Genomic DNA, 138,707 nt, shown 5'->3' with positions numbered 1-138,707 from the left:
TAGCTCTATGTCTGTTATTTTATGTGGAACTTGGCGTCTGAAATAAAGATTTATATATATATATAAATACATATATATATATATCAATGTTTCAGGATTTGTATAACTTTTTACCATTGCATACAAAATCGGAAATGCAATACTAAAAAGATCAGCTTTTGTTAAGAGATCCAAGATTACAAAATCCACAAGGCCTTGGCTAGAAACCAAGGAATGAGTGGGGGCTTGGTCAGCCCACACTCTCCTGAAATGTTGCGTGTGCGTCTTGCCAAGCCCGCGCGTGTGTAAGTTAAGGCTGAGTGTGTGAGGATGTGGAGCACGCGCGGGCAGGAGGAGGGGAGACATTCATTGGAAATTTGGCTAGAAATTAGCCAAGCAAGCATGTTTCAAATATTCACCAAAAATCGACCTTTGATCTTACAGTCAACTTTTTCACAGATTTGTGTTATAAACATTCTCAAGAGTCTTCATATGAACTTGTGATTGAATCAGAGTATCAGTTTTTGACTGGCTGATGTGTAAAGCATTATTTTAGCGTTAGCGATAAGTTCAATTTGCTTTATATCAATCATTTTTGGAGATATGAAGTTGCCTTTGCACACGGTAACATGTTGTAGTGTCTTCCATCGATATACCAAGTTTCGTGTTGATATCTCAAAGATTTGCTGAGACATGACTTCACATCCTGTTTGGCGGCTTTTCTGATGAATTTGATTGGCTGTACCGGACAAACGGTTGTGAGGATCAAAATTATTTTCGATAACTTTTGTGAGGCTTGGTCTGAAGATCATCTCTGGTAACTTTGAAGAAGATATGACAAAAATTGTAGGAGGAGTAGGCTTTCAAAGGTTTTTGATAAAACCGGAAGTAGCGGAAAATCTATATAACCGGAAATTGACGCCATGGGGTGCGTTGAACTCGGCTTGAACCAGGGATATCCAATGGTACCCTCATTTTTGAAAATGGGTCATACGGTTCAAAAGTTGCGTGTGTAAACACAAGTCCAACTTTGACCCGTTGGTGGCGCTGGAGTGGTCTAATGGGAGACATGAAACTTGGTGTAGGTATAGAATCAACTGTCCTTAATGAGTGTGCCAAATTTCACAAAAAGTTGTCGAAGTGTTCTAGGGGCTGCCATTGACTTCCATGGAACAAGAATAATAATAATAATAATAATAAAACTAACAATAACAATAGGTTTCCTCCTGACGGAGGAATCCTAATAATAATAATAAAACTAACAATAACAATAGGTTTCCTCCTGACGGAGGAATCCTAAATATAACTGCAAGCAGTAATGGCGGATTCCTCCAAACATTGCGAACCATTGAAAAATGTATATTCTTGACAAATTGGAACTGTATAGAAAAATCTATGCTGCAGAATTACCAATGGGATACCAAATCTGAAATATAATACCACCAGGATCCACAAGGGCCTTTATTTCAACTCAAGGAGTGAAGGGAGGGGGCTTGGTTAGCCTATCCATTCCAGAAAGCCTTTGTGCTTTAGGGCGTGGAATGTAGCGCCACATATGGGTAATGGTGGGACAGTTGTGGTTTGGTAATTACCCTTGGTCTATACTTTCAAAAAAGCTCGACCAGAGAATACCCCCCCGCTCTCAGGGTACCGAGCTTCAGCTCAGTCATGATGCTGGGATGAATGTAGGCCTATATGTAGAGACCAGGGAGACAGACACACCGGCCAGCTGCCCTGATGGGTCCGTGGTAGATCATTAATGCGGGTTGTATCCTACAACGCTCGTGGCCTCCGAGTAGGACATACTGCTGCTGATAGATCAAGACGTTTGGTGGTGGACACATTGCTGGACGAGAGTGACATTGTCTGCCTTCAAGAAACCTGGATGACCAAGCAAGATCTGGACAAATTGAACTCCCTACACAAGAACTTTCATGGTGCTGGAGAGTCCACTACCGATCTCAGCATGAGAATGGTTTGTGGGAGGATAGCTGGTGGTGTAGCTATACTGTGGAACATAAAATATGACCCAACGGTAAAGGTGGTGTGGCTTAACGTTGACTGGGCTATTGGGTTGGAGTTTAATCACAATGAAAATAAATGTACTATTGTAAATGTGTACACACCATATGAATCCTATGACCATGAGGATGAATTTCAGAACAGGTTAGCTTTTATTCAGTCCTTCATAGAGGACAATAGTTCATGTTGTGTCTATGTCATGGGTGATTTTAATGCTGACATGTCAGATAAGTGTTTATTCGCACAACATCTGCAGCAGTTCTGTAATGAAACTAAATTAATTATATCAAGCGTTATTGCCTGATACAAGTTTTACCTATATAAGTGAAACGTGGCACACAACTTCCTGGCTAGACCATATTGTAACCACAGCCGATTCTCATGACTCACTGGAAAGTATAGAGATGTGTTATGGGCTGGCCACCACTGATCACATACCAGTTGCTATGCTGCTAAATGTTGAGAGTGTACCTTGTTGCTGGCCCCCCAAGAAAACTGGACTGGTCAAAATTGACCAAAGAGGTTCGGCACAGATATTCTCTATTAACTAATTCTCGGATATGAACTGCAAGGATAAACATAATGCTGAAAAGCTCTGTGCCATGTATGATGATATTGTCAAATGTCTTTATGCTTCCAGTGAACCTTTTATTAATCACAAGAGTAAGGTCCCTAACGCACGGCCTGTCTGGAATGAGTTTGTGTCTGAGCAACATGCTGCTGCTAGAGAAGCCTTTAGAGTCTGGTCAGAGGCAGGCAGACCCAGACAGAGAGTGCTGCTTGATAACAAAAACCTCACAAATGCTAGATTTAAATATGCACTCGTTTCATTAAGGAAATGAAAACACAATGAGAGCAGACTCGCTGGCCAGAAAGATGCAGAATAACAATCTTACTGACTTCTGGAAGGAGGTCAAGATCATAAATAATAACAGAACTCCCCTCCCTTCTGATATCAAAGGGGTTAGTTGTCCAGAGAAGATTGCTGATCTATGGAATGAGCACTACAGTAAACTATTTAGTTGTGTTAAAAGTAACACAGTGAGAATTGATAATGAATATAAAGGTATCTCTGCAGACTTGATAGTTAGATCAGTAGATATTTATGATGCCATCCACATGCTAGACAACAACAAAGCTTGTGGTATGGATTGCATTTCTGCAGAGCATCTAAAAAATGCCAGTTATAGACTCAGTCCATTTCTAGCCATGTGTTCTCACTGGAATTATGGTTCATGGTGTTCTACCGAACTCTATTATGTCAGTACTGTTAGTGCCTGTTGTTAAAGATAAGGCTGGTAAACTGAACAGCATAGACAACTGTAGCGCCTCTCTAGTTTGGTGGATTTGTAATGAGAGGTGGCTAACCTGAGTTCGTTAGTAATTGTTACTAACTTAAACCAATTTAACATATGAAAAAAACAATACAACCAACTGTTAAACAAAAACAGGAAAGATTTACTTCAGACAAAAAATCAGTTCTTCAGTTATTGGTTCAACATTTACATGACATCGTAATGCACATGGACACACAATACAAACTAGCCGGCAATGCTAACTACACGAATACCTTAATTCAGTACAGTTCTACGGTGCAGGCCTGAGTGTAGCTCGTGTGCGTTGTAGCCGTAAACAAAATGGCTGTTTCGCCAGGATGGCACAAAATAACAAGGAGCTGGTACCTCGGATCAGCAGTGCGGTAGCACACGCACTGCGGCAGAAGGGCGGCAGCAGGTGAAGGAGAGACCGACCAAATACTCTCGTGGATTTACGAGACGAACCAACTCAGGAAGAAGACTGAGGACGACGACAATCCCGACCTCCACCGGCTCCAACCTGGCACTCGCTGTCGCTAGTCTGGCGGCAAAGCCCGTGCTTAATCCAAAACCGCCAACAGCCAAACTCCTCTTTCTGGGTTATTGTTGTTGGTTGAGATATTCACCCAACAATATAAACATAACACCACTAATGATAATATAAAATCTTCACTCTTGGTATTTTACCGTACGCTACAATTTTCTTCTCCCTCCAACTCCTCCGCTCGCTCTGTCTTTTTCTACTCCAACCTCATCTACCCCAACTTCCCGTGTTACCCTGCCCTTTGACCTCAAACCGGATTGGCTTAACATCATAATCAAAATTAAAGCAACAACATAGATTCACAAAACATTCATCTTACTCTCTTCATATTTGTAACCGGTACATTTTAACATGCGTTTTTTAAACAACAGATATACATTTCCAAATGCTGTATTCAGTAAAACATGAACAATATGCATTTCTCATCAAATCAAAATCATACTCTCAAACCTTAAAGTCTATTTATTAAACTATGAACTTAAGTATTATGTATTCAAACTTTTATATTTATGTAATAGGATTGTTTCAACAGAAATGTTTACCACCCGGGCTACACAACTATCGACCCATTGCATTGGCCAGTATCTTGTCTAAAGTGTTTGAGAGAATTATTTGATTGAAATTGGAAATGTATATTCTGACTGCAGAAAATCAGTTTGGTTTTAAAAGAAAACATGGTACTGATCTCTGTATCTATGCTCTGAAGGAGATTGTCTCAGGTACACAAGTCTTAATTCATCTGTATTTTTATGCTTTATTGATGCTTACAAAGCTTTCGATCGAATTTGTCATGAAAAACTGTTTATGAAGCTAATAGCGAGAGGTTTCCCTAAACCTCTTGTGAGGATTTTGGTGTTCTGGTATGCCAATCAAACTTTTCATGTTAAATGGGACAATGTTGTATCAGCTGCTTTCCATGTTGGTAACGGAGTTCGACAAGGAGGAATTTGATTTCCCTTTTTGTTTAATATGGATATGGACGACTTATCAAGCCAGCTGAATAAGACAAATACAGGCTGTCTTGTTGGTGAATCTATTGTCAATCATCTGATGTACGCAGATTATCTGGTTCCACTCAGCCTGTTGCAACAGATGCTATGGGTGTGCTCTCAGTATGGCTTAGATCATGATATAAAATATAATGCAAAGAAAAGCCACATAATGATAGTCAGAAGTAATCAGGACAGGAAATTAACCTTCCCTACCTTTTATTTATCTGGCAGTCCCCTTGGTGTTTGTGAGGAAATAAAATATCTGCCATGTCATTTCTGATGATTGGACAGATGACAACGATATGTATCAACAGCGCTGTCAAATATATTCTCAGGCCAGTATGTTATTAAGGACGTTTTCTATGTGCTCAGATTCAGTTAAATGTTCCCTGTTTAGAACCTACATAACACCATTGTACACTGCTCATTTGTGGTCTATGTACAGGTAAAGGAGTATACAGATACTGAAAGTAGCCTACAATGATGCTTTTAGATTGCTACTTAATGTGCCAAGGTGGCATAGTGCTAGTCAGTTGTTTGTGTCTAAGCACGTACCAACCTGTAAGGCAATCCTGAGACAACTGATGTATGGTTTCAATGATGCTTTTAGATTGCTACTTAATGTGCCTAGGTGGCATAGTGCTGGTCAGTTGTTTCTGTCTAAGCACGTACCAACCTGTAAGGCACTCCTGAGACAACTGATGTATGGTTTCATGTGTCGACTGGACAAGTCTGAGAACTGAATAGTAGAGGCCCTGGTCAACCCTCTAAAGAGCTGCTATCGATTACTTGGAACTTAAGACTACATTGGCACAAAAGTCTTCATACTTTTTATGCACTGTATTATCTATGTTTTATGTTTTCGTTTTACTCTCTTTTTTATAGCTCTATGTCTGTTATTTTACGTGGAACTTGGCGTCTGAAATAAAGATTTATATATATATAAATACATATATATATATATCAATGTTTCAGGATTTGTATAACTTTTTACCATTGCATACAAAATCGGAAATGCAATACTAAAAAGATCAGCTTTTGTTAAGAGATCCAAGATTACAAGATCCACAAGGCCTTGGCTAGAAACCAAGGAATGAGTGGGGGCTTGGTCAGCCCACACTCTCCTGAAATGTTGCGTGTGCGTCTTGCCAAGCCCGCGCGTGTGTAAGTTAAGGCTGAGTGTGTGAGGATGTGGAGCACGCGCGGGCAGGAGGAGGGGAGACATTCATTGGAAATTTGGCTAGAAATTAGCCAAGCAAGCATGTTTCAAATATTCACCAAAAATCGACCTTTGATCTTACAGTCAACTTTTTCACAGATTTGTGTTATAAACATTCTCAAGAGTCTTCATATGAACTTGTGATTGAATCAGAGTATCAGTTTTTGACTGGCTGATGTGTAAAGCATTATTTTAGCGTTAGCGATAAGTTCAATTTGCTTTATATCAATCATTTTTGGAGATATGAAGTTGCCTTTGCACACGGTAACATGTTGTAGTGTCTTCCATCGATATACCAAGTTTCGTGTTGATATCTCAAAGATTTGCTGAGACAGGACTTCACATCCTGTTTGGCGGCTTTTCTGATGAATTTGATTGGCTGTACCGGACAAACGGTTGTGAGGATCAAAATTCTTTTCGATAACTTTTGTGACGCTTGGTCTGAAGATCATCTCTGGTAACTTTGAAGAAGATATGACAAAAATTGTAGGAGGAGTAGGCTTTCAAAGGTTTTTGATAAAACCGGAAGTAGCGGAAAATCTATATAACCGGAAATTGACGCCATGGGGTGCGTTGAACTCGGCTTGAACCAGGGAATCCAATGGTACCTCATTTTTGAAAATGGGTCATACGGTTCAAAAGTTGCGTGTGTAAACACAAGTCCAACTTTGACCCATTGGTGGCGCTGGAGTGGTCTAATGGGAGACATGAAACTTGGTGTAGGTATAGAATCAACTGTCCTTAATGAGTGTGCCAAATTTCACAAAAAGTTGTCGAAGTGTTCTAGGGGCTGCCATTGACTTCCATGGAACAAGAATAATAATAATAATAAAACTAACAATAACAATAGGTTTCCTCCTGACGGAGGAATCCTAAATATAACTGCAAGCAGTAATGGCGGATTCCTCCAAACATTGCGAACCATTGAAAAATGTATATTCTTGACAAATTGGAACTGTATAGAAAAATCTATGCTGCAGAATTACCAATGGGATACCAAATCTGAAATATAATACCATCAAGATCCACAAGGGCCTTTATTTCAACCCAAGGAGTGAAGGGAGGGGGCTTGGTTAGCCTATCCATTCCAGAAAGCCTTTGTGCTTTAGGGCGTGGAATGTAGCGCCACCTATGGGTAATGGTGGGACAGTTGTGGTGTGGTAATTACCCTTGGTCTATACTTTCAAAAAAGCTCGACCAGAGCATACCCCCCACTCTCAGGGTACCGAGCTTCAGCTCAGTCATGATGCTGGGATGAATGTAGGCCTATATGTAGAGACCAGGGAGACAGACACACCGGCCAGCTGCCCTGATGGGTCCGTGGTAGATCATTAATGCGGGTTGTATCCTACAACGCTCGTGGCCTCCGAGTAGGACATACTGCTGCTGATAGATCAAGACGTTTGGTGGTGGACACATTGCTGGACGAGAGTGACATTGTCTGCCTTCAAGAAACCTGGATGGCCAAGCAAGATCTGGACAAATTGAACTCCCTACACAAGATGTTTCATAGTGCTGGAGAGTCCACTACCAATCTCAGCATGAGAATGGTTTGTGGGAGGATAGCTGGTGGTGTAGCTATACTGTGGAACATAAAATATGACCCAACGGTAAAGGTGGTGTGGCTTAACGTTGACTGGGCTATTGGGTTGGAGTTTAATCACAATGAAAATAAATTTACTATTGTAAATGTGTACACACCATATGAATCCTATGACCATGAGGATGAATTTCAGAACAGGTTAGCTTTTATTCAGTCCTTCATAGAGGACAATAGTTCATGTTGTGTCTATGTCATGGGTGATTTTAATGCTGAAATGTCAGATAAGCGTTTATTCGCACAACATCTGCAGCAGTTCTGTAATGAAACTAAATTAATTATATCAAGCGTTATTGCCTGATACAAGTTTTACCTATATAAGTGAAACGTGGCACACAACTTCCTGGCTAGACCATATTGTAACCACAGCCGATGCTCATGACTCACTGGAAAGTATAGAGATGTGTTATGGGCTGGCCACCACTGATCACATACCAGTTGCTATGCTGCTAAATGTTGAGATTGTACCCTTGTTGCTGGCCCCCCAAGAAAACTGGACTGGTCAAAATTGACCAAAGAGGTTCGGCACAGATATTCTCTATTAACTGACAGCTTACATAGTGATGTTGCATTTTCTAGGGATGCCCTAATGTGCACGGATATGAACTGCAAGGATAAACATCATGCTGAAAAGCTCTGTGCCATGTATGATGATATTGTCAAATGTCTTTATGCTTCCAGTGAACCTTTTATTAATCACAAGAGTAAGGTCCCTAACGCACGGCCTGTCTGGAATGAGTTTGTGTCTGAGCAACATGCTGCTGCTAGAGAAGCCTTTAGAGTCTGGTCAGAGGCAGGCAGACCCAGACAGGGAGTGCTGCTTGATAACAAAAACCTCACAAATGCTAGATTTAAATATGCACTCGTTTCATTAAGAGAAATGAAAACACAATGAGAGTAGACTCGCTGGCCAGAAAGATGCAGAATAACAATCTTACTGACTTCTGGAAGGAGGTCAAGATCATAAATAATAACAGAACTCCCCTCCCTTCTGATATCAAAGGGGTTAGTTGTCCAGAGAAGATTGCTGATCTATGGCATGAGCACTACAGTAAACTATTTAATTGTGTTCAAAGTAACACAGTGAGAATTGATAATCAATATAAAGGTATCTCTGCAGACTTGATAGTTAGATCAGTAGATATTTATGATGCCATCCACATGCTAGACAACAACAAAGCTTGTGGTATGGATTCCATTTCTGCAGAGCATCTAAAAAATGCCAGTTATAGACTCAGTCCATTTCTAGCCATGTGTCTCACTGGAATTATGGTTCATGGTGTTCTACCGAACTCTATTATGTCAGTACTGTTAGTGCCTGTTGTTAAAGATAAGGCTGGTAAACTGAACAGCATAGACAACTGTAGCGCCTCTCTAGTTTGGTGGATTTGTAATGAGAGGTGGCTAACCTGAGTTCGTTAGTAATTGTTACTAACTTAAACCAATTTAACATATGAAAAAAACAATACAACCAACTGTTAAACAAAAACAGGAAAGATTTACTTCAGACAAAAAATCAGTTCTTCAGTTATTGGTTCAACATTTACATGACATCGTAATGCACATGGACACACAATACAAACTAGCCGGCAATGCTAACTACACGAATACCTTAATTCAGTACAGTTCTACGGTGCAGGCCTGAGTGTAGCTCGTGTGCGTTGTAGCCGTAAACAAAATGGCTGTTTCGCCAGGATGGCACAAAATAACAAGGAGCTGGTACCTCGGATCAGCAGTGCGGTAGCACACGCACTGCGGCAGAAGGGCGGCAGCAGGTGAAGGAGAGACCGACCAAATACTCTCGTGGATTTACGAGACGAACCAACTCAGGAAGAAGACTGAGGACGACGACAATCCCGACCTCCACCGGCTCCAACCTGGCACTCGCTGTCGCTAGTCTGGCGGCAAAGCCCGTGCTTTATCCAAAACCGCCAACAGCCAAACTCCTCTTTCTGGGTTATTGTTGTTGGTTGAGATATTCACCCAACAATATAAACATAACACCACTAATGATAATATAAAATCTTCACTCTTGGTATTTTACCGTACGCTACAATTTTCTTCTCCCTCCAACTCCTCCGCTCGCTCTGTCTTTTTCTACTCCAACCTCATCTACCCCAACTTCCCGTGTTACCCTGCCCTTTGACCTCAAACCGGATTGGCTTAACATCATAATCAAAATTAAAGCAACAACATAGATTCACAAAACATTCATCTTACTCTCTTCATATTTGTAACCGGTACATTTTAACATGCGTTTTTTAAACAACAGATATACATTTCCAAATGCTGTATTCAGTAAAACATGAACAATATGCATTTCTCATCAAATCAAAATCATACTCTCAAACCTTAAAGTCTATTTATTAAACTATGAACTTAAGTATTATGTATTCAAACTTTTATATTTATGTAATAGGATTGTTTCAACAGAAATGTTTACCACCCGGGCTACACAACTATCGACCCATTGCATTGGCCAGTATCTTGTCTAAAGTGTTTGAGAGAATTATTTGATTGAAATTGGAAATGTATATTCTGACTGCAGAAAATCAGTTTGGTTTTAAAAGAAAACATGGTACTGATCTCTGTATCTATGCTCTGAAGGAGATTGTCTCAGGTACACAAGTCTTAATTCATCTGTATTTTTATGCTTTATTGATGCTTACAAAGCTTTCGATCGAATTTGTCATGAAAAACTGTTTATGAAGCTAATAGCGAGAGGTTTCCCTAAACCTCTTGTGAGGATTTTGGTGTTCTGGTATGCAAATCAAACTTTTCATGTTAAATGGGACAATGTTGTATCAGCTGCTTTCCATGTTGGTAACGGAGTTCGACAAGGAGGAATTTGATTTCCCTTTTTGTTTAATATGGATATGGACGACTTATCAAGCCAGCTGAATAAGACAAATACAGGCTGTCTTGTTGGTGAATCTATTGTCAATCATCTGATGTACGCAGATTATCTGGTTCCACTCAGCCTGTTGCAACAGATGCTATGGGTGTGCTCTCAGTATGGCTTAGATCATGATATAAAATATAATGCAAAGAAAAGCCACATAATGATAGTCAGAAGTAATCAGGACAGGAAATTAACCTTCCCTACCTTTTATTTATCTGGCAGTCCCCTTGGTGTTTGTGAGGAAATAAAATATCTGCCATGTCATTTCTGATGATTGGACAGATGACAACGATATGTATCAACAGCGCTGTCAAATATATTCTCAGGCCAGTATGTTATTAAGGACGTTTTCTATGTGCTCAGATTCAGTTAAATGTTCCCTGTTTAGAACCTACATAACACCATTGTACACTGCTCATTTGTGGTCTATGTACAGGTAAAGGAGTATACAGATACTGAAAGTAGCCTACAATGATGCTTTTAGATTGCTACTTAATGTGCCAAGGTGGCATAGTGCTAGTCAGTTGTTTGTGTCTAAGCACGTACCAACCTGTAAGGCAATCCTGAGACAACTGATGTATGGTTTCAATGATGCTTTTAGATTGCTACTTAATGTGCCTAGGTGGCATAGTGCTGGTCAGTTGTTTCTGTCTAAGCACGTACCAACCTGTAAGGCACTCCTGAGACAACTGATGTATGGTTTCATGTGTCGACTGGACAAGTCTGAGAACTGAATAGTAGAGGCCCTGGTCAACCCTCTAAAGAGCTGCTATCGATTACTTGGAACTTAAGACTACATTGGCACAAAAGTCTTCATACTTTTTATGCACTGTATTATCTATGTTTTATGTTTTCGTTTTACTCTCTTTTTTATAGCTCTATGTCTGTTATTTTATGTGGAACTTGGCGTCTGAAATAAAGATTTATATATATATAAATACATATATATATATCAATGTTTCAGGATTTGTATAACTTTTTACCATTGCATACAAAATCGGAAATGCAATACTAAAAAGATCAGCTTTTGTTAAGAGATCCAAGATTACAAGATCCACAAGGCCTTGGCTAGAAACCAAGGAATGAGTGGGGGCTTGGTCAGCCCACACTCTCCTGAAATGTTGCGTGTGCGTCTTGCCAAGCCCGCGCGTGTGTAAGTTAAGGCTGAGTGTGTGAGGATGTGGAGCACGCGCGGGCAGGAGGAGGGGAGACATTCATTGGAAATTTGGCTAGAAATTAGCCAAGCAAGCATGTTTCAAATATTCACCAAAAATCGACCTTTGATCTTACAGTCAACTTTTTCACAGATTTGTGTTATAAACATTCTCAAGAGTCTTCATATGAACTTGTGATTGAATCAGAGTATCAGTTTTTGACTGGCTGATGTGTAAAGCATTATTTTAGCGTTAGCGATAAGTTCAATTTGCTTTATATCAATCATTTTTGGAGATATGAAGTTGCCTTTGCACACGGTAACATGTTGTAGTGTCTTCCATCGATATACCAAGTTTCGTGTTGATATCTCAAAGATTTGCTGAGACAGGACTTCACATCCTGTTTGGCGGCTTTTCTGATGAATTTGATTGGCTGTACCGGACAAACGGTTGTGAGGATCAAAATTCTTTTCGATAACTTTTGTGACGCTTGGTCTGAAGATCATCTCTGGTAACTTTGAAGAAGATATGACAAAAATTGTAGGAGGAGTAGGCTTTCAAAGGTTTTTGATAAAACCGGAAGTAGCGGAAAATCTATATAACCGGAAATTGACGCCATGGGGTGCGTTGAACTCGGCTTGAACCAGGGAATCCAATGGTACCTCATTTTTGAAAATGGGTCATACGGTTCAAAAGTTGCGTGTGTAAACACAAGTCCAACTTTGACCCATTGGTGGCGCTGGAGTGGTCTAATGGGAGACATGAAACTTGGTGTAGGTATAGAATCAACTGTCCTTAATGAGTGTGCCAAATTTCACAAAAAGTTGTCGAAGTGTTCTAGGGGCTGCCATTGACTTCCATGGAACAAGAATAATAATAATAATAAAACTAACAATAACAATAGGTTTCCTCCTGACGGAGGAATCCTAATAATAAAACTAACAATAACAATAGGTTTCCTCCTGACGGAGGAATCCTAAATATAACTGCAAGCAGTAATGGCGGATTCCTCCAAACATTGCGAACCATTGAAAAATGTATATTCTTGACAAATTGGAACTGTATAGAAAAATCTAAGCTGCAGAATTACCAATGGGATACCAAATCTGAAATAATACCATCAAGATCCACAAGGGCCTTTATTTCAACCCAAGGAGTGAAGGGAGGGGGCTTGGTTAGCCTATCCATTCCAGAAAGCCTTTGTGCTTTAGGGCGTGGAATGTAGCGCCACCTATGGGTAATGGTGGGACAGTTGTGGTGTGGTAATTACCCTTGGTCTATACTTTCAAAAAAGCTCGACCAGAGCATACCCCCCCGCTCTCAGGGTACCGAGCTTCAGCTCAGTCATGATGCTGGGATGAATGTAGGCCTATATGTAGAGACCAGGGAGACAGACACACCGGCCAGCTGCCCTGATGGGTCCGTGGTAGATCATTAATGCGGGTTGTATCCTACAACGCTCGTGGCCTCCGAGTAGGACATACTGCTGCTGATAGATCAAGACGTTTGGTGGTGGACACATTGCTGGACGAGAGTGACATTGTCTGCCTTCAAGAAACCTGGATGGCCAAGCAAGATCTGGACAAATTGAACTCCCTACACAAGAACTTTCATGGTGCTGGAGAGTCCACTACCGATCTCAGCATGGGAATGGTTTGTGGGAGGATAGCTGGTGGTGTAGCTATACTGTGGAACATAAAATATGACCCAACGGTAAAGGTGGTGTGGCTTAACGTTGACTGGGCTATTGGGTTGGAGTTTAATCACAATGAAAATAAATTTACTATTGTAAATGTGTACACACCATATGAATCCTATGACCATGAGGATGAATTTCAGAACAGGTTAGCTTTTATTCAGTCCTTCATAGAGGACAATAGTTCATGTTGTGTCTATGTCATGGGTGATTTTAATGCTGACATGTCAGATAAGCGTTTATTCGCACAACATCTGCAGCAGTTCTGTAATGAAACTAAATTAATTATATCAAGCGTTATTGCCTGATACAAGTTTTACCTATATAAGTGAAACGTGGCACACAACTTCCTGGCTAGACCATATTGTAACCACAGCCGATGCTCATGACTCACTGGAAAGTATAGAGATGTGTTATGGGCTGGCCACCACTGATCACATACCAGTTGCTATGCTGCTAAATGTTGAGAGTGTACCCTTGTTGCTGGCCCCCCAAGAAAACTGGACTGGTCAAAATTGACCAAAGAGGTTCGGCACAGATATTCTCTATTAACTGACAGCTTACATAGTGATGTTGCATTTTCTAGGGATGCCCTAATGTGCACGGATATGAACTGCAAGGATAAACATCATGCTGAAAAGCTCTGTGCCATGTATGATGATATTGTCAAATGTCTTTATGCTTCCAGTGAACCTTTTATTAATCACAAGAGTAAGGTCCCTAACGCACGGCCTGTCTGGAATGAGTTTGTGTCTGAGCAACATGCTGCTGCTAGAGAAGCCTTTAGAGTCTGGTCAGAGGCAGGCAGACCCAGACAGGGAGTGCTGCTTGATAACAAAAACCTCACAAATGCTAGATTTAAATATGCACTCGTTTCATTAAGAGAAATGAAAACACAATGAGAGCAGACTCGCTGGCCAGAAAGATGCAGAATAACAATCTTACTGACTTCTGGAAGGAGGTCAAGATCATCAATAATAACAGAACTCCCCTCCCTTCTGATATCAAAGGGGTTAGTTGTCCAGAGAAGATTGCTGATCTATGGAATGAGCACTACAGTAAACTATTTAATTGTGTTCAAAGTAACACAGTGAGAATTGATAATGAATATAAAGGTATCTCTGCAGACTTGATAGTTAGATCAGTAGATATTTATGATGCCATCCACATGCTAGACAACAACAAAGCTTGTGGTATGGATTGCATTTCTGCAGAGCATCTAAAAAATGCCAGTTATAGACTCAGTCCATTTCTAGCCATGTGTCTCACTGGACTTATGGTTCATGGTGTTCTACCGAACTCTATTATGTCAGTACTGTTAGTGCCTGTTGTTAAAGATAAGGCTGGTAAACTGAACAGCATAGACAACTATCGACCCCTTGCATTGGCCAGTATCTTGTCTAAAGTGTTTGAGAGAATTATTTGATTGAAATTGGAAATGTATATTCTGACTGCAGAAAATCAGTTTGGTTTTAAAAGAAAACATGGTACTGATCTCTGTATCTATGCTCTGAAGGAGATTGTCTCAGGTACACAAGTCTTAATTCATCTGTATTTTTATGCTTTATTGATGCTTACAAAGCTTTCGATCGAATTTGTCATGAAAAACTGTTTATGAAGCTAATAGCGAGAGGTGTCCCTAAACCTCTTGTGAGGATTTTGGTGTTCTGGTATGCCAATCAAACTTTTCATGTTAAATGGGACAATGTTGTATCAGCTGCTTTCCATGTTGGTAACGGAGTTCGACAAGGAGGAATTTGATTTCCCTTTTTGTTTAATATGGATATGGACGACTTATCAAGCCAGCTGAATAAGACAAATACAGGCTGTCTTGTTGGTGAATCTATTGTCAATCATCTGATGTACGCAGATTATCTGGTTCCACTCAGCCTGTTGCAACAGATGCTATGGGTGTGCTCTCAGTATGGCTTAGATCATGATATAAAATATAATGCAAAGAAAAGCCACATAATGATAGTCAGAAGTAATCAGGACAGGAAATTAACCTTCCCTACCTTTTATTTATCTGGCAGTCCCCTTGGTGTTTGTGAGGAAATAAAATATCTGCCATGTCATTTCTGATGATTGGACAGATGACAACGATATGTATCAACAGCGCTGTCAAATATATTCTCAGGCCAGTATGTTATTAAGGACGTTTTCTATGTGCTCAGATTCAGTTAAATGTTCCCTGTTTAGAACCTACATAACACCATTGTACACTGCTCATTTGTGGTCTATGTACAGGTAAAGGAGTATACAGATACTGAAAGTAGCCTACAATGATGCTTTTAGATTGCTACTTAATGTGCCAAGGTGGCATAGTGCTAGTCAGTTGTTTGTGTCTAAGCACGTACTAACCTGTAAGGCAATCCTGAGACAACTGATGTATGGTTTCAATGATGCTTTTAGATTGCTACTTAATGTGCCTAGGTGGCATAGTGCTGGTCAGTTGTTTCTGTCTAAGCACGTACCAACCTGTAAGGCACTCCTGAGACAACTGATGTATGGTTTCATGTGTCGACTGGACAAGTCTGAGAACTGAATAGTAGAGGCCCTGGTCAACCCTCTAAAGAGCTGCTATCGATTACTTGGAACTTAAGACTACATTGGCACAAAAGTCTTCATACTTTTTATGCACTGTATTATCTATGTTTTATGTTTTTGTTTTACTCTCTTTTTTATAGCTCTATGTCTGTTATTTTATGTGGAACTTGGCGTCTGAAATAAAGATTTATATATATATATAAATACAAATATATATATATATATATATCAATGTTTAAGGATTTGTATAACTTTTTACCATTGCATACAAAATCGGAAATGCAATACCAAAAAGATCAGCTTTTGTTAAGAGATCCAAGATTACAAGATCCACAAGGCCTTTGCTAGAGACTAAGGAATGAGTGGGGGCTTGGTCAGCCCACACTCTCCTGAAATGTTGCGTGTGCGTCTTGCCAAGCCCGTGCGTGTGTAAGTTAAGGCTGAGTGTGTGAGGATGTGGAGCACGCGCGGGCAGGAGGAGGGGAGACATTCATTGGAAATTTGGCTAGAAATTAGCCAAGCAAGCATGTTTCAAATGTTCACCAAAAATCGACCTTTGATCTTACAGTCAACTTTTTCACAGATTTGTGTTATAAACATTCTCAAGAGTCTTCATATGAACTTGTGATTGAATCAGAGTATCAGTTTTTGACTGGCTGATGTGTAAAGCATTATTTTAGCGTTAGCGATAAGTTCAATTTGCTTTATATCAATCATTTTTGGAGATATGAAGTTGCCTTTGCACACGGTAACATGTTGTAGTGTCTTCCATCGATATACCAAGTTTCGTGTTGATATCTCAAAGATTTGCTGAGACATTACTTCACATCCTGTTTGGCGGCTTTTCTGATGAATTTGATTGGCTGTAACGGACAAACGGTTGTGAGGATCAAAATTCTTTTCGATAACTTTTGTGAGGCTTGGTCTGAAGATCATCTCTGGTAACTTTGAAAAAGATATGACAAAAATTGTAGGAGGAGTAGGCTTTCAAAGGTGTTTGATAAAACCGGAAATAGCGGAAAATCTATATAACCGGAAATTGACGCCATGGTGTGCATTGAACTCGGCTTGATCCAGGGAATCCAAAGGTACCTCATTTTTGAAAATCGGTCATACGGTTCAAAAGTTGCGTGTGTAAACACAAGTCCAACTTTGACCCGTTGGTGGCGCTGGAGTGGTCTAATGGGAGACATGAAACTTGGTGTAGGTATAGAATAAACTGTCCTTAATGAGTGTGCCAAATTTCACAAAAAGTTGTCGAAGGGTTCTAGGGGCTGCCATTGACTTCCATGGAACAAGAATAATAATAAATATAACTGCAAGCAGTAATGGCGGATTCCTCCAAACATTGCGAACCATTGAAAAATGTATATTCTTGACAAATTGGAACTGTATAGAAAAATCTATGCTGCAGAATTACCAATGGGATACCAAATCTGAAATATAATACCATCAAGATCCACAAGGGCCTTTATTTCAACCCAAGGAGTGAAGGGCGGGGGCTTGGTTAGCCTATCCATTCCAGAAAGCCTTTGTGCTTTAGGGCGTGGAATGTAGCGCCACCTATGGGTAATGGTGGGACAGTTGTGGTGTGGTAATTACCCTTGGTCTATACTTTCAAAAAAGCTCGACCAGAGCATACCCCCCGCTCTCAGGTTACCGAGCTTCAGCTCAGTCATGATGCTGGGATGAATGTAGGCCTATATGTAGAGACCAGGGAGACAGACACACCGGCCAGCTGCCCTGATGGGTCCGTGGTAGATCATTAATGCGGATTGTATCCTACAACGCTCGTGGCCTCCGAGTAGGACATACTGCTGCTGATAGATCAAGACGTTTGGTGGTGGACACATTGCTGGACGAGAGTGACATTGTCTGCCTTCAAGAAACCTGGATGGCCAAGCAAGATCTGGACAAATTGAACTCCCTACACAAGAACTTTCATGGTGCTGGAGAGTCCACTACCGATCTCAGCATGAGAATGGTTTGTGGGAGGATAGCTGGTGGTGTAGCTATACTGTGGAACATAAAATATGACCCAACGGTAAAGGTGGTGTGGCTTAACGTTGACTGGGCTATTGGGTTGGAGTTTAATCACAATGAAAATAAATTGACTATTGTAAATGTGTACACACCATATGAATCCTCTGACCATGAGGATGAATTTCAGAACAGGTTAGCTTTTATTCAGTCCTTCATAGAGGACAATAGTTCATGTTGTGTCTATGTCATGGGTGATTTTAATGCTGACATGTCAGATAAGCGTTTATTCGCACAACATCTGCAGCAGTTCTGTAATGAAACTAAATTAATTATATCAAGCGTTATTGCCTGATACAAGTTTTACCTATATAAGTGAAACGTGGCACACAACTTCCTGGCTAGACCATATTGTAACCACAGCCGATGCTCATGACTCACTGGAAAGTATAGAGATGTGTTATGGGCCGGCCACCACTGATCACATACCAGTTGCTATGCTGCTAAATGTTGAGAGTGTACCCTTGTTGCTGGCCCCCCAAGAAAACTGGACTGGTCAAAATTGACCAAAGAGGTTATGCACAGATATTCTCTATTAACTGACAGCTTACATAGTGATGTTGCATTTTCTAGGGATGCCCTAATGTGCACGAATATGAACTGCAAGGATAAACATCATGCTGAAAAGCTCTGTGCCATGTATGATGATATTGTCAAATGTCTTTATGCTTCCAGTGAACCTTTTATTAATCACAAGAGTAAGGTCCCTAACGCACGGCCTGTCTGGAATGAGTTTGTGTCTGAGCAACATGCTGCTGCTAGAGAAGCCTTTAGAGTCTGGTCAGAGGCAGGCAGACCCAGACAGGGAGTGCTGCTTGATAACAAAAACCTCACAAATGCTAGATTTAAATATGCACTCGTTTCATTTAGAGAAATGAAAACACAATGAGAGCAGACTCGCTGGCCAGAAAGATGCAGAATAACAATCTTACTGACTTCTGGAAGGAGGTCAAGATCATAAATAATAACAGAACTCCCCTCCCTTCTGTTATCAAAGGGGTTAGTTGTCCAGAGAAGATTGCTGATATATGGCATGAGCACTACAGTAAACTATATAATTGTGTTCAAAGTAACACAGTGAGAATTGATAATCAATATAAAGGTATCTCTGCAGACTTGATAGTTAGACCAGTAGATATTTATGATGCCATCCACATGCTAGACAACAACAAAGCTTGTGGTATGGATTATATTTCTGCAGAGCATCTAAAAAATGCCAGTTATAGACTCAGTCCATTTCTAGCCATGTGTCTCACTGGAATTATGGTTCATGGTGTTCTACCGAACTCTATTATGTCAGTACTGTTAGTGCCTGTTGTTAAAGATAAGGCTGGTAAACTGAACAGCATAGACAACTATCGACCCATTGCATTGGCCAGTATCTTGTCTAAAGTGTTTGAGAGAATTATTTGATTGAAATTGGAAATGTATATTCTGACTGCAGAAAATCAGTTTGGTTTTAAAAGAAAACATGGTACTGATCTCTGTATCTATGCTCTGAAGGAGATTGTCTCAGGTACACAAGTCTTAATTTATCTGTATTTTTATGCTTTATTGATGCTTACAAAGCTTTCGATCGAATTTGTCATGAAAACCGTTTATGAAGCTAATAGCGAGAGGTGTCCCTAAACCTCTTGTGAGGATTTTGGTGTTCTCGTATGCCAATCAAACTTTTCATGTTAAATGGGACAATGTTGTATCAGCTCCTTTCCATGTTGGTAACGAAGTTCGACAAGGAGGAATTTGATTTCCCTTTTTGTTTAATATGGATATGGACGACTTATCAAGCCAGCTGAAAAAGACAAATACAGGCTGTCTTGTTGGTGAATCTATTGTCAATCATCTGATGTACGCAGATTATCTGGTTCCACTCAGCCTGTTGCAACAGATGCTATGGGTGTGCTCTCAGTATGGCTTAGATCATGATATAAAATATAATGCAAAGAAAAGCCACATAATGATAGTCAGAAGTAATCAGGACAGGAAATTAACCTTCCCTACCTTTTATTTATCTGGCAGTCCCCTTGGTGTTTGTGAGGAAATAAAATATCTGCCATGTCATTTCTGATGATTGGACAGATGACAACGGTATGTATCAACAGCGCTGTCAAATATATTCTCAGGCCAGTATGTTATTAAGGACGTTTTCTATGTGCTCAGATTCAGTTAAATGTTCCCTGTTTAGAACCTACATAACACCATTGTACACTGCTCATTTGTGGTCTATGTACAGGAAAAGGAGTATACAGATACTGAAAGTAGCCTACAATGATGCTTTTAGATTGCTACTTAATGTGCCAAGGTGGCATAGTGCTAGTCAGTTGTTTGTGTCTAAGCACGTACCAACCTGTAAGGCAATCCTGAGACAACTGATGTATGGTTTCAATGATGCTTTTAGATTGCTACTTAATGTGCCTAGGTGGCATAGTGCTGGTCAGTTGTTTCTGTCTAAGCACGTACCAACCTGTAAGGCACTCCTGACACAACTGATGTATGGTTTCATGTGTCGACTGGACAAGTCTGAGAACTGAATAGTAGGGGCTCTGGTCAACCCTCTAAAGAGCTGCTATCGATTACTTGGAACTTAAGACTACATTGGCACAAAAGTCTTCATACTTTTTATGCACTGTATTATCTATGTTTTATGTTTTTGTTTTACTCCCTTTTTTATAGCTCTATGTCTGTTATTTTATGTGGAACTTGGCGTCTGAAATAAAGATTTATATATATATAAACACATATATATATATATATATATATATCAATGTTTCAGGATTTGTATAACTTTTTACCATTGCATACAAATTGGAAATGCAATACCAAAAAGATCAGCTTTTGTTAAGAGATCCAAGATTACAAGATCCACAAGGCCTTTGCTAGAGACTACGGAATGAGTGGGGGCTTGGTCAGCCCACACTCTCCTGAAATGTTGCGTGTGCGTCTTGCCAAGCCCGCGCGTGTGTAAGTTAAGGCTGAGTGTGTGAGGATGTGGAGCACGCGCGGGCAGGAGGAGGGGAGACATTCATTGGAAATTTGGCTAGAAATTAGCCAAGCAAGCATGTTTCAAATATTCACCAAAAATCGACCTTTGATCTTACAGTCAACTTTTTCACAGATTTGTGTTATAAACATTCTCAAGAGTCTTCATATGAACTTGTGATTGAATCAGAGTATCAGTTTTTGACTGGCTGATGTGTAAAGCATTATTTTAGCGTTAGCGATAAGTTCAATTTGCTTTATATCAATCATTTTTGGAGATATGAAGTTGCCTTTGCACACGGTAACATGTTGTAGTGTCTTCCATCGATATACCAAGTTTCGTGTTGATATCTCAAAGATTTGCTGAGACATGACTTCACATCCTGTTTGGCGGCTTTTCTGATGAATTTGATTGGCTGTACCGGACAAACGGTTGTGAGGATCAAAATTCTTTTCGATAACTTTTGTGAGGCTTGGTCTGAAGATCATCTCTGGTAACTTTGAAGAAGATATGACAAAAATTGTAGGAGGAGTAGGCTTTCAAAGGTTTTTGATAAAACCGGAAATAGCGGAAAATCTATATAACCGGAAATTGACGCCATGGGGTGCGTTGAACTCGGCTTGATCCAGGGAATCCAATGGTGCCTCATTTTTGAAAATCGGTCATACGGTTCAAAAGTTGTGTGTGTAAACACAAGTCCAACTTTGACCCGTTGGTGGCGCTGGAGTGGTCTAATGGGAGACATGAAACTTGGTGTAGGTATAGAATCAACTGTCCTTAATGAGTGTGCCAAATTTCACAAAAAGTTGTCGAAGGGTTCTAGGGGCTGCCATTGACTTCCATGGAACAAGAATAATAATAATAATAAAACTAACAATAACAATAGGTTTCCTCCTGACGGAGGAATCCTAATAAATATAACTGCAAGCAGTAATGGCGGATTCCTCCAAACATTGCGAATCATTGAAAAATGTATATTCTTGACAAATTGGAACTGTATAGAAAAATCTAAGCTGCAGAATTACCAATGGGATACCAAATCTGAAATAATACCATCAAGATCCACAAGGGCCTTTATTTCAACCCAAGGAGTGAAGGGAGGGGGCTTGGTTAGCCTATCCATTCCAGAAAGCCTTTGTGCTTTAGGGCGTGGAATGTAGCGCCACCTATGGGTAATGGTGGGACAGTTGTGGTGTGGTAATTACCCTTGGTCTATACTTTCAAAAAAGCTCGACCAGAGCATACCCCCCCCTCTCAGGGTACCGAGCTTCAGCTCAGTCATGATGCTGGGATGAATGTAGGCCTATATGTAGAGACCAGGGAGACAGACACACCGGCCAGCTGCCCTGATGGGTCCGTGGTAGATCATTAATGCGGGTTGTATCCTACAACGCTCGTGGCCTCCGAGTAGGACATACTGCTGCTGATAGATCAAGACGTTTGGTGGTGGACACATTGCTGGACGAGAGTGACATTGTCTGCCTTCAAGAAACCTGGATGGCCAAGCAAGATCTGGACAAATTGAACTCCCTACACAAGAACTTTCATGGTGCTGGAGAGTCCACTACCGATCTCAGCATGGGAATGGTTTGTGGGAGGATAGCTGGTGGTGTAGCTATACTGTGGAACATAAAATATGACCCAACGGTAAAGGTGGTGTGGCTTAACGTTGACTGGGCTATTGGGTTGGAGTTTAATCACAATGAAAATAAATTTACTATTGTAAATGTGTACACACCATATGAATCCTATGACCATGAGGATAAATTTCAGAACAGGTTAGCTTTTATTCAGTCCTTCATAGAGGACAATAGTTCATGTTGTGTCTATGTCATGGGTGATTTTAATGCTGACATGTCAGATAAGTGTTTATTCGCACAACATCTGCAGCAGTTCTGTAATGAAACTAAATTAATGATATCAAGCGTTATTGCCTGATACAAGTTTTACCTATATAAGTGAAACGTGGCACACAACTTCCTGGCTAGACCATATTGTAACCACAGCCGATGCTCATGACTCACTGGAAAGTATAGAGATGTGTTATGGGCTGGCCACCACTGATCACATACCAGTTGCTATGCTGCTAAATGTTGAGAGTGTACCCTTGTTGCTGGCCCCCCAAGAAAACTGGACAGGTCAAAATTGACCAAAGAGGTTATGCACAGATATTCTCTATTAACTGACAGCTTACATAGTGATGTTGCATTTTCTAGGGATGCCCTAATGTGCACGGATATGAACTGCAAGGATAAACATCATGCTGAAAAGCTCTGTGCCATGTATGATGATATTGTCAAATGTCTTTATGCTTCCAGTGAACCTTTTATTAATCACAAGAGTAAGGTCCCTAACGCACGGCCTGTCTGGAATGAGTTTGTGTCTGAGCAACATGCTGCTGGTAGAGAAGCCTTTAGAGTCTGGTCAGAGGCAGGCAGACCCAGACAGGGAGTGCTGCTTGATAACAAAAACCTCACAAATGCTAGATTTAAATATGCACTTGTTTCATTAAGAGAAATGAAAACACAATGAGAGCAGACTCGCTGGCCAGAAAGATGCAGAATAACAATCTTACTGACTTCTGGAAGGAGGTCAAGATCATAAATAATAACAGAACTCCCCTCCCTTCTGATATCAAAGGGGTTAGTTGTCCAGAGAAGATTGCTGATCTATGGAATGAGCACTACAGTAAACTATTTAATTGTGTTAAAAGTAACACAGTGAAAATTGATAATGAATATAAAGGTATCTCTGCAGACTTGATAGTTAGATCAGTAGATATTTATGATGCCATCCACATGCTAGACAACAACAAAGCTTGTGGTATGGATTGCATTTCTGCAGAGCATCTAAAAAATGCCAGTTATAGACTCAGTCCATTTCTAGCCATGTGTCTCACTGGAATTATGGTTCATGGTGTTCTACCGAACTCTATTATGTCAGTACTGTTAGTGCCTGTTGTTAAAGATAAGGCTGGTAAACTGAACAGCATAGACAACTATCAACCCATTGCATTGGCCAGTATCTTGTCTAAAGTGTTTGAGAGAATTATTTGATTGAAATTGGAAATGTATATTCTGACTGCAGAAAATCAGTTTGGTTTTAAAAGAAAACATGGTACTGATCTCTGTATCTATGCTCTGAAGGAGATTGTCTCAGGTACACAAGTCTTAATTCATCTGTATTTTTATGCTTTATTGATGCTTACAAAGCTTTCGATCGAATTTGTCATGAAAAACTGTTTATGAAGCTAATAGCGAGAGGTTTCCCTAAACCTCTTGTGAGGATTTTGGTGTTCTGGTATGCCAATCAAACTTTTCATGTTAAATGGGACAATGTTGTATCAGCTGCTTTCCATGTTGGTAACGGAGTTCGACAAGGAGGAATTTGATTTCCCTTTTTGTTTAATATGGATATGGACGACTTATCAAGCCAGCTGAATAAGACAAATACAGGCTGTCTTGTTGGTGAATCTATTGTCAATCATCTGATGTACGCAGATGATCTGGTTCCACTCAGCCTGTTGCAACAGATGCTATGGGTGTGCTCTCAGTATGGCTTAGATCATGATATAAAATATAATGCAAAGAAAAGCCACATAATGATAGTCAGAAGTAATCAGGACAGGAAATTAACCTTCCCTACCTTTTATTTATCTGGCAGTCCCCTTGGTGTTTGTGAGGAAATAAAATATCTGCCATGTCATTTCTGATGATTGGACAGATGACAACGATATGTATCAACAGCGCTGTAAAATATATTCTCAGGCCAGTATGTTATTAAGGACGTTTTCTATGTGCTCAGATTCAGTTAAATGTTCCCTGTTTAGAACCTACATAACACCATTGTACACTGCTCATTTGTGGTCTATGTACAGGTAAAGGAGTATACAGATACTGAAAGTAGCCTACAATGATGCTTTTAGATTGCTACTTAATGTGCCAAGGTGGCATAGTGCTAGTCAGTTGTTTGTTTCTAAGCACGTACCAACCTGTAAGGCAATCCTGAGACAACTGATGTATGGTTTCAATGATGCTTTTAGATTGCTACTTAATGTGCCTAGGTGGCATAGTGCTGGTCAGTTGTTTCTGTCTAAGCACGTACCAACCTGTAAGGCACTCCTGAGACAACTGATGTATGGTTTCATGTGTCGACTGGACAAGTCTGAGAACTGAATAGTAGAGGCTCTGGTCAACCCTCTAAAGAGCTGCTATCGATTACTTGGAACTTAAGACTACATTGGCACAAAAGTCTTCATACTTTTTATGCACTGTATTATCTATGTTTTATGTTTTCGTTTTACTCTCTTTTTTAGAGCTCTATGTCTGTTATTTTATGTGGAACTTGGCGTCTGAAATAAAGATTTATATATATATAAATACATATATATATATATCAATGTTTCAGGATTTGTATAACTTTTTACCATTGGATACAAAATCGGAAATGCAATACTAAAAAGATCAGCTTTTGTTAAGAGATCCAAGATTACAAGATCCACAAGGCCTTTGCTAGAAACCAAGGAATGAGTGGGGGCTTGGTCAGCCCACACTCTCCTGAAATGTTGCGTGTGCGTCTTGCCAAGCCCGCGCGTGTGTAAGTTAAGGCTGAGTGTGTGAGGATGTGGAGCACGCGCGGGCAGGAGGAGGGGAGACATTCATTGGAAATTTGGCTTGAAATTAGCCAAGCAAGCATGTTTCAAATATTCACCAAAAATCGACCTTTGATCTTACAGTCAACTTTTTCACAGATTTGTGTTATAAACATTCTCAAGAGTCTTCATATGAACTTGTGATTGAATCAGAGTATCAGTTTTTGACTGGCTGATGTGTAAAGCATTATTTTAGCGTTAGCGATAAGTTCAATTTGCTTTATATCAATCATTTTTGGAGATATGAAGTTGCCTTTGCACACGGTAACATGTTGTAGTGTCTTCCATCGATATACCAAGTTTCGTGTTGATATCTCAAAGATTTGCTGAGACATGACTTCACATCCTGTTTGGCGGCTTTTCTGATGAATTTGATTGGCTGTACCGGACAAACGGTTGCGAGGATCAAAATTCTTTTCGATAACTTTTGTGAGGCTTGGTCTGAAGATCATCTCTGGTAACTTTGAAGAAGATATGACAAAAATTGTAGGAGGAGTAGGCTTTCAAAGGTTTTTGATAAAACCGGAAATAGCGGAAAATCTATATAACCGGAAATTGACGCCATGGGGTGCGTTGAACTCGGCTTGATCCAGGGAATCCAATGGTACCTCATTTTTGAAAATGGGTCATACGGTTCAAAAGTTGCGTGTGTAAACACAAGTCCAACTTTGACCCGTTGGTGGCGCTGGAGTGGTCTAATGGGAGACATGAAACTTGGTGTAGGTATAGAATCAACTGTCTTTAATGAGTGTGCCAAATTTCACAAAAAGTTGTCGAAGGGTTCTAGGGGCTGCCATTGACTTCCATGGAACAAGAATAATAATAATAATAAAACTAACAATAACAATAGGTTTCCTCCTGACGGAGGAATCCTAATAAAACTAACAATAACAATAGGTTTCCTCCTGACGGAGGAATCCTAAATATAACTGCAAGCAGTAATGGCGGATTCCTCCAAACATTGCGAACCATTGAAAAATGTATATTCTTGACAAATTGGAACTGTATAGAAAAATCTATGCTGCAGAATTACCAATGGGATACCAAATCTGAAATATAATACCATCAAGATCCACAAGGGCCTTTATTTCAACCCAAGGAGTGAAGGGCGGGGGCTTGGTTAGCCTATCCATTCCAGAAAGCCTTTGTGCTTTAGGGCGTGGAATGTAGCGCCACCTATGGGTAATGGTGGGACAGTTGTGGTGTGGTAATTACCCTTGGTCTATACTTTCAAAAAAGCTCGACCAGAGCATACCCCCCGCTCTCAGGTTACCGAGCTTCAGCTCAGTCATGATGCTGGGATGAATGTAGGCCTATATGTAGAGACCAGGGAGACAGACACACCGGCCAGCTGCCCTGATGGGTCCGTGGTAGATCATTAATGCGGATTGTATCCTACAACGCTCGTGGCCTCCGAGTAGGACATACTGCTGCTGATAGATCAAGACGTTTGGTGGTGGACACATTGCTGGACGAGAGTGACATTGTCTGCCTTCAAGAAACCTGGATGGCCAAGCAAGATCTGGACAAATTGAACTCCCTACACAAGAACTTTCATGGTGCTGGAGAGTCCACTACCGATCTCAGCATGAGAATGGTTTGTGGGAGGATAGCTGGTGGTGTAGCTATACTGTGGAACATAAAATATGACCCAACGGTAAAGGTGGTGTGGCTTAACGTTGACTGGGCTATTGGGTTGGAGTTTAATCACAATGAAAATAAATTGACTATTGTAAATGTGTACACACCATATGAATCCTCTGACCATGAGGATGAATTTCAGAACAGGTTAGCTTTTATTCAGTCCTTCATAGAGGACAATAGTTCATGTTGTGTCTATGTCATGGGTGATTTTAATGCTGACATGTCAGATAAGCGTTTATTCGCACAACATCTGCAGCAGTTCTGTAATGAAACTAAATTAATTATATCAAGCGTTATTGCCTGATACAAGTTTTACCTATATAAGTGAAACGTGGCACACAACTTCCTGGCTAGACCATATTGTAACCACAGCCGATGCTCATGACTCACTGGAAAGTATAGAGATGTGTTATGGGCCGGCCACCACTGATCACATACCAGTTGCTATGCTGCTAAATGTTGAGAGTGTACCCTTGTTGCTGGCCCCCCAAGAAAACTGGACTGGTCAAAATTGACCAAAGAGGTTATGCACAGATATTCTCTATTAACTGACAGCTTACATAGTGATGTTGCATTTTCTAGGGATGCCCTAATGTGCACGAATATGAACTGCAAGGATAAACATCATGCTGAAAAGCTCTGTGCCATGTATGATGATATTGTCAAATGTCTTTATGCTTCCAGTGAACCTTTTATTAATCACAAGAGTAAGGTCCCTAACGCACGGCCTGTCTGGAATGAGTTTGTGTCTGAGCAACATGCTGCTGCTAGAGAAGCCTTTAGAGTCTGGGCAGAGGCAGGCAGACCCAGACAGGGAGTGCTGCTTGATAACAAAAACCTCACAAATGCTAGATTTAAATATGCACTCGTTTCATTTAGAGAAATGAAAACACAATGAGAGCAGACTCGCTGGCCAGAAAGATGCAGAATAACAATCTTACTGACTTCTGGAAGGAGGTCAAGATCATAAATAATAACAGAACTCCCCTCCCTTCTGTTATCAAAGGGGTTAGTTGTCCAGAGAAGATTGCTGATATATGGCATGAGCACTACAGTAAACTATATAATTGTGTTCAAAGTAACACAGTGAGAATTGATAATCAATATAAAGGTATCTCTGCAGACTTGATAGTTAGACCAGTAGATATTTATGATGCCATCCACATGCTAGACAACAACAAAGCTTGTGGTATGGATTATATTTCTGCAGAGCATCTAAAAAATGCCAGTTATAGACTCAGTCCATTTCTAGCCATGTGTCTCACTGGAATTATGGTTCATGGTGTTCTACCGAACTCTATTATGTCAGTACTGTTAGTGCCTGTTGTTAAAGATAAGGCTGGTAAACTGAACAGCATAGACAACTATCGACCCATTGCATTGGCCAGTATCTTGTCTAAAGTGTTTGAGAGAATTATTTGATTGAAATTGGAAATGTATATTCTGACTGCAGAAAATCAGTTTGGTTTTAAAAGAAAACATGGTACTGATCTCTGTATCTATGCTCTGAAGGAGATTGTCTCAGGTACACAAGTCTTAATTTATCTGTATTTTTATGCTTTATTGATGCTTACAAAGCTTTCGATCGAATTTGTCATGAAAACCGTTTATGAAGCTAATAGCGAGAGGTGTCCCTAAACCTCTTGTGAGGATTTTGGTGTTCTCGTATGCCAATCAAACTTTTCATGTTAAATGGGACAATGTTGTATCAGCTCCTTTCCATGTTGGTAACGAAGTTCGACAAGGAGGAATTTGATTTCCCTTTTTGTTTAATATGGATATGGACGACTTATCAAGTCAGCTGAATAAGACAAATACAGGCTGTCTTGTTGGTGAATCTATTGTCAATCATCTGATGTACGCAGATTATCTGGTTCCACTCAGCCTGTTGCAACAGATGCTATGGGTGTGCTCTCAGTATGGCTTAGATCATGATATAAAATATAATGCAAAGAAAAGCCACATAATGATAGTCAGAAGTAATCAGGACAGGAAATTAACCTTCCCTACCTTTTATTTATCTGGCAGTCCCCTTGGTGTTTGTGAGGAAATAAAATATCTGCCATGTCATTTCTGATGATTGGACAGATGACAACGGTATGTATCAACAGCGCTGTCAAATATATTCTCAGGCCAGTATGTTATTAAGGACGTTTTCTATGTGCTCAGATTCAGTTAAATGTTCCCTGTTTAGAACCTACATAACACCATTGTACACTGCTCATTTGTGGTCTATGTACAGGAAAAGGAGTATACAGATACTGAAAGTAGCCTACAATGATGCTTTTAGATTGCTACTTAATGTGCCAAGGTGGCATAGTGCTAGTCAGTTGTTTGTGTCTAAGCACGTACCAACCTGTAAGGCAATCCTGAGACAACTGATGTATGGTTTCAATGATGCTTTTAGATTGCTACTTAATGTGCCTAGGTGGCATAGTGCTGGTCAGTTGTTTCTGTCTAAGCACGTACCAACCTGTAAGGCACTCCTGACACAACTGATGTATGGTTTCATGTGTCGACTGGACAAGTCTGAGAACTGAATAGTAGGGGCTCTGGTCAACCCTCTAAAGAGCTGCTATCGATTACTTGGAACTTAAGACTACATTGGCACAAAAGTCTTCATACTTTTTATGCACTGTATTATCTATGTTTTATGTTTTTGTTTTACTCCCTTTTTTATAGCTCTATGTCTGTTATTTTATGTGGAACTTGGCGTCTGAAATAAAGATTTATATATATATAAACACATATATATATATATATATATCAATGTTTCAGGATTTGTATAACTTTTTACCATTGCATACAAATTGGAAATGCAATACCAAAAAGATCAGCTTTTGTTAAGAGATCCAAGATTACAAGATCCACAAGGCCTTTGCTAGAGACTACGGAATGAGTGGGGGCTTGGTCAGCCCACACTCTCCTGAAATGTTGCGTGTGCGTCTTGCCAAGCCCGCGCGTGTGTAAGTTAAGGCTGAGTGTGTGAGGATGTGGAGCACGCGCGGGCAGGAGGAGGGGAGACATTCATTGGAAATTTGGCTAGAAATTAGCCAAGCAAGCATGTTTCAAATATTCACCAAAAATCGACCTTTGATCTTACAGTCAACTTTTTCACAGATTTGTGTTATAAACATTCTCAAGAGTCTTCATATGAACTTGTGATTGAATCAGAGTATCAGTTTTTGACTGGCTGATGTGTAAAGCATTATTTTAGCGTTAGCGATAAGTTCAATTTGCTTTATATCAATCATTTTTGGAGATATGAAGTTGCCTTTGCACACGGTAACATGTTGTAGTGTCTTCCATCGATATACCAAGTTTCGTGTTGATATCTCAAAGATTTGCTGAGACATGACTTCACATCCTGTTTGGCGGCTTTTCTGATGAATTTGATTGGCTGTACCGGACAAACGGTTGTGAGGATCAAAATTCTTTTCGATAACTTTTGTGAGGCTTGGTCTGAAGATCATCTCTGGTAACTTTGAAGAAGATATGACAAAAATTGTAGGAGGAGTAGGCTTTCAAAGGTTTTTTATAAAACCGGAAATAGCGGAAAATCTATATAACCGGAAATTGACGCCATGGGGTGCGTTGAACTCGGCTTGATCCAGGGAATCCAATGGTGCCTCATTTTTGAAAATCGGTCATACGGTTCAAAAGTTGTGTGTGTAAACACAAGTCCAACTTTGACCCGTTGGTGGCGCTGGAGTGGTCTAATGGGAGACATGAAACTTGGTGTAGGTATAGAATCAACTGTCCTTAATGAGTGTGCCAAATTTCACAAAAAGTTGTCGAAGGGTTCTAGGGGCTGCCATTGACTTCCATGGAACAAGAATAATAATAAATATAACTGCAAGCAGTAATGGCGGATTCCTCCAAACATTGCGAACCATTGAAAAATGTATATTCTTGACAAATTGGAACTGTATAGAAAAATCTATGCTGCAGAATTACCAATGGGATACCAAATCTGAAATATAATACCATCAAGATCCACAAGGGCCTTTATTTCAACCCAAGGAGTGAAGGGAGGGGGCTTGGTTAGCCTATCCATTCCAGAAAGCCTTTGTGCTTTAGGGCGTGGAATGTAGCGCCACCTATGGGTAATGGTGGGACAGTTGTGGTTTGGTAATTACCCTTGGTCTATACTTTCAAAAAAGCTAGACCAGAGCATACCCCCCGCTCTCAGGGTACCGAGCTTCAGCTCAGTCATGATGCTGGGATGAATGTAGGCCTATATGTAGAGACCAGGGAGACAGACACACCGGCCAGCTGCCCTGATGGGTCCGTGGTAGATCATTAATGCGGGTTGTATCCTACAACGCTCGTGGCCTCCGAGTAGGACATACTGCTGCTGATAGATCAAGACGTTTGGTGGTGGACACATTGCTGGGCGAGAGTGACATTGTCTCTCTTCAAGAAACCTGGATGGCCAAGCAAGATCTGGACAAATTGAACTCCCTACACAAGAACTTTCATGGTGCTGGAGAGTCCACTACCGATCTCAGCATGAGTATGGTTTGTGGGAGGATAGCTGGTGGTGTAGCTATACTGTGGAACATAAAATATGACCCAACGGTAAAGGTGGTGTGGCTTAACGTTGACTGGGCTATTGTGTTGGAGTTTAATCACAATGAAAATAAATGTACTATTGTAAATGTGTACACACCATATGAATCCTATGACCATGAGGATGAATTTCAGAACAGGTTAGCTTTTATTCAGTCCTTCATAGAGGACAATAGTTCATGTTGTGTCTATGTCATGGGTGATTTTAATGCTGACATGTCAGATAAGTGTTTTTTTTCGCACAACATCTGCAGCAGTTCTGTAATGAAACTAAATTAATGATATCAAGCGTTATTGCCTGATACAAGTTTTACCTATATAAGTGAAACGTGGCACACAACTAACGCACGGCCTGTCTGGAATGAGTTTGTGTCTGAGCAACATGCTGCTGCTAGAGAAGCCTTTAGAGTCTGGTCAGAGGCAGGCAGACCCAGACAGGGAGTGCTGCTTGATAACAAAAACCTCACAAATGCTAGATTTAAATATGCACTCGTTTCATTAAGAGAAATGAAAACACAATGAGAGCAGACTCGCTGGCCAGAAAGATGCAGAATAACAATCTTACTGACTTCTGAAAGGAGGTCAAGATCATAAATAATAACAGAACTCCCCTCCCTTCTGATATCAAAGGGGTTAGTTGTCCAGAGAAGATTGCTGATCTATGGCATGAGCACTACAGTAAACTATTTAATTGTGTTAAAAGTAACACAGTGAGAATTGATAATGAATATAAAGGTATCTCTGCAGACTTAATAGTTAGATCAGTAGATATTTATGATGCCATCCACATGCTAGACAACAACAACGCTTGTGGTATGGATTGCATTTCTGCAGAGCATCTAAAAAATGCCAGTTATAGACTCAGTCCATTACTAGCCATGTGTCTCACTGGAATTATGGTTCATGGTGTTCTACCGAACTCAATCATGTCAGTACTGTTAGTGCCTGTTGTTAAAGATAAGGCTGGTAAACTGAACAGCATAGACAACTATCGACCCATTGCATTGGCCAGTATCTTGTCTAAAGTGTTTGAGAGAATTATTTGATTGAAATTGGAAATGTATATTCTGACTGCAGAAAATCAGTTTGGTTTTTTAAAAGAAAACATGGTACTGATCTCTGTATCTATGCTCTGAAGGAGATTGTCTCAGGTACACAAGTCTTAATTCATCTGTATTTTTATGCTTTATTGATGCTTACAAAGCTTTCGATCGAATTTGTCATGAAAAACTGTTTATGAAGCTAATAGCGAGAGGTGTCCCTAAACCTCTTGTGAGGATTTTGGTGTTCTGGTATGCCAATCAAACTTTTCATGTTAAATGGGACAATGTTGTATCAGCTCCTTTCCATGTTGGTAACGGAGTTCGACAAGGAGGAATTTGATTTCCCTTTTTGTTTAATATGGATATGGACGACTTATCAAGCCTGCTGAATAAGACAAATACAGGCTGTCTTGTTGGTGAATATATTGTCAATCATCTGATTTACGCAGATGATCTGGTTCCACTCAGCCTGTTGCAACAGATGCTATGGGTGTGCTCTCAGTATGGCTTAGATCATGATATCAAATATAATGCAAAGAAAAGCCACATAATGATAGTCAGAAGTAATCAGGACAGGAAATTAACCTTCCCTACCTTTTATTTATCTGGCAGTCCCCTTGGTGTTTGTGAGGAAATAAAATATCTGGGCCATGTCATTTCTGATGATTGGACAGATGACAACGATATGTATCAACGGCGCTGTAAAATATATTCTCAGGCCAGTATGTTATTAAAGACGTTTTCTATGTGCTCAGATTCAGTTAAATGTTCCCTGTTTAGAACCTACATAACACCATTGTACACTGCTCATTTGTGGTCTATGTACAGGAAAAGGAGTATACAGATACTGAAAGTAGCCTACAATGATGCTTTTAGATTGCTACTTAATGTGCCAAGGTGGCATAGTGCTAGTCAGTTGTTTGTGTCTAAGCACGTACCAACCTGTAAGGCAATCCTGAGACAACTGATGTATGGTTTCAATGATGCTTTTAGATTGCTACTTAATGTGCCTAGGTGGCATAGTGCTGGTCAGTTGTTTCTGTCTAAGCACGTACCAACCTGTAAGGCACTCCTGAGACAACTGATGTATGCTGAGGCTCTGGTCAACCCTCTAAAGAGCTGCTATCGATTACTTGGAACTTAAGACTACATTGGCACAAAAGTCTTCATACTTTTTATGCACTGTATTATCTGTGTTTTATGTTTTTGTTTTACTCTCTTTTTTATAGCTCTATGTCTGTTATTTTATGTGGAACTTGGCGTCTGAAATAAAGATTTATATATATATAAATACATATATATATATCAATGTTTCAGGATTTGTATAACCTTTTACCATTGCATACAAAATCGGAAATGCAATACCAAAAAGATCAGCTTTTGTTTAGAGATCCAAGATTACATGATCCGCAAGGCCTTTGCTAGAGACTAAGGAATGAGTGGGGGCTTGGTCAGCCCACACTCTCCTGAAATGTTGCGTGTGCGTCTTGCCAAGCCCGCGCGTGTGTAAGTTAGGCTGAGTGTGTGAGGATGTGGAGCACGCGCGGGCAGGAGGAGGGGAGACATTCATTGGAAATTTGGCTAGAAATTAGCCAAGCAAGCATGTGTCAAATATTCACCAAAAATCGACCTTTGATCTTACAGTCAACTTTTTCACAGATTTGTGTTATAAACATTTTCAAGAGTCTTCATATGAACTTGTGATTGAATCAGAGTATCAGTTTTTGACTGGCTGATGTGTAAAGCATTATTTTAGCGTTAGCGATAAGTTCAATTTGCTTTATATCAATCATTTTTGGAGATATGAAGTTGCCTTTGCACACGGTAACATGTTGTAGTGTCTTCCATCGATATACCAAGTTTCGTGTTGATATCTCAAAGATTTGCTGAGACATGACTTCACATCCTGTTTGGCGGCTTTTCTGATGAATTTGATTGGCTGTACCGGACAAACGGTTGTGAGGATCAAAATTCTTTTCGATAACTTTTGTGAGGCTTGGTCTGCAGATCATCTCTGGTAACTTTGAAGAAGATATGACAAAAATTGTAGGAGGAGTAGGCTTTCAAAGGTTTTTCATAAAACCGGAAATAGCGGAAAATCTATATAACCGGAAATTGACGCCATGGGGTGCGTTGAACTCGGCTTGATCCAGGGAATCCAATGGTGCCTCATTTTTGAAAATCGGTCATACGGTTCAAAAGTTGCGTGTGTAAACACAAGTCCAACTTTGACCCGTTGGTGGCGCTGGAGTGGTCTAATGGGAGACATGAAACTTGGTGTAGGTATAGAATCAACTGTCCTTAATGAGTGTGCAAAATTTCACAAAAAGTTGTCGAAGGGTTCTAGGGGCTGCCATTGACTTCCATGGAACAAGAATAATAATAATAATAAAACTAACAATAACAATAGGTTTCCTCCTGACGGAGGAATCCTAATAATAAAACTAACAATAACAATAGGTTTCCTCCTGACGGAGGAATCCTAATAAAACTAACAATAACAATAGGTTTCCTCCTGACGGAGGAATCCTAATAATACTAACAATTACAATAGGTGCCTCGCAGCTTCGCTGCTTGGCCCCTAATAATAATAATACTAACAATAACAATAGGTGCCTCGCAGCTTCGCTGCTTGGCCCCTAATAATAATAATAATAATAATACCAATAATAACAATAGGTGCCTCGCAGCTTCGCTGCTTGGCCCCTAAAAAGGTAGAAACACTTGTGTGGCTTCGCCGCTTCGCGGCTTGGCCACCAACAATAGGTTTCCTCCTTACGGAGGAATCCTAAATATAACTGCAAGCAGTAATGGCGGATTCCTCCAAACATTGCTAACCATTGAAATGTTTTTATTCTTGACAAATTGTAACTTTATAGAAAAATCAATGCTGCAGACTTACCAAGGGGATACCAAATCTGACCAATTCCAAATATAGTTGCAAGCAGCAATGAGGTGGCCAAGCAGTCAAATGACCCAGAAAATATTTTAGACATTCTCAGAAGAGGGTGACAAGTACACGTAGCAAGTTTGGTGTGAATCCATCAAAGATTTGCTGAAATACGACCCAACTTCCTGTTTGCTGGCTTAACGGCATTTTGATTGCCTGTACCGGGCAAACGGTTTAGAAAATCAAAAAACCATGTGATAGCTGTCGCTAGGCTTGGTCTGAAGATAATCTCTGCCAAATTTGGTAAAGATTGGACACCATGTGTAGGAGGAGTAGAGAGAAAACGTTTTTCAATGAATTCAAAATGGCGGCCGCATCCATTCGGCTATTATCAGAAATTATAATGAGTCACACACGGGATGTCCCAAGATATCATGAGACAAAGGAATCACTTAATAAAGGCAAAAAAATCAACAGTTATTGGCCAAAACACATTTTTGCTTCCTGCGGCCATGCCCAGTGATCACATGACACCAAATTGTGTGGACATCCTTAGAAGAGGGTTCCGAGTCATCTTACCCAGTTTGATGTTGATATCTTAAAGATTTGCTGAGATTTGATCCAATTTCCTGTTTGGTTGCTTTGTAGCCGAATTTGATTGGCTGTACCGGTCAAACGGTTTTGAAAATCCAATATAAAAGTAATTTCTGAGTGAGGGTTGCTCTGATGATGATGTGTGCCAATTCTGGGGAAGATTGGAAAAAAATTGTAGGAGAAGTAGGCTTTCAAAGGTTTTTGATAAAACCGGACATAGCGGAAAATCTATATAACCGGAAATTGACGCCATGGTGTGCATTGAACTCGGCTTGATCCAGGGAATCCAATGGTACCTCATTTTTGAAAATGGGTCTCATGGTTCAAAAGTTGCGTGTGTAAAAGTCCAACAAAGAGAAGAAGGAAGAAAAATGCAACTCAAAAAGGGGAACATTTCAGAAAGATGAGCTGCAGGAAAATTTGAAAATTGAGCAGAAAACCAGTTGCTGAAGTCTGGGTTTAACGAATTTGAAGGTAAAAGGACACTGGAATGACTTGAACTTACTGGAAAAAAACGTAGCAACCGTTTGTCATTGGCAACATTTCTAACCTACAATCTAGGTTTTACGTTCAAGACAGAGGAGAAACTAATCATGCGTGCCTGCACACCCAGTCCTGTTCAGACACTTAATTTAAGATGACATCAAAATAATAATTCATAGTGCAGGGTTGCCGATGTTGTCGTTGTCCCTGGTGAGTTTTTTATACGTAAATAATAGGATCATGCTACATCTGACCAGCGGATCATTTCTTGCAAGTGTGTCAAAGTGGTATATATTAACACCGTAGGCTTGAATAATATCTGAAGGTGTGAAGCTAAAGAGGATGCAATGGAAGATTTCCTACATAAGTAGATCTACTACTTCAAATTGAAAACGGAGAAGATATTTAGAGTAAAGACAAGTTACTTAAACATCTGTGTTCAATATCGTCAATTAAAAGTAAAAACCTTTCAGTTACGAAGCGTTTGTTCGTAGGATTAACGCCAGCTGCAGCTCACACTTACCCCAGCCCTGGTTTGGCTGTTCGTGACGGTCAGCTATGACAGTCGAGCCTCAATTTTTGCAGATTTCTGTAAAACTTGCTAAAATAAAAACGATCTAGCTAGATTATGTAAACTTTAAGCTCAATGTACATACCTTGTTTGGCCAATTAGGTCGATAGTGGAAGAAACAGTCGAACTGTTTTTCAGTTATGGAGAGCCATTGCGCTAGCTCGATAATAAGAGAATAACAAACATTTACCTAGCATCCACACCTCAAACAAGTTAACCTAAACGCAAAACTGTACGTCCGATCCAAAAAACCGAGACCCAAGACTCTGCCTAAACCACAGATATCCTATATGAGTCTGTGCGGTCAGAAATACAACTCTTTTGGCAGTTTCCAAAACGTTTACCCAATTCTGCTTTCATGGTGCGTGTCTGTTTGGTTGCCACGGTGATGGCGCAGCTGTGACCACTAACGAGCTGGGCAAAGAGAATCACAAATTTAGCTGGAATCCACACCTCAAACAAGTTAACCTAGACGCAAAACTATACGTCCAATCCAAAAAATGAGTATATTTTCCAAGACCCAAGACTCTCCCGAAACCAGCCATGTCCTTTATATGTCTGTGCAGTCAGAAATACGACTCTACCGGCAGTTTTTAAATCGTCTTCCTTTCGGCCTACTCTGATGAATTTTACACACCTCTCCATTGAAGTTAGTGAGAGAATTTGAAAGGCTGCTCTCGCTTCAAGGCTCAACGCTGAACATCTGTAAATGTGAGCTCTTTAGTAGTTACATTGGCTGAAAGAATACAAGTTTTCCTACATTTTAAGGTATAACTTGTTTCTGTAAGTTAAACTATATGAACGTCGGAGGAATTTGTTTGACAATTTAGTTGAATATCAGAAAAAGTGTGCCACTCTGCTGACTGCTCAATCATAAAAATCAAGAAGGAGCAAACATTTTAATGTATTTCAAACTGTCATAATTCAAAATTGGCTGAATACATTTGAAAAGGTTGAATCATTTGGGAATAGCTGAATGTCTTGTGAACATTTTAAAGGTTGCATGGTGTCTCTAGCTGAAAGTATGCTGAAGTAGTTACGTTTGAAAGAGGAGGAAGCTTTTTAACGATTTGAAAGGATTTACCATTACTTTTAATGGGAGAATAATTTGCACAAATTCTTTAAAGAGTATAGAAGTGATAAATACCAAAAGTCATAGCCATCATCCCCTGAAGGAGCTGAACGTTTTGATTAAAAAAAATTGGAATCGGTGAAAGTATGCAGGACTAGTTAAAGGCCAAAAAACGGCGGAAGAACTCAGAAGTTGAAAAGCAATAGTGAGTCTCACAATAAATATATCTGTGAGATAACAATGGTTGTGCCCATCCCGAAGGCAAAGCACACCCAACTAGAGAGGGTACAATTTCTGGGGAAATTGTAGGGTGTGCTTGCTTGCGTTGGTTGCAGGGGTCCGTATTTAAATTACATTTTACAACTGATATTTCTGTATATTTTATATAAAAATGCATAGCCTACTTATTTATAAAGATTACATATATTTAAAAGTATATTTTTTTCTGCTCATTTACAACTCAAAATACTAAGAGTGAAGAGTAGAATGAAATAGTTGTCTTCTCATTTCCCCTGCAAGAGGGAATGGTGATCAGCAACCTCATAGTTGAATCAAAACGAATACATTTGGCAGACAGGTGTAAAAATGTACCTCATCTCTATGACTTAAACGTCATTGTAAGTTTTTCCCTTCTCGTGATATTTTCAGGCATTTAGCCTACTCATATCGCATTAATTCATTAATGAAGAACCCCCTTTGAAGCTTATTTTAACAACGACGTTACCAGCAGTAGCTATCTCAAATGGAATCCCGATTCAAATAGTACCATAGGCTAACTGAAAATATGCCCCCAAAAACTTTAATAAGCTTGACATTTATTTAGGGGAAAATCACTCATTCATAAAAATGTCAGTGGTAGCGATCATTGTCAGTAACAAGGCAAAATGCGATATAGCCCTGCTGTGTGGAAAAGCTGCCCTGGTAAATTGTAGGCTACTACTACTACTAGACTGTCTTGGTAGCGATTGCGTTGGTTGAATTCAATTTAACATTACTTCCGTTGTACGGTCTAGGCTGAAATGAATTATTTTCATGAACAGATTGACAAAGTTTAGGCTGTGGCAATGGAGTTCAGGTTAGTAGTCACTAGTCAGATAGTTTCACCTATTGAAATACTTTTTATTTAAGTAAGGGTACAGTAGTGCCGAACATGTGCCGCCGTTTGACTTCCTACTAGTACTGTAGACAGCTGTGGAGATGTTTTTGTTAGCTACCAGACTAGGCTACAGCAATAACGTGAGCTACACTGGTTTGAAACAAACCACAAATCGTTTACTTGTAATCTAATGTCATAATAAATCCTACAACGAAAATGTATATGTGAGGAATGTTTATTTTAACGATTGAAAACAGATGCATCATAGACCGCTGTAGTATGTGTTGCCCATACTACAGGCTAATGTCATGATGCTAATACTTCAGTGAAATAGTAGACTACTGTTTCCGAAAGTAGATGTACATCCTTAATAATATCAGCTTATATTGTCCATTACACATCACAATTGTGTGTCATATCACAAAGTAAAATAAGCAAATAGTTATCACCCAAGCCTCTTTGCTTGTGGCGTTTTTGCAGCTGCCTTGCAGTAAAGCAGTTAGCCTAGCCATCTCCCAGAAGTTAACGAGCTGCTAAACTGATGTTCTGCTAGCGATAGTCACGCGAGTTTTCGTGACGTTAGTGACGTTAGTAGCGTCAGTGACTATGGCTAGCAAGTTAGCCACCGTTAGCTTCACTTTTCGCCAGAAAAACTTAATTTCTACTTAAACCGTGCAACGGAACGTAAATACAAGTACAAGCAACTCAATCGCTACCAAGACTAAACGTTTGACACCTAGGTCATGTGTGTAGTCCATATATTTACTGAGTTTTAGGGGTGGGAAAATAAATAATAAATATATATGTGAGAGAACAATGGTTTGTGCTCGCCGAAGGTAAGCACACCCCAATAAAACTCCTTACGGAGGAATCCTAATAATAAAACTAATAATAACAATAGTTTTCTTCCTTACGGAGGAATCCTAATAATAATAATAATAAAACTAACAAATATAGCTGCAAGCAGCGATGCGGGTTCCTCCGCAAAATGGCAAAATATTATAAACATGTACACTGTAGAAGATCGAGACTTGGACAACAAGAGAGCAAAACTACTTCATGTTTGGTCAACAACAATAGGCTGAATGGGGATTTGAACTCATGAGCATAGGGTAACAAGTCAGTGTCTCTAACCTCTCAGCTACTCACCAACTGTTAAGATTCTATGATTAGCAAGGCCTCATTATTAACTTTCCATAGAATAATGACACTCTTCTTGAGTTGATTTCTTTCCAGACTCTCAGTCAACTAATAATAGTCATGTGGGCAACTGGGCTGGGGCAGCGCTCGTATTCAGCTCTTTGCAAGAATAGTCTGTAACTTTAAAACAGCCAATTCTCTGGTCCGATTAAACTACACAACATACTCAATCAGGGAGACCAACAAGATTATTATAACTAACCAACAATAACATTACAAACATCCAACTGAACGAACACAACAACTGAAATCCCTCACACGGTTTTTGTAACCAAACTATTTTCCACAAGTCTTTGCGTTTTTTGACATGCCGCACTGCATGCTGGGTACCCAAGGGTGCCGACTGCATGATATGAGTATTAGTGTTTGGTCAGCTTTGGGACAAAGGTTAAGAAACGGTTGACATTTCAAGGTGAAATTGCATGAAATTGCGCACGGTATTTCAGAAGGATGTCTGCCTGTTTAACTAAACAAGTAATCAAAATTATGACAGGCCAAAAGACTGTGCCTGGCTGCGAACTTGTGACCTTGCACTTTGTAGGACAACGTTTCAACACATTGAGCTACCCGCAGGGCTGAGAAATTCTGGTCAATTTCTGTATAAAAAAAGAAAGCCGTTTCTCCTGTAGCGTGGTTTGTTCGATTTGGCCAAAGTTTAAACAGCTGTATTTCAATAATCTTTTGACATATCAAGGTGAAATTGCGCATGGTACTTCAGAACAATGTCAATCCTGTTTAATTAAACATATTTTCAAATTTAAGACAGACTCAAACAGTGTGGCTGGATTCGAACCTACAACCTTATATTTTGCAGATCACCATTCCAGCTCATTGAGCTATTCTCAGTGTTGAATATTGTCTTGTTCAGTTACTGTACAAAAAAGTAGCTGTTTCTCCTGTGGTAAGCGTTGTTAGATTCAGCCAAGGTTGAAACAGCTCTAATTCAATCATATTTTGACATACCAAGGTGAAATTGTTTATGGTACTTCAGAGAGATGTCTGATGATCAACATACTTCATTCGAGCTAATTCGGTTGTAAATCTGACACTACCATACGTAGACTCCAAGTAGCTAGCTACTGTTGTAAACCTGGCTTGTTTTGCAGTGGTTTACACAGTCTCGCTTAACAGATGATCGGAGTGTTGTTATGGGCTCAAATAAACACCCATTGCTATGTTTTACAACCGGAGGATTGACCGGAACACTAGAAACCGTTCTGTCAAAAAAAAAATGCATTTCCTCTGACTGGTTTCGAACCTACAACCCTTTGTTTATCAGTACAACATCTCAGCCAATTGAGCCATTGCCAGATCTGGAATCTGCCATGCTCAGTCATCAACTGGATAATAATAAAAAGATGTTTCTCCAATGACAAGCATTGTCAGATTTGGTCCAAGCTCAAACAGCTGTAATTCAGTCATATTTTTACATATCAAAGTGAAACTTTGCAGGGTACTTCAGGATACTGTCATCTTAAAGCCTATTGGGTTTGAAAAACCATCATTCAAAATTCCATTCGATTTAGTGACACAAACTTATTGAGGCAATGTGGTCATTTACATAAATACACCCCTTTCAGACATTTTGTATTTTATTCAACTGTCTTAAATAAAACAATTTAATATGTCAATGATGCATATCTGTACAAAATTTCAAGTCAATTAGACCTTTTATGTAGGAGGAGATCTATTTAGAAGATTTTCCCAAATTATCACTGTACAGGAAAATCCATCATGGCAGACCTTATGGGTCCTTGAGGCTTTTTTGTTCCTCATGAAAAATGAGGCATGCACACCAAGTTTCAGAAGAATTGGAGCATTGGGGTGGAAATGCAATCACTCTGAAAAGTGGACATTTGGGCGTGGCCTGTGGCGCCCCCTATGGTCTGATGTGGGCCAGTCTGTGTTTGGGCCGTAGTTGTGGCATGTGTTATCAATATGCCAAATTTCAAAACTTTTTACCAATGTGTTCATGAGATAAATTATAAGAATAATAATAATAATAATAATACCAACAATTACAATAGGGTCCTCCTGACGGAGGAACCCTAATAATAATACCAACAATTACAATAGGTTCCCTCCTACCGGAGGAACCCTAATAACAATAGGTTTCCTCCTTACGGAGGAATCCTAATAATAATAATAAAAATACTAAGAATAACAATAGGTGCCTCGCAGCCTCGCTGCTTGGCCCCTAATAATAATAAAACTAACAATAACAATAGGTGCCTCGCAGCTTCGCTGCTTGGCCCTTAATAATAATAATAATAAGAAAAGGTAGAATCACTTAAGTGGCTTTGCCGCTTCGCCGCTTGGCCACCAATAAGAAAAGGTAGAAACACTTAAGTGGCTTCGCCGCTTGGCCACCAAATAGAACAACCCAACCGCATAGTTACGTACAGTATACTAATTTCAAACGCGTCTCACAGAAGCAAGTATAATGCTAAAGGTTTTAAGGCTTGCTAGCCTGTAATACTGTCTGTACAAAGAGAAATCCTTAGCTCAGATAGCCTAGCTAGATTAGCTGCTATCCTGTTTACAACAGTATAAAAGTCTTCAAGTTATCATACGAATACAAACGCTAAAATACATGTTTTGTACTGCCGTTGTAGGCTCTTGTTACCCACTATCAAATGTAACAATGAAATTCTCTGAGGGCTGCAGGAGTCTCGTGAGTCGTTGTCTTCAAGTCTTCTCCAACAATAAAAACAAATGGTCTTCCTCTTGTGCGTCGTAGCAAGCTGGCACGTGTGTCAAGGGGCTCTGGCCAAGCATGCATATTTTAAATATTCACAATTAATCTACTTTTCATCTTACATTGAACTATTTTTCAGATTTGTGGGAGTGGCAGTTAAAGGTTCTAGAGGCTTTTTTGTTCCTCATGAGAAATAAGGCATATGTAATGAATTTCAGAATTTGGGGACAAATGGGATGCAAATGGTATCACTTTGAAAATAGACAATTGGGGGGTGGCCGTAGCGCCACCTATGGATAATGGTGGGTCATTTGTGGTGTGGTAGTTACTCATGGCCTATACTATCAATGTTTCAGCATTTGGAGAACTTTTTACCATTGCATACAAAATCGGAACTGTAATACCATCAAGATCCAAGGTCTTTGCTAAAGACCAAGGAATGAGTGGGGGCTTGGTCAGCCCACACTCTCCTGAAATGTTGTGTGTGCATCTTGCCAAGCTTGCGCTTGTGTCAAGGGAAGGCTGAGTGTGTGAAAATGTGGAGTGTGCGCGCTGAAGGAGAGAGAGAGGATTTGGGCAAAAAGCTCTAGAAATTAGCCAAGCATGCATATTTAAAGTATTCACTAAAAATCAACTTTTCATCTTACATTCTATTTTTTTCAGATTTGTGTACTTAACATTCTCAAGAGTCTTCAAATGAACTTGTGATTGAATGAGAGTATCACTTTTTGACCGGCGGATGTGCAAAGCATTATTTTAGCGTTAGCAATAAATTAGATTTCTTTTATTTTAATAATTTTTGAAGATATTAAGTTAATTTTGCAACATGGGAACATGTTGTAGTGTTTTCCACCGATATACCAAGTTTGGTGTTGATATCTCAAAGATTTGCTGAGATTTGACCCAAATTCCTGTTTGGTTCCTTTGATGATTTTGATTGGCTGTACCGGACGGTTTTCGGAAGTTTTCGAAAGGTTTCGAAACTAAAAAATCTGTTGAATAATTGAGTGAGGGTTGCTCTGAGGATGATGTGTGCCAATTCTGGGGAAGATTGGACCAGAATTGAAGGAGTAGTGAAAAAACGTGTTTCCTTAATCTTTACTGTACAAAAAATCCAATATTGCGGCCGTTGTGGCGTGAATCCATCAAAGATTTGCTGAGATACGACACAACTTTCTCTTTGGTGGCTCTGCTGCCGATTTCGATTGGCTGTACCAGACAAACGGATTTCGAAAATCTGAAATAATTTTGATAGTTTGTCTAAGGATTGCATTGACTATGTACAGCTTGACTACAGGTTGCTAGTGACTGCGGTGTACCTGGCTTCCTTTGCATTGGCTTACAGTCTTGCTAAACAGAGAATCAGAGACATGACAAGTTGTCGCCTTTGGCTGGTTTCGAACCTCTGATGTTGCCATTGCCAGGACACCAACTTATCCTAGTGAGCTATTAAATGCGCTGGAAACCACAGTTCAGTTACTGGGTAAAAATATAAGCAGTTTTTCCTGTGGGAAGTGGTTGTCCGATTTGGCCCAAGTTTAAACAGCTGTAATTCAGTCCTATTTTGACATATCAAGGTGATTGTGGTCTGAAGATAATCTGTGCCAAATCTAGTGAACATTGGATACATTGTGTAGGAGTAGGGACAAACGTTTTATTCATTCATTGATCTCCTAAGATATCACGAGACATAGGAATCACTTAAATACGACAAATAAATCTACAGTTATTGGCCCCAGGGGATAACTTTTGTAAAGCTTGGTCTGAAGATCATCTGTGGCAATTTTGAAGAAGATTTGACAAGAATTGTAGGAGTAGCGAAAAAACGTTTCCTTAACATTCAAAATGGCGGAGAATCTATATGACTGGGTATGACGTCATAGAGTGCGTTGAACTTGATCCAGGGAATCCAATGAAACCTCATTTTGGAAAATGCGGCATATGGTTCAAAGGAAACGTGTGTAAACACACCTTCAACTTTGACCCATTGGTGACGCTAGAGGGTTGACATGAAACTTGGTGAAATTGATGAGGGGACTGGTGCCAAAAGTGCGCCAAATTTCACAACTTCTGACCATGTGGTTCTAGGGGCTGACATAGACTCCCATGGCAGATGTATAATAATAATAAAAAGAAAAGGTAGAAATACTTGATCCGCTTCGCGGCTTGGCCACCAATATTAATAACTAGAGAGGGTACAATTTCTGGGAAAATTGTAGGGTGTGCTTGCTTGCGTTGGATGCAGAGGGGTCCGTTTTTTTATGACATTTTTACAACTGATATTTACCCAGACACAAGATTTAGCAAAAACACAAAAAAATGATACAAGTTTAAAGTCACTTACTTAGTCAGGAGACAGTCACGATGCATACTCAGTAAAAACACTGTTTGCTCTTGGCCACCAATAATAATAATAAGAAAAGGCAGAAACACTTAAGTGGCTCCACAGCTTTGTTGCTTGGCCACTAATAAGAAATGGTAGAAACACTTCAGTGGCTTCACAGCTTCGCTGCTTGGCCACCAGATATAGCTGCAAGCAGCAATGAGGTGGCCAAGCAGTCAAATGACCCAGAAAACGTTTTAGACATCCTCAGAACAGGGTTTCGAGTGCATGCAGTTTGGTGTGAATCCATCAAAGATTTGCTGAGATACAACCCTACTTCCTTTTTGCCGGCTTAACTGCACATTTTGATCGGCTGTACCGGACAAACGATTTTGAAAATCAAAAATCCTAAGGAATTTTTCTGTGAGCGTTGCGGGGACAATGATGTGGGTCAATTCTGGGGAAGATTGGACAAAAATTGAAGGAGGAGAAGCGAAAAAACTTTTTTCTTAAAATTCTAAATGGCGGAAAATCTATATAACCGGAAGTTGACACCATAGGGTATGTTGAACTCGTCTTGATCCAGGGAATCCACTGGTACCTCATTTTTGAAAATCGGTCATACGTTTCAAAAGTTATGTGTGTAAACACAGTCTAATTTTGACCAGTTGATGGCTTTAGAGTGCTCCAATGGGAGACATGAAACTTGGTGTAAATAAAGAGGAGCCTGTCCTTAATGTGTGCCAAATTTCACAACTTTTTGCCATACGGTTCTAGGGGCTGCCATAGACTCCATAGCTTTGCTGCTTGGTCACCAATAGACCAATTATTTGTTTGTAAACATTCGGGATGCGCGCGCAATGTGGTTGCAGAAAACCGGGAAAGGATAGCATTTAAAATGGCAAAAGGACCACACGGATAATACAAATAGTTAGATTTAAAAAGACTAAAAAGGTCGAAGAGGACAGCCTTTAAGAGAGAAAGCAATTACACATTGATCTGTCGCATCAGAATTTTTATTTGGGTCACAAAAGTCTGGAAATTTGAGTGAGAATGTCGCCCGGTACAGACCGCATAGTCGAGCGGCAACCATGTCTCCACGTCATGTCTCAAAGTTCATAATTTTACAGTTTTACAATCAATTCTACATCTAAAAAGTCGAACAGGGCAACTTTCAAGACATATGGGAATTCTGCTTTCAGCCAGCTGGTCCGATTATTTTTCTGATTTGTTTAAACTGGCAATCAGAGTGAGACTGCGTTACACTGTTTTGACGTTAGCCTCAGTCAGACTCGCTCACTGGCAGTGTGCACAATGTTGTATTTCACTTCATTCTACACCAGAAACGTCAGGGAGGACTGCCTAATGTAGATACGAGCCTGATGAAGATAGCCAGCATCTCGGATTTCTTTAACCGAGCCTGTTCATTCGTCATTTGCCTGAGAAAGCGACCTCCGTAAGCCAGGCTAGTTTTGCCCGATCACTTGGTCAGGCTATTTAAGGGTATCCGGGGTCAAGTGACTTTAGTGCATACAAGTAAAGCGTAAATGTATTTGTCCAAAGGCTAAGAGCGTCAAAAAGTTAATATCAAGCCCTGCAATCCAGTGGCCAGAGATATATGATGACCTGATCACACTCCAAGTGTAATAGACCGGGGAGAAGTTTGTCTTTTGCAACCAACATGTGCAGTTGAGCCTGCTTGACAGTTGTGTGACGTAGGGTGATAGTTGGTCTATAATGATAAGAAAAGGTAGAAACACTTAAGTGGCTTTGCAGCTTCACTGCTTGGCCACCAATAATAACAAGAAAAGGTAGAAACACTTCAGTGGCTTCGCAGCTTCGCTGCTTGGCCACCAACAATGAGTATTTAGATTGGCTATTGTTCCTACAATTTACATGATTCACCTGTGACCATGAACCCTCCTGTAACCGGTGTTCCAGCAAATCGAGAAAAAGATTGTAGGGGGTTAATATTGGCCAAACAACCAAAACTAATTCCCCTAAGGTTTGAAGGAAGATGGGAAACTGAACAGTGTATTAACATTAACCAAACAATGCCAATACTTTATTTCACACTATGGGTTAAATCAGAGCAAGAATGGTCAAAGTAAGGTTAAATAAAACACACTTTTAATAACATCGAAAATGAATGAAATCAATTACAAGGCAAACATGTTACAAAATTAAGGTTAATTCTTACCTACTCTACCATGATTATTGTAAAAGAGAAAGCAAGAGGTGAGGAAGGAGAATGAGTAGGACGAGCCAGAGCTGAGGAAAATGTCTCAAGAGATCAAGAATCCACAGAACAATGCTTCACAATTCCATTTATACCCAAGAACCAATCACACCACAATCTTGATCTTTACTTATCAACATATTAGTAGCAATGCTACAATAACTTACACAATGAGATGTGAGTTGAGACTCTGTCCAGTAACTCCATATTTTAGCATATGAGAGGTGAGAGCAGATTGACAACCAGCCCTACAAGATCAGCCTTTACGATCTCTTGGTCAGTTTTTGGCACTTGCTTCATGAGATGCAGTTTGTACAACTCATTTACTGGTAACTGGGAATAAATTTGATTACATTAAATTCCACAGTTCTTCATGCAGAATTCACTTGCCATTAAATGAACACCTCACTGTGTACAGCATCCATGCTCTGTTTAACAGTGCATGGTGAATGTGAACAGTGAATGTGCAAATCGTTTTCTATTCATTCTCATAATTTCAGTGTACCTGACAATTCCACACAAGCCTATCAATAAAATTACATAGGGGGAGAACTACCAGTAGTTACCATACATGTAGGCCTCTCTGCATTTATCTCTGTGGCAGCAGTAAACGTCTCTTCATCATCATCCTCATCCTGTGATGAAAGGCATTTTGTTGGGGGTTACTGCTACTACAAGCTGAAATAGGCACCAACTGATATTTACTTTGTATCATATTATTAAAACCAAGGTAACGTAGGCCTATAGGCTACAATCATGAGTTTATAGGCCTAAGCAATATAAGCATTACCTTTTCGTAGAATGTTTTTATATTAATAGCATTTAACATACTATCTTATTAAGTCCACCACTATTTCACCAGTAATATTAATGGATAGTGTCGTTAAATGTTCAATGTATGGACTGGCTACTGCAGTCAAATGTATGCATTGACTTGGCCAGCAATTGTCTCTGACGCCAATTGTCTCCTTCGCTGCTACAGCCGCGTTGCTTTTTTTGCGGAATATATGCTCAGATTTACCATAAACACGTATTAACACTTCTATCTGAAGTGTGGTGTAGTAGGACAACGTTTTTTGTCGCCGGGTGCCATGGTGGATCCTAGTATTGGAGCTCCATTGATTGCTTTAATAGTTCATATGCCTGCGCTTAACTCAGAGTGGACGTACTCCGAGTTGATTCAACTAATTAGCTTTACTGCAACCGAAAAGTCGTGCTTTCCCATTTTAGGGTAAATCAATTCAGAGTTCGGGGTTTGGTTCACAGTTTGTTGAAGTCGCTTTCTTGAATACCCCGCAGATGGATGGAATTGGAGTAATTCAACTCCAGCATTCACTTCATAAAGCTTGTTTACATCTCCTGTTAACGCCTAACCTAAGTTATTAGGGTGGACTAGTCTGTCTGATAATAACAAAAGGGAACTATCCATTTTTGAGCCTTGAAAAGAACGAATTTTGAACAATGATATATAAATATATATATTAGGCTCATGATAATAATACTAATAACAATAATACCATCATTACTAATCTTATTTTATTATTATTGTTGTTGTTGTTCTTCTTCTCATAATTCTTCTTCTTCTTGTTGTTATTATTATATCAAAGTCTAACAATCAGTGTTTGAAGCTGCAGTATACTGGCGCGTGTTGTGAGGTGTGACTTCCTGGAGTCACGGAGAGCGGCAGTGCTGAGTTAAAGCGACAGGAACCCAAACCGCTCAGACTGGAACACAGAGAGAGGGAGGAAGGAGCGCAAGAGAGGAGCAGTTGGCTGGCCTCCAGATTCAGCCTCGCTCCGCTCTTTGCCTATTTATAATATGAATATATGGTTTTATTTGTATTTATGATGTTCATTTTAGTGTAAGTGGATTGAGCACGCAGGACTGCGGGGGTTAAAGAGAAATTGTAACAGGAAGATTTTTTTCTGAGCGACAGAAGTGTCGCACGGATTTTTCGCCCTATTTGTTCTCCATTTAAAGGCTACTAAGGGTTTGTATTACCCGTTATTTAATACTCTGTTTCTACGTGAAGAGGACAGCGGAAATGGGTTGTTTGGGCAACAGCAAGACTGAAGATCAACGTATCGACGAAAAGGCACAAAGGGAAGCGAATAAAAAGATAGAGAAACAATTGCAAAAAGAGAGACAAGCCTATAAAGCTACACATCGACTGCTTTTATTGGGTAAGATCCGAACGGTGGATTCTGATGTAGCGGATGTGTGCGCTATCATGTTGCCTGTGTTCGCTGCTTCGGCCCCAGCCCACATATGTTGACAGGTCTTACTGCCGACTCAGTTAGACAGATTGTACCGTTATCGCGGATTTTCATGTAGGCTATAGATCCGGGAAGCAGGAAGCCCGACGTATAGTTTATCTAAGCTACATGCTTGTTACTTACACTGTATGTGTGTAGGCCTGTTGGGCTTTAGGTAAAGACATGGTTCCTAATAGACTGTTTGTGATTTTTCTTAGGGGCCGGAGAGTCCGGGAAAAGCACGGTTGTCAAACAGATGAGGATTCTGCACGTCAACGGATTTAATTCAGAGTAAGTCGTCCTCTCTCTACACCTCATGTACGAGAACCATGAAGATCGGTCGCGCTGGATATTAAATCAAATGTTCTTGTTGTCACTTTGTTGGTTCACCCAGACGAATTGCCGCCGTTCCCCATAGCAGCGCTGTGGTATATTAGCACTGCAGTGAAGCTACACTGGCCTATAGCCATGGCGACATACACGTCTGATTTCGAAAGGCTACTATACACATATAGTCATGTTTGTCTAGTGTGTGGATTGTGTATGCTAAGACACTATGTATATGGCTTATTATCTAGGTTGTATGTGCAACGATGTTAGATTGTTTAACCTTAAAACGCTTTCATGTTGTCAGTTCTGGCATGTAAAATATAATGGATAACAATAAGTTTAATAGCAAGGTATCTATGGTGTCGTGCTGAGTAAAGCTATTCTCAATAATTGAAATAAATTAAAATAATTCCTGCTTGGTCACAGATAACCCTGATGCAATCTATAGGTCCAAATAAAGACCTCCAAGTTATTTTTTGTAAGGAGCAATCTGTGCTGAATTTCAGTTTTTTGATTTGACTAGACCTCTGCTGAGATTATTTTTTACAGGGATACCCCTAATCCTGTTCTGAGATGATAACCCTGAGGATAACCCATTGGCATATCTCTGACATATATCATTTACTGCAGAATCTAACTCACTGTTGTTTGTTTGTCCCAGAGAGAAGAAGCAAAAAATTTTGGACATTCGGAAGAACGTGAAGGATGCAATTGTGGTGAGTAGGGACTCTGATTAATAATACAATTGGTGTGTTTGTGTTTTTTTTCTGTGTGTTGAGGTGTGTGTGATATCATAATATACCTGTCAACAGAAGTGTACTGTATAAATCCTATAGGTTAAGCCAAAACTCTTCAGCAACAGACTTAACTTTATTTATTTCCTTGACTCTACCTCACTCTCCCTCTTGTGTTTATTTGTTGACAGACCATAGTTTCAGCCATGAGCACATTAATACCACCAGTCCCTCTGGGTAACCCTGCCAACCAGTTCAGAATCGACTATATCAAGAGCATAGCTCCCCTCTCGGACTTTGACTATACAGAGGTAAGGACCCAGCCGGACCTGTCACAGTGGCAGTGAAGTGTTGTGGTGATCACAACAGAAGCTAGTATTGTGGGGGATGGAGAGGGTGAATGAGAGGAGAGGGGGTTGGAGAGAGTGATGGAGAGGGGATGGAGATGGTGAAGAAGAGGAGAGGGTAAATAAGAGGAGAGGGGGTTGGAGAGAGTGATGGAGAGGGGGAAGGAGATGGTGAAGAAGAGGAGAGGGTGAATGAGAGGAGAGGGGGATGGAGAGGATTATGGGGAGGGTGAAGGAGAGGGTGGAGGAAAGGAGGGGGGTGGTGTAGAGGAGGATAAAGGCGTGGAGAGGGTGAAGCATAGGGTGAAGGAGAGGAGGGAGTTGGAGGAAAGAGAGGAGGATTTTGAGGGTGAAGGTGAGGAGAAGAGGATTTTGAAGGTGGAAAGGATGATAGAGAGGAGAGGATGATGCAGAGGGTGAAGAGAAGGAGAGGATGATTTAGAGGGTGAAGGGGAGGAGAGGATGATTTAGAAGGCGGAGGGTGAAAGAGAGGAGAGGGGGTTGGAGAGGGTGAAGGAGAAGAGAGGAGGATTTTGAGGGTGAAGGTGAGGAGAGGATGATTTTGAAGGTGGAGAGGATGATAGAGAGGAGAGGATGATGGAGAGGGTAAAGAGTAGGAGAGGTTGAATGAGAGGAGAGGGGGTTGGAGAGGGTGAAGGAGAGGAGAGGATGATGAATAGAGTGAAGAAATGGAGGTGAAGGATAGGAAAGGATGATGGAGAGGATGAAGGAGAGGAAAAGTGTGAAAGATAGGAGAGGATGATGAATAGTGAAGGAGAGGGTGAAGCAGAGGAGGGGGCGATGGATAGGATGATGGAGAAGAGAGGATGAATGTGAAGAGAGGGTGATGAAGAGGAGAGGATGATAGAGAGGAGAGGGTGAACAAGAGGAGAGGGTGATGGGGAAGAGGACTGGTGTAACTATCAGCTCTGTCAAAAGCTCTGTCAGGTCAGTCAACTACACTGTTTTCATTCACACTGTCTCAAGTATTTCAGAGTCCTGGGCCTCAGGCTTGTTTCTAGTCCCCACACACACACACACACTCACACACTCACACAAATGCATATACACACATTTACATAAACACACACACACACAGTGGTGTAATGAAAAAGGCAAAAATTGTATTCATGTGTTTATTATAAAACAAAACTACTATCACTGACAAACAGGCATGCAGACAGGCTGGCATTCATTTAGGCAGACAGACTGGCAGTTAGACAGGCAGTTAGACAGGCCCTGTGGTCTACTCTCATTTGGGAGCTGTGTGTCAGGAAGTGGGTTTTGAAGTGTGACATGAAGTAACTTGAGACACAGTACCATGCCTCACTGCTGCTGTGACCAGAACTTTGTCTCCCCTGATGGCTGTGTGTTTTTGTGTGTGTATGTGTGTGTTTAGGTCAGAACTTTCAGTGCTATAAATATCCTCCAGGTTTACTTGATGACTCATGTATCATTATTTAAAAAGATAAAGGGAAATATATAAACAAATATATTGTATAATTTTTACATATTAAATGTCTTCACTGATCTCTCCTCAATGATCTTTCCTCACTGATCTATTGTCACTGATCTCGCCTCACTGTACTCCTCACTGAGCTATCATCACTGATCTCTCCTCATTGACCTCCCATCACTGATTTATCCTCACTGATCTCTCCTCACTGATCTATCATCACTAATCTTTCCTCACTGATCTATTGTCACTGATCCATCATCACTGATCTCTCCTCACCACTCTGTTCTCACCCATTATGTACTCATATTATGACCATGCACAAGTGGTTATTTACATAGAGATTCAATGATAGCAAGAAGATGGCCTTTCATCGTTCTACCATAAGAGTAGTTGTTAGCTCTTGTGCTTTAAGGGAGTACAACACTGGAAAGAGTAGGGACAGGTCTTTCTCTTGAATGATCTGAGTTGCTGACCCAACTGGTGGGGCAGACTGCAAACCAACTAAGACACACCATGTTCGTCGTTAGACAATCCCTTGGGGTTTCAAGTTGGCACTGTTTAACCCCCAAGGCACCAAGCTTGCATTGTTTAACCTAGTCATAATGAGCATTTCTTCCTATTAATGAAGACTCAGGTAGAACAGGGCTGGTAGTCATGGAAACATAGGAGTTTGTTTACCTGTTGTTGTGTCACCAGGTATCCCCTGGACCCCAACATTCTCCCAGCTGGCTCTCTACTAGGAGCTCAGTGACTCTAGCACACACAGCCCCTACACATAACATCTACATAAACAGCATCTACACACAGCCCCTAGACACATGATCTACACACATCCCCTGCATACATCATCTACACACACAGCCCCTACACAAATTATCTACACACAGCCCCTACGCACATGCATTGTATATTGTGACATATTGTGGTGATTAGGCATGATATTGTGATTATTAGGTGTGTTGTTTGACCTCACTAGGGGCCTCATTACTGGATCCACAGGCACTCTCTAAAGACATTGAAGGAGAAAACAAGTACCTCTAAGAACTCCCTCATCGTCTCTTGCTCACTCAGGAGGAGGGGAGGATGGAAGGACGAGAGGATGCGAAAAAAGGGGAGGGGGGGTTGGAAGGGATGACAGAAAGAAGGACGAATGGATGGTGGATGGATGGAAGATTGGGAAAATTGAAAGACTGGTGGGGGGACAGGATGAAGGGAGCAGGGAAGGATGGGAGGAAGGAAGGATAGAAGGAGGGGAGAATGGGAGGAAAGGTTCCTGCCACAGAGACCATGAAACACTTTTGTCATTCATGTATATGAACCAGGAAGTAAATTAATTGGACCAATACTAGGAATGTCAGGTGGGGGGTCAGGTGGCTGAGCGGTGGAGAATCGGGCTAGTAATCTGAAGGTCGCCAGTTCGATTCCCAGCTGAGCCTAATGACATTGTGTCCTTGGGCAAGGCACTTCACCCTACTTGCCTCGGGGGAATGTCCCTGTACTTACTGTAAGTCGCTCTGGATAAGAGCCTCTGCTAAATGACTTAATGTAAATGTAATGATACATTGTAAGACGGTTACATCTTAAGACAAATATGTTGTAGCTCCCCAGTAATATGCGCAGACACACAAAGTTTAGTAAAAAACAGGGTGATCTTTAGTCCATCGTCGATCATCAATCCCGTAAAAACTGCAGATGAAACAATACTTACAACAGCTGCTTGCAGCAAATTCATTGTATTAACACTAGATTCTGTCTTAACACAGCAAGCGATCAGGCTAAGTTAGCTAAAACAGGCAACATCTCAACATATCTCGTTGGCAGCTTATTACTAAAAGGAGCTAAACCCAAATCTTGTATCTTCAACACATTTCTCACAGCTTTAATAGTAAATTAACTTAACAGGTACTATAACAAATTTGCTTATGGAATGCGCTTATCGCGCTCCATGGCAGATTGTTTTGTCTCAGTGTGTTCACCAAAAAGAGTCCCACAGGCAGTACACACAAACTGGTTCCGCCCCAAGCCATCCAGAACATCATTCAGGAGACACAACATTCATGCACACACAACTGCACAACAACCCACCACACAAAAGAAACCCAATGTAAAACATGTCAATTAACTGATGGCAGTTACATATGTGATGATTAATATCGATGTGATGAAAAATGAATTTTGATACCCGTTTTAAACAGCAGAGGGTGCTCTCTACACACATGAAATGTCGTCTCGGGGGGAGGGTTTTCTTAGTACGCAGAAAGATTTGGGTTGGCCCCACCAAATCTCACTCCAAGGTTTTTTGAAAAGATGGCAGCCCTGACGTACAGCTAGCTAAATAGCAAGTTCAGTTTGTATTACAATAAACAAAAGGGTGGTGATGGGTAAGACGGCACTAGCTAGCTACTAGGGATGACACCATTTTGAATATAATATTCAACAGTTTGGTACAACATCCACGGTTTAATACTTGCTTGTGATTTGTGTTTTTTTCGACTACGCATTTAAAAAGATTCCAACAATGTTGCCAAAATAATCTCACCGGAAAGTTGCCAGATTTGTCGCTAGATGAGATTTTGTCACTAGGGAAAATGAAAAGTTGCTAAATCTAGCGACAATGCCGCAAAATTTTCAACACTGGAGTTTACGCGCTGGGATCTTTTTTGCTTTGCTAAAATAAAGAATATTGCAATAAAAAAAACATACATTTGTCTCCTTAACCTTTTACTGTTCCTGTCGCCTAAGTATAGAATAACAAAAAACACTCTGATATGCCAGGCCATCAGAACCAAAAACCTTTGTTAAAAAACTGAGGTAAGTATTGAACTAATAGTATTGTTACATCCCTACTAGCTACAAAGTTGTTTTCTTTGCATTTGTCTTGTCAATGCCCTACATGGCGGCAGAATCGGTTCCAGAACTAAATGGATGGGCGGGCATTTGGTTTCCACAAGGAGACATTCAGTTACATGCCGAATTAATCAAAATAACAGCAGGCTTAACGTTCCATATTCTGCAGGGGAAAAGCCAAAGAGTCAATGCAAGTAATATATAAAGCACAACACAACCAGCCCAACAGAATACAAAAAACTAAAAGCTATACAGGTGACCAATTGCAACATAGAAAAAAGATGTATCATAATGCATTTCCATGACCTTTAGGCTTAGAAATATATATAGGCTATAGCTAATTATATAATAAGTCTGGCACTTACTTAAAACATGGTACCGTCAATTCTGAATTCCAAAAAACTGTTTTCACGTTGTTATTATTATGGGGTATTGTGTGTAGAACCAATTGAGCCAATTAACAATATGCTAGAAGTGTTTTTATGTATTTACTTTTAAGAACAGGGCTTTGTCAAAAGGAACAGTCTATGAATCCCTGTCACAGTGAGTGTGTCCCTCTCCTCGTCAGTCTCCCTGCTCAACAGTCTTTCTTTATGTGTCTCTGGACCAGGAGTTCTTTCAACATGCCAAGCAGTTGTGGGAGGACGAGGGGGTGAAAGCTTGCTTCGAACGCTCCAATGAATACCAGCTCATTGATTGTGCACAGTAGTGAGTATACATCCTCTTATCTTAGTCTCTCTCTCTATCCCTTCTCTCACCTAACTCAATGTCTGCTCTGTCTGTTTTTTCAAACCTTGTCTCTCTGTCTGCCTACCTCTCTGTCTGTCTACCTGCCTCTGTATGCTTTGTTTGTTTACCTGCCTCTCTGTCAGTCTGCCTGCCTTCCTCTGTCTGCCTCTCTCTCTGTCTGTCTACCTGCCTCTGTATGCTTAATGTTTATCTACCTGCCTCTCTGTCAATCTGCCTGCCTTCCTCTGTCTGCCTCTGTCTGTCTGGCTGCCTGCCTCTCTCAGGTTTCCCGCCGAAAATGTGTTAGTTAAGGTGGTAGGGTGGTGTTTGCCGGCGGAGCCGGGGGGGGCACAACAAGTTTTTTCTCCAATGCGTTCTGCAGAGAAGGGAGACTGGCGTTGGTCACGGTTTGGAATGGAAGGGAGAAAACAGGACAGCGGCGGTTACGCTATACATTTAAAAAAAAAAAAGGTGTGTGTTGCTTAGAAGGCTTAACTGAAAAGTGCTGCGGGAAACCCTGCTCTCTGTCTGGCTGCCTCTCTGTCTGGCTGCCTCCCTCTCTATCTGTCTGCCTGCCTCTCTCTCTCTGTCTGTCTGCTTGCCTCTCTGTCTGGCTGCTTGCCTCTCTGTCAGTCTGCCTGCCTTCCTCTGTCTGCCTCTCTGTCTGTCTGCCTGCTCTCTGGCTGCCTGCCTCTCAGCCTGCCTGTCTCTGTCTGCTTGTCTGCCTTTCTGTATGCCTCTCTGTCTTCCTTTGCTTTTCTGATGTCTGTATCTCATGGGTCCCATTACAGTTCTGCAGGCATTGACCCACAATCATAGGTAGTGTGTGTATAGTGCAGAACACAACTTATCCCTTACACACACACACACTCACCCCTCTCATGCACTCTCATCATAACAGCTTTGTTATTTCTCAGGTGACATTCATATCCTGTTTTCACCATGCAGCCAGCTTCAAACACAACCCAAACCTGACCCCAACACTAACCAACCCTAACCCAACACTAACCTGAGCCTAATCCCAAAATAACCCAACACTAACCCAGCACTAACCTGACCCTAACCCAACTTTAACTCATGTCTAACCTGAACCTAACCTAACATGAACCTCATCCCAACCCGCGTTGCGTGTTATGCCAGGTGCTTGCGTTGTCTTGTCTTAAGAATTTCAGTGCCCAGTCTGACCTTGTGTTGTTCTGTGTACCTGACAAATACAAGACTTGAACTTGAACAACCCAGCCCTAACCCAACTCTCGCCAATCATCTTTCCCAGCCAGTTGAGATCCTATGTGTTGTGTTACAGAACCTCAGGGGCCAAGCTAATTGGTCCATTAGGCTTTAGATAACCATCCAGAGAGGTTTGTTAGAATCCTCACAGGTACTCTTACTGGTAGTAAACAGTGTGTGTGTGTGTGGCCGTGAGGCTTGGACAGTCTGTCCTGCTCTTATCTGGTTGCAGTGTTGTGACACATCATTGAGTCACATGACGTGTGGCGTCATCTCAGTTCTTTCTCCCTCAGGAAGTTACTTTTTATACATGGATCACACAGACTAGGGAGTGTGTTCTCCGTGTGTTTGTGTGTGTGTGTGTGCATTTACATGTGTGTAAGTATGTGCATCCATGTGTGTGTAAGTGTGTGTGCTCAATGCCATGACGCACAATAGTGTCACTGCAACCATGTCAAAGTGTAGATTGGCTATCTGGTTTCCAATGACAATATCTCTGCCCTCTGTGAACAGATAGACTCGTTTTCTTAAGGGAAACACTGTGTATCAGTGGCTACCACAATGCTGTATGCTACCACACTGCTGCATGCTAACAGTGCTGCCTGCTAATACAGTGCTTAATGTTACCACAGTGCTGTGCACAATGATGTATGCTAACACAGTATTGTATGCTACCGTATGGCTTTATGCTAACACAGTGCTTTATGCTAAAACAGTGCTTTATGCTAAACCAGTGCTTTATGCTAAAACAGTGCTTTATGCTAAAACAGTGCTTTATGCTAAAATAGTGGTGTTTACAGGGAGGTCAGATTATCTAGTACTGACGATTGCTAACCCTCATTCCTGTGACATAAATAATAATTGTAATGGCTGTTTAGCTCCTACAATAATAATGAATTTGTTTAGTAGCTGCTTTTATCCCACATGATGTATACATTTGTGGATTTGTACTTTTGATCTACAGTGTTAAGAATGTGTATGCATGTTTATGTATACAGTGCCCTCCAAAAGTATTGGAACAGTGAGGCGAATTCCTTTATTTTTGCTGTAGACTGAAAACATTTGGGCTTGACATCAAATAATGAACGTGAGACCAGAGATCAACGTTTCAGCTTTTATTTCCAGGTATTTACATCAGGATCTGATGCACAACTAAGAAAATATCACATTTTGTTTGAATCCACCCATTTGTCATGTGAGCAAAAGTATTGGAACAGATATACTTAAAACATATTTAAGTGAATAAGACTTAATATTTAGTTGCAAATCCTTTGCTTTCAATAACTGCAGCAAGTCTGTGACCCATTGACGTCACCAAACTTTTGCATTCTTCCTTTTTGATGCTTTCCCAGGCTTTCACTGCAGCCTCTTTCAGTTGTTGTTTGTTTTGTGGGGTTCCTCCCTTCAGTCTCCTCTTAAGCAGGTAAAATGCATGCTCTATAGGGTTTAAGTCTGGAGATTGACTTGGCCAGTCTAATACCTTCCATTTCTTGCCCCTGATGAACTCCTTTGTTGTTTTGGCAGTGTGTTTTGGGTCGTTATCTTGCTGCATGATGAAGGCTCTGCCAATCAGTTTGGTTGCATCTTTCCTTAAATTGGCAGACAAAATGTTTCTGTAGACTTCCGAGTTCATTTTGCTGCTGCCATCATGTGTTACATCCTCAATGAAGATTAATGAGCCCGTCCCAGAAGAAGCCATGCAAGCCCAAGCCATGACATTACCTCCACCGTGTTTCACAGATGAGCTTGTGTGTTTGGGATCATGAGCAGTTCCTTTCTTTCTCCAAACTTTAGCCTTTCCATCACTTTGGTAAAAGTTAATCTTTGTCTCATCAGTCCATAAAACTTTGTCCCAGAATTTTTGAGGTTCATCTCTGTACTTTTTGGCAAATTCCAGCCTGGCCTTCCTATTCTTCTTGCTAATGAGTGGTTTGCATCTTCTGGTGTAGCCCTTGTACTTTTGTTCATGAAGTCTTCTGCGAACAGTAGATAGTGATACCTTCACTCCTGCCATCTGGAGGTTGTTGCTGATCTCACTAACAGTTGTTTTAGGGTCTTTCTTTACAGCTCTCACAATGTTTCTGTCATCAACTGCTGATGTTTTCCTTGGTCTACCTGTTCGACGTCTGTTACTTAGTACACCAGTAGTTTTCTTCTTCTTCAGGACATTCCAAATGGTTGTACTGGCTATGGCCAATGTTTCTGCAATGGCTCTGATTGATTTTCCATCTTCTCTAAGACTCACAATTGCTTGTTTTTCACCCAAAGACAGCGCTCTGGTTTTCATGTTGTTTTCACCTCTGAATACAGTCTGCATAGACAAAACCTATCTTACCCAATCTGAACCTGAGTGTAGACATTCAGTGGTATTTATTGATTGAATAATGTATGTAATAGGACACACCTGGGCAACAAAACACACCTGTCAGTCACATGTTCCAATACTTTTGCTCACGTGACAAATGGGTGGGTTCGAACAAAAAGGTGATATTTTCTAATTTGTGCATCAGATCCTGATGTAAATACCTGGAAATAAAAGCTGAAACGTTGATCTCTGGTTTCACATTCATCGTTTGATGTCAAGCCCAAATGTTTTCAGTCTACAGCAAAAATAAAGGAATTGGCCTCACTGTTCCAATACTTTTGGAGGGCACTGTATGTGTCTGTGTATGTCACCTGGCGTGTGTGTACAGTATGCCTATCTGTCGGGTGTGTGTATGTTCTGAAACTGAAGACACTAGTGTGCTGAAGCAGCACCTCTTGTCTGGCTCTGACAGGAACTATCGTATGTAAGCACTAAACAGGAAGAGAGGGACCCTAACTATGGGTTAGGGTAACTATCCTGGTGCTGCACTCTGTCTCCCTCAGCTGGAGACACTACCTCCTACACTGCACTAAACACTACACTATTACAATATACACTCTACACTATTACAATATATACTCTACACTATTACAATACACACTCACTATTACAATATACACTCTACACTATTACAGGGCTGGACTGGCCATCTGGCATACCGGGCATTTGCCTGGTGGGCCGACGCGTTATTGGGCCGAATCGCCGATATCATTTATAGTGGGGGGGGGGGGGTTTAGGAGGGGGGGTCGGGCCGGCCCATAAAGAACTGACAGCGGCCCATTGGTAAAAATTGTTTTGGTCGGTCCGGTCCATAGAGAACTGACAGCGGCCCATTGGTTAATTTTCTTTATTGGCACTGGCCTAACCCAATCAAATCCAGGAACCCCCTTCCCATGATTCATAATATCGCCTCCCGCAGGCCCTGAGACACAAGCTGTTGGCTAATGCGTATGCTGGTTTAGCATCGTTAAAGTTTAGCATCGCTAAAATGGAGAAACAACCACCAAAGCACAAAGGAGGTGCAGAAAAGTTAATAATTAAGGGAGAAAAAGATTATAGGCGAATGCCACAAAATGTGCAAACATTTTGAACATATTTGGGGGGGGGCTTTACCTGCTTCAACATCAGCATTACCTGTAGAGCAGGGGTGGCCAATCCTGGTCCTCGAGGGCCACTGTCCTGCATGTTTTAGATGTTTCCCTGCTAATTGTTGTTGTTATCAAGCTCTGTGGAAGCTGAGTAATGACCATTCATTTGAATCAGGTGTGCTGGAGCTGGGAAACATCTAAAACATGCAGAACAGTGGCCCTCGAGGACCAGGATTGGCCACCCCTGCTGTAGAGGAAGGAGGAGAGGTAGCTTGCTCAGAGAAGCAGTAACAACCTACTGACAGGGTCAGGGAAGAAGCCAAGGAGGAGGAGAGTGACCATGACAGGGCCATGGGAGCGAGTGAGAAAAAGATGGAAGAAAGAGTAGTTGGCGACGTAGTAAGAAGTAGGCAAATTAACAGGAACTCAGGGAGGGAGGCTGTGTGTGTGTTTCTGTATTGTATTTAGCAGACACGTTTGTCCAAGCGACCAAATATGAATCTTACAATAATTCAGTGGCGAACCGTGAGTACTACAGCTGGGCCTTCACCTCGGCCATCACCGCCGAGAAAAAAATCATTGCGGAAAAAAGCAACAATACGATTAATTGAATGGGTTAAACAAGTGCAATCCTTTAATTACTGTAGCTGACGACGACACGGATGTAAACAAATAGACCATACTGTAACGTCAATAACATCTGTTCAGGCACACCGAGTACAGTACAACGCTCGCCTTCTGCGTAGGAGTAACGCGTATCTATTAAGTGATAATACTTGTATCTGAAGTAGTACACTAACTAAACTGGTAAATAAATTATAGTGATGGAGCAGCATATTTCTTTCATCTTCCATGTTCATCTTGACATTAGCTTTAGCTATAGAGCGCAAGCTAACCCCAGTGTCATGGCAACTGAACATCATTGTATCTGAAAAGCTCCGAGGACCCCGTCCACACTACTACGCAAACCCGGCGTTTTCAAATGTCTCAGGCTAGGGGAGCATATTCGAAAAGCTCAGTTTTCAGTGTCCGAATACGCCGTATTAGTGTGGACGGGAGGTGCAAACGCAGACATGTATGCGTTTCTAAATGTACCCAGGCTAGTGTGGACGTTGCCTCTGTCTCTCAACCGCTCTCACCACTCTGCAAGAGATTAGGACGTTTTGCTCCCGCCCACTTGAAATCAAAGCGTGATTGGTCAGTTTGCCCGTCACTCTTCACACCAAAACACATAGCTTGGCCTTCTCCAGGATTTGTGAAGTCTTAACCAATGAATGAGCCAGCTAACTGGGCCTTAATATAGACAGACGATTCTGATTGGAAAACATGTTTTCAGGACATGAACTTGACAGTACATTTAGTCATTTAGTCATTTAGCAGACGCTCTTATCCAGAGCGACAGTAGGCTTAACTATAGAACATATGAGAGAGAATGTATTGTATTAAATTAAATGAGATATAATTGTTTTAAATTATTTATTGAATACTTTATTATTAGTATTAAATATATTATTATTTATAATTTGTTTAGGCCTTCTCTGAAGGCGTAGAAGGCCCTAAAGGTTCCCCACTGCAATAATTAAAATTAACAGTAAACTGTTTTAAGTCTCCAAGACAATATTAAGCAAAATAGTAATAATAACAATACAATATCAAATATCAACATGTATTTTTATTATACCATAAATATACAAATCATAACTCCAAGAATTAATAAATTATTTATGTGAAAGATCAAAAGATAAGTCTTGACACCCTTTTTGAAGGATCCAAAACTATAACATGAACGCAAAACACTAGGCAACTCATATTATAGAATGCACGCATATTTTAAGAACTGTCTGCAGGGAATGTGTCTGACCAGTCACGGTGGGTGTGGGCCGCCTGGGCCAAAAATGCCAGGGCCATTTTTGTGTCTGTCAGAAATATTAATCTATCAAGCATTGCACAGTCAGTCGGTGAACAAGTTTAAGAAAGTTTCTTGCTTGCGGCCGGCCCACAAGGAGACAAAAACATCACACGCCATTGTGCTACAAAGTTTGTCTGCTAGCATGTTGTGCTAGCTATTTAAGCAGCCCCACTCTTTACAGTCATTGGTTAAGACAAAGGCATGCAAATGTTCCATGGCTCTTCTTCATTGGCTCCTTGCGTAGACCTGGTGCACGTGTGTGCGTGCGTGGTTGAATGTGTGCATGTGTGTGCCTTTTGACCCCTGTAAGCTTGACCACATGATTCACCCAACACAGATAAGGCCAGACATCTTTTATGGCCTCTCCCTACACACAAGGAATGCTGAACACAGAATCATTCTTATACAGAATAAATGTGTTACAACTTCAATTTTTCCAACATATCCCTCCTGTTTATCCTGAATAAAATGTGTTATCCAAAGCCATGCCACACACAGTCAATAAAATAAAGAAATACATCAAATAAAAATTATTCATAAAAATATAAATAATATTCAATAAGACTATACAGCATTATAGTCTAGTAGTGTGAATGCTTGGCCATGACGGGGGAAGCCCATGGTATTGGCATAAAAACCCGTCCTCACTCAACGGTGATCATTTGACGTCTGTTGCATTCACCGGCAGACCTGGACTTCATCTCAGATCTCCATCACCACCAAATAAAATAGAAACAAAGATTGCAACAAAGAAATCGATACAGAAGTTATCAGGATATAAGAACATGCCTACTTGTTGTCAACATGGTCATCTCTAAAACCATCCAACATTCAGTAGCCTGGGTTTTTCTAAGAGGTCCTGATTCTGCTCTTCCTCTCCAGGTAAGGTGATAAACATTTCTCTCCAAGTCAGGGAGTCAAAACCAAACAAAAAAGTTAACCAAACAAAAACCTGTTTAACCCAAAAGTCACCCCAGATTTTGTCTCCAGATGTACTCCCCCAGTCAAATTTATCTCCAATTTATAGATGGCAAAAGAAGCTCCCCCTCCCCCGAAGGTGATCTCCTACAGAGCAGTCAGGACTTTAGATCAACAGACATTTCTCTCCAGCCTGCTGCTAACTCTTTTACAACCTCTGCATAATAAGACATAATTTTGGCACAAATCCTGAAATCTCAGTACATGTTCTCTGTTTCTTTTCAAATTAATATCAACTTTCTGTAGTACAAATAGGTTTCTCAAAAACAAAACATTAAGCTTTAATGCAACTCCCAAATAATACTTCATCAAGTCACATAAATGAAACAGCATTGTTATCACCTCTTCCGACAGTCTATAACTGTTCTCAAAATATTCAAACTTCTGCCCTGGAACATAACAAATCAACCGGAACATCTTTACTTAACTGGTAAAACGTATCATGATAGGAGTGTTTATTCCTAAATGTTATTCCACAGAAAAGTTTCTAATTTATCTCAAGATTAAAACTTCACTTCTGAATCTATTTAACATTTGCATTGTTACCAATTAAACAGTTAAATCTTTACTTCCATAGTCATAGCACCATTTAGAATTTTTCATTCGTTTTTCAACATACAAAACGGAATGTCACCCCCACAACAATTCCCCTTGTTTCTTAAAGTCCAATTTGCTGAAACAGATCATCATTGTGTATGCATGGTGTGTGTAATCTTCTCATAGAAAATGTAGTCTAGTTGATCAAAACGGCAACCTCAACGCACTGTACTATAGGCACAGTGCGGAGTTTTCCTTATTTTGACATCATCAAACAAAGTGCACGCTTGACTCACGTCAGGAGTCAGGTGGCTGAGCGGTGGGGAATTGGGCTAGTAATCTGAAGTTCGATTCCCGGCTGAGCCAAATGACGTTGTGTCCTTGGGCAAGGCACTTCACCCTACTTGCCTCGGGGGAATGTCCCTGTACTTACTGTAAGTCGCTCTGCATAAAAGCGTCTGCTAAATGACTAAATGTAAATGTAATGTACCATGCTATCTCCTTGTTTATCACCTCTGAAACTAGCCAGAAATGACCCTGTTCACCTTGGGTCATTTTCCAGGACTTGTCAAATCGGTCACCACAAATCAGTCTCCTTAGGTCAGGGACCTCTCACTGGATTGAGACAGCATCTCTCTCCTGTCTGTGAATTTCAGAACGAAGTAGACTACACAGTTATTAAAATTACATTTTCACAGAGGTCACCTCGTCGTCGGCCCATTCCTGAATCTTATACAATATTTCTTTAGCTCAATAAAGTTCATGCATATTATGTTTTCTCTCAAATCGGGTATGCTAAAAAAAAGTTATTTCTTAAAGTTTTGCTTGGATAGTTTGGATATAAGCTATAAGCTATATATATCTATAAGCTATAAACACTCTCGTTATCACTCCCTCCTGTTGAGACATGATTTATCTCATGGCTCAATATTATAGTATAACGAAATAGATTCTTTAGTAACATAAGTTCCTCCTGTGAATTTACACAACCCATCATTTGGTGACACTTGCATATCTCTCAAGACAGTCTCATTCACATTTCCTAATGTTAAGACACCTGTATGGCTGCCTCTTTTGCGCCACATCAGCTTTAGCATTCCCAGAAAAATACATCTATGTTATCAGTATGAACTTCATAACCATCACAACCACAATATATCAGACAATGAGTTTTCTCAAGTTATTTCAGAATATAAGTTATAATAACCCTCTTTATGCACTAATACCATCGTTAATACAACCTTATCGCAGCTTAACTGTTTATCACAAACATTGTGCCAGGCTCTTGATAAAACATCAAAATAAAACTTAAAGCCAAATTACAATCAAACTCCAAATAAAAGTACATTGTAGTTATCCTCTCTTCAGGGGCGGATCTACCGGGGTGGCATGGGGTGGCAACTGCCACCCTAAAAATAGCCTTGCCACCCCAGCTGCCACCCCAGTTGGCAGCTTTGAAAACAAACAAAAGTTGCGACTCATCCGACATTTGCGAGAGGGAATTTCTAATATCCGACTGCAAGTGAATGCAGCCGAGTTGGACATTTGCCAGAGCGCATTTCTAATATCCCACTGCAAGTGAATGCAGCACTAGATGACTCCAACCCCCCTCCCCACTCCGCCAAGTCGGACATTTGCCAGAGCGAATTTCTAATATACAAGCCCGAACAAAATCTGTGGATTTTTTTTCACATTTTCTGCGGTTAATCAGAGTGAAAATCTGCAGAATTCCGATTGCATTCTTGTTCTTGTGTCAGAGCTACCGAAGATGTTCCACAACAGTTTGACGCCGAATATGGTCGATTGAATATTGACAGACTTTGCAGAAAAGTATTGATCCATTCTCATAAAGATCGCCTGGCCCTATCTATTCCTGTAATTTTGTTTGATAAGTGTTTCCGTGTCAATTCTTCAGGGCTGAATCTGGGCATTTTTTACTTAATGTTTACATATTGTCTACACTAACGTGAACATTACTGTATCAGTTTCAGGGTTGACAAACTTCCTTTGATTGCTATCACAGAACTACTACCTACACTGGTGGTAATGGGCTCTGTTTAAAGGTTAATTATTTTGAAAGAATAGAGATGTAATATAAGTGGACAAGTTCATTAAATGTTTGCCTCAGGCCAATGCATTCTATTTGAAATTCCGCGGGTTTTTGTTGGAATTCTGCTCTCGCGAATTACGTTTGGGCCTGCTAATATCCAACTGCAAGTAAATGCAGCACTAGACAACTCCAATCACCCTCCCCAAAGAGACCAAGGTGAAATCTGTTTATATTCGAGATTCAACAGACATTCATATTCGTACCTCCGTTCAGGCTCCGTGTCATATTTAGGGACCGGGGTAAAAGAGTAGACAGTCTGAATGCCGAAAAACCTAACAGACATTTGAATACACACAATTTTCAGTGTTTCTTCAATATCTTCCATACAAAATTGACCATACAAACTTCTAACTTTTTGCACATTCTTCTACTACTAGCTGACCAAGTTGTCCAACCTTCGGTTTGGTTGAATCAATGAAATCAATGAAAACATACATGTTGATTTGTTTCCTCAATATCTTTGATTTAAGGCTTTAATAATGTGCCATAATAATGTAGCCTAATGTTTTTGAGTTAAAACGTCTTAATTTGGGGGCATTTCAAATAAACATTGATTCCAAATAAACCTTGATTAATATGACTGCGATTAAATCAGCAAATATACTTCTGCCATGGGGGTGCCACCCCTCAAAATCTCCTGCCACCCTCTTGCCACCCCATGAAAATCTTTCTAGATCCGCCCCTGCCTCTCTTTCTCATTTCATAACCAAATTGCATCTAATACCTTTATCAAAAACCCTAGATTTTACTATTTTGACTTAAATGTTTTCCCATGTACCTCTTCAAAGTATATGCATAGTTCCTTTTTCAGAACATCCAAGTGTTTAAACCAATCATCTCTTCATGTTCTGGCCCGTGGTTGGTTTGGGTTAATATATTTTAGTTAATTCCATTTGGCCACTAGGTGGCTCTGTTGCTCTTTCTTAAGTTTACGACCTGTAAAGAAGAATCCTAGTTAGCAAATAAAATTGTGACAGCCACTTAGTGAAGCACATCAGAAGTATCAAACACCGTCCTTCAGGTAATTATTTGGTAGAAGCATTGTCTGTAAGTAAAATTAATCAGAATATACTTTACCTTTCAATTTGTGATGATGTTTTGTATGGGTTATCGTTTACGTGATATATTTATGTATTTTCTTGATTGCCCTATGTAACTGTAACTCATGGCTGTTTTCCTTGTTGGGTGTGCTTTGCCTTCGGCAAGGACACAACCTTTGTTATCTCATATATATATTATTATTTCTTTTTGCCCCCCTAAAACTTTGTTAATATTTGGACTACATAGACAACCAAGGTGTCAAACGTTTCGTCTTGGTAGCCATTGAGTTGTTTGTATTGGGATTTACGTTCCATTGCGCGGTTTAAGGCGAAATTAAGTTTTTGTGGCGAAAAGTGAAGCTAACGCTGGCTAACTTGCTAGCCACAGTCACTGACGCCACTAACGTCACTAACGTCACGAAAACTCGCGTGACTATCTCTAGCAGAACATTAGTTTAGCAGCTCGTTAACTTCTGGGAGTGGGCTAGGCTAACTGGTTTACTGCAAGGCAGCTGCAGAAACGCCACAAGCAAAGAGGCCTGGGTGATAACTATTTGCTCATTTTACTTTGTGATATGACACACAATTGTAATGTGTAATGTACAAAATAAGCTAATATTATAAAGGAAGTACATTAGACAAACAGTAGACAACTATTTCACTGAAGCATTAGCATCATGACATTAGCCTCTGTTGCCCTGGCAACACATACTACAGCGGTCTATGATGCAATCTATGATGCAATCTATGTTTTCAATCGTTAAAATTAACATTCCTCACAAATACATTTTTGTTGTAGGATTTATTATGACATTAGATTACAAGTAAACAACTGGTGGGTAAAATTATCATTACCTGTGGTTTCAAACCAGTGTAGCTCACTGCAACACTGTAGCCTAGTCTAGTAGCTAAAAAAACATCTCCACAGCTGTTTACAGTACTAGTAGGAAGTCAAACGGTGGCACATGTTCGGCACTACCCTTACTTAAATAAAAAGTCTTTCAATAGGTGAAACTATCTGACTAGTGACTACTAACCTGAACTCCATTGCCACAGCCTAAACTTTGTCAATCTGTTCATGAAAATAATTCATTTCAGCCTAGACCGTAATAACGGAAGTAACGTTAAATCGAATTCAACCAACGCAATCGCTACCAAGACAGTCTAGAACAGTACTAGTACTAGCCTACAATTTACCGGGGCAGCTTCTCCACACAGCAGGGCTATATTGCATTTTGCCTTGTTACTGACAATGATTGCTACCACTGACATGTTTATGAATTAGTGATTTTTCCCTAGATAAATGTCAAGCTTATTTATGTTTTTGGGGGCATATTTTCAGTTAGCCTATGGTACTATTTGAATCGGGATTCCATTTGAGATAGCTACTGCTGGTAACGTGTTTGTTAAAATCAGGGATGGGCAAAAATACATAAAAATGTATTTTCATACAAAATACCCCTCAAATAAATGTATTAAAATAAAATTCAAAATACTGGTGCCAGAAAATGTTACAAAATACAATACATGTATTTTGTATTTAAAATATAGGAAAAACTTTTTCTGGATTTTTTCAGTTTTCTAACAATTTGACAACAACTTGATTTATTATGTTACATAATCAATACATACACATAATCTATGTGTATATATATTTTGTATTATTAATAGAACTTAACAGCCCATAAACTTACATACCTTGATATATTTATTCATTCAATATTGTCTAAAAATGATCTGATAATGTTCTTGTGTGTTTTTTTTAAGCTTTTAATAAATAGTTGTTGAAAATTCAAAATTCTCTCTCTCAAGCTTTCGTGACGCTTTGACAAATCCATGTCTGATTTCCCATAGGCATAGGGGAGTGTGTTTGTGTGTGTGTAACGTCCAGAGATGAAAGACCACTACATTGAGTTCATGTGCAAAATCTTTGAGAATGGGCACGCCGAAATCGCTCCACCTCTACAAGCAGAAGAAGTGTGCTGGTATTTTCCCATCTTCGGGGTGTATCATCCACAAAAACCCGGATCGATAAGAGTGGTATTCGACTCCAGTGCCCAGCATCATGGGGTATCTCTGAATGACGTTCTGCTTACCGGCCCCAATATGAACAACAGCCTGCTTGGGGTATTGCTGCGGTTCAGAAAGGAACCAGTAGCTGTGACAGCAGACGTGCAGCAGATGTTCCATTGCTTCGTTGTCCGTGAAGACCATCGGAACTACCTGCGATTCCTTTGGTACCGCAACAATGACCTGGATGACGAAGCTGTGGAGTACAGGATGCGGGTCTAGGTTTTTGGAAATAACCCGTCTCCAACAGTGGCCATGTATGGTCTAAAGAGAGCCGCCTTAGAGGGCGAGAGGGATTATGGAGCAGAGGCAGGACACTTCGTCGAGAGGAACTTTTACGTTGACGACGGTCTCGTATCCCTCCCCATGGAGAAGGAAGCCATCACTCTTCTTCAGAATACTCAAGAGATGTTGGCCCTCTCCAACTTGCGCCTGCACAAGATTGCCTCTAACAAGGCAGAGGTCATGAGAGCCTTTCCTCCAGACGACCTAGCTAAGGGGCTAAAGGACCTGGATCTGAGTGTCGACTTCCCTCCCATGCAGAGAAGTCAGAGAGCTCACCATGGGAGCTTGTGACTGGGATGCCCCTCTCCCAGAAGAGAACCTCATGGAATTGAAGTTGTGGAGAGACTCACTGAAGGAGCTTGAGCAGGTCAAGATCTCTCACACATACACCTCCACCTCCCTCAGCCAAGCACACAAGAAAGAGATGTGCGTCTTCCGTGATGCATCCACTAACGCCATTGCAGCAGTAGCTTACTTGAAGACAACTGATGCCGGTGGGAACGTGGATGTTGGCTCCATTTTCGGTAAGGCTAAGCTTGCTCCACGTCCTGAGATCACCGTTCCAAGACTCGAGCTGTGCGCTGCTGTTCTAGCTGTGGAAATAGCAGAAGCAATCGTCGGAGAGATTGACATCCAACTCGATGTTTTCACATTCTACTCGAATAGTAAAGTGGTCCTGGGTTACATTCACAACAACACCAGATGATTCTACGTGTATGTGAATAACAGGGTGCAACGTATCAGGAGATCTACCAGCCCAGAGCAGTGAAAGCACGTCCCTACTGACCAGTACCCTGCTGATCATGGCTCAAGATCGGTCCCAGCGGGCAGCCTGACTCGTAGCACATGGTTGACAGGACCAGCTTTCTTGTTCAGGTCAGCAGAGCCAGGAACCCTTTGCACACCTTTCGACTTGGTTGATCCTGGATCTGACTTCGAGATCCGTCCCCACGCCACTTCACGGAGGGTACTTTGAGAGCAGCTGGTCTGTGGGTCGTCAGGACGGCGCGTCAGCAGCATACTCCATCAATGTGTCATCTGCCGAAGACTACGTGGGAGGAAGGAGATTCAGAAGATGTTGGACTTACCTGTGGATCGCCTCAGCACTGACCCTCCCTTCTCTTTTGTTGGTTTAGATCACAGGTGTCAAATTCAAGGCCCGCCGGCCAAATGTGGCCCGCCACGTCATTTTATGTGGCCCGCGGAAGCTTAATGGGCTATTGAAATAAGTCTACGCTGCTTTACAGCGTGCATTGACCATAAACGACATCTCTCACCATGCATTTCAATTGTGTTATGGCAAAGTGACGACATCCCGCCTCTAGAAAGCAGTGTATGCACATGAGTGTTAAACGCAAAGTTTAACTGGGTGAAGGCGAGCATGGTTTGAATGATAGCACTCCAATGCAGCCGGTTCTGCGAACGTACCCCATGTGCATTTTCAGCCAAGGTCCTTGGGCATTCAACCCAAGTTGGTATCGCTCTCGAACTTGGTTAGAGTACTCAGCCAAGCTAGCATGTTTCTGCTTCCCTTGTCTTCATCATTTCTGGCTCCAAATTGTCGACATCACCTTCATTAGACAAGGTTTTACCAATTGGAAAACGGCAATGTTTATTTTACATAAAGCTCAAAAAGCTATTCTGCGTTCAAATGAACGGCAAAAAAAGTTTTGCTCTTGCGCTATGCGCGTTTGCATTTTGTCACCAAACACTGAGAAAAATATGTAAATGTATCCTCCAAGAAAAACAGCAGATTGTCCAAGAATTAAATGGCGGACTTCAATTGCAGCATAATAGGCCCTATGTTCACAAAAGCTACAACAAAAACACCATATTTTTACATTGTTACTGACGTTACATCGTAGTTACAACTGGCCCTTTGACGGCAACCATAATGCTGATGTGGCCCTCGGTGAAAATGAGTTTGACATCCCTGGTTTAGATGTATTTGGGCCATAAAGGGTGACAGCACGTCGCACCAGGGGTGGACTAGCAAGCAGTAAGCGCTGGGCTGTGTTGTTCACATGTATGGGCACCAGGGCTATACACATCGAAGTCATTGAGTCGATGGATTCCTCAAGCTTCCTAAATGCTCTGCGACGGTTCTTTTCCATCGGAGGACCAGTCAAACAAATCAGGTCCGACTGTGGTACCAATTTCATCGGGGCTTGCAGAGAGCTGAAGATGGAGGCCGTTCAGAGCAACAAGGAGGTCCAAGAGTACCTGAACCACAAAGGGTGTACTTGGGTCTTCAATCCACCGCACTCGTCTCATATGGGAGGCAGCTGGGAAAGAATGATTGGCATCACCAGGTGCATCCTGGATTCCATGATGCTGAAGGTGGGCTCATCCAAGCTTACTCACGAAGTCTTGACTACGTTCATGGCGGAAGTCTCAGCCTTCGTGAATGCTCGTCCATTGGTTCCTGTGTCGACGGATCCAGACTCCCCCTTCATTTTGATGCCAGCGACACTCCTCACCCAAAAGGTTGCTGTAGTTCTTCCTCCCCAAGGTGAATTCGACGATAAAGACCTCTTCAAACGGCAGTGGAGGCAGGTTCAAAGCCTTGCCAACACCTTCTGGCACCGCTGGAGGACGGAGTATCTTCCTACCCTGCAGAGCCGTAGGAAGAGTGGCAGACAGAGAAGCCCAACCTCAAGGAGGGAGACATTGTGACGCTGAAAGACAGTCAACTGAAAAGGAACGACTGGCCCATGGGCATCATCATGAAGACCTTTCCCGGCAGGGATGGGAAAGTGAGAAAGGTTGATGTCAAGACAGCAAGAGAAGCGTCATGCAATATCTTTCTGTGTCCAGTTTCGGAGACTGTCCTACTACTCCTCTCTCCAGAGACTGATAAGTGACTAAGTTATAATGCTAATGTTGGCATCTTTACAGATACCAGACTGGGAGGGTTCTGGCCCCTGTGGTTGGTTTGGGTTAATATATTTTTGTTAATTCCATTTGGCCACTATGTGGCTCTGTTTCTGAAAAGGTCTGTTGTTTGCTCAAGTTTACGACCTGTAAAGAAGAATCCTAGTTAGCAAAGAAAATTGTGACAGACACTTTGTGAAGCAGATCAGAAATATCAAACACCATCCTTCATGTAATTATTTGGTAAAAGCATTGTCTGTAAGTAAAATTACTCAGAATATACTTACCTTTCAATTTGTGATGATGTTTTATATGGGTTATCGTTTACGTGATATATTTATGTATTTTCTTGATTGTCCTTTGTAACTGTAAATCATGGCTGTTTTCCTTATTCATTTCAGTTTTACACATTTCCTAACACTGTAACGGGTGACAATAAATCATTCAATTCTACGGTGACTGGAAGGACTTTAGCTATCTGTTAAGCTTAAGAAAGGGGACTCTTTTGCGAGGGCAGAATACTTCACAACCACAAAACGTTCTCTTGTTTCATTTCACAACCTTCCATGATCCTCTTTAAACCAATCTTTTATGTAACTTTCTAATCATTTCCTCATAATATTTCACATACATTTCTTCAAACCAAAATAAAACATTTGTGAAAAACACAGCTTCAAAATAACCCAAACTGGAAAAATGCCATCAATTGTTTCCATGTCAATGGATATTTGATGTGCAAGTGGTTATTAAAATCTGATAATAAAGTTACAATTTCAAACGAAATCAACTAAACAAAACAAATTCCTTCGCCAAATAAAAACAACCTTCCTGTGTAAACACAAACTTCCCATAAGTTCCATAACACACAAGGTTGCCATTATTGACTTATTTAGCCTTTTATTTCTAAATTAGCCTTTTACTAATTCTCTGACCCACATTTTAATTTCCTTTAAACTTTCGTTATCATAATTTTGTTTCATTAAATCCATGTTTGGACAGTTAAAACTGCTCCCAGACCTAAGTCACTCATGCCAGTATTACGCTCCGTAACCACGTCAACCAAACAATGCCCTTAAGACAAAAGAAAATATAAATTCTCCCTTTTTCTCTTTAAACCTTTAAATTCACAATTTAACAAGAGTAACATTAGCCCGCAAAACAAAACATTATTCTTTAACTTCTCAAACGTCTTATCAAAGCATGTAATACAGAATACTCCTTTGAATATTCCTATATTTACCAGCCATTACACCCTCAACATAATGCACGGACAATTCTTCAAATCTCACATTTGCGTACCAAAAACCCAAAATGAAGATATTTAATAAAAATATTTTATAGTTTGTATGGTTTAATGTAATACTCTTCTCACTTTCTCAATTACTCTTAGATTTGAGTTCTTTGAGTAAAAACTATCACATTGTTTCTATCAGCGCCCGCTTCAAACTCGAATCAAACAAACAGGGCGCTCTGGAACAAAGCAAAAACTCAAAACCTTTTTTTCTTTTTTGAACAACACAGATGGTTAGCGTTTACCTTCTATTCATTTAATTTTGCTCTAGTATAACTCTTCTGATTGTATTAGAACCAATTTACCATCTAGGGGTTCCATTTCTGCATTTTTATTGAATACCATCACACATCACAGATATGCCGCTTATAAATACAAGTTCTGGTCGGAAAGGCTTAAAAAAAATCCCTGTTTGGCTAGGAATTACAACAAATGTTGATCTGTTTTTATTTGTTAAAGGGGCGATTGACTGGGTTTTTGGGGTATTTCACACTGTTCCTTAAGGTCTCCGAATAGGGTAAGTAACATTGGTTGGGTTGAAAATGGCCCGGGTGCTGTTCCATGCCCCCTGATAGATCCTCTGAAATGTTCCCGGGAAAAAACACTAGCTTTTCTCCTTTTATGGAATGCTCATTAATGTTTAGCTATGGGAGCAAAAACGCAACACGGCTAACAGCAGCACTCACTGATAAACGAAGGTGTAGACTTGAAATAAAAACGCGCAAATAAATCTATTGTGTCTACACAACACTGTTTTCAACACATTGACTATATCATTTGAAATGATAACGTTAGTTGTTTCTACTTCTGTTGTCGAAGCAAACTGGATTGATTTAGGTGGGTAGAACGTTAGGCTACAGCTTAGCAACCAAACTACTACTCGGCTTCAGTTAGCTAGCTGTTGTAGCTCTAGATATCTTGCAAAAAAATAACCTAACAAAGATCTGGACAAACATGCATCGTGAATTGTAGATGTACATAACACGGATTATTTATTTGAACAAAACACAGTCAGGAACATGAAACACCATTGCCAATAAACTAGGCTAAATCATCACACATTCTACCTATGCTCTTACGTTAGCAAGCTAAACTAGTTTACATGCCTACTAGTACAGTAGGTGTTTTCGCTATCTAGCTGTTCTTGCATTCCTTGCAAATCAGCGTTAATAAAAAGCAGATGAGCTAGAGTCAATCTAACATTGACTAGACGGACATGGCTGATGTTTGTCTATATACCGTAGCATAGAAGATCCCTGGGCAGTTCGACCCTCGACAAGTTTGCGTTAACCATTTCACCAAGGACGGTTTAAAAAACCTGGGAAAATGTAAAGTAGGATTTGCTATGAACCTGTTGCTGAAAAGAGGTGCATTCCAACCTTACGTTCATCACAACCGCAAGCTGTAGTATGATTTTTTCGGTAACAGTTATTAGCAATGCTAACGTATCCTGTATCTAGCACCTGCCTTTCTCCAGTTCTTTCAAATAGATCATCTAGACAGGCGTTAGCAATAGACCAGACTACTATTCGTTTTCCGGCAATTTTTTGGAAGCTTCCCTTCTAATGCCGACTACAGCTAGTCTAGCTAGAGTAATTTGCTAAGTAAAGTATGTTGATGTGTTTAGCATTGTACCTATGCTAGATACAGGAGACGTTAGCATTGTTAATAACTGTTAGCGACAAAATCTTATTGTAGCCTACTTACAGCTTGCAGTTGCGATGAGCGTACGGTCGGAACAGCACATCTTTTCAGGTTCAGCTTCTAGCAAATCCTGCTTGAAATTGTCCAAGGTTGACAAAACTGTCAGAGCAAATGTTCAGAGCAAATTTATAATTGTGGACGAACCTCGCCGGGGTCTTCTCATAGACAAACAGCAGCCATGCCTGTCGAATGTTTGGGTCCTTGGGAAGACTATTAGTGTTAGCCTTCCCTGTACAGCCTGGAACACAACATTTACGATTGTGGTCCATTTTCAATATCCTTGTTATTGCTTAGAAGTAGCCTACAGAGCAGCGCGCAGCTAAACTACCATCGGAGATCTACGCTACCTCGGACTGGGCAGGAACACCAGTGAGTGGGCTGGTCTGGATGTAAATATTGGGGCGTGACAAAGATACAGACCAGAGCCAAAAAGGGCGGTCCCCCGTCCTATGTCACTCCGGTGGCTTACAGCCAAATTTTTTCATTTTGAGATTTGCATAGGAAAGAGGTGTCAATGGATTTTGAGATTCACTGTATGTTCATTTTACCCACTGAACTGTCGTTATTCAACTATGACAAGGTAAAATCAGTTTTGCAATCAACTGCCCCTTTAACCTCCAAACTTCGAATTCTTCCAAACTAACACATCTTTCAGCATTAATACTCACATAGTTATGCAGAATTACCCTCTGGGATCACCTTTGTAAAACTTCAACGTAACAGGACTCTTTTAGCCCCCACCTTTCCTCTGAATATCTGAAACTCATCTAAGATATCGAACGTATCGACCGAGCGATACGTTCAAGCCTCAGTTTAATTTCCCGGCATGACCGAGCGGTCGAGGTTAGTAAGTTGGTTATTACATGGCATTTTTAGCTCTTTTCATTATGTAACTGAAAATAAATGGTAGGCTTATTGTAGCTAGGTCTCAAGTCTTCTCATGGTGTGTTTCAGGTGTTGCCTAGCAATCAATTACTTTTGATAGAAAGCGGACAACACGGTTCTGCTAAAATGGCTTAAGGACTGAAATTTGTTGTGTCTATTCCTATATGTAAGGATGGTATTCAATGACACAAGTCTGTGTTCTAGAAAGAGTGGCCTGGAGTCGCAGAGGTCCGATAATATCAGCTTTGATGCAGCAGTTGGAAATCAACAAGTACAGAATTCTGGGGTTGTCTACGTTTCCCTACCCGCAACAGAGTTTGGGACAGGGGCGTAGGCAGAAATTGTCATTTGGGCGGGCCAGTGCAAAAGTGAGTGGGCCTATAATTTTTAATAAAAAAAAAAGACTTGAATAATAATTAGCTCTACGTTGTGGCTAAAAATTTTGTTGGACGCCCTGTTTCTATTTATTTGTTGTTGCTCGCGTTGAAAGCTCTGTAGTCTAGCACATTTGGTTAGTTTACGTAACAGAAGTGAATTTGACGGATACAGTGTGGACAGAGAGCGTCCGATGCTACGCGACAGTCGTACGCTCGCATCCAGTTACAACATGGTGTTAAAGAGTAGAACAAATAATAGAACAACTGCAAAAACAGTGACACCTTTGCTTTACAATATTCAGCCAAGGCAAAGGCAACAACAAAACACTATCTAAACATCATGTTCAACCAACAGAGCTCAATAAAGGCTGGACAAACCAGCATAGTGGAACGAATACTCAGTGGAGACTGGGGCAGATGATACAAGCGCAGAGCGCACAAAATTACAAGTACAAAACGGAGCTGGCAGAAGGCAAAAAATGAATCTAAGCAGAGTTCGTAACACACTGAGGCAGGATTACAGGCAGGGACGGACTGGGAGTAAAAATAGGCCCTGGACTTTGATCCAAACCGGCCCACAAGAACCCGTCCCGTATACCCTGCCACAGCGAACGGCCTGCTAATGCATGCAAATTCTATGCCTGATGTGATGCTAGTTAGGGACTTCCACGGTTAATCCTCGCGCGCTATTTTTTTGGGCTGGTTTGAGCGAAAAATAGTTTGTGGAGCTTTATGTAAAACAAATGAACATAGACGTTTTTTCAATTTATAAAACATTGTCTAGTGACGGTAATTATGTATAAGTTTCTTAGTCTGGTTTTCCATCTTTATGTTGTCTCTACTAGCTAGCTTTCAATCTGTCAGTGTCACTGTTGTGTATAAGCGGCACTAAAGGCTGCACAGCTGGCCAACTGTGTCGCTCAATCTTCTGACGAAATTTCTTTTAGTAGGAAAACTAAATTATTAGGCAAGCGGCCCCCGGCCCAGAAGTGCTTCGGCCCATCGGGAATTCTCCCGGTGCTCCCGATGGCCAAGCCGCTACTGATGACAGGGCAAAGGTAGCCTACCAGACGACAGGCTAGTAGAGGAATCCAGGACAAAGACGGTCCGGGGCAGGTCACTTGTTTAGCCATTATTGTGGCGATGTTAGCTAGTACATTGGCTAAAAAGCAGACTATAGTCTAGCAAGGTTAGCTTGCTGGCTAAAAGCTGCCCGGCCAGAGTCTTTGCAATCCCTAGCAACCATAGCTACCTCTTATCGTTCTACAACTTGCTTCAACAGTTCCATTTTATTCGGAAAAACAAATTAAACACACACACCAGTCAACTATAAATCAGGCTTATATTAATATATCTTCTTAAATACATTTGAATAATACAAACAAACAAAAGTTTTGGTCAAATTTGCCTGGGCGGGCCAGTGAGAAATGTGGGTGGGCCAGTGCCGCCCTGGCCCAATACTGGCTACGCCCCTGGTTTGGGATGGTTCACGAACTAACTATCTGTCCCTGCCCCAGCATATATTATACAGTGCAGGAAAACAAAAAACACAAGAAGAGGGTTGAGCTTGTTCTCCTGTGCAGCAGGGAGTTGTTCTTGCCTATGCGTCCCACATGCTCGGGTGCCGTCTCCACCCGGTGTCAAGGTTGTTTCTGAAAATGAGGAGACGAGACACAAAATACAGCCTTTTTCCCACACTCTGTGGTCGAAACTCGTCTGGATTGTTCCTCTTTCTCCGCCCGCACCCCTGACCCTCCCCGCCCTCTGTGAGACACAATGTTTAAGCCTGAGCAGGCAGGAAGGTGCATACAATAAACATATAGGAACCTAAAATGTAAATATGTGGACTATCTATACTTAGGGTACATAAACTAGCAGTACTAAGTGGAATTAGAATTAAATAAAATGTACAATAAAATAAAATATAAGTTGTCATAAAATATAAGTTACCACTTACAATATAAAAATACAAATATTATAAAACATACAAATGTACAACATACATAAATATGTAAATGTAATGTGTTTTAAGTATCCATTAGTCAGTGTGGACCCTTGGCCTTGTTGAAGAGGCCAACAGTGGAAGGGAAAAAACTGTTTTTGTGGAGTGAAGTATTGGTCCTGATAGACTGCAGCCTTCTGCCGGAGGGGAGTGACTGAAACAATACTTATATAACATAACTTATATAACATTACTGAACAATAACAAGTAATAACTAATATAACTTTTTGGAGTAACTTCCCCCAACACTACTCTACACTACTACAATATACACACTACACTATTACATTATACACTCTACACTATTACAATATACACTCTACACGCCATTCCCAACCTTTTCCACTTCGCGGACCACTTGCATCAACTCAAATACTTTTGACGGCTCCTAACACATCCATTCACTTAATTTGCGCTCATCACACGTTTAACAATACCACTGGAACAAACAGTTCGCTTTCACAGCAAAATGTATTTGAGCGATCAAAGAAGACAAAGTGTCCATCAGCAACACAGTAAGCACACATTGTAAAGAGAGGTAACCTGCATAACTACAACCATTCCTATAGTTCCATATAACATAACGTCAAAAAGCAAACCGTCAACATGCCAAACATAACTATTGGCATTTCGGTCATGATGAATTAAAGGGTACATGTAATTTTGATTAAATGTAAACATTTGGATAGATAGATCAATCCCCAGTGGGGACATTAAAGTGTCTTCACAGCCAGGTACATTAATTATAGTCACAAAACAGTACAAACATTTTTGCTCACCAGCCACTGTGGCTAGTGGTTTTCCAAAGTTACTAGCCTCTCAGCAATTTCATTAGCCATCATTTTGTTGTTGGAAAATTAAGTTTTATTTGATTAAAGTTGACTATGGTTTGCTACAATTTACTTGAAAAACTAGTTTTACAATTCTTAAAAATGTAAATGACCATTGTAAACACCTAAATCATGACTACATAAAATGTAGGCTATACGTACAGTCACCAAATCTTCAGCTCTTATAAGTGTGTAAAGCGCCTTTTGTATGAAAACATATGCAACTGATTAAGACAAAGAGAGTAGCTCATTGCATATAACTGTAGCGAACCAGCCGTCTTTTCCGTTTCGTCGCAATGCTTTTGACATGGCCAATGGAAATGTCATGGTGCTTGATTGCTTACACTTTGAAATTGCTTGTCCCAACTACAAAAGAGACCCCCTTAACCTTTTCACTCCCGTACGTCCTACAATCATTGCAATACATTATGTTCTTGGCTGGATCATAAACCAGCCATTCTCGACTGGACCTCCACTTTTCGTTGAACAGTCTTTTCTTTTTCTTTGTCTCCTCATTTTCAGTTTCAAGAGTTTTTCTCTTTTTGTTTATGCTCTCCGGGTTTTCCTATACCTGCTATGTGCTGCCACATCCTTGCTTTGCACTGAGCAGGGTTCTCAGGTTTTAAAGTGTGCGTTCGCGCGTCTATGTTGCTTAGTAACAAACATACGGAGGCCGAGACTGTTTAACACAGGAGGAAACGATACATGCTGGTTGAAATGCTTGTGTCTGTCTCACGGTCAATGCGTGAGGCTTGAGGACCCTGTTCAATGAGTTTATTATTTTAGATGTGTTTTGAGAAGATTACGATAAAAAAAATATAGAGAGATATATAGAATTCCACCTGCAAAAGTGGCTGGTAAGACTGCTTTACCCGCCACAGCCGAATTCTACCCGCATTTGGCGGGTGGGTGGGTGCCAGTGTCAAGCCCTGAGTACAAAAAATTAAAATAATATTTTTTTAATAATCATTTACCAACAGTATATATATATATATATATATATATATATATATATATATATTTCATTCATTGGTTTGGCAGCCCACAGGTTGGGAGTTACTGCTCTACACAATTTACATTTATGCTTTTAGCAGACACTTTTATCCAAAGCGACTTCCAAGAGAGAGCTTTACAAAAGAGCATAGGTCTCTGATCATAACAACGAGGTAGCCCCAAACATTGCAAGCAGCCAAAACATGAAGCATACATTGTGAAAAACCAAATAAGTGCCAAAGGGAAGAACCATAAGAGCATGCAGTTAAACAAGTTACAACTAGAGATGGTACAATTTCTGGGGAAATTGTAGGGTGTGCTTGCTTGAGATGCTTGGTTGCAGGGGTTTGTATTTAAATTACATTTTACAACTGATATTTCTGTATATTTTATATAAAATGGAATAGCCTACTTATTATTTATAAAGATTACATAGATTTAAAAGCATTTTTTTTTCTGCTCATTTGAAACTCAAAATACTAAGAGTGAAGAGTAGAATGAAATGAAACGAAAACATTTGGCTGACCGGTGTAAAAATTGACCTAATTTCTATGACTTAAACATCATTGCAAGTTTTTCCCTTCTCGTGATATTTTCAGGCATTTAGCCTACTCATATTGCATTCATTCATTAATAAAGAACCCCCTTTGAAGCTTATATTAACAACGACGTTACCAGCAGTAACTATCTTAGATGGAATCGCGATTCAAATAGTACCAACCTGCTAACTGAAAAGTAAATTGTAGGCTACTACTACTACTAGACTGTCTTGGTAGCGATTGCGTTGGTTGAATTCGATTTAACGTTACTTCCGTTGTACGGTCTAGGCTGAAATGAATTATTTTCATGAACAGATTGACCAAGTTTAGGCTGTGGCAATGGAGTTCAGGTTAGTAGTCACTAGTCAGATAGTTTCACCTATTGAAAGACTTTGTTTTAAGTAAGGGTAGTGCTGAACATGTGCCGCCGTTTGACTTCCTACTGTACGTACTGTAAACAGCTGTGGAGATGTTTTTTTAGCTACTAGACTAGGCTACAGGACAGCGTTGCAGTGAGCTACACTGGTTTGAAACCACAGGTAAAGATAATTTCACCAACAAATCGATAACTTGTAATCTAATGTCATAATGAATCCTACAACGAAAATGTATTTGTGAGGAATGTTTATTTTAATGATTGAAAACAGATGCATCATACGCTGTAGTATGTGTTGCCCGGGCAACAGAGGCTAATGTCATGATGCTAATGCTTCAGTGAAATAGTAGACTTCTGTTTCCGAAAGTAGATGTAACTCCTTCCTTATATCAGCTTATATTGTACATTAAACTTCACAATTGTGTTTCATATCACAAAGTAAAATGAGTAAATAGTTATCACCCTTGCCTCTTTGCTTGTGGCTTTTCTGCAGCTGCCTTGCAGTTAGCCTAGCTATCTCCCAGAAGTTAACGAGCTGCTAAACTAATGTTCTGCCAGAGGTAGTCACGCGATATTTTGTGATGTTGTTATGTCAGTAGCGTCAGTGACTGTGGCTAGCAAGTTAGCCACCGTTAGCTTCACTTTTGCCACAAAAACGTAATTAAAACCTAAACCGTGCAACGGAACATAAATCCCAATAGAACCAACGCAATCGTGACCAAGACGAACCTTTTGACATCAACGTTGTGTATGTAGTCCAAATATTGACTGAGCCTTAGGGGCGCGAAAATAAACAATGATAATAATAATAATAATATATAGTTCAAGTCTTTTATTTGTCAGGTGCACAGAACAACACAAGGTTAGACTGGGCACTGAAATTCTTAAGACAAGACAACGCAAGCACCTGGCATAACATAACATATAAGTACACAGAACAAATTTACATCTATGCTGAGCTTAGATAAGAGAACTTATATACCTAAATATACAGATAGCAATAAATAAACGACTATACTAACCCTAACACTAAAACTTCCTAAATTACAGATAACAATAAATAGTACGCTATACTAACCCTAATACACAAAAAACCTGTTTCAACCCTATAACCTACTCTAACCTAATTGGAGTACAGTGCAATAGTGCAAATTTGCAGATCAGTGACTATGTCAATGACCAAACAGGAGCCTGGTGGCGAGGTACAGTGAGGTACAGTAGTGCAATGTTACTGAAAGAGCAACCAGTAGCTGAAAGTGACAGTGTATAAGTGACTAGTGTGCAGTAAAAATGTCCATATCAGTGTCCATTGAGAAGCCTGATGACCCTTGAGATAACAATGGTTGTGCCCTTGCCGAAGGCAAAACACACCCAATTAAACAGCGTGAAACCCAAAAAGTGCAAGAGTGTACCTGTGGAAGAACAATCAACAGTAAAATATTTCAAAGCGAGTACAAAAAGCTAAATCCGTTATGACCAGCCAACAAGAGCAAAAAGTCTCTCAATAAGAGTCATTGTGAACCTGGAGGAAATTAACATCAGGTCTAGCCAAGCATTCCTAAGAGCCGTTGTACTCCCGAAACAAGTAGGTCTTGAGCCTTTTCTTGAAGGTGGGGAGACAGTCAGTGTCCCTGATGGAGGTGGGGAGCTGATTCCACCATTGGGGGGCCAGACAGGACACAATACACTATAGACCAATTATCACCCTACGTCACACAACTGTAAGGCAGGCTCAACTGCGCATGTCGGTTGCAAAAGACGAACTTCTCGCCGGTCTATTACACTTGGAGTGTCGATCAGGTCATCATATATCTCTGGCCACTGGATTGCAGGGCTTGGTATTACCTTTTTGAGGCTCTTGGCCTTTGGACAAATACATTTACGTTTCACTTGTCTATGCACAAAAGTCACTTGACCCCGATACCCTTAAATAGCCTGACGAAGGGATCGGGCAAAACTAGCCTGGCTAACGGAGGTCGCTTTCTCAGGCAATTGTCAAATGAAACAGGCTCGGTTAAAGAAATCCGAGATGCTGCCTATCTTCATCAGGCTCGTATCTAGATTAGGCAGTGCTCCCTGACGTTTCTGGTGTAGAAAGGAGTGAAATGCAACATTGTGCACACTGCCAGTGAGCGAGTCTGACTGAGGCTAACGTCAAAACAGTGTAACGGGGAAGCAGTCTCACTCAGATTGCCAGTTTAAACAATCAGAAAAATAATCGGACAGGCTGGCTGAAAGCAGAATTGAAAGCTGCCCTGCTCGACTTTTTAGATGTAGAATTGACTGTAAAACTGTAAAATTAAGAACTTTGTGACATGACGTGATTAAGACATGGTTTGCCGCTCGACTATGCGGTCTGTACCGGGCGACATTCTCACTCAAATTTCAAGACTTTCGTGACCCAAATCAAAATTCTGATGCGACAGATCAATGGGTAATCGCTTTCTCTCTTCAAGGCTGTCCTCCTCGACCTTTTTGGTCTTTTTAAATGTAACTGGGCGGCAGGAACTGTGAGACTAGTCTGGATCGAGGGAAAGATGAAGGCATCAATGTACAGAGACATCCTTGATTAAAACCTGCTCCAGAGCGCTCTGGACCTCAGACTGGGGAGACGGTTCATCTTCCGACAGGACAAAGACCCTAAATACACAGCCAAGATAACAAAGGAGTGGCTTTGGGAATGTCCTTGAGTGGCCCAGCCAGAGCCCAGACTTGAACCTGATTGAACATCTCTGAAGAGATCTGAAAATGGCTGTGCACCGATGCTCCCCATCCAACCTGATGAAGCTTGAGAGGTCCTGCTAAGAAGATGGGAGAAACTGCCCAAAAATAGAGGGTTTTCACCAACGTCACGTTCTGGGTGGTAACCCGGATGCGCGGCCATATTGGAGGCACTCGGTGTAAACAACTGAACGGAGTGCAACCAAAGAACGTATATTCTATACTCTTTGGTACAACTGTAGCCATGTCTAAACAACCGAAATGGTCATCAAAACGCGTCCAAGACCCAAAGGCATATAGGGAAGGACTTGGACCACAAGAAAAGGGGCGATATTTTGAGAAATTAGGATTTATTGGCGGTGCAAATCCCTACCAGTTAGCTCCCTCTACTTGGATCCGTGACGACCCGGTGATTCTGCCTTCAGTTGGATATCCCGATATTGTTAACTACCTGGTTTTCTTGCCGAATCCATACACATGCAGTAGTTTGATATGAATTATATTATGTCAATGTCAGCTTTACAGTAAAATAAGCGCACAGTAAAAACAATAAAAGCAGTAATTGTTTTTACTATAAAAAATATTATCATTACAATAGAAAATGTGTTTTGAGCCGCTGAAATAAACATTTCACAATACCTGATAAGCAATGTGCCGAACAAATCCGTATGTTGTCCAGATTTTTCCCTCGTAGATCTTGGTTGAGCTTTGCCAACCACAAGCGCCTCCTTTCCTCTGACAATCTCTGGCATTCCTTTCCCTGGTTTTTAATAACTTTTGGAAGTCCATAATATACCAAATGTTTTTCACAATCTGTCCTATTTGTTCAACCTGAAACACCGCAATAATTCACAATTTTTCTTGACGACGTTCGGGATATACTTCAGTGCCAGTGCTTTGTTGTGATGCGGAGTGCCTCCAAGATGGCGACTTCCGGTCTGATGACGCGTCGGTGAAAACCCTCTATAGGTGTGCCAAGCTTGTAGCATCATACTCAAAAAGACTTGAGGCTGTAATGGCTGCCAAATGTGCTTCAACAAAGTATTGATCAAAGGCTATGAATACTTATGTCCTTTTTTATTAGCTTTTTTAAATTTTTAATTGTATCTATTAAAAATATATAACAAACGATTTTCATTTTGACATTATGGGGTATTGTGTGTAGAATCTCGAGGAACACATTTTATTATTTATTTAATCAATTTTGGAATAAGGCTGAAACATGACAAAATGTGGAAAACATTAGGCGCTGTGAATACTTTCCGGATGCACTGTACACTATGACACTATACACCAGGGCCGGAGTGGCACTCATATTCAGTCCTGAAATTTCATGCCTTAGACCGTCCCAGTTTAGTTCACGACTGACTATATTAAAATAATGTAATTAAAACCAAAGAATATAAGTCTGGTGTGTTGAACTCATGCCTGGAGCTTGATAACGTTACCGGGCCTGGCTCTTCACTGCAGCTAGAGGCTGCTGCTGCTGAAGAGCTACAAGTAAAAGTTTGATACATGACCGGTGGTTTGCAGACAACGTTGTTTTGCATGGCCGCTAACTTGCACTGATCCTAACTACCTTAACGTTAGCTTACCGGCCGTCTCGTCTTCATTTGTTGTTTTGAGGAAAAATGTATTCTGCTTAGAACATTTGGCCGCGTCAGTTTCTAGAGCTTTCTTTCTTTTTTCTGGCCTTTGCGCTTTCTGTTATTTTTATCTCTGACGTTTTTTATTTTGAGCAAGGTGCCTCTGTCGGGGGCGGGGCCAGGGAGTCAAAAGAAAGTCAAGTCATCATTAACCTGCAGGCTGCACTCTGAGAGTGGGGCTGTGATACAATAATAAATTAAAAAAGAGTGGAGCTGCGGTAAAATAATAAATAAAAAGAGTGGGGCTGCTGTGAGTGCAGGCAGCCTAGGGACAGCATCCATATTTCAATCCATTACCATGACAACACCGGCCCTCGCGGCCAAAAAAACACACCGGCCCACCAGGAATCCTCCCGGTGCTCCTGATTAGCCAATCCGGGCCTACTATACACTGTAAATTATACATCTGCACTATACCTGCATTATTCACTCTACTTGCACTATACACTACACCTTTACTATACACTACCTGCACTATATACTATATACTCTACTTGTACTATACTTTACCTGCACTATATACTATACACTCTACCTGTACTATATACTCTACCTGCACTATATACTATACACTGTACCTGTATTATACACTCTACCTGTACTATATAGGCTACTGTACAATCAACCTGTACTACCGTATTTTTCAGAAATAAAACCGTGGCTTATACCCCTTTTTTTTGGGGGGGGGGGGGGGGGGGTGGTGCGGTTTATATTTCGAAGCGGCTTATAGCACGTTTTTATAAAAACAACAGTAGAAACACTTTTTTGTGAATACTATTTAACCCATTAAGGAGTAGCGTCGCACATGTGATCGTTCGAATGCGGGTCTCACAGCGTACTCATAAGTCACATATAAGTGATTTCGAACATTCCAACTGAATATTTTCCGAGGGACAAAAACTATGTCACAAACACTTTAGTATGGCTTTAGTAAGTATATTAATGAGAAGGCTAACAAGTAACACTAGCATGGTAGTAGCATTGCTACGAGTATTATGCTCAAATCAAATCAAATCAAATTTATTTGTATAGCCCTTTTTACACGCAAGCATGTCACAGAGGGCTTCACATGCGCCCATAGAACTGCCCCTCAACCAACCTAAACCCTCAAGGAAGACAAGGAAAAACTCCCAGAAAAACTCCCACCGGGAGAAAAAATGGAAGAAACCTTGGGAGGAGCAATTCAGAGAGGGATCCCCTCCTCCAGAGACGGTTGGTAAGAGAGAGGAGCAGAACACAAGCTAAACATAGTCATACAGTGTCAATGGGTTTTGAAACACCAAAATCCATTGTTCGGCTTTATAGACGTTGGATGGGACCGGGAAACTCGCTGTTGGCCGTCATGGAGACTGGATTCCGGGTGACGACCTGGTTCAGCGTTGGCAGACCGACGACCAAGCAGGTCCTGACAGCTCAAACCCCCCACACCACAGGGAATGTGTGGGGGGGGGGGACAGAGAGGAGAGCAGGGATTAGAGAATGCCAGGAGCAGCTAACAGTTACAGTCAAAATAGAATGAGATCCCCACCGGTCAAGTGTGGACTAGTGCAGCAATTTAACAGAGCAAAAAGGGTATTTGATGCAGCCCCACACACCAAAACAACGACAGCCCCCCTCAGTTGGAACATGAAATCTGTTCCAGGGGAAAGAACTCTAAAGTAGGTTATACTTATACGAATAAGGATGAAAACAGCCAGTCCCCCGTTGTCTCCAACTAGTAATAAAAACTATAACAGTAACAATATACAGCAACGGAACTATAATAATAATAATACTAACAATATACAGTAACAGGTTTACTTTATTTGTAACATCTAGCTGGGCAATGTGAACATAAGCTATAATTAAAATTTAAAAGTTACATGTGATACACACATAGGCAAGCACACATCCCAGGTTTACATAGAAAGTACACACATACTTCCCTTTAACAATCATAGAATTGACTAAACAAGAACGTTTTTAATCTAGTTTTAAATGTCGAGACAGTATCAGCTTCCTTAATTGAGATGGGTAATTTGTTCCAAAGAAGAGGTGCTCTATATGAGAACGCCCTACCTCCAGCAGTTTTTTTCTTAACTTTGGGTATTACCAGATAGCCGGCATTTTGAGATCTTAGAGACCTTGCGGGGCAATAGGGTGCAAGGAGACCGGAGAGGTACAGTGGTGCCAATCCATGCAGAGATTTGTAAGTTAGTAGTAGAACTTTGAAATCAGCTCTGGCTTGGATAGGGAGCCAGTGTAAAGAGATAAGAGTCGATGTTATATGATCAAACTTTCTAGTTTTAGTCAATAGTCTAGCAGCAGCATTTTGCACCCGCTGTAAGTTTTTTAGGTAGGTAATTGGGAGGCCAGAGAACAACACATTGCAGTAGTCCAATCGGGACGTAACAAAAGCATGTATTAGTTTTTTAGCATCATCCATTGAGAGGAATTTTCGTATTTTGGCAATATTACGTAGATGGAAAAATGCTGTTCTGGTGATTTGCTTAATATGGTACTCAAATGAAAGGTCTGGGTCCATTGTGACTCCCAGATTTTTTACCAGCTGGCTTTGAGATACTTTGACGCCGTCTAAGTCTAAGGTTAGATGGGATAAATTATTTTGGTGCTAGCAAACTTAGCCCAGAAACTAACTAAAGCTAGCTAGCTACCGTTTCGGAAAAATAACTTGCGCTTTGGGGGCCGTCAGCAATATTTTAAAGTCACGCGTCTAAAGATAAGTTCATTCCCGGGCAATAGAAAACATACATTACGTACTTACTTACTTTCATTTTTGAAGTGAATTATACAACGGCATGCTGTAAGATCGCCCATACTCGTACGTTGCTTGTCCGTTGCATACCGTCACACTTGGTATCAATGTTCCGGTATCAAGTGCGGCATATATTCCAGTGCAATTTATACTCAGATTTACAAACACAAAGCTCCCATTTTGGTGGGGTGCGGTGTATAGAAAATGCGGCTTATTTTCTGAAATATACGGTATATACTATATACTCTACATGCACTATATTCTATACACGCTACCTGTACTAAATACTCTACCTGTACAATATACTATACACTCTACCTGTACTATATACTGTTTTTGCACTGCACTGTTCTTCAGTCTTCAACCCCTCAGTCTCAGTTCATTCCTGTTTTTTTGTGATTTGTTTTTCAGCTTTCTGGAGAGAATTGACTCTGTGGGACACAACGACTACACACCTACAGATCAGGTATGACATCACCTTATACAGACCCCACACCAGTTGTAGCCAAGCATAGCCATGTTGGCTTCTTTGTGAGAAACTGAAGCCATAAATAGAACAGTATATTTGTTTAGATGTAACTTGACATTTACCTTCTAACCTGCTGTAACCTTAGGACCTTCTGCGGTGTCGAGTCCTAACCTCAGGGATCTTTGAGACCAGATTCCAGGTGGACAAAGTCAACTTCCAGTAAGTTTTCATCTTCACGGGAGAGAGGCAGGGGAGCTGTTCCTGGCACTGAGGATACAAAAAAATGACTTCTGATCCTTGTTCTTGTGCTGTACTTTCTATATGCATATTTGTACATCACTTTGGAAACAAGCATCTGTTAAATTTATCAAATGTAAATGTCCCCTCTCCACCCCCATCATTACTACAGTACTCCCCCTGGTGCTCAGACAGGGTAAAGATAAATCTCAGGTTTAACATGAGTGAGAGACTGATATGTTATAATACTAACCAAGCTGTCTCTCCTTCTCTCTGTCTATTTGTCTTTCACTTATCTATCTGTCTGTCTCCTGTTTACCTGACTGTCTGTCTCCTGTGTGTCTTTTTCCCAGCATGTTTGATGTCGGCGGTCAGAGGGACGAGAGAAGGAAATGGATCCAATGCTTTAATGGTGAGATCTGAGATGGTATGATGATAAAGTTGATGATGAGGATGTTGAAACCAATATAGGGATTATAAAGCAGCCCCGTGTGTGTGTGTGTATGTGTGTGCGTGTGTGTGCTCTTAGATGTGACAGCCATTATCTTTGTGGCTGCGAGCAGCAGTTATAACATGGTGATCAGGGAAGACAACAGCACCAACCGCCTTCGAGAGTCTCTGGACCTTTTTAAGAGCATCTGGAACAACAGGTCAGTCTCCAAACAGTACACATCTATACATCCACTCAATGTCTAGGCTGTATACCTCTCTTCAACATCTTCTCCTTCCTTTTCTCCAACCTCATCTTCTCCTCCAGATTTCTACGGACCATCTCAATAATCCTGTTCCTCAACAAGCAGGACATGCTGGCCGACAAGATTCTGGCTGGCAAATCTAAACTAGAGGACTATTTTCCTGAGTACACCAGCTACACTCTACCAGCAGATGGTAAGTTACATTAGCACACCAGCTACCAGGGCTGCGACCTGTCAGTTTTGATAGCTGCATTCTATGCCACTTTGATGAGGACTTAAAGGGCGGTTTATGTCCACATTCAGTCAGTCAGACAAACTGCTGTAGTGAGTTACCTCTCGTCTGTTGGTGAGGAGTTGTCACATGCCGCACACTGGTCATGAGTGGATTTCAGGGTACTGTGTCTTGGTTATAGTTCTGATCTCTTGTCCCTAGCGGTTCCTGATGCAGGAGAGGACCCCAAAGTGACCCGAGCCAAGTTCTTTATCAGAGATGAGTTCCTGGTATGACTTCCCGCAACCTAAATTCAGCTACAGTCACGGAATCACTTTACCCAGGACAATCTTTTTATTCTAAACTAAGTGTATCTGCCTGCCTTTGTGTGTGTTTCTCTCCTACAGAGGATTAGCACAGCCAGTGGTGATGGGAAGCATTACTGCTACCCCCACTTCACCTGCGCTGTGGACACAGAAAACATCCGCCGGGTCTTCAATGATTGTCGGGACATTATCCAGAGAATGCACCTCCGCCAATATGAACTTTTGTGATCGGTGCAGCCTGATTGGAGCCCAGCCAGTCCATGCACTCCAACCCGTACTCACAGCCCCTAGAAGAAGCAGACTAAGAGAGACCATGCTGACATTGTTGATGTTGATTTATTTATGGCTGTGATGTTTCCCCAGTGCCTCTCTGTTCTTCTACTTCATCTGCTCTCTCCTTCCTCTGCCTTCTCCTCCTGCTTGCTGCTGTTCCTCTGGTGGCTCAGCACCAGCACGCTCAGTTGGTGTGTGCGAGTTGTGATTGTGTGTGTGTGAGTTGTGATTGTGAGTGTGTGCTGTGATTGAGTGTGTGAGGCATGATTGTGGGTGTGTGTGCTGTGAGTGTGTGTTTGACGAGTGTGTGTGTTCTGTGTGTGCGTGTGACAGTTCTCTGGATCAGCATGTGATGGTTCAAGGGGACTCCAGCACTACAATGCTTGAATGTCTCTCACTCCTCTCAACTATCCTGTTTCTTCTCCAATTTCCCTCTCCTTTCATCCTTTGTGTGTCTGTGTGTGAGAGAGAGTGTGTGTGTGTGTGTGTGTGTGTGTGAGACAGAGAGAGGTTAGGCAAGCTGTAATACACTTGATGTAGCTCCTTTATTTTTTTGGTTTGGTTGGGTGATGGTTAACTGGTGGTGACTAGTTGGGGTAGTGGGTTGTACAGTTAGGGCTATTGACTGGTAGGACTAAATAGAAAAGATAACTTAGGTAGGACAACATATACATTCATAATTTGGAAAGGTCAAGATAGTGACAGGTTTGTTTGAAATAGTTAGTAACGTCTTGGTTAAGTTAGTAACAAATTGGTTGTGTTGTTCAGGCTGCCTGGGTGTTGATGTTAGAAACTGTTGAGGGAGTGGGCGTTGGATGATGGATGGACCCAGAGGATGATGGGAGGGTGTCATAAGCAGCTATGGTTTTTCAGCATGCTGGGAAATTAAGTCCTAGCCATAGAACCTCTCTGCCAGTTTATATTGTGATAAGATCTGATGCTCTGGGCTGTAGATTTATATACAAATACACACACACACACACATATATATACACACACAGTATATATGTATAAATAATATATTTTTGTTTTTGTTTATCTTGCAAACTGGTCAAGGTTGATTACCCTGTACAAACTACAAATTGTAATGTAATTTTTTGTATTTTTCTTTCTATTTAGCTTTCCTTTTTCTTTTCTTTTTTTGGGAGAAAATAGTTGTAGATTATCTTTGTGCCTTGATAATGGCTGTACCTGTACATTGGGCTGGAGTGTATGTATGTGACTGACTGACTTGCTTAGTTGCTAAATGACAAACTGTCAGACATGTCTGCTGAATGAAGCAGAGCAGGCTTAAAGGCGTGGCTCTCTGGAGGTGTGTCTCTTTATAGAGGGATGTGGCTCTCTTTAGGAGCATGGCTCTCAGGTTCTCAACATCATGGATCTGTATAATATGCAAACAAACAGCTATGTTTAGAGAGCTACTAGCCTCCTGTATCTGTCTGAAGGCTAGTTAATCCAGCGTTCTCTGAGGGCAGGGTTAACTATGTCTAGTAAACCCACCATTTTGGATTAATCAAAAATGTTATTCCTGACACTCAGCTTTAAACCTTAACGTGTCCAGTTGTCAGCCAGCGATGTTTTACAAGCGTAGGAGTATCTTTTTAGACTTAAGGTGTTTTTTAGATGTATACACGTGTGTATGTGTGCTTCAAAGCATGCATGTAATGTTAACATATACACACGTACTCACACATTGTATATGTACATTGTACATATGCATTTTATATTAATATACATGTACATATTCATTTATAAAAATCGACATATATTCTATAAATCTATATGTACAATTATACATAGTGATGTGTGTGCCTATGCGTATACATATTAATGAATGTTTAAGTGTGTGTGTGTTTGCAGACACATGCAGGCATATTAGAGTGTTTGTTTCAGTGTGTGAGAGTGTGTGCGTGTGTGTGTGTTTGCAGACACTGACATGGCTCCACAGAGGGAGCAGGACCCCTGTGCACTACTGCATTGTGGGATTGTGAGCACTGTTAGGTAGCCGGTTCTCGACTGCAGCTTTTCATGTGACAAACAGGAGAGATCAACTTTTTTGTCAGGCCTTTAAGGAATACAAAAAACTATTTTTATTTTAATAAAGAGGCACACCAGAAAAAAATCTGTGTTCATACTTAAATTGGGTGAACACATCTTGTTATGCCTGCTTCTTTTTCTCTCTTTAAAACATATACACATACACAACCTAAATACATTAACTATGACCAGTTCTCCATGGCATCACATGGCCTTATATTTGGCCAGTAGAGTGGTGGTGATGGAGATGTGCACGGGACCCAGCAACGGCAAGTGGATCAGCAGCAGCAGCAGAGTCACCAGCAGGGCAGTGCCAAAGTAGATCCCCAGCACACTGCTCTCCTCAGGCAGGAAGCACTTAGTCAGCTGGAACGCACTGGGGGAGAAGCTTCCCTGGAGGAAACAGAGAGAAGGAAAAGAGAGGTTAAAACAATCGCAAATTCTTGCAAAAGCTGTGACCATGTACGTGCATTCTGGAAGAGAGGAAGTCAGGAGGAGAGAGAAGTCATGTAGAGAGAGGGAGAGATCTGGAAGAACGGGAGAAGTCAAGAAGAGAAAGAAGTCAAGAAGAGAGAGGGAAAAGTCTGGAAGAGAGAGAGAAGTCTGGAAAAGAGAGAAAAAAGGAAGAGAGAGAGGGAGAAGTCTGGAAAAGAGAGAAAAAAGGAAGAGAGAGAGGGAGAAGTCAGGAAGAGAGAGAAGTCTGGAACATCTCTTTGCAGAGTGAGACGAAGATGAAGACAGGGTTGTTTCTATGGTTACAATAATAAAGACAGAGTTGTTTCTATAGTTACCAGGATGAAGCTGGGGTTGTTTCGGTTTCTCCAGCTAAAGGAAGGAACGCTGATCTCAGGATAACTGTTGTCATGGACAACCTTGCAGGCACTGTGGGTGTGGCCACTGAGAATTAGGCGGGGCCGGAACCACCAGAGTAGCTGTTAATTGGTAAGGAAATTAATCATTGTGCTCCTCGAATGGATACGATATTTATTAATGAAGATGTTTTCCATAAGGACACATTGTATGGGACTAGGGCCTGTATAGAACTGTGTGTGTGTGTGTTTAAGATCACTTTATTAGAAGCTTCCTGGGACAGCACGTCGTAGCGCTCCTGGAACAGCAGATGGCGCTCTTCGGGTGATGCTGCATCTGTGCCTTTGCACCCAGCATCGCTGACGCGGTACAGGGGGTAGTGCTGTGAAGTATGACACACTGAAATAGTGCTATAACCACATACAAACAGCCAAACATACACAGAACTGTGGTGTGTATCACCTGTAGGATGATGGGTGCTGTTGCAGGGAAGAGCTGCACATCCTGACAGCGACGCCTCGTTCTGGTGTGGAGTGACTGGGGAGGTAGAGTACTAGTTATTATAGTCATAGCTATTACACTAGCAGGTTAGATTAACTAGAGAAGGTACCTATACAGGTTTAGGCCAAAATATACTTCACGCTTACACGCTTATTACGTTTACGCATACGCAGAATGATTCCGCACGCATCTAGCTTTCGTTCTGTGCATAGCCTACTTTGTGCATGTCTCCCAGGCCTAAATGTACAAATATACAAGGTAAAGTATACCAAAGATCCTCTGACGTGCTGTGAGATAAATACAGGAAATAGTGAAGAAGCAGTAGTGCATAACGGCGGTAAATTTTAAAGAGCAAATATGTGAGCTGGACATACATTTACAATACCTCCTATGTCGCCATGGCTATTGCTGTTGTACAAAATCAGAAGTAGTTAATGTCTTAAACATTAACTACTCAAATGTGTTAAAGTCAATGTATTTAGTCACAATATGTTTTGTCGCTGACCTGCCTCCTAGTGGACATAGATGTAAAACATCCAGGTTGATTGTGGTGGTGGAGTATGTGAACAATGCTGCCATGCGTAGCTTTCGCGTATGTACATACGTACACGTACGAAACTGTAGTATACCGAGGCCTTTAGACTAACTACAGGAAGTTCCAGTACAGTTTAGACTAATTACCAGGAATTAGAGGAAGTACCAGTAGGGGTCTGAGGTCTGACCATACTTTAATTAATCTGCCCCTTAAAGGAAACATTTGCAGTATTATTGGTGGCCAAGCAGTGAAGCTCCGAAGCCACCTTAAATGTTTCTACCTTTTCTTATTATAGCCCTTGCTAGTATTTCATTCAATATTGCATATGTTAATTGTTTTTTGTTCATATGTTGGAAACTAATGCTGATAAGTTTCATGTATTTTATATAATAATGTTTAAACAGATTGTTCATGTTTACATTTGAAGTCTGTGAGCTTATTGGCTCATAAGTTTATTTGACCTTTGACCTGTCGTCGTCGAGGTATATGTATGGGAAGGAAGGGAAGAAGGAGGGAGAAGAAGATGGTGGAGAACGGGTCCAGAGTTGAGTAATGAGTTGCCAATTAGGGGACCATCGAGTCAACGAGTGACTATAACCTATAATGTGCGGGCTGTCGGACAGAGAACTCAGCAACAGGTTGCCCGTGCATACTGGACTTGGGACTGGAAAGGAACCGAATTCGACAGACAGTCCAATTCAAGGAGCCTTTCTTTTTCCTTCTGGACACTGAGCTACTCCACTCACTTTTACTCTTCACGCCACGAGGTGGCTGGCGCGCCACGAGTTGCCAATCGACTGAGGGAGATTGCACGGCGTGGCCCAACACACACTAGCAACATTCGGCAACAATCGACAGACTTTTGTTCCTTTTTATTTTCAAGTGACTGTGGTAGGAAGATAGTAACTTGTATGTATTGAGGTTTACCACCGAGTGACATGCTTATATTAAACGACATGTATTTTTTTTAAATTAACGGACCTATTTTATACTAAATAGTAAGTATAGTAAAAAGAACTCAGGGCGCCCCAACCAGTGGTTTAGTTAATTTGCATTGTGCTCAGAAACAAGGCACGAGGGCCGCTACATTATTATTGTTGGAATGCTGCTATTGTTCTTTGAATCTTTATTCAACTTCTTCTTATTATTCTATTTACATTTATATTTAGTCATTCAGCAGACGCTCTTATCCAGAGCGACTTACAGTAAGTACAGGGACATTCCCCCCGAGGCAAGTAGGGTGAAGTGCCAAGGACACAACATAATTTGGCACGGCTGGGAATCGATCCGGCAACCTTCTGATTACTAGCCCAACTCCCTCACCGCTCAGCCATCTGACTCTATTTCTTCAGCAACACCTTTTAACGCGTTCAAATCTTCAGCTATTTAAACCGTTCAGTTATAAAAAAAATCAGCGGTTTCAGGCCGTGCTATATCTTTTCGGCTTTGTACCATTTATGCTTGAATTAATAAAAGTCAATATTCATTTTGACATGGTTTTCCAATTGAGTTTTTCCAAATCCTCTCAATCCTCTCAAACTTCTTCAACCTTTAAATCCTTCTTCTTCCTCAATCTTTCAGCTACAGCCACCATTTAAACTTTAAAATGTTGACAAAACCCTAAACTATTTTTTTTATTCAGTTTTTTGATATCTATTCAACTTTTTTGAATATCACTGATTATGTTTCATGAGTTTTCAAACCGTTTCTGAGATTTACATGGGTGTGTATGTGAGAGCCTAGAGTGCTGACTGAAACGCTTAGGGTGGACGGGAGCTTCAAAATCAGTTTCAAAACGTTTTTCAAATTTGCCAGCATTGCCACAATTTTCACTCTTCATGCTTCATTTTTGGATCAATAGATAGCTAATTTTGTGTTGGTCGTGGACAGTTGTCTGTGGAATCCAACAGACTTACACATTTGTTCAGAGCCCCACGAAAGCGGGAGAACCAACTCTCGCCCCATAGAGACCAATGCAAATCTGGTGACAAATGCGGGACGGTTAATTAATGGAAGCACTTCGGTATTTGGCGCCCCCCTCTTCATGGCACCCTGCCTAGTTCGCCTATAGCAAACGCCGGCCCTGATAACGTATTCATTTAGTATATACTTCCACTAAAACACGGTGCTCGGATGCGATCTCACTATGTCTGGGTGAGGGGCAGCGTTCTTACCACTAGGCCATACTCACTTGAACTGTTCATGTATTAGTATTATAAGAACCTAAAAATAAATGTTATGAAGGTGAAGTAGCAAAGATGCTATGTTGTTTATAATACAACAAGATATATGATAATGTAATTTGACACTTGCAAATCAAAACATTTGTCACATAACCTTTATTTATCAAGTTGTCAATGACGATTGTTAGACTGACGTCTCTAGGACTTGACGTCGATTCCTTCCATCGCTCGATACAGTCGCCATACCATAAACTGACCAGCAGATGTCCCTATGGAGAAGATGTATCGAACACTTTGAAAAAGCAATACTTTTTCAACACAATTGTGTCAAATAGCCCGTTGCTTCGGAAAGCTTCGTTTCCACCATCACTACAAGAAAGCCGAGTAAATGCACTCAATGATAGGCTACATCTGCTACTGCTATTACTATCTCAACTATAATTTCAGCTGTTAAAACTCTACTATTCTTGTTACGACTAGTTAGCCTACTTATTCTTCTGTTTAACAGTTCAGCTTTCAGCTTCTCCCGCATTGTAGGCTATTTAAGCTCTTAGCTTTGTTAGATGATGCAGTTCAGCTTCCACACTGCCTCTTGAAATTCAACAATTTCTTTGATTGCTTCACAACGTTCAAACTTATTCTCCTGCATTGTATTTAAGCACTTAGCTTTGTTAGATGATGCAGTTCAGCTTCCACACAGCCTCTTTTGTGTGACTCACACATTTTTTTAATTCATTCATTCACATTTTCATACCACAATCACCTTGATATGTTAAAATATGACAGAATTACAGCTTTCTATACTTGAGTCAAACTGACAATGCTTCCCACAGGAGAAACGGCTTACTTTTTATACAGTAACTGAACACAGCAGTTTCCAACACTGAGAATAGCTTACTGGGATAAGACGGGTTCCTCTGGAGTGCAAGGTCATAGGTTTGAATCCAGCCACATTCATGAAGCATGTCATGATCCTGGTTTATCTGTTTAGTGAAGCCAGGTATGCCACAGTAGCTGTCTAACAGTATAATCATAATAGTTAAATAGAATGTTTCATTCTCAGGGGATCTATACTCAAAAAGAGTCATATTTATTTGATATGGGTCCTCTAACCTCTAGGGGGGCGATCCCATGTCTAACATGTTAACTTGTGATACCAGCCGAATTGATGTCGCCATTTTGAATGAATTAATTAAACGTTTTTGTCCTACTCTTACAAAATGCATTAAATATTCACCACATTTGGGACAGATTATCTTCAGACCACAATCACCTTGACATGTCAAAATATGAGTGAATTACAGCTGTTTAAACTTGGGCCAAATCTGACAACCACTTGCCACAGAAAAAACTGCTTATATTTTTACCAAGTAACTGAACTCTGTGATTTCCATCACTAAGAATAGCTAACTGGGCTAAATTGGTGTCCTGGCAACGGCAACATCAGAGGTTTGAATACAGCTAAAGCCGACAAGTTTGTCATGTCTCTTATTCTCTGTTTAGCGAGACTGTAAGCCACTGCAAAGGAAGCCAGGTTCACCGCAGTCGCTAGCTGCCTCTAGTCAAGCTGTAATAGTCAATGCAATCCTCACACAAACGATCAAAATGATTTTAGATTTTCGAAACCGTTTGTCCGGTACAGCCGGACATCAAAATCGGCAGCAGAGCCGCCAAACAGCATTCATACACTGCGTCACCGTAAACTTGTTTAAGTTAGATTAAAAACAGGAATTTGGGGAATTCATGCAAGAAAAAAGTTACGAGTAACGAGCCCATTTAAATTTCAGTAATGTAACTGCGTTATTTTATTGAAAAAAGTCATGAGTTACATTACTAGTTACCGCCAAAAGTAGTGGAGTTACAGTTACTTTGTAACACGTTATTCCCAACACTGGTCGTATCTCAGCAAATCTTTGATGGATTCACACCAAACTTGCTGCGTGTACTCAGAACCCTTTTCTGAGGGTGTCTAAAGTTTCTTCTGGGTCATCTGACCTGCTTGGCCACCCCATTGCTGCTTGCAGCTATATTTATCATTATGATTATACTGTTAGACAGCTACTGTGTCATACCTGGCTTCACTAAACAGATAACCAGTATCATGACATGCTTGATGACTGTGGCTGGATTCAAACTTATGACCTTGCACTTCAGAGGAACCCGTCTTATACTAGTGAGCTATTCTCACTGCAGGGAAATGCTGTGTTCAGTTACTGTATAAAAAAGTAAGCAGTTTCTCCTGTGGGAAGCATGGTCAGATTTGGCCTAAATATAAAAAGCTGTAATTCAGTCCTATTTTGACATGTCAAGGGGATTGTGGTCTGAAGATAATCTGTGCCAAATCTGGTGAATATTGGATACATTTTGTAGGAGTAAGGAAAAAGGTTTTATTCATTCATTCAAAATGGCAGCCACATCAATTTGTCTGGTATCACGCATTAAAATGCGTCAGACGTGGGATCTCCTAAGATTTCACGAGACATAAAAATCACTGATATACGACAAACAAATCAACAGTTATTGGTCAAAACACTATTGTAGCGCCCCCTAGAGCTCAAATTACCCTACCTTTTTCAGACCTCTTAATAACAGGGTCATGAATCCATACACCAAGTTTGGAGTCAATGCATCAAAGATTCGCTAAGATATGACCTCACTTCCCTTTTTCTAGATCAGTTGCTGAATTTGATTGACTGTAACTAACAAACGGTTGCTGCTGTGTGTCAACACTGTTATTGCTGCCGCAATCGTCAATGGAGGCGGAAGGGGCTCTCACGTAGCAAACAAATCAAAAATCTCACCACCTGGCTGTCTTCACAATAGTCATATCGTCATAACATTTCCCTCTTTCAGTTTTTTTGTGTAAAATTGAACTATAAAATTACGAAAATACTACTATGACGCTTTCTAACATAGCTGCCGCCTAAAAGACTAGGCGGTCTCACGGGCGACCTGCACTCGCTCAAATTACAAAGACTTTCACGACCTAAATCAAAAATCCGAGATGGCAGTTCCACTCGAAATCACTTTCTCAACAAAGGCCAATGGTTGGAAATTTTTGGGGGTGGTATTTTTCACAACTTTTCCAACTTGCGTGCTAGAACGTCTCTATCACATTGTATCCATGCGTCGTTGCTAACGTGTGTTGACGTGGTGACGTAGCCAGCAGAGTGCCCTGCGTCGACTAAAAGCACTTTTCGCCACAAAAACTTTGTAACCTCCTAAACTGTGCAACGGAACGTAAATCCCAATACACGCAACGCAATTGAGACCAAGACGAACATTTTGACAAAGGCGTTGTCTATGTAGTCCAAACATTGACTGATCCTTAGGGGGGCAAAAATAATAAATAAATAAATATGTGAAATAAAAATGGATTGTGTTCGCTGAAGGCAAGCACACCCCAATTACAAGCTTCGCCGCTTGTAGAGAATACGTAGAAACCCTCTAGGTGGCTTTGCCGCTTCGCGGCTTGGCCAACAAATATAGCTGCAAGCAGCAATGAGGTGGCCAAGCAGTCATATGACCCAGAAAACATTTTAGACATCCTTAGAACTTGGGTCCGAGTCCCTATACCAAGTTTGGTGTGAATCCATCAAAGATTTGCTGAGATACGCATCTTCCTGTTTGATGTCTTAACTTCACATTCTGATTGGCTGTAACGGGCAAACGGTTTAGAAAATCCAAAAAACATGTGATGGGCTTTGTGAGGCTTGGTCTGATGATAATCTCTGCCACATTAGGTGAAGATTTGACAATATTTCTAGGAGGGAGAAAAAACTATTTTAAGAAATTCTAAATAGCGGCCGCATCAATTCGGCTGTTCATCAAAAATGATGATGGGTCACACACGGGACGTCCCAAGACATGAGACAAAGGAATCACTTAATAAAGGCAAACAAATCAACAGTTATTGGCCAAATCTTATTTTGCTTCCTGCGGCCACGCCCAGTGATCACATGACACCAAATTGCGGCCATTATAGGTTCTTGAGGCTTTTTTGTTCCGCATGAGCAATTAGGCATATATACAAAATTTCAGAATTTGGGGACAAATGGGAAGCAAATGGCATCACTTTGAAAATGGTCAAATTGGGCTGTAGCTCCACCTTCTGTTTAAAGTGATCCATGTTTGGTATGGTAGTTACTAATGTGCTGCGGTTTCAACATGCCAAATTTCACAACTTTTTACAGTTCTGGTCTCGGGGCTGCCATTGACTCCCATAGGACTGCCATAATAATACCACCAATAACAATAGGGTTCCCTCCTACCGGATGCATGTTCCGCTTCGCGGCTTGGCCACCAATAAGGAAAGGTAGAAACACTTAATGGCTTCGCCGCTTTGCGGCTTGGCCACCAATAAAAAGAAAAGGTAGAAACACTTAAGTGGCTCCGCAGCTTCGTTGCTTGGCCACCAATAATGTAATTGTGACAATTACATGTAGCCTACAATATAGCGAGGTCGCCAGTGACGTGCAGTCTGGGTAGGCACTGCCTACCCTGCCAAAATTCAAACATAAAAATGTTTATTAAATCATTTTATGTTATAAACTTGTATTTGTATTTTTACTGTTTATTCTTGTGATTTATACATGCACCATGTATGTTATTCCGATTGTTTAGACGTTGTGATGACAAATGTAGCAGTTACGCATAATCAAATAAAAACAAAGGTAGAATAAGCATAGCTTTTACTGTCCATTCATTGCAGACAACAAGCGACATTGCGCACTTCGATCCTGTATTCTTCAACATGTACATCAAAAAGCACAACTCTGCTGTGCCTTTGCACGTAAATATGTTATGCCAGTAATCATCTACCTTACGTATCAAACATAGATCAATTAAAATGTAGATAATACTGGACATTTGCGCAGCTAACGGCATTACACCGGCTATATTGTAAGTAAGCTGTAAATAATCGAGTCATTCTTCATATTCTCATGTAGGCCTGCAGTTAAACCAGAAGATACTATTTTAAAAGAAATTCCTGGATTAAAATAATGCATTATGACAGTTTGTATGACTCAAAATGGTCATTTCACACTAGCATTTAATTATCGCAGCAAACAATTACACTGCATTTAATTGTAAGTAAAGTACAAAAAAGTAAAAATACCAAAACCTGTAATTATTACTTGTGAACGAATATTGTTCACGTCTTACTAAACCTAGTCACGCAAAAGTGAACGAGTTAAAGAAATCCTTTCTGTTTCCTCTCTTCTGAGCCTATACAGGTCACATGAAAAATGATCCAAAGACCCATACCCGAAGACCGAGGCAAAATGAACGAATCATTTCTGTTTCCTCTACCTTGCAGTACTGAGCCTATGCAGGTCACGTGAAAAACGATCCAAAGACTCATACCCGGCAGATGAACGAATCGTTCACCTCCCCACCGTGTCTTTGGATCAATGTTTCGTTCTTCTGCCAACCGAGTCTTCGGATCAATGATTTGTTAATCTGCCGGGAATATATAGTAAGCACCATAATTCATTGGACAGTGACCATATTTTTGCCCTCGATTTTCTGCAGCTGCTTTGGTCAGAAGAATACCTTACCCCTCTCACTTGCATGTAGGATTGGAAATAAATACAGCACAGAAATAAATTTGGTGTTAGGAAATAAAAGTCTCAATAAATAAATACATGTGGCATCCCATGAAATAAATAAATGTTGTCTTTACAGAAACTTCATTTTGAAATAAGTAAATGTATTTATTGACATTCTGGTTCCGCTTCGGATGCCATCAAGCGGGATCTCTGGTCGTAATAAGTCCTTCACTAACCAATCAGCATTCATTAGCAGAATGCTAGTGTGTTATGGGCAAAAACGACTCACCCTGTAAGAAATCGAATGGACGTAAGTACTCGTTCGTTCGACTTTCGACCTATAATCCATGTTGAACATGCAAAAACTACAATCAAATCTGAGATGTCTCAATGACAACAACGGGCTCTCTGGTCCGATGTGATCAAATCTTGCATTAAGGCTCGATTGCTCTACCTATCCTTGGTATCCCGGATGTTACAATCTGAATTTTTTACACATGAAATGTTTCAGCTCAGATTTGATAGGCTCCATTTTTTGGGGCAACATTTTTTTACACTCGAAATTTTTTGTCTCAAATCTTTTGTTTTTTGGCTTGAATTTTAACAACCTGAATTTTATTTTAAATTGAAATATATTCATATGAGAATTCAGTCTTGTTTAAATTTCAGTATTAAGTATTCAATGCCTTAAATTAAAAACATTATGTCACTGATTTGCTTCCATATCATGTCACAATGGTTAGTCTCATGCGCGCGAGTCACGCGAAGTGAAAATATATTTCGCAGCGCAAAAAAGCATAACGCTGTGTCGCAAAAGCTTATTAATGTTGAGATGTCACTGGCGTTTTAGAATAAATGAGGGGCAAGATTGTTGTAGCATCCTCTGCTATACAACACAACTTTGTATTTGTTTATAGTAGTATTTTCTGACATGGTTGACGACGAAACCTGACCTGAGCAGAGCAGTTGAGAGCCCAGGAGATCCTATACAGTTGTGTCTCCACCGCCTGGCAGATAGGACAGTGGTCTCCATGCAGGGCCATGCTGTTCACTAGAATAAAGCTACACAAACACAGATTCAAGACAAACAGAAAAAATAGCCCAACCATCACTTGGTAGGCTCAGTGTTTACTGTGCGAGAGGAACATGGTTGTAGTGAACACCTACTTGACTGCCTTCCTAGTGATGACTGAGGCAGAGGTGAAGTTGAAAACCTTCTCAAATCGCTCCAGTTTAGACCAACTCATCCTGACAAAAGGGACACAGAGATCAGAATTGCTAAGTGTGTTCTGTAGGTTCCACTTTCTTGCAAGGTGTCAACAGTGTAGCCTCTTAACATGATCTAGAGTGAGGGTGTCGGTACATTTGACCTAAATGTAACTAAAGCAACGGCTTTGTTGGGTGCCAACAGTGCATTAAGTGTAACCATGGGAACTCATGATGGAAGTTGATATCATGGTTGTTAGGTGTTATCCATATAACAGTACCTGTTAGTAGGTGTGAACAATATTGCTGACAAACTGTGGTGTTGAGTGTGAACTCACTCATAATGGAAGCCAATATCATGGTTCCCAATGATGCCAATGAGCTCGGTGTTGTTAGGGCGACGAAAGATGTGATTAAAGCGCCTCACATCCTCCTGCCAGTTCTGAACACACATTACATATGCATTATCCATGACTTACTTTATTACACATGACCTCACCATGCATATGATCAATACTACCCATACACATCATCTTACCCATTACTTAACTACATATCATAATGACAAAATATGAATTGATCATTATATATTCTTGATAAGAATATTATCAAGAATATATAATTATCAGAATAACAGAATTATCAAGAATTCTGTTATTCTACAGAATTAAATAAACACACATACAACAAACACCTAACTAAAATGATTTTTATCCCCACTCTAAACACAGAGTTTAGCCATCTTCCTTCTTCTAGTCTGATGAAAGAGTTCCTTGTTGTCATTCTGGGGAACGTGTTCTCTGGGGAACATGTTCTATAGACTGGAGTAAATTTATTGTATGTACCAACTGGTTGGTACTTAGAGTGGAGAGGTTGAGGAGGATCATTTAAAGGTGTGAGCTACAACTATGAACACAAACACACCAAACACCATCCACACACACATAAAAACACTATCCACACACACACAGACCACACACCATCCACACACTCATACATATATGCTGGCAGCATTACTTCAGTACATCTGGTGAAGGTCAGAATCTAAGGACAAGTCACACAAGTCAATCTAACCTGGAGCCACAGGTATGCCTGTGTGTGTATGACCAGTACCTCTGGCGTGCTCCACTTGCCCTCATCAAAGATATCTCCCAGAATGAAGACCATCTCTGGATGCAGCACTGATACAGCAGTCTGAAAAGACCGCTCCATCTGCCACTCTCTGCACAACACATGCACACACACACACAAACAAAGGTTGAGAACACTGTGAACATGCTATTCCAGAGGGCATAACCCCAACTGCCAACACTCACACAAACACAAAAACTAAATGTTATCTACACCTAAATATAGTTGTTATACTCGCTATTTTATATTTATTACCCCCCCCGCGCTTACCTGCGTATTTTGTCCAGCCAGTAGCCCTTCACTGCACCGAGGAGGTGTGTGTCCGAAAGGAACATTGCTCGGAGTGGTTCGTCTTTCCCAGCACCGTTCCCGTCCAGCCCTGGCCAGGCACAGCGCCATATCGCTGGGTAGTAGATTAGATATTCACAGAAGATGATAACGCAGCACAGACACATAACCAGCGCCAGGGTGAAACACCACCGACATCTGCTGCTGAGCGTGGTCATGTTCGACTGGCTTCGAGTCTGAATGTGGGCTTAATCCTGCTCATTTACGAAAACAATATTCGCCCTAGATAAACGGAACAGCTTAAGAGAAAATAGGCCAGGGTAAAATCCTGTCCTGCCTAAAAACATGGTATCTCGAAGAATTCATCATTCTGTATCACTTAAAGTTACCATACGACTCTTGTGGGTGTCCAGGCGCAGGTTGTCCCTTCGGTCACTCTCAACGCTCACCTCATTAAAGCTCCCATTCAGTAGAAAGTCAAGCTGAGGGCGTGAGTGGAGAAGCTCTTTGGGTGGCACAGGATGAGCAACATTCCACACGACACTAACTGCTGAATCCGAGTCACGTGTTTTTAGTGTTTGTGTTTTTTGCAATACAGACTGAGCGTCTCTGTGCTCACCGTTTTGTCAAATTAAGTCCTATACTTTTTATCTCTGTAGCCAGTCTTATCTGAGTAGATGAACATGTCACAGCTGTAGTATAGACTCATGCTTCCTCATGAAGAAATAACTTGAGAACTGTTAGATGCCTGGGTCACCATGGTCCATGGAGATACTATTGCCATTCCTATCTCTCTGTCTCTCTCTCCCTCGTTCTCTCAGTTTTTTACTCTGTCCTTTTGTGTTTTTAGAAAGTTTCTTGTTGAACCTGATAGTGAAGCCTGCAGTTGAAACTATCTGTCAGTTCAATAGAGGGTGAGGTTAGGGTTCACTATCACATCACAACGCAGGTCCAACAGAGGTAAAAGAGCAGAGATGTACTGAGAAGTGATGAGTACAGGACGGGGTGATGAGAGGGAGGCAGGGTGTGGAGATGGAGGATGAAAGGGAGGCAGGGGACAGGGGGGTAGGGGGTGGATGAGAGGGAGGTAGAGTAAGCGAGAAGGTGGATGAGAGTGAGGTAGGGTAAAGGGTGGATGAGAGGGAGGTAGGGGAGAGGGTAGATGGAAGGAAGGTAGGGTAGGCGAGAGGGTGGATGGGAGGGAGATAAGGTAAGGTGGAGACTGGATAAGAGGGAGGTAGGGGAGAGGGTAGATGAGAGGGAGGTAGCATTTACTGAATGAAGCCTACACCCCTGGGTTCCTTGGACTCCTAACTGTTTCTCCATCTCCCTGTTGTCAAAGTAACAAAGTGGTGGTTTTTAACCTGTGGTGAAATATATGCGTATTTGTAGTTGTTCCCCACAATCTCACTTTCAGCAGTCTCTCCTGCTGTCGGTATCCCTGTCTCTCCTGCTGTCTATATCCCAGTCTCTCCTGCTGTCTGTGTCCCAGTTTCTCCTGCTGTCTGTGTCCCAGTCGTGCGTTCATCACGTGGTAAGTAGTAAGTACGCGCTTAAATTTCCATATATAAGCTCTCGTTGCCACCAGATCACAGCGTGCGTTGCCGTTGACCATCGCATCGCGTTCCAAGGCTGCTACATTATTACGCAAACGTGCGAAACCTAAATAAGGCATGTATAGTTCATTACTTTTATCGATTTTATCAGACGACTCTTTACAGGTAGGCAAACCATTTAGGAATGGTTTGCTGAACCCCAATGCTTGTTTCCTCAAGGATCACAATGACTCTTGCTTAGAAACTTGTTGCTCTTGTTGGTTAGTGGTAGCTGATTTAAACTGTTGTAGTCTATTTTAGTTAATCTTATATTTTTATTTTATTGTTGCTTGTTTTTCTACAGGTACACTTGCACTTACAGATTCATGTTGTTTAAATTGTAACTTGCTTAACTACATGCTCTTATGGTTTTTCCCTTTGGCACTTATTTTTTGGTTGTTCACAATGTGTGCTTGTTTTGGCTACCCGCAATGCTTTGGGGCTATCTTGTTGTTATTATCAGTGAGCTATGCATTTTGTAAAGCTCTCTCTTGAAAGTCGCTTTGGATAAAAGCGTCTGCTAAATGAATAAATGTAAATGTACATTCTGCGTGTTGGGCTACAACCGACAAATAGCTCTCTGCGTGGTCTGTTTTGATTTAACAAGAGGGCGTCTTGCCTCTGACAGTCTGCGTCTCAAGGCTAATACAATTCGAAGCAAACTCGTCAGTCATTCAAAGCAGAACGTCTAGCTGTTTGAAGGCCAAGTTCGCGAGACCTCTCAATAGTCGAGTAGGCCTACTGCTCATCACAAATAAGGAAGCAGCGAAAGTTGAAAATCTTATGCTAGTCAAATAATCCCTTTAATGCTGTTTGTAAATTGGTTCTGCTGAAAGTCTAGCGTACACGTTATAGTTGCTGTCGGTTGAAGCATGACGAACGGGGGCGGAGACCGCTGGGCGGAGTGCATTGAGTTGGCGGTGCAGGTCGCTGTGTGTGCAGGGAAGGTAATTTCTGGTGTTGCTGACCTTACAGTTCTCTTGTATTATACCTACTAGCCCACAGGCTTTGTGTGGTGGTGTGATCACGTGTTGCATTGTTGTTGTGATGGGGCAGATTGGAGCAGGCAGAAAGGAGCAGAGAGTCACTTCCAAAGCTACGCCTACTGACCTGGTGACGGAGGCTGACCAGTTGTTGGAGGAGTTTATTATCTCCACCCTGAGAGACAGGTTCCCCTCACACAGGTACACATCACACACACACACATCCACACAAAGGTACACACAGGTACACACACACACACACAAGTACACACAAAGGTACACACACACACACACACACACAAGTACACACACACATACACACAGGCACACAGGAAAACGGGTCAGGGGTGAAAAAGGTGAGAAGTATATTACCCCTCTAAGGGGGTCGAGGTGCATGCTACCCCAAAAGGAAAATTTGAATATTCCATATTTTAAAGCATCAATCTGATGCATTTTGAGATACTTTTTTGCCAACCTGGGGAGAACTGGAGAAACTTAAGCCATGAGTCAAAAATTATTATGGCCTCCTTACTAAGTATTATGCAAGCCATTTCATGCCAGCCTGTCACTGGGTCTAACATTTACAGTATATGAGGCACAATGTGGTAAGGGCACCACAAATGGCTTAATGCATATCCCCCCAAAAGATGGTGGACATGCTGTAACTTAACTTGTCTACTCTTCCATCATGATTGACAGCCAATACAAGTACCGGCATATTTTGAAGTCAAAATGCGTATCCGCTACACAAATTGCGTACAGGTTGGCAGATCTGCTTATTGATAGAACGGCAGGGACGGACTGGAAGTAAAAATAGGCGCTGGACTTTGATCCAGACCGGCCCACCAGAACCGGTACCGTATACGCCACCCAGTGGCGTTTTTACATGTAAAAAATTGGTGGGGCAAAAAACATTTCGAAATATAGGATACCAGTAAGCTACAAAAGTCCCTCTTGCTACTGATGTGTTTATTTAACACGTCAACAAACAGCGTGGCTCCACACAACACTTAACGACAAAGCGGCTTGCTTCTACCAGGTGTTGTAGTACACAAACTGGAGAGAGGGAGACCTTCTTGTGTAATTGCTCTCCTTGTCTCTCTCACACACACACACATGTAAAATTACCACTGTCATATTTACAAACCTAAATTAGGAATGCAACCAAGCTCAGAACCAATGTGCCTACAGGGCCATGCGCAAACAGCAATGAGCTCAACACAACGGAAGGCCACAACGAAGCAGAAATACAACTTTTTAGGGATACAGATCCATTCTATGACAACAACCAGATAAGCATGGACACACTGACACGTCACCATCTTTATCTATCAATCCAGACCCAAAATATGACCAATGCATGGACCAGCACCACAAAGGCAGGATGATAAAATATTGTAACGATGGCGCTAGGGGTCTATATTGGAGTGGATGCGTAATAATCGGACGCAGAGAAGAAGACCTTTTTATCCTGTGTCCCATACACCGCTCGACTACAGGTTTTATTACTACACCACCAATCACATGTGAATGCCAACAACAAGTCATTAACTCACATACAATTCACAGTTATGGCAACAACGATAACTTATAGTTACTAATATCCATACATCATCCACTGACAAACCTAATTGACAGAACAACAACACTCAACTCAAACATGCATACAACATTAACCAAACATGAAACAAGTATGTGAATTGCGCCACCCACAATCCTTTGCGCCAACAGCGCGAGTTAACACGCAACCAATCCGTGGGTCGCTACATAGCCCCCACCTGAGGGGTCAGTCGTCCCCGACAACCCCATCACCCAACAGGTAGTCTCTTAAGTGTCCTGGCCGTAACCGCCGCCGAGTTGGCCTCCTGGGACTGGTAGAAGGTGCCATAGGGGGGGGGTTACATTGTCCAGTGGGAATGGTGCCGCTGGTGTCGTTCTCTGCTCCACCCGTCTCTGGAGCAAGCGGGCGATATGGTGATAGTCTGTCCTGGTGCAGCACCACCACACGCCCCCGACCAGGCATGCGCACCCGATACACCACCTCAGAAACCCGTTCCATAACCTCACTGGGCCCCTGCCAGTGACTGCATAGCTTGGGTGACACCCCCTTCTTACGAGTAGGGCAATACACCCAGACCTTGTCACTGGGCTTGAAGGTCAGCTTCCGACACCGGGTGTCGTAGGCTCTTTTCTGCCGCACCCCAGAGTTAGCCTGGGCCTGACGAGCGTACTCATGGACTACTTGGAGGCGATCTATCAACCTCCGGTAGTAATCCATCTCCTTTCCTCCAGCAATTTCCGGCTCGGGCGGGGTCCCGAAAACCAAGTCCACCGGTGTCCGTAATTCCCGCCCAAACATGAGGGCAGCTGGTGTGCACTGGCTGGACTCTTGGACGGCCGTCCGGTACGACCACAGGACCAGGGGCAGGTGGCGATCCCAGTCCCGCTGATGTTGGCTGGTCAGGATGGCGAGCTGGGTAGCCAGGGTGCGGTTGAACCGCTCCACCAGCCCATCGCTCTGAGGGTGGAGAGGTGTCGTCCTCGTCTTGGATACTCCCAGCCGTCGGCAGACCTCGCTAAAGACCTGGGACTCGAAGTTCCGCCCCTGGTCACTATGGAGTTCCGCAGGGACCCCGAAGCGGGCAAACATCTCCTCTACCAGCCTTTCCGCAGTTGTGGTGGCACTCTGATCCGGCACCGCGTATGCCTCCGGCCATTTGGTGAAATAATCCATGGCCACGAGGACGTAGCGGTTGCCGGAATCAGTCGCTGGAAAGGGCCCAAGTATGTCCACCGCTACTCGCTCCATCGGAGCCCCCACCAGGTACTGCTGCAATGGGGCATGGGAGCGCTGCGTTGGCCCTTTCTTAGCAGTGCAAAGGTTACAGCAGTGCACATACAGCTCCACGTCCCGTCGACAACCTGGCCAATAGAATCGGCCCCTGAGGCGGCGGAGGGTCTTGGCGATGCCGTAGTGCCCCGCCCCCACCGAGCCATGGACGGTCTGAAGGACCTGTTGGCGGAGTTCACGGGGTACCAGCAGCTGTAGGAGGTCGCTTCCCCGGCCAGGAGCTTTCCACCTCCGGTGCACCAGCCCGTCATGGAGCTCCAAGTTGCCCCACTGTGATTGGTAAGCCTTAACCTCCGGTCCGTGGGCAGACACTTCTGTCCATTCGGGACGCCGCCCCGTCGCCAGCCAGTTGATTACCACCGCCAAGGTTGCATCGGCCTCCTGGCATTGTTGCAGCTGAGCGGAGGTCCATGGAGAACTCCCCTCGCAGTCAGCTGTCTGAATGGCTGCCACCGTCAGTGGTTGGTCCCGCTCCTCTTGTCGTTGGCAATACCGACATTCCAAGACTGCACAGGGGCGGCGGGAGAGGGCATCAGCATTAGCATGCAACCGCCCTGGTCGATGCTGGATCTCGAAGTCATACTCCTGTAGGGCCTCCAGCCAGCGAGCCACCTGGCCCTCCGGGTTCTTAAAGTTCAACAGCCAGGTAAGGGAAGCATGATCGGTGCGCACAAGGAAATGGCTGCCATGCAGGTACGGCCGGAATTGTCGCAGTGCCAGGACCACTGCCAGCAGCTCACGCCGGGTCACACAGTAGTTCCTTTCAGCTCGGTTCAGAGTGCGGCTAAAGTAGGCTACTGCGCGCTCCACCCCTCCAACACTCTGGGACAGTACGGCGCCAACTCCCACGTTGCTGGCATCAGTGTCCACGATGAAGGGCTGTTCCGCATCTGGGTAGGCCAAAATGGGAGCCTCGGTAAGGTCAGTTTTTAGCTGGGTGAAGGCTCCGGCACACACGTCGTCCCAGTCAAAGGGCTGTCCCTTGTCAGTCAGTCGATGGAGGGGTTTGGCAATCGTGGCGAAGCCCCGGACGAAACGCCGGTAATAGGACGCCAGGCCCAAGAAGCTCCGCAGTTCGGTGACGTTGGCAGGGGGTGGCCAATTCTGGACTGCGGCCACCTTAGCGGGGTCGGTAGCTACCCCGTGCGCGCTGATCGGTAGAGACGTGTAAATATTGAGATGATAGTTGTCTCGAGTTATAAAGAGTTAAATCATAAATATTTTTTTTAAATCTCCACAGCCCATCCATCCATAGCTGGCAAGAACCTGGCCTGTATAGACTATATCTTTTTTTCTTAATTATATTTACAAGAATGCAGCTTAGTGTTGGTGGCAAATAATAATTATTGGTTGTTATTTAAAGGTGGTTGAGGTGAAACTCACCCCACAAAAACGTACAAAAAATACATTTGGAAGCTACGATATCGTGAATCTCCGTAAAATCTGATTCTGAAGGATGACTTATAATGGATAAAGAGTTAATAAAGTTCTGCGTGTGATAGAGATGCATTTTCTGTTGATAGAAATTAAAAACACCGCAAAACAGCGATTTGGCATATATAGGGCACACAAAATAGATGTGAAAACCCGTGTCATAGATACGCAGAAGTATGAGACTGTGTTGGCGGAGCGGACACCATGCCGACTGCCGAGTCTTCTGCCTCTTTGTTAGGCTGTCACTCATAATTCCCGCCTCTGAGTTGAAGCCACGCCCCCTACGCAAAATCGGGGCCAAAAGTCTGAAAAATGGAAACTCAAAAAAAAATTTAGGCCGTAAAAAAAAGTTTAAAATCTGAAAACATGAAATGTGAAACTATGTGAAAATATGAAAGTGAAAAATGAACATTAATAATTTATTCAAAATTATTCAAAAATGTAATCGAAATGTTATTCAACCTGACAAAAAAAATTGGTACCCTTCTTTTTTCTTTGAATATATGGTTTTATTTTTCAAGTGTTCGACCAAAACTGACATTTTCAATGTCAAGCTTTAGTTTTTTGACTAAAGATTTTTTTTTCCGAAGTAACAAAACATTTGGCCCTGATTTAGCTCCATACACGCCCTCCTGAGCTTGCCAAATAGCCACTGAAGCACGCACACAAAAGTCCAGGTGTTGGACTCGGCACACAAGTCAGAATTGATGTAGGCTAAGAAAACATTACAAAACAAAAAAAAGTTTCTAAATGATAGGCCTACCGATCATCATATTTTGACTGAAACATAAAAACAATATTACGTGAAGCAAAAAAAAACAGTATTTGCGCTCAAATGAAAATTAGCGCGCTCACATTCACTATTCATGTCCATGCCAAAGTTGATATCAAACTTGCGTCCCTGAACTTTTGTATAATGGGTTAAGCAAGGGGAGTTTCTATAGCCTACAGCAAGCTTGAAAGAAAAAAAAGGAATATGAATAGGGGCCTGAGCCCCAGTATTATGTCTAACAATGCCTCTGCTTGCCAACCCCTTCGAAAGCAGCTGAATAACGGTTATAAAAGCGAATATGCTTGAAAATAACTAAACAGAACTTACCTATTTTCCTTACTTAGTTTAATTTAATTGCGAATGACTTTGAAAATCGCATTAGTTCAATCCAAATCCAAAGGGCAACCTCCGGGGATGAAAATCTGAGCCGATTGGTCGGATCCAAGCCAATGCGGAAGTGGCTTAAAGTGCAATATCGCCAATGGTCGACAGGGGCTGGCTCCAAAAATACTCTGGCTCTGATTGACTGATTTAAAAATCGCCAAAATCTCTCATGAAATACAAAGTCTAAAGAAATTTGTGCACAATGCATTATGGTGTCATTAGATAGATTCCCTTCTTCTCATCAGTGTCCTGGTGGTCCATCTGAAAATAATTAGATAATTAAGTAGATATAAGGCCTCAAAATCTGTATATTTGGGGGCGTGGCTGACTTGATTGACAGGTCCAGTCTGGAGTGACAAACCGTTTGGACAAGGAGAGTCTTCTCGATGGAAGCTAACGATGTTTGTAGCGTCTTCGCACGGTTTACTAGCCATGGAGGCAAGTAGATGAGAAGGGCCGTTAGCGAGGTGGCTACTTAATCAGACCTGCTCATGGACTCGCCTTTCACGCCTCCACTTTTTTTGTCACTAGGGAAGGTGAAAAGTCGCTAAATCTAGAAACAACATCGTTGAATAATGCTGCAGGGGCTTCACTAAAAGTTGTCAAGAAGAAAAGTGGAATAGCTAAGTATGGAAATAGCTTCAGTGTGAAGGAGTTGACAATGAGAACGTCGTCAATCTTCAGAAAATAATAGGCAAACATCATCGTTTAGGGCTCACAAATGTTATCAATAGTGTGGTGTGAGATTACCATACATGTAACGTATGGTGTGAGTCTCTGCGAATGCGTGAGACTTGAGAGCCCTGACAGTTCATGTTCTTTATGGTTTGCAGCAGACTGCAAATGCAATACCTAATACGGTATGGCGTGAAACTAGTGCCAAGAAAGGAAGCTCCTTAAAAAAGATTTATGTACTTGCAAAAAAGATTTGTGTCTCTGTAGAAAAATATAGGCGGAGGTAGAGGAGAAGGGAACACCGCTTTTTTGTTGGTACACAAATCTTTTTTGCAAGTACACAAGTCTTTTTTACAAAGCTTCCTCTCCTGGCACTAGTTTCACACCATAATACAGGGGCATACGAAAGGAGAGGGCACAACAGGCTTAACACATTTTTACAGACGCTTTTAGATTACATAGTTTTCAGAAATTAGTGTTTTGGAGTTTGGGATTGATATTTAAGTTTTATGCTTGTAACGCAACCAGTGAAATTGCACTGGTATTGGTACCAACTACTACTGAAATGTTTGTACCGTGACAACACTAGAGGACACATGCTGAATATGAACTTTACAGAGTGCCCGGTTCTTGAGCTGATTGTGGGGAAACTGAACCCATTAAAATGTGTACACGTACACGCACACAAACACAGATTCTTGGCATTATTAGAGAGATGTTAGCTAGGCTACCAGTAAATGGACAGGAAAAGGCTTTGACAGGTCAGATCAAGTTCTGTAATTTAGAAAATAGATTATTCAGAGAGTATTCTATAGACTTTGGACACAATCAAAGCTTTGTTAGCTAACCAATTATTTTTTAAGTGATGCAGCCTGTAAATTACTGAATAAAATGGATTGGGATAGAGTGGACTTTTTCTTTAAATGGATAGAATTTAAGTAGGCTAAATCAGATTACTGTAACACAAACTATGGCGATACTTTTTTTGCCAACCTTGACCAAAAATAGCCTTATTTTGATAGATTATTTTCAAATGAATGTAAAAAAACGTGCACGCCCCCACACGCTCGCATCAACTAGATGTCCCTACCGAAGTTTACGTTTACATTTTACACATTACATTTACATTTTACATTACGTTACATTATGTTTACATTTCACGTTTACATTTTACAAGTGCATAGGTCAATGATCATAACAACGAGATAGCCCCAAACATTGCGGTCATCCATAACATGAAGCATACATTTTGAAAAAACTATTAAGTGCCAAAGGGAAGAACCATAAGAGCAAGTTACAACTAGAGAGCATACCATTTCTGGGGAAATTGTGAGGGTGTGCTTGCGGCTTCCCCAGCTGCCCATAGTCTCCTGGTGTTTACATATTTCAAAAAGCATTTAGGTGTATGACTGCAGTTGTGACCATTATGTTCCCTTGATAATATTTTTGTAAAAATTACATGTATCACTCAGATTAAGGAGTGGTGTTACTAGTTGGTTGGAAGAGAAGGAGGCCAAATGTAGTTCATGAAGATGCAGCGCCATAGGAAACTTAGAAAGTAAATTGTAATGAGATATAAACAACATGTTGGTTGCCCAACAAGAGGAAGACACAGCATCTGCTTCTTCAACTCCTTAATCCTCTCGAGGCACCTGTTGCACCTGATTATGAGGTTGTAGGCTATGGAACGTCAAATATTGCATTTGTGTAATTATGTGTAGGACCGTGTTTCTGAAGTGGTAGGACATATTGATTCATAAAAGCATCTAAATGTATCAACGTCAATATGTTATTGTTTTCTGTTATTTTAAAGCAAGCTCAGAGAAGTATGAATGTAGAGTTGCTCGCTATATAGAGTAGCCTACCGGCAGGGCCGGTGTTGTGCCCAAGAACACATTGTTGTTGAGGTGGACACCGTCGGCTCGGTACATCCACACGAAACCGTGTCGCATTTGGGGGTGTTGAATGCTCCCCATCCCACGGTCGGCCAGGAAGTTAGACACGGCTGCGTTGACTCGACGTCTTGCCCTGTCGATACCAGAAGCCCTGGCACTCCTCTGATACCTCCAGACGCAGCGTTCCACGATATCCGAAAACACCAGCAGAGTGTTTGGGAACATCTCCATGATGGCCCCCAGGTCTCGCTTCATCCGCCTCGTCAGGTCTAGCCCGGTCACTTGGCTGAGGTTGTTTCCCCCGACGTGGAGCACCATTATGTCCGGGCTGGGAAGCATGCCACGCTTCTCACGGAGCTTAGGCACAAGGTCTGCCCACCTCATGCCCCTCACCCCTACCCATTCAATATGGCACTCCAGTGCAAGGTCGGGGTACAGTCTGACCTCCTCCACGTGCCGCGCAAGCTAGTAGACCAACGAGCTGCCAAAGATCAAGACGTGGGGACGACTTTGGTTTTCCATGGTGTGATATGATCCAACATCCAACATCTGCCTCTTATATACTAAATGTCTTCCCGCTTCTTCTTTTTCAAACAATGCAATGCTAACATCTGCCTGTTTATTGGCCGCCTGTGTCTGTGTTAACTTAAGACGTGGGGACGACTTTGGTTTTCCATGGTGTGATATGATCCAACATCCAACATCTGCCTCTTATATACTAAATGGCTTCCCGCTTCTTCTTTTTCAAACAATGCAAGGCTAACATCTGCCTGTTTATTGGCCGCCTGTGTCTGTGTTAACTTATTTTTATTCACAATATTCTCATTGGTTGGCCTTGAAGACAAATAGCTCTATATTATTTCTGAGACACTCGCGTCCTATTTTGTAATTTTACCGCCCTGATCGGCATCATTTGAGTAATGAGGGCAAGCGCAGGCTTGATTACTTAAAAAACTTTATGTTTCATTATGCAAGATAGAGGAGCTAAGTTAGAGAAGGATTTAGCAGTTTTATCATAACATTAGCCTATTTTATTAGTAACTTTCAGAGTAACCTCAAACCTTTCTTTTGTTTCTTTGACCATACATTTTCTTTGAGGGCTTAGTGGTCTCGGTTTAACATCATTATTTAGAGCGACACAGGGGTGGATCTAGACATTTTCACCTGGGGTGGCAAAGGGGTAGCCTGGCTCTGCCCTCCTACATACTTCCGCTCAATTTGGATTTTGCTTCTGTACTAGGTCTGGGATGTCGGTTCTGAAGTCAGTTTCCAGAAACACATTTTTTGTAGGTCCAATCAGCGAACAGAGGGAGTGGCTGAGAACGATGACGTTAATGTTGTGCACTTGTTTGAGTAGTTCAGTAATGGCGGCGGAGAAAGATGCGAGCGAAACTATTCTGCCGTTGTGGCAACGCTGCCGAATATAGGTTAAAGCCGGAGCGAGAACATTCCTTGCTGAGTTTTGTTGGTGGCCATTATGTTGTGGCCCTCCTCCCCACGGGGTTCGGGAAAAGTTTGATTTTCCAGCTACGGCAGCTAGCTCCGTTACAGTAGTGGTGAAGGAGTTGGCTAAGGCGAACGCTTGCGATTGGTTATGGCAAATCAGAGTGGCTCTGGGCGGATCCAATAGTTTTAAACTTCAACAGAGGACCCGCCTTCAAGGAAGTTAACGTTTGTCAATCGAGACATCCCAGACCCTCTGTACAAATGAAATGTACGAGAGTCTGGTTAGGACCAGGCTAGCAAAGGGGTGGCAGAGGAGGAGGTATTTTTTATGTGGCACATTCATTTATTATTTATATAACAGTGTCATATAGTTAGCTGTATTTACATACCAGGGCCTGTTTTTCTCAAATATCCATGACATAAGATAGCCTACACTGGTAACATGAAATTCATGAGTAAACCAGACTTAAGTGTGTCACATCAACTGTATCTGACTGGGAATATATGTCTGTGTAACACAACTTTTTATATCACACAACTAAATAATTTGTGTTTTTTGCACATTGAATGCTACAGAGCAATTCCAGCGTTATGGATGTGACATTTGACCTCAAAATGACAAGAAAAATTTATCAGTAAAACAAAGCTTCTTACAATATTTAAATTAGTCATGCATATTCTGAAAGTACTCAATGGGTAGAATAGAGGAAGAACACTAAATTATTACAAAAACACCTGCGTTATGGATGTGACGAGAAATGACAGTCATTTTCTGGAGACTGTACTTTTTTCTGTAACTCTGTGAACCCTTAAGTCAAATGTAGAAAGTTTGATATTGACATGATCATGGAGTTTTAGGTGAACATAAAAATAGCAATTTTTAAAACATTTAGTCTTTTATGCAGAATTTTATGAGGAAAGACCTGTGTTATGGATGTGACATTATTCTGTTATGGATGTGGCGTGTCTGAAATACACACAGAATCTGTTGGGAAATCGAGAATCAATCTTTCACAGCGCTTTTCTCAACATCTAAAATAACTTGTGAAATCGTTTTAACATTAAGAAAACCATCTGAAATGTCACTGGATATTTTCAAGATGGCCACCAAAATAGCATTGATAATGACATGTTGGGCCGTATTTTAACAATCTGAAACGTAAGTATCAAAAAGTGAAACGCAAGTGACTTTGTGGGCGGGACTCCGGCGCTGTTGCTATTATACCGGTGGGATAAATGACTGCGCCTGGCGCAAATCTAAAATGGGTTGGTCTGAAGTGGCTACATTACTCATGGGTGTGGTTTCGGCGTAACGTGCAATAAACCAATCAGAGCAACATTTCACATTTCCTTTAAGAGCAGGCGCGCTTGTTTTCTTGCGGATTGCTATTATAACGGAATTTGCCACAATTGTTAAAAATCAAGTTCAGATACAGAGACTCATGAAACTCTTTTCAATCCTTGACATGGAAGAAATGTAACGTAGCTTGCAGGAAAAGGAGCCTGGCCTCGCCAGTAGTGCGCACGAGCCAAGCATGCACCCTTACAATAGCATCTGAATAACGCGCCATTGACTTTAGACAAACTTTTTCCTGGTCTGTGGCGGAATTGTTTTTTGCAAACTGCAAAATAACACCAAGGAACTTTGCGCCGGAACACGCCCCCTCTTTTCGCTGAACTGCCCTGGGAGCGCAAGTTCCTTCCCCAATTTACCGACGTGCGTCTGTGAAGGGAAAAGTCTGCTTTCCGTTAAGTGCAAAATAGGAATGATACTTGTGTCAGTGTACAAAGTCAATTGCACTGGTTACAAGAAAAGGACCCCTTATCTTTTTTAGATGGAGTTGTTGTCAAATTACTATTATAAAAGTTCAGAATGGTCACAATCAACTTTAGCTGTGAATACTCTCACAGTCTTACAAATGATTTTGAGTAATGAACACAAAAAAAGTATTATTTTTAATATTTGTCTTTTTTGGGAAACCAGCATTTCACATATGACTTTTGAACGTCATGGATGTGACCCGTCTGGACCAGTCTTCTGCAAATTACATAAAACGTCTACATGAATAGTGATTTTCAACATTAAACTATTAATTAAGCACTGAAATTAAAAACATTGAGTTACAAATAAACTGTGTGAAATACCCCCAAAACACAGTCAATGACCCCTTAGACATCTTTGATCGAAGCTATCAATTCTACCTCAGCTTGATCCGACAGGTAGCGCAAGCAAATTACAGAGCGCCGCCTTAATGCCTAAACCAATCGAGTCCCTCGAGCACTTTCGAGTTGCCTCTGTAGTAGGAAGTAAATATAACAAACATGGAGCGGGGATCGAGGTTATGACAAAGACAGGTACGGCAAGACAATTAGGCTACTCGAAATTTCAGTATCACTGGAGAAGATGTCGATCGTTCAAGATGTTTAGGCTATATCATGTTACCCATGATTCTGACTATAATCATGACTGGAATGTCTGTTTCACTGAAACACGTCTGTGAAAAGGGTTATAACAGCCGAAAACACGATTGTTAGCTTTGCCGTTTCATTTGAGAACATTTCCATTGTGTTGTGAACAGTGTATTGTGAAGATTTACATTGTGTAGCGTCCGTAACGTCACGTCCATAACACATCATTAAAGTTCTTAAAAGTAACAAAGGTGCAAGATTTTTTATTAAACTAACCATTGGTTTAAATAAGCTTTGCACAGAAACTGTGGATGTTGTAGCATCGGCGCTGTTTGATAGGCATAAACTTATTCTACAAAACGTTACGGACGTGACTTGGCCATGGAACTCACTGACTCATAAACAAGAGGCTTAATGCATTTAAGGAGTTGTGCTTTTAACTCAAGCTGAGCATACACAATGCTCTATCATTCCCTTGTCAATTAGGAAAATGCTAAATGGTAACATTTTATTGAAAACTTAAGTCCATTTACCTCGTTCTTGAAATGGTACAAAACGGCCATTTGACAAATGTTTTTTTTGCATGAGTGCACAACTTGTATATTATGTAAAAGAGTGCAATTGTCTATAAATTTAGATCAGAGTGGTTACATGGAACAAAATATAGACCTGAGTGAACATTTTAACAACAGTTATATTTGTGTGGGCACAACTTTTTTTTTCAATGGTAAGGGTGACCTTTGCATGGAATTGCCCTACAGCATATTAACAGGGAATGTATGTTATATGACATAAATATACTAGACACATTTGTAATTGTACATCCAGGGTTTTTCCTGGGTCAAAATGGGTCTTCGGTGCTCCCCCCCCCCCCAAAAAAAAATATATGTATATATGTATATATATTCTTTTTATTTATATATATATATATTTTTCTAATCAATGTATTTAATCCCAAGTGTTTTGCACCCCCCCCCCCCCCCCACACACACACACACACACATATTTTCGTCCTATTTCCCCTAAAGCAATAAAGTTATAAAGTATGTTTTAAATGGCATACATGCTGCCAATTATTAATTGACGTAACAACTTATTGTAAATGGTCAGTAGCCTAGCCTATCGATTAAGGTAGGCCACTCTGAAACATGTACACTGCCTGCTTCATTTGATCTTGATAGGCTAAGCATTCTGTAGCAAATATTAACAATATACCCACTTTTAGTAATTAAAACTGCTTCAGCATAATAATGCACCTAAAATACAAACCTAAGAAAGGGCAGCAATCGCTATCAAATCAACGGACATGTGCAATTTAGCTAGCAGGGGAAGAATACAAACAACGAAAATCACCAGTTAACTTGATTTAAATTTGCAAGAACTATAGACTTATACAATAACGATCTTAAGAACTGACAACAAAAGTTATACGTTCTCAAGGACGCACACGCGCAATCTCAACTGCGGTGTGAAGCGCGTGTCCGTGCTATTCTCCGACATGCACTCACTGCTGATATACGGCCGAATCCCAATACTCCCCCTTACCCCTTCCCCTTACCCCTTCCCCTTAGTTTTGCGCGTTCCCGTGAGAGCTAGTGGTGTCCCAATACTCTTTTGGAGCTAGGGGAATTGCTAAGACTAAGGGGTATACACCCCTTAAAACCAAGTAAGATCGGGAGCTTACTTGAAACCTAGGGCTATGTGAAAACTGCGCGACCGGCAACAATGGCGACCAAATCATCCAGAGAGTCCGATAAATGTTATATTATCGGCTTAATTAATTGATAAAAAAATTATGACAGTCTTGTTTTGTGTTATATACAGTCATGAACATATATATTTGCAACCATTTTCCTAATTGAAACGTTTCAAAAAATCGCTAGTTTGGTACGTTAATGTTACAGTTCTGAATTGCACAACAGTCCCGCATTTCTTTGACTAGCATGTCTACAGTTTTAAGTAAACTCCATTAGCAGCGAATTTCGTCTAATATCAGTGCATGCTATCAGTGCTAGATGACGTACCTGTAACCAAGTGGCGTCCCATTTTCTAGGGCTATGTAGCCCTTACCCCTTAATTTCGAGGGCCAAGGGGAAGGGGTAAATTAAGGGGAAGGGGTAAGGGGAAGGGGTAAGGGGGAGTATTGGGATTCGGCTTAAACTTTTGTACAGCCTGATTTCTAATACCGTGACGGCAGAAATGTAGCCATAGAGGAAACACTGCACTATATGTTGTCATTCCAGGTTAAGAATACCAATGGAGGCTGCGTTTGAAATCGTAAATCAAACTTTTGTCAGCATTTTGAGTGGAAATGTAATTAGCATTTGTAGGCTACAGGTGTACTATTCGTGCACGTTGGGCTGGCCCTCGCAGCGGAACGACAGTTTAGTGACCGCTCTGTCCATTCGCGCACCTCACAGTTGCGTATTGATCAGACAAGAACACACGCTTATCAAATTGATTATTATTGATCAAAACAGAACGAGGGTTCGGCTGTAGCCTACTTGAAACATACTATTGAGAACTTATTCGCTGACATGCATTGCACGCGTGATGAACACAGGTTTTTTTGCCTTTGGCGGTCGGGATTTATCATTGGCGCTTGGGAAAACGGCTTTGACACGCGCCAACATTTTCTCTATGTAAGAAAAACCCTGACATCTGAAGTATTTATTTTTGGTTCTTTTAAACGTATTTATTATGTTATACAAAAAGCATTTATAGATTGAAATTTGCTGATAAAAAGAACCTCAAATATACATACAAGCTGGAAATATCCCCACTTCTACCTTTCCTTTTAATTTCCCTACAGTTTTCAAGAATAATCATTAATGTGTTGCTTTAAATCATGAAAGAAAATGCAGCAGTGTGAAAACTCCTTGGTTAATAATATACAAATACGGATTATGAATTTAAAGGAAAAATAATTATTACAACTACATAAGACAACTTTGTTAAATGGATTTAGCAAAACTTAGGAAATACCCAACATGTTACCATTTACAACCTAGATAATAAAAAAGAACAAAAGTTGTATCTAGCTTTACCATGGACATACGAACGGTACTGATACTATCAGTGACAGCTGAAATGTTGCTAGCATGGCCATATAAGAACGGTACTGATTCAGGGCTTGACATTAACGGTGCGTTCACACTGCAGACTTTTTTACCGCTCTGCACCGCCGGCCTTCCCACAGTGCACCACGCATGGGGGCGTGTCAGACAGATTCATTCAGAGCTGTAGTTCTCTTAAATCACTGTTGTAGTTCGTATAATGTCATGGCAAATGTGCAGACAAAATACAACTTTTACATACATTAAGCAAAAATCCGACACGCATTCTAGATCTGACATGATCTTATCTACAGCACACAATAGGTTATCTTTTTCCACACTTTTTTTTAGGCAGAGTGAAAGATTAAATGCCACCCGCACTCTATGGAACGGGTCTTGTTCTGGCTGGAAAAAAAGATGCATCAGACATAAACGTTGACATGTGTAACCTTTTATTATATTACTAGAAATCTCTGCAAATCAATCGTTAGATTATGACTTACCACTACACATTCACTGTATGGATAGCGAGTGGCTGCCAGCCAGCATTTCAGCGTTGAATGTCAATCGTGTGCCGGGTGAGCTAGCTAGACTATGCAGCTAGCTCAGAAGAAAGTTACGTAATGTGAAGAAACTTAATTAAAGTACAAAATACAACACACCAGGGACGCCGACAACCTTAGCAACCCTGTGCCAGGCATCATTTTTTTTGTTTTTTTGTCTCTGTAATCGAACATAGACGTATCATACAATACTGGGTATGAAGACACACATACGAGGAGTTGCTCTTCCATCTTGAAATTGTCAAACCTAGAAATGTTTACCATGAACAACAGTTGCTACGTTACAAGAATCAAGAAACCAACCCGATTGGCCATCGCTGGCATTTTTTACGCTCGTCATTTACATAAAGTTAAAAAAAATCCAACTTTCGCCGCCCCGCTCGCCTTCCCACAATACCCTACGCGAGCGTCGACGCCCTGCTCACCTTCCCACAATGCCCTTCGCGGGCGTCAACGCCTGGTTACATTGAAAATGAATTGGAAGCCGACGCCCCGCTCTGCCCGCCCCGCTGCAGTGTGAACGCACCGTAAGGCTTGTCCGCAGCGCTTGTCCGGGACAAGTAGAAGAGAAAGAAATGTACTTGTAATTTTGTAGGCTGATTTACCAAGGGATCCTTACCATCCTTTAAAAGCTGTATATTTTAGAGGTTGAATAATAGCTGATATTTAACTACGTTGCTCTACATTTAACCGATACAAATGCTGCTTATGCTTGATAGGTAGGCCTACAGTACTGTACACAGCTGCCGACGCTAGCTTACGTCAACATAAATATAGCTATATAAAATGATAAATCCAGAGCTGCCAACTCTCACTGTTTCGCCATGTGACACACGCATTTCACCCATTTCTCACGCTCTCACACCACACTTTGTATATCTCACGCTGAAAAGGCAACGCCAAACAAGTAGCCAAACTAACGGACGACGCGCAGGTTAACCGAGTGAAGCAACATTGACGCGCAAACAGCCGTGCATGGCCGCGGGAACAGGGGTGCTCGAGGGTGCTGCAGCGCCCCCTGACAGCACGAGAATTTAAAATGATATGACTTAAAAATCCACCACCGTTGCACAGCTCCGCAGTAGCGGACTGGCATTCGGGAGCACTGGGAAAAGAATAACTATGGAAAACTAGGGTAAGAAACGTTAGCCTGGCTGCCAGCCCAACTTCTCCCCGCCCCCAAAAAAATTTGGTCGGGAAGTTGGGTCTGGAGGGTCTCGTATTGGGGACCAACTACAGAAAACCAGAATCTGGGCGAACCAATGAAATTGCCAGGGCGGGCTTTATACGATGATGGACAGATGATCAACAGTAAGGTAATCACCCACGACACAAAAGAGCGCTTAAGTTGAATTTGTTTTGAACAAACATGGCTACCGCTGGAGATCTGGGATGTTATGATTCTGCCATCGAGCCTGTTTTAGAAGACATCGACAGCGCATTAATTTTGAAAGAGGAACAGAGATGCAATCAAGGCATTTGTCGATGGAAAATATGTTTTTGCCGTCCTTCCTACGGGATTCGGTAAAAGTGTAATTTATCAGCTGGCCCCGATGGTTGCGAAGAAGATGGGACACAATGAAAACCCAGTGGCCATTGTGGTTTCTCCTTTTCTTTTGTGGAGTTGTAATTCTAAACGGAGAACTTGTTCGTATATGCATTGCCCTTTATTGTTTCGCTCAAAAAGGTTGACCGTGTGAACAAGTACTCCCCTACCCTTAAATTAATTTTACAACACCGGCAAAAATCGTTTGTATTCATTCTTCAAGCATACTTAAAGTCTGCTTGCAGTTTAGTCAGTAAAGATTTAGCTGCCTCTCAGTTTAGTTCTGTTGACAACAACTATGCGGCGCTTAACATACTCTGTTGCTCTGATTGGTTGTAGATCTATCCAATTGAGCGAAGAGGCATTTGTTTTCCAGGCTCGTTTGAAACACGCCTCGTAGTCAAAGCCCAACGGAGTTCTCAGACTCATATTCTGACTAAAATTATGAGTATGACAACGTCAGGCTAAAGAAACATAGGGTAGGGCTGAAAAATTAAGAGACAAAGAAATAACCTTCACTAGACAAGGTTTTACCAATTGAAAAACGTCTGTTTATTTTACATGAAGCTCAACTATTTTGCGCTCAAATAGGCCAAAAGAATTTCGGCTCGCGCGCTATGCGCGCTCGATTTAAGGATTCAACTCCCTAACTCGCATCCCATTGAACACAGACTATGCTTGCATTAGCAGGGCAGCTGTGGTGGTGTATATGGGGGCCAGTTCTGGTGGGCCGGTCTGGATCAAAGTCCAGGGCCAATTTTTACTCCCAGTTCCTCCCTGCCGCCCCGCAACATTAAGCCCCCGCCAGCACCCCCCTGATAAAATATGTTCCCGCGGCTATGCAGCCATGTAAACTCGCCTTTGGGGGGAGTGAAGCTAGCAAAAGCTCGCCCGGGGGGGGGGGCTACCAAATCTCACGCCAAGGTTTTAGGAAAAGTTGGCAGCCCTGTAAATCTATAGCCAGTCACCAAGACAAGTGACTTTTGTGCATTGACAATTAAAACGTTAATGTACTTATCAAAAGAACAAGTGCCTCAAAAAGTTAATGTCGAGCCCTGCTGAACTGGGGCGAGCACGGCCATATAAGAACGGTACAGTACTGATAGCTGAACTGGGGGCTAGCATGAATATAATTAGCTAGCCTAGCTAGGCCTATAACATCCACACTTGTGACACTTGACAAAGTCAAGTGTACACCATATTATGCTTTCATGAGTATGCTTTGAGGGAACGATTATTTATTCACCTTAAATACGCTGCTGTTGCACGGTTGAACGAAATACAATTTGCTCTCGGCGGTTGCAACTTTGAATGTTCTTCTTCTTCCAGATTAGGCTATGTTTAACTGGCGGTTGGTACTCAAAATAAATTGCCATTACTGCCATCAAGTGGAAGTTTGCTATTGCCACCTCAAAGTCGAGAAAATGGACATGGACCCTACCATTAGAAAAGGGGTGACCCGATGCCGCCATTAATGAATATAACATTGTAGTTCTAATGTTAACAATAATATTATTTTAATATGATTTAATAACATTTATTATGTTGTTATAATATTTTTTTTAGCATAGCGAGATTGGGGTGGCAGGTGTAAAAATGGACTTAAAATCTATATGGCTCTCTATGGCTGACCAGTGAAATGACTGGCGCCTGCCCTGTCGGCGACTCGCCACCTGGCTCTGTGTTTATGTTTTTATGTTCCTCGTTTCGATCACTTCTTAATGTTTTTTATCACGGTATTGTTGCAAGTGTCCTTCTTTATGCTGTTGTTTGTTGGGGTGGCAGCTTGACAGTAGAGGACAGGAACAGGGTCAACAAACTGATAAAAAAGGCAGGATCCATTATTGGTATGAGCCCTGATTCTCTGGAGGTCATCACGGAGCAGAGAACCAGGAGGAAGCTTAGGACTGTCCTGTCACATGACGACCACCCCCTGCACTGCACTTTTGTTAGAAGTGGAAGGAGCAAACGTCTCCTGTTACCAAAGTGCTCTACAGAGAGATTCAGGAGGTCTTTTGTTCCTGCAGCAGCTAGGCTTTTTAATCATGACTGCTGATTTGATTTGATTGTATTACTGCACATTGCTCATTTGTATGTTATGTATTCCCTGTTTTGACTTTCTATTTTTACTGTGGCAGTGGACCACACTCCCCCTGTGACTATGCTTGTTTTATGTTGTTACTGTATTCCTGTTTTGTATGTTGTACAGACTATGGTGGCAAACCAGTTTCCCCATTGGGGATCAATAAAGTAAATCATCATCATCATCATCATCATCATCATCATCATCATATGGCTTAAAGGTCATTGTACGTTTTTCCCTTCTCGTGATATTTTCAGGCATTTAGCCTACTCATATTACACTCATATTGCATTAATAAAGAACCCCCTTTGAAGCTTATTTTAACAACGACGTTACCAGAAGTAGCTATATGAATTTGCGATTCAAATAGTACATTACATTTACATTTAGTCATTTAGCAGACGCTCTTATCCAGAGCGACTTACAGTAAGTACAGGGACATTCCCCACGAGGCAAGTAGGGTGAAATGCCTTGCCCAAGGACACAACGTCATTTGGCACGGCGGGGAATCGATCTGGCAACCTTATGATTACTAGCCCAACTCCCTCACCGCTCAGCCATCTGACCTCCCCTAAATAGTACCATCTGCAACTGAAAATATGCCCCCAAAAACGTAAATAAGCTTGACATTTATTTAGGGGAAAATAATTCATAAAAATGTCAGTGGTTGCGATCATGTCATTAACAAGGCAAAATGCGATATAGCCCTGCTGTGTAGAGACGCTGCCCCGGTAAATTGTAGGCTTCTACTACTACTAAACTGTCTTGGTAGCGATTGCGTTGGTTGAATTCGATTTAACGTTACTTACATTGTATTCTAGGCTGAAATGAATTATTTTCATGAACAGATTGACAAAGTTTAGGCTATGGCAATGGACTTCAGGTTAGTAGTCACTAGTCAGATGGTTTCACCCATTGAAAGACTTCTGATTTAAGTAAGGGAAGTGCCAAACATGTGCCGCCGTTTGACTTCCTACAGTACTGTAAACAGCTGTGGAGATGTTTTTGTTAGCTACAGTAGCCTACTAGACTATAGGCTACTGGGTTGCAGTGAGCTACATTTACATTACATTTACATTTATTCATTTAGCAGACGCTTTTTTCCAAGCGACTTCCAAGAGAGAGCTTTACAAAGTGCATAGGTCACTGATAATAACAACAAGATAGCCCCAAATCATTGCAGGTAGCCAAAAACAGAAGTACACATTGTGAACAACCAAACAATAAGTGCTAAAGGGAAGAAACCATAAGAGCATGTAGTTAAGCAAATTACAATTACACAACACGAATCTCTAAGTGCAAGTGTACCTGTAGGAAAGCAATAAAAATAGGATTAAATATAATACAACAGTTTAAATCAGCTTCCACTAACCAACAAGAGCAACAGTCTAAGCAAGAGTCATTGTGATCCTTGAGGAAACTAGCGTTGGGTTCAGCAAACCATTCCTAAGCACCGTTGTACTCCCGGAACAAGTGCGTCTTGAGCCCTCTCTTGAAGGTGGAGAGACAGTCTGTGTCTCTGATGGAGGTGGGGAGTTGATTCCACCACTGGGGGGCCAGGCAGGAGAAGAGCTTGTGTTGGGACCGGGCGGTCTTGAGCGGTGGGATCACCAGGCGGTTGTCTGAAGAAGACCGTAGGTGGCGGGTGGGGGTGTAAGGCTGCAGGAGAGACTTGATGTAGTCGATGCAGTCCCGTTCACTGCTCAGAAGGTCAGTACCAGGGTCTTGAATCTGATGCGGGCCATTATGGGTAGCCAGTGGAGGGAGATGAGGAGCGGGGTAACGTGGGAGCGTCTAGGTAGATTGTAGACCAGGCGGGCCGCTGCGTTCTGAATCCTCTGAAGAGGGCGGGTTGCGCATGCTGGGAGACCGGCGAGCAGCGAGTTGCAGTAGTCCAACTTGGAGAGGACCATTGCTTGGACAAGCAGCTGGGTGGAGTGCTCAGACAGGTATCTCCTGATCTTCCGGATGTTGTAGAGGGTGAGTCTACACGACCGGGAGACCGCAGCAATGTGGGCCGTGAGGGAGAGCTCGTCATCCATTGTAACCCATGGTAACCCAAGGTTCCTGGCAGAGGATGGAGGGGTCACCGTCGCAGATCCCAGGGTGATTGACAAATCGTGGGAGATGGAGGGTTTAGCCGGGATGATGAGAAGTTCTGTTTTTGCGAGGTTCAGCTGGAGTTGGTGCTCGGTCATCCAGGCGGAGATGTCTGTGAGGCAGGCCTCAATCCTAGCTGAGATCCCCGGATCAGTCGGGGGGAACGACAGGTACAGCTGCGTGTCGTCAGCGTAGCAGTGATAGGAGAAGCCATGGGAGGTGATGATCGGCCCAAGTGAGGTGGTGTACAGGAAGAAAAGGAGTGGTCCAAGGACGGAGCCGTGTGGGACACCAGGGGAGAGCTGGCGGGGTCCTGACACTTTGCCTCCCCAGGAGACCTGGTAGGATCTTCCCGACAGGTAGGATGAGATCCACTGGAGTGCAGTGCCAGTGATGCCCATCTCAGAAAGTCTGGAGAGCAGGATCTGGTGGTTCACCGTATCAAACGCTGCAGAAAGGTCCAGCGGAATGATGACGGATGACCTGGAAGCCGCTCTGGCAGACTGGAGGGCAGTGGTGACTGACAGGAGGGCAGTTTCTGTGGAGTGGCCAGTCTTGAAGCCTGATTAGTTGGGGTCAAGCAGGTTGTTCTGAGAGAGAAAGTTTGACAGTTGGTTAGATACAGCACGTTCAATTGTTTTTTAAAAGAAGGGTAGCAGTGATACTGGTCTGTAGTTCTGGAGGATGACCGGGTTAAGGGAGAGTTTTTTGAGCAGAGGGCTAACTCTGGCCTGTTAAAAGGCAGAGGGGAAAGTGCCGGAAGCAAGAGAAGAGTTGAGGACATGGAGAATATAAGTTATGATGGAGGGAGAGATGGTTTGAAAGAGAGGGGAGGGGATAGGATCAAGAGGACAGGAGGTGGGGCGATGAGAAAGAATGAGGTCAGAGACCTCTGCCTCCGACAGGGGAGAGAAAGAGTTTAGACATTTAGTTGGGTCAGTCATAGAGGGTGGGAGGGAGGGAAAGGTGGGTTTAGGGAACCGACTGCTAATGTCGACTACTAGGAGAAGTCGTCTGCTGTTAGGGTGGAGGGAATAGGTGGGTTAAAAAGGGTGGAGAAGGTAGAGAAAAGTTTGTGGGGGTTTGAGGCAGAGTTAATTTTGTTCAGGAAGTAGTGGGTTATACCACTAGTTATGTGAGCAGAGAAGAATGTAAGGAGGGAGTGATACTTATCAAGGTCCAGACCGTCTTTGGACTTGCGCCATCTCCTCTCAGCTGCGCGAAAGATGGACCAATCTTCACGAATAACATCCGTACGCCACGGGCAGGAGGGAGAAAATCGTGCAGGCCTGGTTGACAGGGGACAGAGAGTGTCAAGTGATGCAGTTAATGTGGGTGTTGGTGGCAGTGTCAGTGGGGTGGGACGTGAACTTGTCAATGGGAGGGAGGGAGGATGTTAAAATGGAGGAGAAATGGGAGGGGGATAGGGAGCGAAGGTTGCGCCGGAAAGTTACGAGGGGAGTGGAAGTAGGAGGAGTTGGAGGGATAGAGACAGAGAATTGGATAAAGCAGTGATCAGAAATGTGTAGTGGGGTTACAGAGGTTAAGTCAGTGATACAATTACGTGTCAGGATGAGGACAAGCTGTTTTCCTGCCTTGTGGGTCGCCAGTGTGTTCAGCAGCGTCAGGTCGAAGGAAGTCAGAAGAGACATGAAGTCGACGGCCTGCCTTCCTTCGAGGTGGATGTTGTCCTCAAGGATTATCAGCAGTGTTCCATCATCCGGGAGGACGCTGAGGAGCATGTCCAGCTCCTCCACAAAGTCGGCTAGCGGTCCTGGTGGGCGATAGAGGACAACTAAGAATGCTTTGATAGGATCAGTTAGCATCACATAATGGTGTTCAAATGATTTGGCAGTAACAGAGAGTGGGGTGGATGTGTATTTATATTGTGAAGTGGACCGTGTATACTGTTCTAGATGGATTAGAATACAAATAGGGTGATACTTATCAGAAGAGGTGATCCGGCCCCGTCGGCCATCCTCTGTGGACTCCCGCAGGTAGACTCCTTGTCCTTGTTTGACCGAGTCTTCGTTTACCGAGGCTGCCACTGCAGTGCTAGCCGCCTTAAATATACTAAGGCACAGCTGACAACAACCCTAATTAGGTAAACAAAGCAGGGTCTGCGCGGCGTCAAGTACCCTGAAACTCGATCTCTAGCTAGCTACCTATTGACCAATTTAGCTGCCATACCCTTGGACCAAATTGTTGCTAGACACAATAATGAACAAAGTCTGACTACTCACAGTAAGATAACAGTCACGATGTACTCTCAGCAGGACACAGTGCGCACAGTTTACATCAATCGTAAACCAAAAATATGATAAAACATGTCAGGGTTGTTTTGGACGCTTTACAAAATTCTGTGGTAGTACGGCCATGCTCCCCTAAAAGCTGCTTAGCCCTACTATACATTAACCTCTAGTTACATCCCTGTTAGCGTTTACCCCTGATGGTTTCATTAGGGTTCCTTGGAGGAGGAAACCTATTGTTTTTGTTAGTATTCTTATTCTTATTATTTTATATATTTAATCGCTAAATGGCCCAATAGCTCAAAAAGTCCTGGACCCGATTTTTTCCAATTTGGCCCAATGATACAACAGGTGACTCATTACTCCCAGACGGCTAGTGGCCCATGTGCGCCCATAGGTGGCGCTATAAAACACGCCCAAAGTCTACATGATTTCCCCAGCGCCCCGTTACTCCAAAATGCCCTGAAAATTGGTATGCATGCCTTATTTCTCATGGGGAACAAAAAAGCCTCAAGAACCCATAAGGTCCGCCATGATAGATTTTGCTGTACTGTCCAAATTTGGTACAACCTTCAAAACCCTTCTACTCAAAAACCATAGACCCAATCGACTTGAAATTAGTTCCAGATGTGTAGAATACGTGTCTTTACATAGGGTGACATGGAATAAGAAATGCAATACAAAATGGCTGAAAGAAGTGTATTTATGTAAATGCACAAAGTGCCTCAATATTTCTTTTGTTAATAAATAAAATATAATTTTGACTGATTGTTTTTCAAACCTAATAGGGTTCAAGACTACATCAATCTCTAGTACCATAAACAATTTCACCTTGGCATGTCAATATATGATTGAATTCAATTGAATTGCTCCACAGTGCGCTCCAAATTCTCACAGACTCATCCTGCCCCTTGACACTAGGGTGACCACCTGTCCCGCTTTGCGTTGTGTCGCACGGCATTTTCACCCCTTGTTCCGCACGTCACATATTGAAAATGCTGTGCTATACAGCGCAAAGAGGAACAGGTGGTCAACCTACTGACACATGCGCGAGCTTGGCGAGACGCACACACATCCTTTCTGGAAATTATGTGCTGACCAAGCCCCACCCTCACCCTCATTTCGCTTCCAATCGCAGCTCGTCGTTACGAATATAAATTATTTTTTGGCGGCCATTGTTGTTTTCAACTGGAATCACCAGAGGATGTTGGAGGCAGCCACGTTCGGTAAGTCCTATTTTTACACATTTTAAGCTAGAATCAATGATTGGGTTCGTGAAAGTACACTACTCTTGAATTAAGGCGAAGGTTTGAGCACTTTGAGACCTTTAAATTGTGTGTTTGAAGTGACGGAAAACCAAACTCGAAAAGTAGCTAGCCTTTTCCCTCTGTGTAATTACTGAATCTGTGTAATTACTGAATCATGTATCATCTCGGCGAATTGATCAAAAAGGTAGGGGAGGGCAGCTTTGAGGAGAACAAGCAATTCCCCACAGACCTGTCGGCTCAGAATTTTGATATGGGTCGAGAAAGTCTTTGTAATAAGCCTATGCGCCAGGGAGACAGCATAGGCTTAGGCGGCAGCCATGTTTTGGTCGCGTCATGTTCATAAGTTCACCATTTTACAGTTCGGTCGACACCAAAAATGTGTTTGTTACCAAACCTCGAGGAGGGAAGCCTTTAAGAGATAGGAATTGTGCTTGTAGCCAGATGTTCTGATTATTTTTGTGATTTGTGGAAAACTTGCAAGTGGAGTGAGACTGCGTCCCGAGGGTACATTGTTTTGACTTAGGCTCAATGACAGACTCGGCTCACTGACTCACTGGCAGTGTGTAAACGATATCGTAATTCACAAAATTCTAGTCCTAAAATGTCAGGGAGGGCTGCTTTTTGTAGACAAGAGTCTACTGAAGATAGCCAGTATATAGGATCTTTCAAAACAAGCCTATTTCATTTGTCCTTTTCCTGAGAAAGCGACCTACGTTAGCCAGGTTAGTTTCACTCGGTCAGCCTATTTAAAGGTCTCTGACAGTCAGAATCACCGTTTACAGGCAAAGTTCGAGCTGGTCTTTGGTCAGATGTGTATATTGACCAGTTTAGAGTTAAAAACTCTTGCCAGAGCCTGGAATCGAGCCAAATGTTTTGAGTGACTTTGCATGGCCGGGTCTCCATCTGTTCAACACATTTGGATTCAAGCTCAAGTAATGCCACTGCATTTCACAGTCAAAACTGTAGTTTATGTCAAGTGTAGATGTAAAAAGCTTCATTTTTCACAACTGACATGGATCCTTTCTTCACTTTTACAGGTCTGGAGGGTCATGCAGAGGCCTGCTCAACAGAGGATGCTGAGAGAAAAACTGATCCATTGCTGGACTAACCCCCTCTAGCTGGACAGAATCAGAATCAGGACAGCTTCTCTTCAGCCCTGACCCCAGGACAGCTTCATCCAGCTGGCCTGCCCTGACTGCAGGCCCTGCTTGCGCCCGCCTGCAGGCCCTGCTTGCCCCCGCCTGCAGGCCCTGCTTGCCCCCGCCTGCAGGCCCTGCTTGCCCCCGCCTGCAGGCCCTGCTTGCCCCCGCCTGCAGGCCCTGCTTGCCCCCGCCTGCAGGCCCTGCTTGCCCCCGCCTGCAGGCCCTGCTTGCCCCTCCAGAGACAGACAGTCACCCCACAGACACAGTAGCTCTGCAGACTGCTTTTTTGAGGATATTGATGAAAAAGGACAAACCAGCATTTTTTACTTTGATGAAAGTCTAAATTTGTAATCCTTTCCATGTCCCAGCATGCCAAGCTGCTGACTTTTAGTGTCTTAAGTAATGAAACCAGTTCAAGTTATAGACTTTTGACCTGAATCCAATGATTAGTCATCTGAATAAAAACCACTCAAGAGAAGTACTGCATCTTGGATGATTTGTGCTCCACATCAGTACATCTCACACATTTGCCTTTTTTCCATGGGATTCATGGAATTGCTAGTTTCTGCTCCACCATTGTGTAATAAAAAATATAATTTAGGACAGCAATTCCATTTTTGTGTTATCCTTTCGCATTACACACATTTAGTCAATGTACTTAAACTCAACCGATTGTTGTCATTTTACCATACTGTTCATATTGAACAGACATCAGTGTTTGGGAAGATTACTGTATATTTCCACTTTTGATCTGTACTTCCATCGTAAATTTGGTCTTTAATTTCAATTGTAAGGGGTATTAAAAGGTCTTAAAAAGTCTTAAATTTAACTTGTTTACACCTGTAGAAACCCTGTGAAGCCCCCACTCCAGAGACAGTTGGTGACAGAGAGGCGCAGACATTAAGTTAAACATAGTTATGCCTTAAGAATAGAGTAAAAAATAGAGACTAAATGTGTAAATGGATGTGGAAACTCAGTTCTCTGAGTTGGTGCATGTCAGTTTAGGCAAAGGTTGTATTTTAAACCTCTAGGTTTTAAAATAATTCAGATTTGATTGGAACTTTCTTTTATAAATGTATAGTTGGATTTGACATTTAACAGCCATTAAATTCATTAAGCAAGTTGTTTAACTCAAACAACCATAACACAGTAGGCTACATATGGTATACAAAGCTGCAGTCAGAAATTGTAAGCTTGGATGTTATCTTGACACATAAATGTGGTCTTGATGATGATGTGACGCAGCTTCAAGGTAGAAAGACGCGTTACATTTCAGGAGACGCCGGGACTTTAGCACGTCAGTAGCATCTCGTCATATCACACAGTCGGAGCACAGCTAGATCATCAGCGTCAGCTCTCTTGGGTACCCAGCATGCAGTGCGGCATGTCAAAAAACGCCAAGACTTGTGGTAGTTTGGTTACAACAGCTATGCAAGGGATTTCAGTTGTTGCGTTCGTTCAGTTAGATGTTTGTAATATTGTTGTTTGTTAGTTAAAATAATCTTGTTGGTCGGCCTTCATACATATATGTCGGCGAGGAGATCATCATTGGTTGTGCCATAGACTTTTTGCCAATGAGAATATTCTTCATTGTAAGATGACTGTGGTTCTGGAAGGCGGTCTAAGCCATCTTTGAGAAATTCTGTAAACGGTGTTGCGAGTAATGTGTTTTGATTGTGGGAGGCAAATTTTGGTCAACGTCTAAATTCATGCGTCCGCTACAGCATTTCTGCTTTGGATTGACTTGTGCTGGGAGGGAGGTAAACGGCATGGATTGGGGGATAGTGTGCGGGCAGGTGTGTTTTTATATAGGGTGACATGGAATACAAAATGGCTTTCAAAATGGCTGAAAGGGGTGTATTTATGTAAATGTCCACATTGTCTCAATATCTTTGTGTCAATAAATCAAATATAATTTTGACTGATGGTTTTTCAAACCTAATAGGGTTCACGATGACATCACTCTGAAGTACTATAAACAATTTCACCTTGGTATATCAAAATATGATTGAATTAGAGCTGTTTCAACTTTGGCTGAATCTAACAATGCGTACCACAGGAGAAACAGCTTAATTTTTTACACAGTAACTGAACATGACAACGTTAACACTGAGAATAGGTCAATGGGCTGGGACGGTGACCTGCAGAGTAAGGTTATAGGTTTGAATCCAGCCATAGTTGTTTAGCCTGTCTTAATTCATCTGTTTAGTTAAACAGGATGACATCATTCTGAAGTACCATCTGCAATTTCACCTTGATATGTCAAAAGATCATTGCTCATTGATCACAGCTGTTTAAACTTTGGCCGAATTTTAAACTGATATTCTCATCCTTGAGGGTTGAAACGGTGTTCTGCAAAGTACAAGGTCAAAGGTTTGAATCCAGTCACAGCCTTTGGGCCTGTCATCATTTTCATTATCTGTTTAGTTAGACAGGATGACATCATTCTGAAATGCTATGCGCATTTTCATGCCATTTCACCTTGAAATGTCAACCGTTTCTTAACCTTTGTCCCAAAGCTGACCAAAGCTAATACTCTGCCCTTTCTATTCATATAATCTCAACAGTTGTTGTGTAGCAGAGAGGATAGAGAGTGACTTGTAACCTTATGCTCATGAGTTCAAATCCCCATTCAGCCTGTTGTTGTTGGCCAAACATGAAGTATTTTTGCTCTCTTGTTGTCTAACTCTTGACCTTGCAGAGGAACCTGCATCGCTGCTTGCATCTATATTTTTTATTGGGTGTGCTTTGCCTTCAGCAAGGGCACAACCTTTGTTTTCTCACATATATCTTATTATAATTTCCCCCCCCCTAAGCATCCGTCAATATTTGGACTACATAGAAAACGTTGGTGTCAAAAGTTTAGTCTTGGTAGCGATTGAGTTGCTTGTATTTTTATTTACGTTCCGTTGCATGGTTTAAGTTTAAATTACGTTTTTGTGGCGAAAAGTGAAGCTAACGGTGGCTAATTTGCTAGCCACAGTCACTGACGTGACGTTATACGTCATTAACATCCCGAAAACATGCGTGACTACTTCTAGCAGAACATTAGTTTAGCAGCTCGTTAACTTCTGGGAGATAGCTAGGCTAACTATAGCTTTACTGCAAGGCAGCTGCAGAAACGCCATAAGCAAAGAGGCCAGGGTCATAACTATTTACTCATTTTACTTTGTGATATGAATCACAATTGTGAAGTGTAATGTACAATATAAGCTGATATAAGGAAGTACATCTACAGTAGTGTACTATTTCACTGAAGCATTAGCATTATGACATTAGCCTCTGTTGCCCGGGAAACCAGGGGTGGACTGGCCATCGGGGATACCCGGGGAATCCCCGGTGGGCCAACGGGGTTGGGATGGTCCAAAATACCGGCCCACTTCCATCACTCACCGGCCCTCCCTCTGACATCGCCGGCACGTTCAACTATTTTCCATTTTACACAGCTTGAACACATAATTTGCTCCAAGACCGTCTGGGATCACTGACCGAGTTTTATACTCCTCCTCGCAATCTGTATTTAACACTCATGGTGCTTATTTTTTTAAAGAAATTGTCTTCTGAAATGTGTTCTTACGGACTTCGGACGTTCAACGTAAGAAAAGATATATATGATGCGATTTCTTTGTAATCGTCCAAAATGACTCTTGCTTAGACTGTTGCTCTTGTTGGTTAGTGGTAGCTGATTTAAACTGTTGTATTCTATTTTAGTTAATCCTATTTTTATTGCTTTCCTACAGGTACACCTGCACTTAGAGATTAATGTTGTGTAATTTTAACTTGTTTAACTACATGCTCTTATGGTTTCTTCCCTTTAGCACTATTTTTTGGTTGTTCACAATATGTACTTCTTGTTTTTGACTACCCGCAATGCTGTGGGGCTATCTTGTTGTTATTATCAGTGACCTATGCACTTTGTAAAGTTCTCTCTTGGAAGTCGCTTTGGATAAAAGCGTCTGCTAAATGAAAAATGTAAATGTAAAATCATTTTAAGTGTATGGGTATTTTTCCAAGTAGGCCACGGATTGGTTGATGGGCAACTCGCCGTGTACTGAATGGGCCGCGCGCCGTGTATTGAGTGGGCCGGTCTGACAGTAACTCCGGGGCCATTTTTCCCCCCCAGTCCGCGGGCAATACATACTACAGCGGCCTATGATGCATCTGTTTTCAATTGTTCCTGTGAAAAAAAATGTGGGCCTATATACAACAAATGTGTTTTAGGAGAAGTTTACAGTTGGCTAAAAAGCTTGATACAATGTATGTTGATTCAACTCATTTGGTAGAGATTCCACCTGTAGTTTTATAACACCTAATTAGGAGACGTGAAGTCTAAGAGACGGGAAGTCTGGGTGACCTGAAAGAGTTCTTGTCACCTGGGGGGAAGAGACACTTGTTCTGAAGACAATGTGGATTCAACTCTATTGTTCTAAGC

The 138,707-nt window shown here is 41.5% G+C and overlaps 4 protein-coding genes across 4 annotated transcripts in view; 3 read left to right on the top strand and 1 right to left on the bottom strand.

Moving 5' to 3' along the window:
- The first annotated feature begins 49,788 nt into the window (after nucleotides 1–49,788).
- On the top strand, nucleotides 49,789–93,703 carry LOC124470047 (guanine nucleotide-binding protein G(olf) subunit alpha-like). The gene is made up of 12 exons (XM_047023725.1): nucleotides 49,789–50,250; nucleotides 50,541–50,613; nucleotides 51,314–51,368; nucleotides 51,578–51,697; nucleotides 56,650–56,747; nucleotides 89,782–89,836; nucleotides 89,985–90,058; nucleotides 90,430–90,488; nucleotides 90,606–90,726; nucleotides 90,834–90,964; nucleotides 91,205–91,272; nucleotides 91,390–93,703. The coding sequence occupies exons 1-12, from the start codon at nucleotides 50,112–50,114 to the stop codon at nucleotides 91,534–91,536; spliced, it is 1,140 nt and encodes a 379-aa protein (XP_046879681.1). The 5' UTR covers nucleotides 49,789–50,111; the 3' UTR covers nucleotides 91,537–93,703.
- LOC124470048 lies at nucleotides 72,266–74,053 on the top strand. Its single transcript, XM_047023726.1, is given in 2 exon segments — nucleotides 72,266–73,008; nucleotides 73,011–74,053. Coding segments are annotated over 2 exon segments (834 nt in total). The 5' UTR covers nucleotides 72,266–72,405; the 3' UTR covers nucleotides 73,242–74,053.
- Nucleotides 93,704–93,815: 112 nt separating the features above from the next.
- On the bottom strand, nucleotides 93,816–106,282 carry mppe1 (metallophosphoesterase 1). Its single transcript, XM_047023724.1, has 9 exons — nucleotides 105,807–106,282; nucleotides 105,519–105,627; nucleotides 104,744–104,847; nucleotides 104,367–104,447; nucleotides 104,153–104,261; nucleotides 94,891–94,965; nucleotides 94,688–94,810; nucleotides 94,410–94,550; nucleotides 93,816–94,011 (listed from the first exon to the last, which is right to left on the bottom strand). Exons 1-9 carry the CDS (start codon nucleotides 106,040–106,042, stop codon nucleotides 93,823–93,825), a joined length of 1,167 nt encoding a protein of 388 aa, XP_046879680.1. The 5' UTR covers nucleotides 106,043–106,282; the 3' UTR covers nucleotides 93,816–93,822.
- Nucleotides 106,283–108,291: 2,009 nt separating this feature from the next.
- Nucleotides 108,292–138,707, top strand: part of LOC124470378 (inositol monophosphatase 2-like) — a 42,025-nt gene continuing 11,609 nt past the window's right edge. The window contains exons 1-2 of the mRNA XM_047024218.1: nucleotides 108,292–108,366; nucleotides 108,476–108,603. Coding sequence (XP_046880174.1) covers nucleotides 108,292–108,366; nucleotides 108,476–108,603 — 203 coding nt within the window. The remainder of the gene's footprint in view (nucleotides 108,367–108,475; nucleotides 108,604–138,707) is intronic.

This window comes from Hypomesus transpacificus, chromosome 8 (assembly GCF_021917145.1).
Source record: "Hypomesus transpacificus isolate Combined female chromosome 8, fHypTra1, whole genome shotgun sequence".
In the NCBI taxonomy this organism is placed as follows: domain Eukaryota; kingdom Metazoa; phylum Chordata; class Actinopteri; order Osmeriformes; family Osmeridae; genus Hypomesus; species Hypomesus transpacificus.
Note: the sequence above shows the minus strand (reverse complement) of the source record. Positions and strands in the feature narration are given on the sequence as shown.

What these genes read in the sequence shown, in the direction of transcription:
- LOC124470047 (XM_047023725.1), top strand. Translation starts at nt 50,112, where the DNA reads ATGGGTTGTTTGGGCAACAGCAAGACTGAAGATCAACGTATCGACGAA. An exon ending in ACGTGAAGGATGCAATTGTG is followed by an intron (nt 51,369 to 51,577) that starts GTGAGTAGGGAC and finishes ATTTGTTGACAG; the next exon opens with ACCATAGTTTCAGCCATGAG. An exon ending in ATGGATCCAATGCTTTAATG is followed by an intron (nt 90,489 to 90,605) that starts GTGAGATCTGAG and finishes GTGTGCTCTTAG; the next exon opens with ATGTGACAGCCATTATCTTT.
- mppe1 (XM_047023724.1), bottom strand. Translation starts at nt 106,042, where the DNA reads ATGACCACGCTCAGCAGCAGATGTCGGTGGTGTTTCACCCTGGCGCTG. An exon ending in TGGCTGGACAAAATACGCAG is followed by an intron (nt 105,628 to 105,806) that starts GTAAGCGCGGGG and finishes TGTGTTGTGCAG; the next exon opens with AGAGTGGCAGATGGAGCGGT. An exon ending in ATCACTAGGAAGGCAGTCAA is followed by an intron (nt 104,262 to 104,366) that starts GTAGGTGTTCAC and finishes GTGTTTGTGTAG; the next exon opens with CTTTATTCTAGTGAACAGCA.